This window comes from Aythya marila (genome assembly GCF_965140915.1).
Source record: "Aythya marila genome assembly, chromosome: 3".
In the NCBI taxonomy this organism is placed as follows: Eukaryota; Metazoa; Chordata; class Aves; order Anseriformes; family Anatidae; genus Aythya; species Aythya marila.
The window spans coordinates 65,956,204-66,100,382 of NC_139044.1; positions in this window are offsets into that span (position 1 = coordinate 65,956,204).

Consider the following 144,179-nt stretch of genomic DNA (forward strand, 5'->3'; position numbering starts at 1 on the left):
TTTGAAAGGTGAAGATATTTTTAGCATTTTATATTGTTTCTAATGTTGCCTACAATGGCTGGAGCTTTTTTATTTAAATTTCTCTGGCAATTCGTTGTGTTGGTCAAAGCATGGAGGTATGCTTTCACCATCTCAACATCTGCTTACTAGATATACATGTAAGTACGGCCAAGTGGTCAAGGGATTCCCAAGAAGAGCAATAAACAAACAAAAACACAGGTTGTAAAATGCCTCTTTGGGACTCAAAATGGCTGCAGCACTTGGCAGACTGGTCAGCTACTTGGACTCTCTAAAAATAACTAGCAAATTGCAGAATACCAGCAGCTGAAAAGTCTGGTCAGCACATACAGAGATCACCTCTCTGCTGAGCCATCAACAAGTGATCTTGGTGTCTGCTGGACACTGGTGTTAAGTTAAAAGAGCTTTGATCAAAACTAGAAATTGACCTCCAGCATCACAAAGTGCACAAGGCATTTCTAGCAAAGTATGCAAATTGGCACCTAACTCTTTCATTGTATGATGCTCCAGTTTTGAGATGAAGTGTCCATTTAGGTGAAAGACCTCTGCACTGCCAAGTGCCCAAGTGGAGCAACAACAGGAGAAAACTTCTTTTTCTCACTGAGAAGACTGAAGAAATGTTGTGAGTGCAGATGAATTTGGAGAGGAGAGGAGAGGAGAGGAGAGGAGAGGAGAGGAGAGGAGAGGAGAGGAGAGGAGAGGAGAGGAGAGGAGAGGAGAGGAGAGGAGAGGAGAGGAGAGGAGAGGAGAGGAGAGGAGAGGAGAGGAGAGGAGAGGAGAGGAGAGGAGAGGAGAGGAGAGGAGAGGAGAGGAGAGGAGAGGAGAGGAGAGGAGAGGAGAGGAGAGGAGAGGAGAGGAGAGGAGAGGAGAGAGACTTCAGGGTCTGTTGGAAGGCTCTGTTCTTAGCACCTGACAGAATTTCAAGTGTATTTAGAGAGTTGAAAATGCTTGAAAGCTGTGACTCCGTGAGAGAAGTGGTAAATATATATTCCCACATACATCTATTTTTTATAAAATTTTATATTTTTAATTTCATCACATTTTTGTACATTTATTATTTTTGTCTTACAGTTCTGCATAAAAACATTGCAAAGTGCAATCAAGAAAGAATTAAGGGACCTTCTGAAAAATTTGTGAGAAGACATGTCCTCCTAACAGAGGGAAAGCAAACATTTCAATTAGATGTTACACCATGTTTTTTAGTTTAGTTGTTTGAATAATGAATTACCCTCGGCCACTTACCAAAAAGGGCTTGGTACTGTGCTGTTCCTGTGCTGGCAAGGCAGCCTGAATGTATTTCACTGAAAATGGGATCTAGCTGTCTCTGAAAGACAGCCCCTCAGTTTGCTTGCACTGTCCTGCTCCACAGTTGCAAAGTTTGTGTTGCTATGTCTGCAGCCTTGCTGCTGCCCCAGCCTGAGAGCTGCTCCTTGATGAGGCAGGGAATACCATTTACAAAAAAAAAAAAAAAAAAAAAAAAACATATTTATAGAAGCAAGACTGACAAGAGGGGGGGAGTGGAGAACAGGGCATGAGCACTCATGCTTGAAACCCCTTGCTTGTGCAATAATGAGCTTGAAAGCCTCGCTGAAGTGGTTTTACAGCTGTGCAACAAAATGGTGCACTCTCCTCCCTTAATGCTGACATTTTAATGTAGGATCACAGCTATTCAGATTGTCCATTGGAGCTGGCAGGCTGATGGTGTGAGCAACTACGCACTCTCATCAATGTCGCTTGGATGAAAGCTGCTGTCAGGCTCAATAAAATGGCAGGCTAGGCCAATCTGGCACACATGAAAGGAAACTGGAAGAAAAGCTTAATTGCACCTCCAGCAGATTCCAGTTATTCTGCTGGTCTGTTAACAACACGCTGCCTGGCACGCTGGTGCAGTCCGCTGCTCTGTGTTGGTAAGGAAAGCTTGAAGGTATGGCAAAAAAAAAGCAGTCTGGGTTAGGCCATGCCAACCAAAGCCAAAGAGAGCACAAGTCTACCTTCACAGCCTGGTTAGTAGCAGCCACTGCGTCCAGCCAAAATTTGAGAAACAAAGAACCCTAAAATGGAAGGGTCTACAGTCTATGCTTGTGGGACTGGGGCAAAGGCTGCTGTCACCAGGACAGTGCCAAGGCATGGCCAAACACTCTCCTGACACATCTCAAGGAAGAGCCCACAGGAAGAGTAGACAACAATAGGTCACATTAACCCAGGAGAAAAGGAGAGGAAAGGAGGCAAGATCACTTACACCAAAAATTGTGGCATTCACTCTGGAGTGATGGGTAACATCAAGGATGGAGAAACTAATCATCTCTGTGTTCAATATATTGGCAGAAGACTAGGGAAGGGCAGAAGACTGGGTTTTATTGGGTTTTCTCAATTTTGTTCCATGGTGGTCATGACCAGTTGGAATGTTTGGGAAAATAAATAAATAAATAAAAGTTTGTGTTATCGTTTACTGGGGTGTGTGTATGTGTGTGTGAAGACAATGGAAGAAAAGTATACTGGATTAAAAAATCATGTCTGGAAATAGGGACAACAAGCCCTTGGAGCAGTCTTTTGCTTCTTAAATGGGACTGAAATAATGGGAAGTAGTAAGACACGTCTGAACTTCTCCTTTTCTGGTATACCATTGTATATATATTGTATATATTCTTTCATAAAGAAAGAATCTATAAACACAAAAACTTAGGTAGAATTACTTGTTTCTAATAGATACTCCAGTCCATCCATGCAGTCTGCCTTGCAGTGTGTATGAGGTTCATGTCATTTTTTAGTATTTGTCTTCCTTTTTTTTTTTAAGTTTACATGCAAGCATCTCCAAGAACCACAAAAAAATAGATACATGACTGTAATTTTGTTTCTTTTTTTGAAGCATGATGAAATAGAATTACTCTGACCAAATATTAAGATCTTCTGTACAGTTATTCTTTTGTAGCGCAGTCTAAAAATACTCAAGAAAATTATGTACTGCGATATATTGGGGAAAAAGAATATATCCCTGTCTTGTGATGAACTCAATTTCAGTTGCACAAACCCTTCTATTTCTAACTCTGATTGGATCACAACCCTCACTGTCACCTACACTTTGTGTTCTTAAACTATTTGGGGATGAATAGATCTTTTTCCTGCTAGGCACTGGGTACATGCGCAACTGGGTAGGAGAGAGACTGTGGTCATCAGTATTGAAATTACCCCCATTTCTGGAACTCTCAGCATAGCAAATTTGAGCAAATAATCTCAGTAGCTCATCCATATAATGACCTGCCGAAAATAGAGAGTAGAGGGACTTCCCATAGGACACAGGTGCCTAGAAAACTGAGAAACTTCTGTCAATATGACAAAAATAAAGGGAAATTATTATTCCTTTTTTCAGAAATAGCCTCTCCATGAAGCACAAGTCTCCTATACTTATACATCAAAGACCCAGATTGCTTCAGATCAGGGACCCTGCCCATTCTTTGGATGCCAGCTGTAATGGAATTTGACCAAGGAAGCTCTCTGTGTTTTTTCAGCTTTCTGTAGCAGACTGGGCTCTTTAAGAGAAATTTTCTTTAGATAATTTGCACTTGTGACGAACTGGCGTTTCTGCCTTGCCTAATTCCTTTTTTCTTTCCAGTAAAAATGTTTCCCTAATTTCACAGTGAAGTCACAAGCATGAGTCTGTATCTTGGGAAGTTGAAGCAATAAATTCATTATCTTGAGATGATGAAATATAGGGTACAACTGCTTCAAAAGTACATTAGCACTTGGGATAATCTCAGAGATCTAGGTTTAGTATGATGTCTTAGGATCTTGGAAATAAACTGACCAGAGTTCAGAACTTCTTGCACCACACTATTGTCTACTGAGGAGTTTAGAGTCTGGCTGCATTGTAATAGACATTAAAAATGCATGAAGCTCCCTTTAATGCAAAGTCCTTTGATGGTAAAGTGGATGGGCACTGAGATGACCAAAACCATTCCCTTCAGCAACAGATGGAATCAGGAAAGAAACACTTCCTTAGTTCAGTTGCATAAGATATAGATATTCATCACCCTAAAAATTATATGGGTATCATTATCAAATGGAAGAACTTCAAAAACACATCATTTTCTAATCAAAAAGCTTAACTGGGCTGCTGCAATAAGAATAACACATGTATACCCAGTGTTGACCTACTTTAAAATTAAATAAATAAATAAATAAATATGGTCATTGGCTGCTTGCTTCACTCTGTCTACTTGTTTCCTTGAAGATAGCTTTATATAAAATATAAATATTCCCTGCCAGCTTTTTGATCCAGGAGAAAAGTTTCATCCTTCAATAGTGCACGTAATAGAATTGGTCAGATTTGAAGCATGGGAGCACTTTTTTATCTTGGATCTTTAATATTTTACAGTTCAAGCAACAGAGTTTAACCAAACCATTGGAGATATAACAAATAAGCTCCCCCCTCCTCCCACCTCACCCCACTCAGAAAAAATCCACTGTAGCCTTCATTTTGTTTCTTCCTCTCCCGATTTACCTGTTGAAAAAGCATGGTTTAAATAAAATATAAAATTTGCCTTCCTATTTGCTTATCTTCTGGGACAATTTATGCTCTTTAAGAATTTCAATATTTTGGCCACAAAACAGACTTAATAAGAACAAAAGCGGCAGCACTAAAGTCAAATGAAAGGTCTACTAAATCAGTAACCTTACTGATTTAAATAGGACTAGGACAGCACCCTGTGACTTTATGGATGTTTATCATGCAAATTTTCAGAACATCCTAGTAAGCTTTTCATGCTAAGGCACTTACAAGGTCCTGCCTTCCACAAACTGTCTCCCAGAGATGCACACGGCACATGCTTACACTTGAATCTCTTTACCCTAAACTCAACAGAAGATGAGAGTTTGGGTTATGTAATACCACTCCATTTTCCCAAACCTCCTAAAACTGCAAAATGATGCAAATATTGAGATATTAGTTTTATTTACAGTATTTTAATGGTGTTTTTCCCTGTACTTACAGTGTAAGAATCATTTGAAATCTGATAGAGTTTTTATTCTCCTTAAGCTTTTATTCTAATTTTCTATGCCATACAACATCATATGTGTTTGTGTAACTCACAACATATTTGGGGGTTTGGCCTTCAGAAAGATACTGAGAATCATATGTTGCTCAGTCTCTTTTTTTGGTTAACCAGCCTCCCTCACAAATACAGCTGTCATGATTAATAGGAAACTACTATAAAACACGATGTTGGTGATAATGAGTATGATATTTTAATAGCTTAGTTTACAATGTCATATGCTCCGAGATTTATTTAAGATAAAGGTAGGAACTGACTATTCACCAAATGTAGCAGGCAAGGAAGGACAAAGGAAGTGTGGTATTTGGGGTTGTGTAACAATTCCCGAGCTGAGACTGATCTGACACAAAGTTAATGGCTGAAAAATTAGGTGTATGATTTAAGCTAATACTCCCTGTGGATTAAATAGACAATCTGCATTTGAGTAGGTGATTCCTCTCACTTTAAAACAGTTTCAGAACAAGAGAAGATGAATTACGTTCTCAGGGTGCCAATCCCTCACCAGTGACTGCCTATGGTACGAAGACATCTAGTTTAGAGTGGACATCCAACTTCTGACTGGCTAGTGACATTAATGCCCCATCCACTCCTTAGACTGCCTTGCAAAATTAGTAGGAACCCAGTCCATTGGCAGGAATCTGGATGTAAAGGATTTGTCTATAGAAATGCCTACACCTCTCTCATGGTTGTGCGTGGTAGCAGTGATGCTGACAGAAACTCATGTGCAGTTCTAAGGGCTTGTTCTGAAGAGAGGCACTTGCAGAATCTACATCGTGGCTGACTGCAGCCAATTGCATGTCAAGAGAGCATGCTGGCTGCGGGTAACAAAGCTAGAATCCACAGCTGATCCTTGAGAAAGCACACATGCCCAGCAATGTGACAGGACGGCCAGGAAAATAAACTGTTTAGTAATGTATGGGCAAAGTACCTCAAAGTCTTTCTCTAACTGCTTCAGCTAGTTCCTGTTTTTCCTGCCTGGAAAATCAGTTTCTTCTCATGCAGGTTCTTGCCTTAGTCAGGCCTGATGACAATAGAGAAAATGTGTACTCCGTATTTAATGACAAGAAGCTGCAGCGCATACTAATGGCGCCATAGCTCCTAATATCATCCAATATCCCCTGCCGGCTTTGCAATTACATACACATGGAGCAGGGAGGTGGCATGTGGCACTCCCGGTGAGGATAAGCAGGTGTCTAGAATTACCTTCTGACATCTCTCGGAGGAAAGAAGTAGGTGTGAGTTAACTGACCCCGCACACAGCTCCAAATGCCTCAAGGCCCCTAATGGCAAAGGCTGATGTCAGAGTAAGTAGAGCCTGCGAGTCTTCTGAGTGACTACCCCTACAATCCCTTCCTTCTCTCCTAGACAGGAGAAAACCTATGGCCAAGCCAACAGGACACATTCTGTATTGCAGTATTGTATATAGAGCAAATTTATTTAATCACAGCATATTTAATAATAATACTCAGAGAGTATTTAATCAGGGTTTCCATCCTTAATTTTATCCTTGTGATGCTCGGTTTGCTTTACTCTGGTATTTCTTTCAATTTAACTACACACATACAGGAGAAACAGGAGTGTTCTCACCTTGGGATTGGAAAGATAGCAAATTTATTTCTCCGTGTTTTTCTCAGTTGGAGAGGATAAACAGAACAACTGGACAAAGAGGCAACATTTTAAGAAAGGCATAATAGTTTCTAAGGCTGATACACCAACAATATTTTGCGCCCCTGCTGTTATTTAATGCTGCAAACTCTACTAGATTAAATTACACAGCAGAGTATTACAGCGTATTGGACAGCAGACAGAGAACAGACTATGCTCTGCTCATTACTGTGCCCTTGACTCAGTATGTGAATTTGAGTGCTCCTCTATTCTATAGTATCCTATATCCATAAAAAGGTTAATGATTCCTATTTAGAGACTAAGCTATAAAGACTGGACTTCTCCCATTAAATACATAAGGAAGGACTTGTTTGGGATCAAATTTATTCTTTTCTTTCTTTCTTTTTTTTTTTTTCTCCATGGATTTTCATAGGAAATTCAATGACCTTGTTCTTTATATTTTCTCAAGTGTTAGTTTGTTATGTAAAAAATTATTGTATAAACTGTTATTTAGAAAAAAAAAAGGGGGGGGGGCATTATTTTCACCAAAATATTATTTTTATATAAAAAATAAAATTTAATATCTGTAACTGAACAGATCTTTTTTATATATGTATATGTGCATTTATATATGTGTTTGTATATATATGTATGTGTTACTACTATGCAATATATATGTATATGACAGCATGCCTTGGATAGTCATTACTTCTGCATTACTCTTTTCTTCATATAAGCTTCACTCTTTACTCTTGAACCTGTAAGCTTAGCCATCAAGCCTCAAATTTCATTAAATTCCATGTTTTTATTATGGTACAAGACCACAAAAACCAAACTGTGGATTGAACAATTTGTTTTGGTAAACCTCAGCAAAGCAGGAAGGAGGTGGTGTTTGTGAAAACCAGTAATCTGGTTTTCTCTTCTTCAGGTTCTCTGTTAGCTATTTAATCCGTTTATTTTTTTGAGTCCACAGAAAGATCACTTTTTTTTTGCCATGAAAAGCAGCACGAGTAGATGATGGATGGAACACTGCCACCTTTTGGCTATGGACCATGTCAAAAGTATGACAAGGAGCTTCTGTGAGGCTTCGTGATAAAGCAGACAGAGCATGTGGCAAAAGTCCCCTTTCATATCAACCCAAGACTGAAAGTGCTTTGGATTGCTGATCTGTAATACTGCACACGCGAGCACATGGCATGTTGGCATCATGTAATTTAGGTTTTGTCCCTCATCCATGATGCCCTCAAAGCCGAGAAGATGGGCTAATACGGACAGCTGTTAGCTTTACTAAAGAACAAGTGCAATCAGGTTGATGTAAACAGTCACTTCAGGCTGACTGTGGTACACTCTTCCTGCCTGAGGAATACTTGAGAGTATCTTGCATTGTGTTGTGCTGAAACAGTGTTTTCTCAAGCGGTGAATTATATACAGTTTGTACTTCAACCTCTTTCGAGCACTTAACTGTGAATGTTTGTACCAGTGCCAGTGAGTGTGAGGTGATCTCATTAGAAAGAAAATATTATTAGCTATGAAATTATTTCCCAGTGGTTTAATGACAAACTCTTACTCACATGCAACCTCTGCAGTTCTTATATAGAGGCTTTTTTTTTTTCTTTTTAATCGTGTGCTTGACGGCAAGGCTCTGGTGTCTATCCTGCCACCCCAGCCCACGCAGCAGTGTTGCGTTGTCTCTTGGTAGCTAGTGCCATTTTGATGTACTACCACAACATATTCTCGGCGTTCAAACCTTGCACACAGCGAGTTATGGTTTGTGGGACCTTTCATAGATCATAGCATAGAAGATCATTTCCTAGCATCCTCTCCTGTTTCCATACTGATGTCAACAGGACTGGGATTTCACTTCCAATTCCTGACCAAACTCCATCCCCTCTCTGCTTAGTCACCCCAGCCTAACGGAGGGGTGCCAAATGGCAGCGCCCGTCCATATATACCAGCTATTTTCTCAAGGAAAGCCCCAAAACCCGTGTAGGGCTCGCTCCTCCCTGAGGCAGCCCTGAGGCAGCCCTGAGGGGGGGCCGCTGGGGACTGACAGGGGTGGCGTTGGAGGCTGGGGGGAGCTGCTGGGGACTGAGGGGGCACGATGCAGGCTGGGGGGAAGCCGCTGGGGGCTGAGTGGGAGCCATTCGAGGCGGGGAGCCGGGGGAGGCTGAGGGGGACCCGTTGGTGGCCCGGACCCCGGCGGCCGAGGCGCGGGCGGCCGGCAGGGGCGGCAGGTTGCCGGGCAACGGGAGGGGCGGGCAGCCGGGCCGCGCCTGCGCGGTGCGGAGGAGGCGCCGCGGGTGGAAGCGGGCGGGCGGCGGGCTCCGTCCGGCCGCTGGCGGGGCTGGGCGGCCCCGCGTGCTGCCCGTGCCCGGCCGCGGGGCGTGCGGAGGGAAGGGCCTGGACGGCGTCCATCTACTCGTGTGCGAGAGGCGAGGACAAAGCCTCCCGCCTCCCCTGCCCCTCCTTGGCAGATCCCAGTGTCCCGCTGCTTTCATTTGTTTTTGATCTGCCTCATTAAAAGACTATTGATGGCTTTAACTATTGTCCTTGTTTAGGTGCTGATTTACAAGCGCTAATATCTGACTGTGCCGAGATTAATGGGAGCCCATGAAGTTTACAATTATCCGCAGGTCCCTTGACCACACATGTAGGGGTTTTGGTAGGGGTCACGCACTCTTATGAAAAACTCCAAAGCAGGCTTAAACCTGGGAACGTTTTAATAGGATTGAATTTGTAATGGGATTTGGCAGCTTGGCCTAAACTATATGGTAGGGGGTTTTACTCTGTTTTATTTTGGGTTGGGTTTTTATTTTATTTTTATTTTTAATGGTGTCATTGTTGCACTGTAAGATGTGCTTTTGTTTTGTTTTTTTAACATGATTCTACAAGTTGTTTTTTCATAAGACTCCAGAAAATATCTTTCATGCAAAGTATCAAAATAAAGAGGACTCTACCTGAATGTGCCTTGTATGTGCACGTAGAAGTAGGTTCCAGTTTTGTCCATTTTCTGATGTGAATCTTCACACTTTATGTGAGCTTTTAAAATAATAATAATAATAATAATGACAATATGCATGACATTTATTCAAAACAAAACAAAACAAAAAAAAAAGGATGAAGGAAAGTGTGAATTCATTGAAACAAGAGTTCTGCTGAATAACAAAAGATTACTGTGCTGACTTGCCTTATTCAAACAAAGACACATTAGGAAACAGTAACTGTGCAATAAATTAGATTTATTGAAAATAGTTCTGCAAACACAGGAGAAGTTACATGTAAAGGTAGGAGAGAACCTAAAAGTGAATCATATGAGCAATTAGTGCTCACTTAGAGCTTGACAGCAGCGAGTTTCAGGGATAGCACAAGCTCTACGAGTGCTAATTCATTTCACATCATTTTGTCTCGTGCAGTAATGCTGGTGTGCTATTTAGATTGCTGTGAGCCAGCATCTCGTGAATTACCAGGGTCATGCCTCGTTATTAGGTACCCTCATTTAACAGCTTTTTCTGGGTTTGGCTCATATTAGAGGTGGGGAGGGGGGTAGTTGTTTTGGTTTTTGTTGTTTTTGTTCTCAGTCACACACAGCAAAACTGGAAATATATGATACCTGTCCTCAGGGTCATACAAGTACTCTTTTTCAGGACATAAACTGTAAATCCTACAGCACAGAGGAAGTTACAGTGGCTAGAAGGTATCATGAAAAAATAATGGGAAGCTAATACAGATTCAGTTCGCCTGGCTTTAAAAGTTTTAGTACAGCCAACTTTAAGGAAATGTGAGCTTGTGAGGAAACAATAGCAGCAAATCCTGCACTAGCATATATCCTCTGAAATGTCAGAGAATGCCACTGGCTTCACTGGAGTAGCATCAGGCAAAAGACAGGCAGATTTTGCCTCTATTTAGAGGCTCAGAGCTCCATTTTTATAGTAAAACAGTGCTAGTGCCAGGAGTGTGTGTCTATATTTCTAGCTGCCTACTCCTGTGCGTTATTGCACCCCCAGATGTGCCTCTTTTCCTATCCTTATAAAATCAAGGGCTGGAGTATTCTGTGGCAACATTATATGCATCTGGCCACCCTAGCTAGATATATTCATTTCTGTGGTAGTCTGTAACAGTTCCTTGTAAATTTCCAGGCAGATTCAGATAAACAAACAGAAGACCACAAATGTTTCTAATTAACTTAAACATACTAGTCATTCAACAGGCCAATTGTGGTTTTGTTATTCACTAATTTTATTCTAGTGTTGATTTTCAAACAGTAATATGCTACCTATTTGTAACTGCAATGTAGGGTTTGAGGAGAAATGGCATAGAAGGGTTTCCTGACAGTGAGCAGGAGCTGTGTAGTGCAAAATAACCATGCAAATAGCCATAAAGTGGTAGTTTTATTAGAAGGATTTACAGATGAAATAATTAAGTGTTGAAATGTGCAGTATCATTGCTGGCTGTCAGGAGTAACATCTGGAAATGAGTGGGATGGTCCTCACCTCCCTGGGAACTGTTGGTTCATGCTGTTTGCAGGGCCAAGAAGACAAATCTGCCTCAGTTTAAATTACTTTGGAAGGCTTAAAAATCCCATCAGGACAAAAAATATTTTGAATACTTCCATGAAAACTTTATAGGGTCATAATTTTACAGGCTACTCTGGATCCTGTGGCAACTTGATTGTCCACCACTTTATAGGTCCATGTAGCTCAGTGGATAATGTAATTCTGGGAATGTTTTAATGAGGAAAATTGTCTTCTATTCCAGTATTTTCTTTGAGCTCAGATTATACGGTCTCATTAGCAGTTCCTCAATGTCTGACTGAAGTAGGAATCTGGATGAAAATGAACTGACAGCAACTTAATCTAAACAATGGTAATTGCTCACGGAGAAAAGTGCTTAAAAACACTTAGTAGAAGCCTGTGGGGCAGGAAAGCAGGAAGAGAGAAGCAGGGGAAGATATTGCTCCTGAGCTAACCAGGTAGGATTGACTGCTGGTTTGTCTGTGCTAGACATCAAGACAGGGCCTCTTCCAGCAGCCGCCTCAGCTGCCTGTGAGGCTTTCCCAGAGGAGCTGGGGAGGATAAAGAACAGGGGAATAAAGGAGATAGATCACTTCTTCTGGCAGCAAAGACGGTGTTGTTCCACCTGCCTGCATGATGAGAATAGCTAAACACCCCTAAAAGCCTCTGAAGCGTGACATAGGGGTGCAAAGCGGAGTGCAGAGGGTTGAGCTGACAAGGGTGAGCTGTAGCCACCAACATTGTCCCCAAAGCTTCCAAGCACCAATGAGTCCAAGCCTTCAGAGGCAGCTGAACCAGATGTGGGTGAAAGAAAGATAATAGGCAACCATATGGATTAAATGTATGTATCCATGTAGCCCATAATAATAAGCACTGCCTTTCCACGTGTATCCACTGTAACAAAGCCAGGTTCTGCGATTGCCACAGGGAGGACTGACTTTCAAAGAGCTGGTGACAATGGCAGCTGCTTTCAAGTGTGTGCCTGCGAGACCTTTAAAAATGCCAGCTTGGAAAAAAGAAATAAAAAAAAAAATTACATGTTTGAACATAGGCATTTGCCATGTTTCTGCAGTTATTACTTTGTCTTTCTGGTATGACAGGAATTTAAAAGAAATGCACATACATTTTAAAATTATGACAGCTATGATAGACGTCTGGGGTGGCATTGAGATCATTTCAAGAAAAGGTGTTTGAGATGTAAAAATATTGTGTAGTTTTTGATCAAATGACTGAAGCTTATTTGGGGCATTTTCTTGTTTACTTATAATACACAGAATAATTTTGAATCAATCTATAACTTTTGATTGTGGTTGATAAAAAAATTTTCATTTTAAATTTAAAACTTGGGGGGGGGGAAACTCCTCCTTAAATCTTATAATGTTTTTAGTGTGACACCAAAATTATAGACAAAAACCTTATTATGTATGTATGTGAATAGGAAAGCGGATAAGAAAGAAAGATTACAGTCACTTAATCTGTAACACTTACACTAGTTTAAAATTAGAAAGCTATAACTAATTATCTCATTTGGAAAGATTGAGCAAAATCTGACCAAATATCCATGACAGAGACTAATTTATCATGTATCTCATATGATATCTTTTCCATAATAGCTAAATCAATGAGACCCAAGTGCCAGTCATTGATCTAATGGACAGATGGTGATTTCCATTTGATAAGGATTAAAGTTTTGGCAATGAGGATGGCTAGAGGTAACAATTTTTCTTGTGCTGAGGAGATTCTTGAGAATTGCCTTTAAATATTTGAACTGTAAATTAAGGCTTTTTTTTTTTTTTTTTTTTTTTTTTTTGTATGCAGGGAAGCCAACACTGCTCATCACAACCATTGCTGTTTGCGCTTGTCAAGTCACCAAGCCACAGCACAAATGTTCCATGTTCAGCTTCGCTCACAAAGTACGCAGCAGGGTTTAAGATGTTTGTCATTTGCATGGAACCAGAATTGGCTTTCTGACATGCTGCGCAGGCACAACAGCGTGTCTTTGAAAATCAGCAGCATCATGAGTAAGTGCTTTTTTTCAGGATGCACTTTGTTGCTCAGCTTCCAGTCTTTGCAAGACCGGTGAAATCTCAGTGCCATGCAGCTCTCCCTGAAATTTCAGGAACACAAATGACATCCAGAATGTCAAGGTCCCTGTTACTCAGAGGGTTGCTGCATACTGAGGGGCATGACTGGGTCACAGAGTGTTTTCAAACTGGCAAGTAAGCATCTTCGTCTGGCACCAAGTCTACATGAGCAGCCCCTAACTTCAGGTTTCTCAGATAGAAAAACAAGGTTGAGTGTCCCACTATACAGAGGTTTTTATCTTCACCCAATGCCGCTGATTTGGTTGCATTTTCCAGATGGCTTTCAGCATAGAATCCTGTCAAGCCAACTAAAAATGTTCTTTTGGGGAGGTCAAAAAAGTAATCCCAAAGATGTTCCTGCCCCAAAGATCGTAAGAATCTGAGGAATAAGTTATTCACTATGTTCTCTTCTGCTGAGGTGCTAACTCCAGGTAGTACATATTTGTGCCAATATGATTTTCCATGGAGCTAGAGTACAAGCTTTCTTTTACTAGAGAAAGTGTTAAGTGTAACCATATGCCAAGCATGAAATAGGAGCTAATACTAGACATACAACGACAGGGAGTAGAGTTAAACAATAACCTGATACCTGCTGGGATGGTCAGTCATGTTCTAAGCACTGTTCTGTATGATAATTACCCTTTGCTGGGCTCTGGTAAAGTCCTGATTTAAATCCAGAGAACAAGCTCAGCAAAGAACCTGTAAGAGTTCTGCATTGTGCTGGATTAAGGCAGCACAATGCCTTAATCCAGGCAAAAGAAAAATCACACACATAAAGGCTGGGACAAACAGTGAATTACAGTTAGCAGAGTCTGCTCTGTCACAGACTGTGTGGCTGCAATGCCATCCAAGCCTGGAGGAGCAGAGTTCGTTCCGACAGCAGGGTCACAAGGCGATGATATTTATTGTGTGGTGAAAGCTGCCGTAAGTGAGTGGGCGAAGAAGCAGTGGAAAAGGTTGCTTGGCAGGAGTGGCCACGAGCTGGGAGAGAATTATGGTTAACCTGGAAAATATTTTAGAGAAGCCTGTTCAGACTCTGCCAAGGATGCACAGTGGATTTCCTATTGATCCTGTCACTAGTTTTTGTGTTAGGAGGCTAGGACTAATAGAAATATATATATTTTTTTTCTCCAAATAATGTATCAAACAAACCCCAGTGACTGATATGGGTAGTGGAACAGCCCAGGTGTAGAAAGCTTGGATTGATAACCATTAAAGAAAAAGAAAATCTGAGACAGTGACCACTGCCATTTCTAGGAAATGTGTTGAGACCTCACCACAGAATGCTGACATCGTCCAGCCTTCCCATTGCTCCTGCTCCTGCTGTCAAGTGTTGTTAATCCAAGGGTCTCTGTGTCCCTGCCACCACTGCCACCATTCTCTGAAACAGAACACCTAACTTTTTTGAACCAGACACCTAACTTTTCCTTTTTACCTCACCCTGCCCTTTCTCTGTTCTTTGGTGACACGGATGGTGCTTGCTAGTTTTCTGGACATTAGAAATCACTACTTATCCCATATTTAATATGTGTATGTCCACAAATTGCTTTTTTTTTCAAATGTCAGACTACATAACAGTCACTTTTTTTTTTTTTTTGGTTTTGTTTGTTTGTTTGTTTGTTGTTGTTTTTTTTTTTTTAATTGACAAGGAAAATAAAGCAAATCATTTGGTTACAACACTATAATGCTTCTAATTTTTTCTTTCCAGAAATGAAAAAGAAAACAAGTTGTCCTGTGAACATCACAGGTAGAGGTGCCTGTTTTCCTACAGATTTGTATCCTGTTTCCTTTGCTCACTCCCACCACAATAGTTCTGTCTCCCTCTGTAAACCCTCTGACATCTGTCAAGCAAGAAATAACACATACCCTGGCTAATCTGGAGCCATGCATATGCAGATGGGGCAGCTGGCTACTACCAAGCTACATAACATATCACATCCGAGTTCTTCCTGCCTTCTTTTCAATGGGGTTTTCATGCTGGGTCTCTCTCCACTTCCCAGCTGCAGACTTCAAAAATGCAGTTAATTATTCTTAAGGCTTCTACTCTTCTTTCAGATTTGGGTTAAAATGCTCTACTGGCTAAAAAAAAAATTATTAAGGCTGTCTGGCAGACAAGTTGAGAGCCGAAAGCACAGAAGCTTCATTTCCTAAGGAACCAACCTGAAATATTTCACTTAAATTGTTCTATTCAAGCCTAATACAATCTTTTGCTTTACAGTGCTGTGGCACAAAAAAAAAAAAAAAAAAAAAAAAAAGCCCTGTGGTAAGGGTCTAAACTCCAAATCAGCTGTAGAGGATGGCATCTGTGCCCTTTTATCCAAGGGTACAGTCACTAGATTAACCTGCCAGTAGGTAGGAGATGCAATACTTTCCTCTGTACCATGAACTCAGCCTCTCCAGAGAGCATCAATTCTTTTAGGCAGGGATTCCCCCAGTCTGTCATCTGGGTGCTTTCACCCCAAATCAACTGAGGTGACAGTGACTGAGGTAAAAACTGTTTCCTGGGTGATGATACCTATCACCAGACCAGAGAAGCGTAATGGGCAGCGCGGTCACGGAAGCCTACTTGAGATCATACCTGTTGTTAGGGAAGATCATATGAGATCATACCTGTTAGTAGGGAAGCACATGGATTCCTTTTCCTCCTTTGCCTGTAAGGGATTTGAGGTAGGATCCCAATAAGTGCCTAACTGTTCAAGTTGTTCCGTTTTTAACACTGGGTCCCACGACATAATTCTTCCTTCACAGCATAATTCTTCCTTGTGTTTTAGCCTGGTGGCTGAGCCAACCATGGAGCTACAAGTTTTTGATTGCTTTCGTACTATGTCTTAATAAGTAGTACAGTATTTCATATAAAGTATAATACGTTCAGCTGAGAAGACTCCTCCAAGAAATGTCTAGAGAGTACATGCAACCTCCAAGTAGGTTTTCTTCAGAAGCTCTGGCTTGTCCAAACTGAAGCAAAATTTTCACAGGGAGAGCAATAGGAACAACATATCTACCAAAAAAAAAAAAAAGTCTCTGACAGTTGTGAAGTACGTGCCTGAAAGTCTACATCCTTAAACTTTTTTCTTTTTTTTAAAGATACTAAAATTATTTGAAATCTAAAAACATATTTCTCACTAGCCTTCACCTCAGAAATGATCTTCCAGTTTTAACTGAAACCTGGAAAAAATAGACTTGTCTCTCTGGCATGGAAAGTTCTATCCATGTAATGTTTAGCAAAGTTGCTTAGATGAATCTACTAGCATAATATTGAGGTGTAATGCACAGAACAGCCATTTTTGCATGCATAAAAGGCTATTGGTAAAACAAAAACTCATTTGAATCTTACAATGTCTTTTGCAAAAGTTGAGGCTCATTCCTATACAAAATTCATCCTACCATGAGACCAGTCTTCAGGTTTCATACTGACTAGAGAAATTATGGACTCTGCATGACCAGGTTCCCTACTCCAGATATCATATTAGAAGGGAAAAAGGACAAAAAGATAATCAGAACTAGTACTGAGATTTTCCCTTATAACCATGCACCAAGATTAAAATGTTATTTTAAAAATGGGTAGAATCTGAAAAATACATCATTGTTGCATTGTTGTACATAACCTTACACTTCAACTAACCTTTAGCATCCTTTTCTACTTCCTTTTCCTATCCAGGAGAAAAAAAAAAAAAAAAAAAAAAAAAAAAGGGAAAGACAAACATATTGTGGGGGGAGAATAAAGGGGTTTCCCAGCTACACAAGAAAGCTGAAGAGGCTTTGACATGGAGGTTTCATTATCACTTCCACTCCCTCCCTGTAGGCATTCATTAAAATGTCAGCCGTGTGAAGGTATACCCGTAAATATATAAATAATACATAATAATTTCATTTGTTGATTCCACTTGGGAATACTAGCCCCAAACCATGTTAGTCTTGCTTATACCAGGAAAAATGATAAGCATTATTCTGTTCCGGTGTGGCTCCAATGGTAATAGTGTTGGTGCTGCAATACAAAGAGGGCACATGGATTTTCTCTCAGTATAGATGCATAGAATGGTTTGGATTAGAAAGGACCTTACAGATCATCTAATTACAACCCCCTGCCATCTTGACACACCCAACTAACACACAGGTGTGTGAGCCTGTTGATTGTGTTGCCTTCCACATTGCAAGGTTAAAAGATGCTGTCTTAAAATAACACCAGCTCTACTTCCAACAGAGGTCTCCAGCTGAGGGAGTGCATTTAGCACTGGATAATCTCTCACTTCAAATCCTCCCACAGCCAAGTGCAAGAAGGCACTGTTATTAAGAAAGAATAGTTATAAACTTGTGTAGGCCAGCCTAACTATGGTGTTGCCTGGCTTTAGGTGTTTGCATGTGCACAATATATGTTTATCATGATGCATTCATCATGAACCACTTTGCACATGAGCAAAGGAGAAAGAGGTCGGCCTGGCTGCAGAGAGAGATGTCACCCAATGGACTATTGCACTTCTCCCTTTTAGGATACCAGTGATAGCCAGTATTGACAAAATTTTAACAATCTGGGGAGGGCTGTTCAACAGGCTATGTAAAAGGAGTGGGTGGTCTTGCTCATGGCAGCCTATTGTCTAAACAACGAAAACTCCTTTGCAAGTGGCATAAATCAACATCCATGTTGGCAATCTCAGGGAGTTTAGGAGCTGAATGAACACAGAGACTGGATTACCCTCTTGGCCTTCCCAGTGGCCCCAAAGAATAGGACTGAAGGCAAAACCCATGGAAAGGGCAGACTGGGAGGCTTTGCCTAGCACAGTCCATGTAAAACCCATTCCATGGGATTACAGTCTCCAAGGCTGTCAAGTCACTACTTTGTAAAACCAGTAAGTTGCCTTTTAAGAGATGTTAAAGGATTCTTAAGGAAAAAAAAAAATACATAATTACTATAAATGCAAGTTTTCCATTGGGTCATACATCTTCATTTAACTTAGTGATTTAGTGATTCCTAAAGGAAATGATTATAGTCCTTTGTTCTTAAACAAATAAGTTGTGTTCTTTATCCTCTGAAAAAGCTGATAATATGATAGGTGCAGCTCTAAGGAATAATTATACTAAATGGCCGTGGATACCTCAAAAGACAGAATACATCTATTATGCAGAATTCCCTACAGAAATCTTAGAAATCTTATATGCATTGATTGCTAGTTAGCATTAGAAAGACTTTTGCAAGTTGACTTTACCAAAGCAGCAACTATTTGCATTAGCAAACAGGCAACATCAGCTAGCTGATAAGAATACAGTGGAGTAATGCAATTAATATAGCTATGTCTGTTAATTAGTGTTTGCTGACTGTCAAAAGAAGATACTGTTAGGAGACAAACTTATTTTCCTGATTAAAGAGTAGGGCCCATCTTGCTGAATTGAGCTGGACCCACTTTTGATCTAATTAAAGCTAGCAAAGTAGTGTACTGGAAACTTGTGCCACTCTGACATACATTTGCATATTCATAAGTAAGATAGATTGATATTTTGCAATTAACATGGACCAATGAGAATAAAGCCTAATTAGTAAACATGCTCTCTTTATTAACTTTCGAGCCAGCCTTTTGTTATATTGTAAAGTAATAATGGAAGAGGAAGTCCTTTTTAAGAAAAAGTTATGTCACATAGTTCATTCGTTTCCCATTCAGGCTCCATCTACTTGTTACTCCACTGTTACTCATAGCCATTTAGTTAATGATTAGGATGATGCAAGGGAGAATGAGATGTGTAGGAGCAGAGAGGGAATATTAGGTCAGAGTAAGCCTGGAAAATGTTGGTAAATGCAAAACTCCAGGGCAATTCTGCTGTAGACAGGTTTGTACTATGCATTTTTTTCTGATTTGACTTTACTTCATTCAAGGCAAGACTGCAGGTTTTAATGTTCCCCCAGATTGTCAAATGACAGAAATGAGATTACATCAAGAAGATGCAATAAACAGGTGTGCATAAGAGAGGCTGGAGTATGGGATATATTTGTGGCACTTAAGTTTGCACAGCCAAAAAACATCTAGAAATTGTTAGATTTATACATAAAAAATATTTTACATATAAATACTAATTTTAAATACTATTGTAGAAATCATAATCTGCTCAGGATCATCTGGCAAAAGACTTAAAAAGCCAAATATGATTCTGAATAGAGTTTACTATATGTGGTTTGCAGAAGTAAGTCATGCTCCTACATTGCTAACTTATTCCCTCATTAAATAAAATTAATTCTGTGTGTCAATGTTTACAAATTCACTGATTCTAGCCTTCATTTTTTCTCTATTTAAAATGTACAAGGATAAGGCATTTAACTAGATGTAACACATCAGAAAATGGCTCACAAACAAATAATATTATGCAGTATAAACTCCCATTAACTAATAATGTAGCTGACATTGATTGAAAGTGATTAAGTCTAGTGCTCTTTTTCATGTTGTTAGTTAAAATAAATACCAGTGTATAAGGGAAAAATTGTCATCTTCTCATTTTGCAAATGGATTGAACAAAGCTGACTTCTTCCTGATATTAAGTTAAACTAAAGGATTAGTAGATGCATTAGGGAGACACAGGAATCCAGGTGAAGCAATAATAGTCAATGAGGCAGTGTCACTCCATCATTCACCTTTCCTACTTAAAAGAGGTTAGTTACCTAATGATAAAATTTCATGGTCAATTAGGTATATGTAATTAAATCTGATTGTAAATCTACCACTATTTCTCTCTTCTTCAGAGGTCATCATGGCAGTATAATTCCTGACCCCTGCTGTGAACATTTTCTTATAACTGGCACCAAATATTTTTTGGAGGAGATATCCCTTTTCTGTGGCCTTCAGTCAGAAGCTTGCTTCTGTGTGAGATCTGGCAAATCAGGGAAGAGCCTGATTGCACCAATTCATGCTGCCAGAGAGGCACACAGATCCTCATCCCTAAATGTAAGCCATGGCAGGAGCTCAGGCCAGTTCCCATCACAGCCACCCACCTGCGACCTCAGTGCTGGCTCTGCTGGACTTTCATCACTCAGCCTTCCTCAGGTCATAAGCCTGCCTGAACATGGAGGGCTAAATGGTATTTTCCAGGTAGATCTGCTCAGCTTCATGACATGCTGCTGCCTGTGCTCCCACAGCTTGCACAGTCAGGCGTATGTTGGAGTGGTTGCAGGTGTCACTACCTGCACTGTGTCCTCAGGGTGACACTTGGGCAGAAATCTTCAGGCCACGGTGAGAGAGCTGCGTGCAGGCTCCAACTCCACCAGCCCCTCTCCCATATCCCAGTTGTCTCCTTCTCCTCTCCCCTTCTCCTTTCCATTAAATATGTCTCTCAATAAGAGAAGCAAAGGGCTGCTATGCTCCTGAAACCCTTGAGGAAAGGCAATAATATTGTTTGCTCCTCTTACGTTCAAACCAGGGTCCCAGCTGGTGATGCTTGGACAGCAGTGCACTATGGTCTTCTCCATGCCCTGCCATGGAAGTGCAATGGGAGCTTTCCATGCAATGCTGTCCTCCTTGGGCCCCTCCTGCACTGGAGCTTCTACATCCCCAGGGAGAGTGCTTGACCTCTTCTGCCCCCGGCTTTTCAGGAAAAAAAAAAAAAAAAAAAGAAAAAGAAAAAAAAGAAAAAAAAGAAAAAAAGAAAAAAAAAAAAAACAGCAGGTGTTGTGGGTTCTAGCACTGACAGTGTTAGGTGATACCTCAACTGAGATTTTCAGAGACTTGAAACACAGAAGTCCATTTCTGAGGCTAGCAGTTGGATTTTGAAACAACTTATTTAAAAGTCTTTCTTTTATTAGCAAGCCCTAACTCTTCCAGGCACCCATCTGAAAAATCACAGTTTGAAGCCTAAAACACTTGCTACAGCCTGCATTCCATCAAAATGTCTTGTCTTAGGTGTTCAGATAAATGGCTGGATGTTAAAACTCGATACATTCAGATTAGTGAGAAATTATAATTATCTAATCTCAAAAGCATCTGACCACTGGAAGAACTTATTAAGAACTACTTTTAATTCACTATCTGAAGCAGCTTTTGATTTAAGATTAGATTTTCAGAAAAGGGAATGCCCTAGTTCAAACAAGCATTAAGAATAAGAAATCGGTATTGTCTGTGCTAAAGCTATATCACAGCTCAGACTAGTTGCCCACAGTGGCCTCCCCTGAAACCTGAAAGTTAATCACTAACTTACATAACCTTAAATTGAAGTAGTTAGGAAAAAAAAAAAAAAAATCATTGCTCTCTATTAGCTAAACAAAAAGTGAACAAGAAATATTTCCATGGATTTTTAGGTCCCATAATGATCTTTGTGAGATGATTAAAAAAGAATACTCTCCTCCTGTGTGACTGAGGGTTTTTAAGAGCCTCAGTCTGGCCCAGAACAAGGGAATGAGCAGCTGATGGAGGTCAGTGGCCTAGCACAGGATGGTGGAGGGGGCCATGTGGGAGAAGGTGGTAGGTGAAAATAAAGGGATGTCAAAGATACTCTGTCAGGTCATCTTTCCTACTTTGAATGCTAAATAACCTATGAGCTGGGGAGGAGGTGGAAACTCCCACAGTTTCCCAATCCTCATTGCAGTGGCTCATTTTCACTGGAAAAGTAATTTTGTTCCTCCTCCTCAGAAACATTTAGGCTCCTAGTGCCACTTGAGCATTGATCTCTGATTCATTTTGAGTAGAAAAAGTCACATTAAAAGAAAATAATAATAACATTTCTATTTCCCAGCCCTCCTGGGCACAATGACAATGGTAAAATGAAGTCTCTGAACAAACATGGAAGCATTGCAGGACAGAAGTGCTGAGTAGGAAACAAGAAGTGGGACTACACAGAGATATTAGCACGTTGGAAAATCATGTCCTTGTAGACTTCACAGATGTTAAGGAGTGCCCAAGAATCTTACTTTATTCAACAATTTTGGAGGACTTTTTCTATGGCTTTATGAAAAGCAAAACTTCCCTGAGATTCTTTTTCATAGGTGACTCCATCCATTCCCTTGCTGACAACGAGACCTGTGGTGGAAAATGATTTTTTCTTCCACACCTTCTCCAATATATTCCTGAGTATTCAGAGGTCAACACTGTAACATATATTTTCATTTATAATAAAATCTTGATTTTTGAAAGGTCTGTTGAAGAGATATTTTAGTTGGGGGCAGTTCTGCTACCTCTTTTACAGTGAGAAGGTCCTAGATTTCTTTCAAATTTCTTCTTTTAAATTGTGGGTTGTGAACCTACTTACCTCATCAAAAGAAAAATGAAGGGCATTAGCTACGTTTCTACTGTGCTACCCTATTCATCTTGCATGAAAAGACAAAGCAAAATGGCTGCCTTGCATGCAGCAATTTGCACTTTGAATTATTCAAATGCTTTTTATTTCTCTTCTCATGGCTAAATGGTGCCTGAATCAACTCAAACAAATCAAGGCAAGTAACAAATTGATATAATTTTCCATCAGTCTTGCAGAAAGTCTCATTCAAAATAGCTGCAGGTTTGCCAGTCCATCGCACTGAAGACTTGCAGGCTGGTGAATCCGATGTCATTGAATTCCCAACCTCTTGTACCAGGGCTTCTGGCATTTCAGTATTAGAACTGTTACACTGGGGGCAAGTATGTTTCAGATGATGTCCCATTCAGCAAGATACTCTTTTTTCTGCAATCCTCTTGCTGCATGCTGCCATCATTCTTGTGGGTGTAACATTTACCGGAAAGATGTGACATCCCTATGCTGTTGTATGCCCTAATTCTCTGCAATGATTTGATCATACCTTGCAGGTTTTGATAATGATTTAAGCATGGATAGAAATATTACAAATGCAGGATGTTTTACTTTGCACTTGCCATACTATAGAATATTCAAAGTAGGTGTGTGTGAGGTATAGTATGAATAAGCACTCTACATTTTTCCAAAGCTGGCCAAAAAAAAAAAAAAAAAAAAAAAAAAAGTGAAAATAAAATAAGGACAGGTGGAAATTTCTAAATTTCTGTGCCTGCCAAGTGTTCATCACCCATTTATGGATCAGAGGTTCTTGGGAAGGACAGCCAGCTGCCTAACCTGCTGGAGATGAATCCAGGTATCAGAGAGTTAAAACACTTGCTCATTGGTTTTCTCAGCTCCTATTTTAATTTGCTCTCTTTTTTTTTGGACAGCTCTGTGAAGGCAGTCTGGTTCGCTGCTTCACCATACTAATGAGACTCATCCATCTGCCTCTGTCATTGCCAGGCTCTCTTTTCTGCTGGAAGTCAGAGATGAACGCTCAGGACAGGTCCTTTCTAGGCTGCAGTACTTAATCATTTCTAAACACGCTAGATGGCCTCAGGCAGTGAAGGCAACAAGCATTTAACCCAGGCTTGGCAGCTCAGGCTTCCACATAGTCTGGCTCTAAGCCTTGATAATGAAAAGTAGCTGTGCTTTTACTCTCCACTTAACCAGATGCTCTTTGCTTCTTGGGGCAAAAGGTTAAATAGATATAAGAACCCATGCTAGTTTTGAAGCCTTTTATTAGCAGTCCTTATAGAAGTGGTGTAGAGCATTCTGTTCCCCCGACCATGTCTCTCGGGATCCTGTATTTAGGGCTGTGTCCACTAACTAGAGGAATGTAACCTTCTCACCCAAAGCTCATTTCTTGTTAAAGTAACAACAAATAGAGCCTAAAGCCCACTTGGCCACTTAATTATTTAATGTTCTATTTTTATAGTAAGAATGGATGAAGGAGACACTATCAGTTTTGTTTAATGGTGGCAACACCTTATATTAACAGTGCAGATAAAGCATTTTTTCCACTGTGGCTGGGACAACTGATTTATTTTTCCACTCCATCTACTGCTCCATATGTCTCTGGAATCTGCCTTTTTCCCAGAGCTCATGTTAGTATAAAGCAATTGTCTGGGATGTGTAAGAATTAAGTATCCCATCATTCAGGCTAGACATGCAATTAGAAGAGTTGCACTAATTTCCACTGCTGAGACCCTGTCACTTTAATTTATCCTTACTTTCCTGCATTTAGGTCTTCTCTGGTTTGAGGCCAAGGGTTTTATATAGTTTGAGGCAGTGGCTCTGCAATGCCAGAGGTGGGGGGGAGGAGCTGGAGGCTGTGGGTGGGAGGGGAGCAGAGCAGCCAGGGGGTGTTAAGGGCAGGGGAAGAATAAGGACTGGCTGAAAGGAACAAAACCGACACTTACACACTTTAAAGATCTAAAGCATGTGCCAAATAATGATGTGTGGAGCGGCTGCAAATGAAAGTAAAGCTTTCAGAGAGGAAGTCTTTATTGAATTGCAGCACTGGGCATATGTCTCACCGTGGATTATTGTCTTTTCTCCGTATAGATGTTTAACATTGAAACACAGTGCTGGGGTTTGGTTCAAATGGCTTGGCCAAGAGAACTGGTGAATATGACCTCTGCCCTGCTCTGGATCTCCCAGGAGAGAGAAAGGGACTCAGGAACACTGGTCTCTGCTCGGGCATTGTTGTTTCATGCCCACTGGTTTTGTGCTGGGCTGGAGCAGGATCCCTCAACATGACATAAAGCTGCCAGTGCACCACACTCCGGGATAAGAGCCCAGGACAGCCTTGGACAAGAAGGGTTTTATGCATCTAGTCACTTCATGCCGCAGTCAGGAGTTGGCTGACAGCATATTATTCCAAGATCCAATTGGTAAAGCTTCGGAAAAAAAAAAAAAATAATAATAATAATAATAAAAAAAAAAAAAAAACACTTTCCAAGCTTTTGTGCAGCAAGAAAACTCTAACTACATATCCTGTCAGAAAGCGGTGAATGGCTTTCTAATTAAGAACAGTTTTATATTTTTCTGGATATTTATGTGGAAATGTCTCAGATGATTTGTGTGAGTGTTTGTCAGTCCAACATAAGGAAAACTGCAGAAAATATATGTTAATATTGGGTGGCAATACAGTAAGATGGTGCTATAGTAAATAGTTTCACTTACTCCAGTGTTTTTCAAACAGATGGTGAAAAGTACCAATACAATATACTTTAGTAAATTTAAAGAAAGGTATGAAAAAAAACTGGAAAAACCACACTGGCACTCATTAAGTCTTTTTAGAAAAAGAAGATGTAGGATGATGTATTTAAAATTTGTTTGCATTTTTCTAACTACTGGAGAAAGTCGAACTACACAATTACTACATGTACTTATTACTAATAAAGTGTTGCAGAGGACTAAATAATGCCAATAAATTATTATAACTTAATGAAGTCAGTCACATCCTTTCATTTCCATAAATTTGGATCTTCTTTTCCAATAGGCACAGCGTGAATGCAGCATCTTAGTAGATAAAAAGAAAGTTGCTGTGATGGGTTTAAAAATAAAGCTGTAAAATGTTTCATTCGTAGCTGCTTATCTCTCACGTTTTGCTGAAAGAAGGTAGGCACCTGAAATTTAACAGGTCTTCTCTAAGCCATGGATGTCACTGTCTGCAATGGAGTTTAATGCATCAGAGTGGGGTTTTCATGACGATCTTTGTGGCAGAATTCTGTGCACAAGTTCTAACTCTTCTCTGAGAGTGCCTCACAACGATATTCAACAGCAAAGCTCTAAATGCTGCTAGAAAGAAGCAGTATTGGAATACATTGGTTCAGAAATTGAGCAACTAATGATTTAGATGTGATTCAAGACTGGCAAGAGTCCACCTCTCTGGCAGAAGAGCCTGAAGTCCCATCCATGAAATCAGAATTCATTTATATATATATGTATATATGTGTGTATATATATATATATATATATATATATATATATGAATATAATATATATATATAATTGAATATAATATATATTATATATATTTTATTTATATATATATATATATATATATATAGTGTGTGTGGTTTCAGTCCTGTAGGATTCATGTTCACTTTTATAGCCCACTTGAAAACATAAAGCTGGAAGTCTGACACAAGGACATTAGGCATGTTTGTGGGCAGTGCACAGCTGCAATCTAGGTGCTATGTAGATGTTGAATCTTGGATAGATACTGAAGATCTTAGAAGTGTAAGCACAAAGAGGTATTTGGTGAAATGAAACAGGAACCAGGCACCTAAATGCCTCTGAAGCTTTAAGAGTTTGTGGAGGAGACATAATGCCATGGAGCCTAGCAGATAAACTGATGGTATCGTTTTAGCATTTTTAAGTGCTAAGAAAAAATGCAGTTTTTACTGCCTATGTGCATTTCAAAAGTTGCTGAGCTCTGTGTTATTATTTGTTAGATATATTACACTTGCACCTGGACATGAGCCAAGCAAACGCACCATTGTACCAGGCCCTGTGCACACAGAGTGACAGGCAGCTTCTGGCTCAAGAGTTTAATCGCTATGTGGAAGATTGAGTAAAGAGACAGGAACAGGAAGGGATGATGTAATTAGAGGGAATGTAATGATGGTTTGACAGCACCACCAAAACATTAAAATCTTTTAGAGATTTTATACCTCAACACTTGCACAGTGATGCAACTAGGGCAACTTTGTTTACCCATGGTAGGTATACAGCTAATTTTTGATAACCTGCTGTGTTTTGGGGGAGCAGGGAGGAAAAGGGAAGCAATTCAAAAGTAACTAATGTCAAGAAGCTCTATGGGAGAGAGAGGGGTGTAGCAGTAAGCAAGCACTTTATAGTATCTTCCTGAACCCTGAACTCCATGACGTTTGCTTCCCATCCAAAGCTCAAACCCCTCCTAACTTATTTTCTCCTCCATCATGGGATCACAAGGAGACCGGCCTCCACTCAAGCCTTGAGTGGACTCAGCATCATGTGCTGCAAGGCCCACCTGCAGCTTCTCCTGGCAGAGAGATGCTGGTGACCATTCTCTGAACAGAAGTCTTCAACCAATTTGTACTCACTGCATAGTAATTTAGACTGTGCTTTGCTGGGTAGGTTGTGTGCATGTTGTGTTGGACACTGAACATATTAATAAAGTCAGACGTATTTTGATGGGCTGTAAGTAATGGCAAGTCCCCTTCTCTTCCTATCCTCCTGTGGTGACTGTCATTTAAAGCAACTCAGCTGATCCCTTCTGTCACACTAGAGATCAGCAGGAGAGTGTGATTCAAATGCAGCCAAATCTTTTCTTATACAGGCCATTTTTGTAAAAACTCAGCGAAAGTAAAATCTGAACCTCAGATAAGATAGAACTGCAAATTCTCAGTCTCTCAAGACACTTTCACAAAATGCATAAGGAAAATATGAACTTGATCTGTAGTCTGCATGTTCTACACTTGCTTCTGCATTTACAAGAACGAGATGAGAACAGCTTCAGACACAAATAAGCAGCCTTAGTAGGACAGTTCTTCAGAAGTGCACTGATTCTCTTCCAAAAGCATTTGCATAATAATAAAGGAAGAAAGCTATATGAGGTAAACTACATATCAGCAGAATTGTTTCTAAAAATGAATGCTTTTCAAGGTTTTCCAAAAGGCAGCAGGAGCTCTTTAAAATCAATGAGATAATTAAAAGTGGTGGAAAAACAGAGTAAGAAAAAAAAAAAAAAAAAGTAAAAAAAGTATTTGAAAGCTATTAAATGATCACTAGTCCAGTGATTACAGCATTTACTTGGAACGTGGGTGAGCCAGGTTTTCATCCTTGCACTGTGATAGTTTCCCTTTGGGAATTTTGGACAAGTAAATTCCTTACCTCATTTCACCTTTAAAGCAAAAATTAAAGAGTATTATTATCCTAGTCTGAGAGAAGTATTCAAGGTTGTAGAGGAATGCAGAACAAGTAACCTGGGGATAACGTTACCAGGAACTAGGAAGGAAAGAAAGAAGCAGGAAATTTTGTCCCAGGGCCCACGGCAGTGTTCAATGATTCTGTGCCATGAAAGTATATATATAAAAGAGGACCTCCAGATGCACAGATATTGTTATAGTAGAGGCCTTTAAAAGTTCCCAACATAATAATAATGATAATGACAATGACAATGACAATGACAATGACAATAATAATAATAATAATAATAATAATAATAATAATAATAATTATAACAACAACAAAAACAGTCTTCAAATATTCCAGATACCAAAAACAATATAAAAATAAAATAAACCCTTAGTGTTCTCCCAAGGGTCCACTGTATAATGAATGTTTGAAAGGTGCCAGAAGTGCATCGTGCATTTCATTTTTGGTATTATGATATTAAACATACATTTTCACTGCAATGATTCCATGAACATGAGCCGACAGTGTGCCCAGGTGGCCAAGAAGGCATCCTAGCTTGTAGCCAGCAGGACCAGGGAGGTGATCATCTCCCTGTACTCTCCTCTGATGAGGCTGCACATCGAGTACTGTGTTCAGCTTTGGTCCCCTCACTACAGGAAGGACATCAAGGCCCTGGAGCAGGTCCAGAGAAGGGCTATGAAGCTGGTGAAGGGTCTGGAACACAAGTCCTATGAGGAGCAGCTGAGGGAACTGGGGTTGTTTAGTCTGGAGAAGAGGAGACTCAGGGGAAACCTTAATACTCCCTACAACTACCTGGAAAGAAGGTGTGGGGAGCTGGGGGTCGGCCTCTTCTCACAGGTAACTAGTAATAGGACTACAGGGAATGGCCTCAAGTTGCACCAGGGGAGGTTCAGGTGGAAATGAGGAGACATTTCTTCTCAGAAAGAGCAGTCAGGCACTGGAATGGGTTGCCCAGGGAGGTGGTGGAAGTGTTAAAGGAAAGGCTGGACGTGGTGCTTAGGGACATGGCTTAGTGGGTGACACTGGTGGTATGAGGATGGTTGGACAGATAGTCTTGGAGATCTTTTCCAACCTTTATGATTCTATGATAACCTGTCTCAGTGCAGCTAAGAATATAATAATATAATCGAGGGAATTAGCAAAATTTCTTGTCTTCTTGACAATGGCCCTGAAACCAATAGCATTATTGGCATCTGGAGACTGCACCTGTCATGAGTTATGGCCCCTCTTTTTACAAGAAGAATAAAACTGATATTTCAGTGCCATTCATCATATATAATAAACTCTCTGCCTTAGTACAAATGCATTTATGTGCCAGTATCACATCCGACTACTTTACAAAATACAGGCAGTCAACTGTATGTGTTAGATACACTTTTTGTAATATTTTCTGTTGCTAATAAAATAAGTCACCAGCTCTGTTTTCCATGGATAGCTTGACAGAGCTGCAATTGCAGACTCTGTGTCTTGAAAGAGCACAAAACACTCTCTGCCCTTTAAATCTCATAACAATGTTAGAGCTGCTGCTATTGTATGGGTGTTGAATTGCCTAGCTAGAATTGTGGACCCAGGGTTCATGTTATCCCAAAATATTTAGTCATACACCCGAAAGTGTTCTGCTCACAAGGCTGTCAAGATATCTGAGTGAGATAAATGTCTTACTTTCTGAGTGTTTCTTATGAGTGATAGCGCTTGTGAGCAGCAGGGCATGGGAGGCAGCGGGGCCTGATGGGATGTATTAGATTTCAGTGCTCTCCCATCAGGCCACACCATTTGCTGGTGCTCATTGTTACACCAGCATTTTGGCCCACTAGCTATCTGCCTCTTGATACCCTTTCCTACAAGCAGGTAAATGAAGGCCATACAACCCTCCATAGCCATCGTCTGGAATTAAGTCATATCACTTGACAAGCTTCACGTTCTTTAATGTAGGGCAATAAGCTTGCTGCACAGTTTCTCCTCAGTGGGAAATTCCTGTGCCTCAGGGATGGGTCCAGCCACAGGGGACAATCACAGTTCTGGCAAGGTTCCTTCTGCTTCTCACTGGCCTGACCTCCAGAGCCCAGAGAGCAAGACTGCAGCCAGCCTTGAGCCCGTATCCAAGACCTCTCATTGCACCAGTCTATCAGATTTGGCATGTTTTATTTCTGTATTTGCTGCTACAGAATACAGTGTAAAATGTCATATTTTATTTTATTTTATTTTATTTTATTTTATTTTATTTTATTTTATTTTATTTTATTTTATTTTATTTTATTTTATTTTATTATTTATAGAAGGCACCATCTCCAATACTTAATCAATACATATAAGCTGGAAAGAATAACTCTGGTATTTTGTCAGTGAGATACAAGGTTTCGAAAGAAAACTGGTGTCCTGGCAGAAAAAGTTACTCAGAAGAAGTTGGTTTGCAGGTTTAATCACCAGATTTCAAATAATTAATCACCCCCAACCCCACCACCCCGAAATGTCTTTTCAGATTAAAGCAGGGTTGACTGTACCCTCCAGTCATAGGTATCAGTAATCAGTAGTGCCATTAATTCTTTTTAATACTCTTAATAATTTCTACGCCAGCAATAGGGAATAACATGAATGCTGTAGTAGAGGCTGTTAAAGCCAGAATAGGGCTGTGACAAAATGAATCAGCTTCTCGGTTTATCTAGTTCCTCTGAAATCAAGGGAGTTATGCTAAGTTACACCATCCGAGGAGCCAAGTCATTTTAAGTGTTGTATGATTTAATAGTAACTGTGCCAAACCTGGTTATGTTTTCATAGGGGTAATAGAAAATAATACAGTACAGAAGGGGAAAGTGTTTGTTTTTACCTTTGTGCATATATATTAATTCCATGGATTCACTGAACAGACGATGGAAATAGCTACTTAAACATTGGCTTAATGTTTTATGAGCATCAACTTTTTAAGAAAATAGCTTGGATTTTTGTAAGAATCCTTATACAAATAGTGATAGTGAGTAATATTTTCTAATTTTGTCTCCTCCTGTTTGTAATATGGTCTGACTTAATAGAATAAATAAATAAATAATTGATCAACAAATGTAGAGATCCTTTGTTAATTAGGACAGAAGCACCATGTAGGCACATTGTCCAAATATTTGTGAAACTTTTCTAAGACTTTTGTAATCGTTGTTTGTAAGAAAGCTTTTTCTCATTGTTGTTTTAGCCTTTCCTCTGTTATTATGAAGGACAATATATATCATTTTTACTGCAAAGTGCCAGGCAAGCCAGGATATTCAAATGAACAAACCTGGATGCTTTACAACTTCTGCCCTCTTGAAATCAGATCTGAAAAATATAGGACCTAAATATCAATACTGTAAGGTTTTAGTTTTATATCAGACATAAATCTTAACAACCCATACTTAACAATGAGCTCAGATTTTAACTTAATCTTTGGCAGGCTGAGAATGAAAACAGCACACAGTCCATTTTGTCTTCTCTCCCAGGCGGCTCCTTGAAAAAGGCACTGTCTGTGCCAGTGAGCTTTAAGGTTTTATAGTTTTTGAAAAGCACATACAGTACTGCCTAGGTGGGCCACAGACTCGTCCTGAAAGACAAAGAGTTTTGTCTTGCACTCCAGAGCTCTGTTCTGCTTAAATAAAGTTGCTAGCTGCCTAATGAATGTTAGCTGTAATACTCCCTGTGGTCAGTGGGGCTGTTGTTTAATGAATTGCTTAATGTGCTTGATTACTGTTGCTATGTGGAATGAGGGAAATAGCCAGAGAGATTTGAAAGACCCACTGGAGAATACGATGAAAATGAATTGGATCAATAAGAAGTTTTTGCTCATCTCTGAACAACGCATTATATGCTGTATTGTTGGAGTTGGGTATAATGTAATTTTGTGGCTTGTTGTTGTTCTTTTTGTAATTCAGAAATATAAATCTCGTCTGACATTGGGTTTTAGGGCTGGCCTTCCTGGAGTTATAAATGTTCCCCTGACTCCAGTCCCGGTTACTCACATGGACAGATAAATTAATTAGGAAAACTTTTATGCCAATTACTTTATGCCCTTGGCTTTCATATGTTGCTGAAGAGCGGCAGCTAATTAAAGATATGATTCATAATTACTGGTCGATCGAGTAGTTGAGTAATGGAATCAGGAACTGTTCCAAAAAAATTATCCATCACATCATTACTAATTGTTACATAATACATAAGGATGTAGAATTCAAATAAAAAATTACTCACATTTGAAAGATTCATTCAATTAGTGGGGTTGGGGTATTTTTTATAGCAATTATAAACACCAAGATAGTTCTCACATTTTTTAAGGATCACAGAGGTTTTATAAATATTTATAATTAAATGGCAGCATAATTTCTAGGGAGTGAAGGACTTGAAGGCCTAGCTGGAGGAATAGGTTAGTAGTATATTGAATTTATGGAAACGAAATCTAATCTTTGGGTCAAATAAGGGCTCAAGTGAAAGGAATATGATGGTCTCATACTACTGCTCTTTGCACAAGCCACAAAACTACTGCATCTTGGCAAGCAGTGCAGGCTAATTTCTAGAGAATAAAAGAGCTGTTGCGAGTTATGACTTGGCACTGAATGACACAGAAATTTGCACAGAATTTTTCAACACTCATTTTTCACAGGCTGTATTTTCTGTCCCAGCAAGAAGATCATATCAGATACCATAGCCTGGTAAAACTAGTAAAATGGTGATGAATAAATAAATAAATAAATAAATAAATAAATAAATAATAAATGCTTCTAGTGTTCCCTTGCTGTTTGTAAATGTGCTATGTCATTGTAGTTGAAGAGAAACAGTCATGTCACTTCTCACTAAAACATGTCTAGAAAACTCAAGTGGGGGATCGTTGAGATAAACTCAATATAGCAGGCTTGTAAGAGTGACCAGAACAACCACTGGTCAATGTGGACTTTGAAAAACATCTTCAGAAATATCTCCCAGGTCCTGCATGTATCTTGCCTGAACTGGCTCTGGTTTCTGAGACTCATTTCAGTGAAGAAGGAACCTGTTGGATGGTTCAGAACAACAAAGACATGAGTGCTCTTGATCTGTAGAGGCCATGCTTAGCCTCAGGATGGTTCACCAAATCAGGTATGAAAAAATAAGCAATGCCCCGCCTAGATGGTGGAGAAAATGATGGACAGACATCATATAAATTAAATTAAAGAAAGAAAGAAATGGAGCAATTAACCTCATTAAAGGAATTAAAATTAATTCTAGAGAATGGGGAAGACTATTCCTATTCCTTGTGCTAGACAAAAAAAAAAAAAAAAAAGTTATGTTGAATTTTCCTTCAAGTTTACAGCATGGACAAGCCTGGAAAACCACCGGGTTCAATTTCATACAGGTTCTTTATTGCCTAAAGCAACTGTATAATAAAGTCACATATATATATCTTTGCATGCTAAGCCTAAATTCCTAATTCCTAAACCTTACAAACCAGGGTCAGGAATATTTTCAGTTTAAGCCTTCACAAAAGCTGTGAAGCTGCCCCAGCCAGAAGTTCAAAAGTTGTCAAGACACCACCTCAAGCATCCAAAAAAATTTTAGCTGACTCAATGTTTATGCAAACTTCTTGGCGGACCTGACCCTACATATTCCTCATTTCCTTCATTTATATAAGTAACTCAGATCTACATTATTAGCTTTTTCACCTACTCTGCAATGATTTTTTTTGCTATACTTGGTTGGTTTTATATGATTAACTTAACCTACCACTCATTAGACATATGGCATATGGTTTGGAGGAGGATTAATAAATGTTTTGCTGTATCTGAATGAGAAGTAGAAAATGAATGAAAACAAACTTCCACTTCTGCTTGCAACTCTAAATGACTGTTTAGCTGCCATCCATCTGCAGGTACCATGTGTTGCCCTCCTGAATGTCATCAGGGAACAGCAGAGAATTCAGTCAAACATTTTTGTAAGGAAGTCCAGATGATTTGTATTGTTATAGATATCTACAGCAGCATGTAGATTGCCCTATCTGAAGGGAGAATACAAGCATTCAGCAGAAAAATGTCCCAAAGATCTGAGGGGCAAGATGAACACAAGGCAACAGAAAGGGAGAGGAACCAGCAGTAAGCATTTGGGCTGTTCTGAGACTCAACGCCCAAGCCAAGTCCCCTGAAGACACTTTCGGCACAGGGCTCTCCAGTGAACCTGCTTCTTACTCCATGAAGGTGTTCTGGAGGAGGGAGAACATTTTACTGTTTAAGAATCCCTTTTCTAACAATGACACATCTTTTATAACCATGTTCTGGTGTTTCAGGAGCTGGTACCTCTGCCTGTGACTCATGAAGATATGCACGGGAAAGGCTCTTCCCCTTTGTGGGGTCAACAGGGCCCACAGGGGAGGGAAGACTGCCAGAGTGGCACACAGAAGAGGGACCTGCAAGGGTATTAGGGCTGCAGCTGTAGAACTAAATGCTTTTAAAATTTCAAAGATAACATCCTAGGGAATAATAAAGTGCAAAAACAAGTAACATACAATCATGGTATTACATCTGATGGGAAATCAATAGAGAACCTGGTAGCCATATTACAGTGTGTTTCTATTGTGATGGTTAGTCAGCAATAGCTTTTTAGGATGAATGGTGACAGCGTCAGACCAGCAGACATCCTTATCAAACACACATTCCTGCCTGGCAAAGGTGAGGGTGCACCTCACCTGCAACAGCACTGTGCTGTGAAAGGGTTGTCTGCAAGGCAAGTGAGGACAGGAATCCACAGCTAAAAAAAAATTCCAAACGCAACACAATATAGACTTAATTCGCAAAATCCGTAGGAATAAAAGGATTCTTTGAAATGCATTAAAGCTAATGTCTCCACAGAAGTTTTATTTTTACACATTTAAGCTGCTATGCTGCTGGTTTGTGAAACATTATAAATGTATTTGCATAAATGGAGCAGGGTGAGGAAAGATATTTGAGTGCGATATGGTTAGCAGGTTTTATGGAAGTTTAATTTCTTCTCATCTTAACAGTCGAATTAAATGATTCTGTTGTGTGGACACTTGTCTGGAACTAGAAACCCTGTGGACATATGTCAGATCTTCTCAAGATGCAGCCGAGCACAAGAGCAGCTCAGCCAATGCTGTATATCTTTGGGGAAAGTCCTCTTTTTTTTTTTTTTTTTCCTTTTTTTTTTTTCTTCTTACAGGAGAGGAGAAAGCATATGGTCTATTTTAAGACATTGCAGTCCATAACCGAGAGACAATTTTGGTCTAGATTACTCAGTGTGTATGTGGTACCCTCTGACTTAAAGAGAAATAAAGGTTATTTTCATACTATTTTTTGAATTACTGTACAAATTACTTTAAAGCAATTGAAAAGGAGCAGTTTTGAATTAATGGATGAAAAATTACATTGAATTATTCTCATTATGAAAATAGCCATATGGCTCACAGGGAAGGGGAGATTTTCATATTTTGGATAAAATAATCACATCAGTGGTAAATGCTACCTTGTAACAAATTCCAATATATTTTATATATTTTATATAAATACTTGAAAATACAGGCTTACACTGAAAAAAGCAAAATCCCTTCAGCCATATTTATTGCTTGATAAGTCACGTGACCAAGACTAATTAATCTCCTGTGGTTTATCAGATCAAATCAGTAGGAGATGGATTTTTCATAAATATCTGGGGTCACTTGATGCATTTTATTTTTGATAGATTTAATTTATTTTTATTTTTTTTAACTAAAGTTATTTTGAAATCAAAAGCAAACCATTCAACTATTGTTGAAATAAGAAGCTCTCATTTTTTCCCTGGAAAAAACAAAGCAACAATTCAGAGGGAACTTAATGGAATACAAGTAAGTTCAGTCACAACAGCTTTTTCTGATTGAGAAAGGGTGGGTATTATTCAGAACAAAAATGTTTTCAGCAGCTTCATTGGCTGCTGATAGGTTTTAATCCTGGATATGTGGAAAGTGGTCCATCTTCTTCTCACCTCTAAGTATGGAGGAATGCAGAGCTCCAAAAGGACAAAAGGGGTTGAAGAACAGAGGGGAAGGGTGAAACCAAGTGGATAATTTGCACATTAGCTAGAAATGCAAATCTGTTACCTGCAACCCCTGTCACCTTGTACTTCACAACACTCAGTACTTACAAAGCTGTGAAGGCTGTCATTTCTGTCTCCAAAATACTTCAGACTTGAGAATCTCATGCAGTAACTTTCAGGAAAACCAAATATTTGTCACTTCTTGAATTTCAGCTAATTATATGCTTTCACCAGGAAGGTGCTATTTATTCTGCATGCGTGAACTTCTTTGTGGAATAAATATTATTTGCAAAAATGCAAGATAACATGGTTCATGCCTGTCTGTGTCAAATGTAATTGGCACTATTAAACCAGATGTACCCTCAGAGCACATATCATCATTAGTTTACCACCCCTCTCATGTCAAAGGCAAATGTCTGATGTTGTAACAGATTCCCAATAATGTCCTAATGTGCTTTATATGCCATAAAACTTTCATTACCAGCAACAGCAGCTGGGTTGTGTCACTATAGCCAGTGAAATTCTATAAGATTTTATGAAGTGCAAACTTGTTCTACAAAGACAGATAAGATCTATTATCAAAAAAAAAAAAAAAAAAAAAAAAAAAAAAAAAGTGAACTAAATTGCCTTAGTCCCAAGGCTTGACCAACTGTTGTAAATTGTGCTGAAAATCTGCTAAAAAGCACATGTTGCTGTGACCACTTCATCCTTGGACTCTACTCTCAGAGTTGTCTCCCCACTGAGCTCGGATTAATATGAACACATAACATTGAGAATTTGTGGTGTAATATTAAAAGATCTTGGCCTAATTGCCCAAGACTCTTCTGTCCCTGCCTGAACACAACCACACAGGCACGTGAGACCCTCCGGCATGATGGACCATAACAATGCTGTGAAGGCAGCAAGATGTTCATAGGGACTTCACCCAGGCATAAACTGCCTCATAGTTGAGATAAGGCAAATGGCATTGGGATTCTTCCCAAGGAGAAATAAACACCTGTTTATGACAGCTGTTCTTCAAAGACAGCACACCTTGTGCACAAGCAAAGAGAAAGGAAAACAGCTCTCTCAACGCTACTTTTTTGTGCATGTGATGAGCACTGAGATTCTCTCACAATTTGGGGCTGCGGGTGACATGCAAGTAGGTCAAATCAATAGATGCTCCTTGCAGAAACCAGACAACTAAATTATTAACATTATTTTCTGAAAAAGAAGGTGCTTGTTATTACATGATTCATACTTGAAGTTTTCCAGGCACTTAAAACAGAGTCCCCATGATTTACAAGTAAGAAGAGATTATTAGTGTCTGAAAACTTAATTGACAGCCTCCTCTCGGCCGTTGACTGCAGCAGTAAATTTTTTTTCAAGTTACTTGCTCAAAACAGCAGCATCTGCCCCTTAAATACCCAGCACAGATCAAGGATGGGAAAGTTCTGTTTGTCTGTTATAACAGAATAAATCAAAATTTGAGGCTAAAAGCCTCAATCTTGTAAAACTGGCACTGTTGGAAACAAATTGCTGGACACCTTGAAATCTCTGAGAAGCAAAGAAAATCAAAGCCAATTTCTAATATTTTCCTTCCTAAAACTGTTCTCATTCTGAAATGAAGAGGCATGTGGAGTAAGCAGGCAGAGGTGAGGAAGATGGGCAAGCACAAAAGGACTTGTCTGTAGCATTAGGAGTCTCCAGTGCCACACAGTGTCTTTCTCTAATTTGTGAATTCCATCGAGATCTCGTCTCAGCCCTGTTTACACACATATGTTCCAATATAAGGGAGCCCTCCTCTCTCACATAAAAGCTGACACACAGACATATAGCTTGCACGTTGTACTTTCATACTTGGCAACTGATTGCGTATCTCAGCTCCACTGTGGAAGTAATCCCCACATATGTATAATTATTTTTAATGAATTAAGTCCTTGAAGTGTGAAGATCCATAAAGATCTTTATAGTCTCCTTTGACACTTGAAGGTAAATATTTGCATTGTGCATTTCAAATTAGATGTGCAACGCCTGTTAAAAATAATGGGAGTTGGAAGTCTGGTCTGTCTAATGATTTTCTTCTTGATCTTTGCGATAGTAGAGAAAACATAGAGAGCAGGTGCTTGAGTCATCCTCTGCTCCCCTGAGGGTGGAGAGATATGTCGGGTAAAAGAGAATCTTTCCAGGAGAGGTGTTGTGCCAGGGCATCTGCTAAATAAATAGTACCGTCACCAAACCTGTCCCTGGTACTCCCTTGAGCGATAACAAGCACTTACAGATCCCTCTGCATTACTGCAATAGAGACTTTTTTCCACATAAAATGGTTCTATAACTGATGCCAAACCATTTTTCAGAACTGACAGCAGGAGGAGGGGACCATCAGTGTCAAAACAGAGGTGTGCTCATGGCCACAAGGCAGCTCTGCACACAGGGGGCTGCAAGAAAACCAAATCTCTCAGGTTAATGCAAGCCAGGGAGTGAGGGGGTAATGTTCCCTGAGGCCTTCTGGAGCACTGTGCAAGAGAATTAGCCAGGGAGGAGCTCCGGGCCAGGATGGTAAGCTAGCCCATCCACGCAGAGCTTCTCACCAGCCTGCCTAGCACACTTCATTTACTTGAACTTATCCACTGGGCACTGCTGTGGGTTTGTCCCTACAACAGCACAGTTGTCTGGGCCTGGTAAAACCCCTCAGGTTTGGAACTTTCACTAAATTATTCAGAGTTCCCCAAATCAGTTGCAGATTGGTGAATTAGTCTGATCTTCCACCTCAACACCCAAGTTCTGTGATGGTCTCCCAGCACAGCCCCTGCCCTTCTGAGCTCTCAGCTGTGTGCTCTGACATCAAGGCTGAAATACCCCCACGTATTTCCTCAACATGAGAAGCATCCAGCAATGCCTGACAAGACAGAGTTCCAGCATCCTGCCCTTAGTTTCTGCCAAAGTGCTCTTACTCTTAGGTATGGTGGGCTTGTCTAAGATCTTATCAGCCATTGTGGCCATCTCTGCAATGTGCTGCCACTAATGCATTGCCCACAGCTTTTACACCTAAGGAAAAAAAAATGCACATTTTTACTGTAGAAAAAAAATAATGTCTTGTTGAGTATACACTTTCAAAATTGAAACATCTGGTGAAATGGAATTTCTTCTGTATGTAAGGATAGCATGCCTACTCTTCTTATTCCAAATCAATAAAATAAACCTGTGATTACTGTTCCTCTGTTCAATGCTTCTGAGTAGGTCATAATTCTGCAGCTGTCAACTGATGCATGGTGATTTGTTGACACATGCATGCTACAACATATCACCAGTTCCTAATGAAAAAAAAAAAAAGGTAATACAACTATATATAATGCAAGGAATATATAAGCCTTATTGTAAGTGACTCAGGGGGAGAGTTAAAGAAATGATATGTCACTTATTCCCAAATATTGTGGTTGTCTGGTCTATCGCTCCGATGCACTTTCTCTGCAAGCCTTTAGTTACCTGGAAGCTCCAGTAACCCTTGGAGGGTGGGCGAAGAGGCAGGAGGGGTTTGAGGGGGGGAGAGACAAAGAAAGAGAGAAGGATTAAACTGAAGCAGTCCTATCAGTGCCACATTTTCCCTCCAGTGAAATCCTTATTGTGTACCAAGTACTGCTAGTGTGTATTTTATTGAGGAGAGGAAGAAGGAACAATCAGAAACTCTGTCACATTGTATCACCATGAAAAGTGGCTGGTTTTTTTTGTTTGTTTGTTTTTTTTAAAGGAAGGCATGACTGGCTGAGGCAATTTCTCACTCCCTTTTAGTACCTTATGTGTGGTTTAGCGTGCTACAAGAAAAAGAGACAAGCCGCCTTACTGCAAACCACAACGCAAACAAGCAAAACACACTGTGGCCTTTCTTTGACTGTAGCTAGTCCAAAGAAGTCCCCAGCATTTAATTCTCTTGGTAAAGGCATGCATTACACATCAGGCTGTATAGACAGATCCATGTGGATCTGGTAGCTACATGCATGTTCAGGACAAAACACTTTGTTCTTGCCTCACTCTGCCATTCAGTTTTACCCTTCAGGATGACTGTTTTGGAAAATTCACCAACACCTTATCTAGGGGGAAAGTGGGGAAAAATCTTTGCAGGTGTATTGTCACCCCTTGGTCTTCTGTGAATAGGCAAAATGAGTCTGTACTTGATCTCTCTCTGAGACTGGACTGGTCCAATTGCTGAGAGACATACTGGATAGTGTGCAGGTGGAAACACTAACATCACAAGAGAGTATTTCAGGTTTCACACTTTAACAGTTGCCATTTGTTGAAGCAACAAAAAAGTGAATCTATTTTTGTTTGTTAAGCATAAAGATTTGGCTATACCAGTCATAGATAATTCTGCTTTCTCTCTCTCTATGACTGAAAGCTACACCTAAGTTATGACAATGAGATACCATTTTGATAGGTCTCAATCAGGAAATACCAGAACAAATTGAGATGGATTCCTCCTTTGTGTGTCAATACCTTGCTCTCTTTCAGACGAGAAATATGATGCCTTCAATTTCGCTGATTACTAGTTTCTGTGTCAGTCTTATCAAGGCAATGATAGGCTCTATACAAATGTCCTCCTAACGTTATTTTCCTAGCAAAAGTGGTACCTGACCTACAGTTTTTAAAGCCCGTATAGAATAGATCATATTTTTCTGCAGGCTCTACCTGGTTTCCTAGCTAGCTGCTTAATTTAATACATCAGAGCCTTCATCCAAAGAGGGCTAACATCCAAGACACTAACACTGAACATTTTACCATGCTGTCTTTGTCAGGATTAGAATTCATTTATGTTTAACTTATTCAGTCTTTTTTGTCAGCAAAGATGATTCTGGAGTTAAAGCTAAACTTTCTGAAGACATGGCTGGCTCATACAGGGAAGAACAAAACTACTGTGCCTGACTGTGAGTGACTATAAGTAAGCTTGATTGGCCTCTTCACACCCTCCAGAAGCAAGGTTGGACTCTTGCAACTGTGCAGCCACTGTCATAGTTACATAATTGAAAGACTGACAGTTCTCAAGACTTCATTATTATTTTTATTAGTGGTTTTGTTGGCACTGACAGTTTTTTCTCATACTCTTCAAATATGCTGGATGCTGGCAGCTGAGGATTCTGCATGACAGCTTGCATTGAAGTATCAGGGTATTTTTCATGTCGGTACAGAAAGAGAAAAACTGTCAACAGAAACACAAAACAGAGCTCAGAGATGGTTTTATATATCTTAGTTTATTTCAGGTTTGATGCTATTTTGATTTTTCACTTGCAAATCATAATTTTAATTATATGTGAGCAAAGGTTGTTGTTAAAAATGTAAGCAAAAGGATGAATTTAATGCATCTAAACAAGTACATAGTAAGAGTACTCAGCAAGGGAAGAAGTTTCCTGATTCATAGCTAGCTTTCTTTATTTAGGTCACTGCTAGAATGGTTTCATCTGAGCCCAATTTTTTTTAATGGTTCAGTACTGAATGATGTTAGATCATGAATGGCCTTCTATATTCCTTCTTCATAAGCACAGAAGCAGAGCCCAGTCAGATTAGTTTTGATGTGGATCAAAAGCAAGGTCTTTAAGGATATACAGGGAAACCTTTATGGTTGTTTAAAGAGTGTACTTAAAACAGAGGGAAGATTTTCCTTGACTTTGCTGTCATAAAGAATCGCGTTGAACATGACTAGCAACAAAACACTTGGCATACAGAGAGCAGGACTTTCAGATCCTGAACACCCAGCAAGGAGCAAATTGTGTTGAACACAGAAGCAGAAGATGTGGTTCCTTGGCAGACCTCGTGAGCAGTGATGCCAAACTCTGAGCTGAATTACCAATGGGGAATTGGTAAGTGTGAATAGCCCCAGCTAGGATTTAGAGGTCTTCCTTTCTGAATGAGCACTGAGAGAAAATAAGCAGTGCCTCTACAGCACTGCAGAGCTTTTATAAAACCAACTCTTCAGAGACACAGGTTGATTAATTAAACTCACTAAAGTGGATGTGGTTAAAAAACATACTGTCAAGCAAGAGGAGAAAGATGAAGAAGACAAAACTGTATGTAACTAATCGTTATTTGCATGAAATCATTGTGAGTTCATACAAAGGGTTTATTGAATGCACATCGGCCGAACCTTATTGATGATTATGGATTTTCTGGATATGCCTCAAAAACAGCATTTTCACCCCTGCATAATTGCTTTTTTTCTCCCAGCCATTTTTATAATTTGATTATCTCTATTGCTCCTGTAGTATAAGCTATTTATTGAAAAGTTCAATAGTCACATCAATAAAAAAAAAGTATTCGAAATAAAGCAGAAATCATCTGATATTTCAATTTGCATTTAAGGTCTCTAGTTTTTTGGAGTTCTGCTTTGTTCCCATTACTTACATCATAAATGACAAGTCCTCAGAAGAGGATGTATATGTTCAAGTGGTGCCTGCCTCTGTTAATGGTACTTGGGGATCAGCCTTTCTAAGTATTACATGTGTGGTTGGATCATGACTGCACATTGAATATTATGACAGTTCCCTTGGTCTCCATGAAGACAGCCACAGAATCAGGGCTTCAGAACCATGTTTCCATGGGCCTGAACTTTCAAGCTCAATAAGTCCATGCTTTTAAATCACTGGAAACTCTCACCTTTCATATTTATAACTATTTGGAAATAACCCTCTGAATAATAATTGCTTGTGATCCTTTCTAGTTCCTGGAACTTTTTTCAGGGGAAAAAAATAAAAGAAAAAAAAAGTGGGTTTATATATAACGATTATTACAATCTATCAGGATTTTATCTATCTTCTTGTATCTTCTTGATGGCATACTTGTTCTGCTGGGTAGAACAAAGGACTGGCAGACAGTTAACTACCAGGTAACTAGCTGCTCTTCCCAGCTTTTCTGCTCTGCTTTACAACAAATTGTGAATCACTTCACAGTCCTGTCCCCATCTTTCCTCCATTCGTCAAAGGTTTTGCACATGTCCAGAGAAGTAACTGTTTCTTGCATATAGGCTGCTCTAAGCACTTGTCTTTTTCAGGTTCTGTAAGTGTTAGTGAAACTGAAAACAATAATTAAGAAGGTGATTTAAACTTTTCCTTTGTTATTCTTAAGCTTTTAAATAGCCTTGTCAATTCACGCCCAGTGACTCAAAAGACTCTACTGTGAATGAGCTACCCGTGCTCCAGTCCTGGAAAGAGGAATCTCTTCCCCAACAGGCAAAGGAAAGTAGAGTTAAGCATAGTGTAAGTGTATGAGATGAGGGCTGTCATTACAAACTGTTGTACCGGTGTTGAAGCAGCTGCTTTTTCTTGTTAGGAAGTAGGATTTCCCATTGCTAGAACCAACTACCTAACACATAGTAACCACGAAAATGACAACAACAACAAAAGGCCATTTCTATAGAAGTGAAAAGGCTTTTTATAAATCTTCAAGTCTTTTCAAATCCTTCTGAAACTTTAAATAATAATTTACTTTATCTCATTTTGACATTCTGACAGAAATTAGACTTTTTTTTTTTGCAAAATAAGAAAATAAAAAATAACAAGACAGACTAAATTGTACACTTACATACTCTAGAAGCCAGTTTTAGTTCTTCAGTATATGGGCTCCTCAGAGCTTGAAATATGACTTATATATTCATTAGCAGCTCTAATGTTTAGGGACTCTGTCCTTGGAGAGAGTGAGCCTATGGGGGCTATGGGAGCCAGGACAACAGGCCCATGGAGATTGTGCATAGGTAGAGTATCCACTTTTCAGTTTTCCTGTGAACCACAGCTTTATTTGTCATTTCCTTATATATATATAGACAGAGAGAGATGTAGATATATAGATATAAGTAATTTTAAATTATAGATGATATATAAAATGAAGCGACTACAAATATACATATATGGTCACTTTGTAATGCATTTATACATACATAAGTGTGAAAAAAGTGATAGAAAATTATAGCCTTAATGTGTTCTGTGTAAATCAGAATGCACATTTTTGTCAACAGGTCTCCCCCAAAATAGTTGTGCAAAAAATGTTTGTCTTTCTGTCATGAAACTGGGGGTAATTAACATACGCAAAATACTACAGTCCTGCTAGAAGCTACCCAGCCCTCCCCTGAAATTTAGGCTCTATTTATTTACAACAAAATAAAGTGGACCCTTCTGGAAAGAAACATAGCTTTGTGGCTGCACCAATGCTGTCGCACAGATGCTTTAAATCTTTTATATCTCCCAGACCTCCAGGGGCTGGTGTTGGATGGTATTGAGCCAGGGCCAATAAATAATTTATGCTAAGTAGCAATTTAGTTGTTTGGCTTGGGGTAAAGAAATCCAAGAAATTCATAAATAAAGTTCCCATTTTTGCTGTGTTCCAAAGTTAATTTATGTTACTCTGCAATTAACTAACATAAAGGTGAAAAAATATGACAGGCCTAAGGTAGAAAATAAAGCTCATAAATCTGCCGTATCTTAACTAGTGGTGCTTTAGTGATAGTTGGTGCTTGCACTTGGTTTCCCGTTCATCTAATTCACCTGTATTTGCTTGACCCAGAAAAATGTAGTAATTGATTTCTAATAGTTCCTCTTTGAAATAAACAAGCAAACCCAACATTTTCTGCTCTGTCCTTTGAACTAGAAGGTAGGTACTAGATTTTGGCAGATGTTTTGGAAAAATACACAGAACATGAAGTGTATAATGTGTAGATAGAAGCTGGTCATATGTATTTAAAACCAGCCTTGGTTATTTGTTAATGTGCTTTATATGTACACACACACTGAACTTACAGACAAAAGACATACAGACCTTGTTGTGATACACGCATTCTTCCCATTGACTTAACACCAGTATATCCTACCAAAGACATGACTTTCCCTCATCATCATCCATTAGTCTATTGACACTGCATGTACTGTTTAATAGAACGCTCTTCTGTATATGCAAGTGTGTAATTGTTGCTTTCATTAAATACTATCACTGCATTTGGAAGATTAAAATTATATAAATATCTGCAAAGTGCAAAATGCCGAAGGTAAGTACACTGAAATAATTAAAGTTAGGCAAAAGACTGGATGCAGGTTCTTCTAGGATGAAAAGACTATGCTTGTGTTTTCTGCCTGGAAATATGCTATAAGTTGCTAACCATAATATTTAGCAAAAATTCACAATTTGAAATTGTTGCATTTAGAATTGTAGAACTACTGAACTCTGTAGGAGGGAAAGGTAAAACAATGCATCCCATTAATTTTACAGGATTTCTCATTCTTAAGAGCTGTTTTGACCATAGATGTTAAGAACACATTTCTGGGAGGTTGTCTGATATTTACTTTCACAGAAATAGATTCTTAACTATCCATAAATAGGAAAAAAAAACCTGATCCGTGATCATGCAACAGAGAAGGACCAAGACCTCTGCTCCTCTGAAGCATTGTGTAGTCACTGATTTCAGTGAAACTACATTGATTCAAAGCAGCTTAATGCCTTATATTTTCAACTTTAAAACTCATCTCTGCAATTACTAGTAGTTTGAAGAAGTCCATTCAACATCCTTTCAGGATGCAAAGAAAGAGAAGCTTCTTTCCTCCCCTCAGTTTTGCTCCTGCAGAGTACAGTGTTGCAAACATCCCTCACTGAAATCAATGCCTTCTTATAACTTCAAGAAGCCTGTGAGCTTCAAATCTGTTCAGAGGTGAAGTGGCACAGAAGAGTTCAGGCTCAGACAGTCAGATACTTGCCTGCTAGGAAAAAAAAAATATCTCCGACCATTATCGAAAAGGGTCTGGTTATGAAAAATATTGTATTTGCTGTGATAATGGTTCCAGAGTGTGCTTCACTATCTGCTGAAATGTTTGTTTTCTTTTCCTGGAGGTTTCTGCATGATGAAGATGAATTTAGCTCTTTACTTCCTGAGATAAAAAGAAAATTACATGATTGATTTCTTTTTTAATTGCAGTACAGAGTATCTTGATTTCTGACTCTCACTTTTAGTTGTGTTCCAGGCAGTGCTTTCTGTGTTGGTGGGAGAGTGGAGCTGTGGGATGTGGCCACAGGAGTAATTATACAGTACAGATTATACAGTGATTATGCACTTCTCTCTTTAGGAGACTACAGACCACAGGGCCTGGGCCCTGGAGGAACAGTCCTAAATTCTTATAGAGTCTACTTTTTAGAAACAAATTTCAACTTTGCCAAATAAGAGTTTGGGAAAGACCATGTAATTTATTAAATGGAAGACAAGGTGTGAATCTACTCATTAAAATTCATAATGAGATGCATCTGGCATCTTAACACTTCTTACTATGCTGCAAACAGATTTTGTTAAAGGCCATTTTGCTCTTTCTAGCAGGACTACATGGCACAGATAAAGGGTTTTGAATTGCGGAAATGAGAATACGTTTTCAAGTCTATTACCTCCAATTTCCAGTCATTAAATGATTCAGTTGGAAAGTTTCTGTTTTAACTTTAGTGACCTCTAGCAGGGACACCAAGCCAAAGTGACTCTTGAATATGAATGTAAGTCCCACATTCTTTATGTACATTAAAAGAATAGCTAAAAAGCAGTTCAACTTCTCCATATCAGTCAATACAGATCAGATTTCAACCAAAATAATATTTCCTCTAAACAGCCACTTGACAATGATTAGCATAGGTCTGTTCTTTGCTGAAGTGGATTCTCTCCACCTGGGAGATGCTCATTACACCAGTGAAGGGCTGGGGAAGGAGAGAGATTTCCATCCTCTCAGGTGAACTGCTCCCTTTACACCCAACAAGGTTAAAAGATTTGGGTGGCTTAAGACACATTTTGCATTTACATATCTGCTTCCATCTTCAGAGCTGCCAGAGACTGATGCTCTATATTTTCCTCCTTTCACTGACACTGCACATTTTCATTGATAAAGAAAGCCAAAGAGAAATTAGGAGGCAGTTTAAGGCCTGAGCAAAAGAGCAAAATGGTTTCACCCTTCCACCCCTCCCCACCAGAGAGGCAGTGAGGAAAAGAGCTCTCCTGCCAGTGGACATTATGGTCCAGGTCTTCTCCATCACCCTGGGCAGGAGAGGCTCCTGTCTCTCTCCCTCTGCTCTCCTATCACTCTCTGGAAAGGTCTGTTTCTCTCAAGCAAACCTAGCAGAGCCTAGGTGTTTGGTTACCTAGACCTTTAATATTTACATTGATGATGGAAGGTAAAATCACATAAACCAGGAATGTGAATGAAAAAGGAAGGTATTTCTCCAGCTATAGAAAGCAGGATATTTCAAGAGTATGCACAACTAAGACTATGTATGTATGGAGCTACATATAGATAAATAATATAGATAAATAACTGTGGGAACTTCATCTTGCAAAACATTTTAAAATGTTTCCATATTTTAAATGGATGCCATATAGGATATATTTCCTTGCAGCTTTAGAGATACACTATATCTCCTGCGCATCTTTCCTAAAGTTAAGTATTTCCTGAGTAAAATAAAGGATTTATTCCACAGTGTATGGTATTGAATAGCTCGTACATAAATTTGTTCAGTTACACATATGGCTATGCCTAGCTCCAACTGATTTCAGTGAGAAAGCTTTGTAGAGAATATATCATCCAAAGTCACCTAGATTTCTGCCTTCTAGTCCCATGTTAGGTTTAGCATAGCAGAAAACAATTTCCGATAGCTGTATGCAGATCACAAGTTACCATGGTCATCTCCCAAGGTGGTATGGTGTACCTCACAGAAAAGATTTATGCATCAGCATTCTGACTGTGCCATTTGCCAGAATGGTATGCCATCTTGTCAAGGGCTCCTTCTGTGTGGAAACAGGCACACGTAAGAGACAATCTGCATAATCCATAATAAAAAGAGTCGTGAGTTATATTTTAAAGTTTGTATCTCAAAGTTTGTTGGTCTATCCATTTCTTTCCTTACTGCAGTTTTTCTAGTGATTCAGATCATCTTCTTTCCTGCTATGACATGAGGAGTTTTTAAATTATTAATTTCTGTGTAGGTTCTCAAGTCTTACACATCTGCATGCAGTTGGTAAAGTTTATACAGTAGCTGATTGTTGCAATATTTTTGTGATTGTGCCTTTGCTGTACTGAGCAAAAGGAAAGCTCACGCAGTCACTCAGACCAGCAAGAGATCTGAACAATATTCCTTAAACAGCTATTCAGTTACTGAGAACTATATACGTAAATATCAGCTGGTGCTAGCAAAGGAGCCTTTAATTAATAATATTAAGGTATGATCATCATACTAAATGCTCAGAAGCATTTATACTGCTTTTGCAGCATCTACTTGGTACTCCATTAACAAATATTTTAAAAAGAGGACCTTCTTTCCCTTTGGGCCCTTCTTATGTGATATTAGACAAATAATACATTCATTTTCACAGTCTCCTCTCAACCTATTCTCAACTTCTGCTTTCAGCATTTAAATAAATACTGTATATCTGTATTACCTCTCCAATAACAACTCAGTCCTGATCTGCTGTACAGCAGTGGAGTAAATCAGGACTATGTACCTGCAACTTAAGCAGGATATCTTCTTGTGCAGAGATTGTTAATCACCGTTCTGTCGAGCAGTAGCGTTCCAGGAGCTGGACACCTGTGTCTGAGCTGCCCATCATCCACAGTCAGCATGGCTGCATTCACAGTGGTGCCTACCTCACTGGAGGAGGATAGAAGAGAAAATGAGCCTCACATGCAAGAAACTATGAAGAATGAATAAAGAAAATCATTCCTTACAAATTCACATAGCTGTATTTAATTCTCATTGTGTTCTTATTAAAACAGAAGTACTGTGTATGCTTCTGGATCTTTTCGAGGTAGAATCTTGACCCAGCTGAAAACAATGGAAAATGCTTATTGAAATAAGTAAAAATCGCAGTCAGGGTTTCATATGTGGGAAATAACTGTTCTCTGCTAAGTACTGTGGTACCACACTTCATTGGTGTGACTTAGTGTTTCAGACACATTAGCTTGCAAACAGAACACTAATGCCTGTGGTATTTCTAGTGAAAACCACATTTCTGGACGCAGTTTTGCTCCATTTTAACTACAGTCCTCTTTTTCTTGTGCTTGTATATTCTAAAATCAAGATAAGAAATGTTAAGTTAAATTACTTTAGCTGGTAAAATCTATAGCTTTAATTTTCTCTCTCTTATGAAAAAAATGAAAAGCTATATAATATTTTTGGTCATATGGAATATGACAAATAGGCTAATAAATATTAATAAAATATGTATTGGAGATGAGCTATCCCTCACAGCTGCAACTACGTATAGAAACATTGATATTAAAGATGTAAAAGAAACCCATATCAACCCATTCAGCTCTCTCACTACCCAAAATCATCTATATTACAACTACAGTGCTCCTTATTTGTTGAATTAAATTCTTTTTCCACTGTCTTTCTAAAATAATTAAAAGCTAAAAACAGATGAAATCGTACAAAAAAATGTTCACAAAGAATGGATTTTCTCTAGCCCAATTTTAAATGTCTAAAAGTTAGTCTTCTACTCCAGGGCAGTTAGTCTCTTATAGTCAAAAAGCAAAGCCAGGTCTCTTCAGGGAATGGTATACCCCAACCTAGTGTGGGTGTCTAGTATCAGTGAGAGGAGCTGCCTTCTAAAAGTGTCTTTCCATCTTCATCGATTACAAAGACAGCGTAGTTAACTAAGCTACAGCAGGCACCAAACCTCTGATGGCTAAGTGCAGGCAATCCATATTCTGTTCAAAGTGACTTTTATTGTTCAGGCTTCTTTCTTGGAAATGGCTAATTAAACATAATTAATTAAACATAATAACAATTTTAAAAAATCTGTCATAATTTTTCGACAGACACCTCTCTGATCTTATTTGTTTCCACAGGTTGCTCTGGATTATTCAAAAAGACAAACAAGGTTGGACTAGATGACCTCTGAGGTCCCTTCATCCTAGGCCTTTCTATGATTCTATGAACTTCAACAGTTTTCTTTTAGCTTTCCTCAGTGTGCAAGCAGTTGTGTAAGGCTTATCCTGTTGTTTCATTTTCCATCGCAGTAACTTTAAACACTGAAGACCATGGGGCCCTTCCCTTGTTCTAACTGATGATACTTGCTGTTGATGTCTATCTCAAACCGAATGCCAAAACTTTAAAGGCCTATAGCAAATGAGGTACCTCCCAAACCTGTTATCCCAGTGCCCAGTTAATCCTGGCTTTCCAGGGTTTAGAGAAAAGTGAAATGAATCCCACCATTACTATACACTAACTAATATGGAAATCACTAATGAATGCCAGCTTTATTGCTGAAACCTACTTAATGGTTATATTTGATATTTTTATTAGCACATGTGTCCTGGTTTCCTGGCAGCTAAACACCACGGCTGCGTGGTGTTTAGCTGCCAGCCGGGTTAAACCACGACAACATGGTAGAAGCTCTGAGTCAAAGAGGGTTGTTTTTTGTTTTATTAAAACAGCATTCACCCTGCTCTTTTCCTCTAAGTATATCACCTACAATTTTTGTCAAAAATATAAAAGACATCCTATGCCGCAGCAGTATTCTTCTAATGGAGCTATGATACAAAGATGGCAAAATAAAATTGATTTTCCACTTTTTTTCCCTCTTCTTCATCTGCAGACACATCCAACAGGCTATGATAGAACCCATATATTAAAAAGATATCTGAAAGACACCTTAAGTGTAATACTCTATCTAATCATGCTCACCACTATTACTGTTATTGTTGTTACATATTTATCTTTACTTCTAAGTTAGCCAGTCCTGAAAACTGAATTATTTTTCTTCAGACTGTGCTGTATGTGCTCAGCACATTGTGGATCTGTACTTTTTGTAAATAGAATGCTCTGTCTTCCAACACATTTTTTTTACCTACATAATTCACTTACAGCATATAGCAAAAGAACTCCTAACTTAGAAATATTTCAGTATTCATGTTAACTCTGAGTCTTTCAGGACTTGGATGTATTTTCTTTCATTTCCTCACTCTTTTCATATAAAATTATATTATTTTTATGTATTTCCTAGTTATGGCACAGTCCAAAATTTGGGCCATTATCTGTCTGGATTTTTCCCTCTCATTTATCATCATTTTCTGCTATGTATCTGTCCAGTTGTCTTTTTCTTTCCTTTAATTTCTGTTTCATGGTCCCCAGATAGAGAATGAAATATTAGGTTTGTCAAGTGTATATCATTGTTTAAATGCCTGGAGATGATGGGTTAAACAGCCCAATCAATGAAACAAACCTCCAGTGCATTGCAGCTACTGCAAGTGATGTTCCCTCTGGCTGTTTAAGACCTACCAAGTCAATAACCTATTAATATCATACTCTGCTAGGGTCAGCGCCAAACAAGTCACACGTCTTTTCAAGGCATTCAGCTCATGGGCAGATTAAATGGAAGGCTGTTGGTCCTTTGGTGGCCTAAAAAAAATGTTGTTGTTGGTTTTTTTTTAATCTTCTTGCAAGATTAAAGCTTGTTGACTGTGAAATAAATTAAAAATTAAAAATGGATCAGATAGTAGTTACTGTAGCTACATAAAATCATAGCGTAACACAAACTGCACCATCAGTAATTCACGTGGAACCATCACTCCTCTAAGAATCTGATTATATTTTACTCCTATGGACTGCAAAATTACAGTCAGCAAACATGCCACCTACTTTACTTTTTACCTACACTGCGAGAAAATGTTTTGTCTTATCTCTGAATACTACAAGGTTCAAAGTCTTCAGTTTTTATGATACATCCAAAATAGAATCACAGACTGCAAATGGATAAGATGCCATTTAAAGCACTATCTAGTATCACCATTTACAGTCAGTTATTTTTCATACAAAAACTATTCCAACCATGAAAATCTAGGGCTGAATTTTGTCCAGAGTGCATTGCTAGGTCATGAAAGCTCCCTGTGTGCATCCAGAGAAATTTTTTTTTGCTATATCAAGCTGTAATTCATTGCATGAACCTGTAGACCTCACCATGATTTGTATAAATGGTTAACAAATTAGCATGCCAGTGTGAAAACAGGTTGTTAGACTTCTTGAGAAAGCAGTATTTAGTCTGAGCTTGGCGAGCACAAGGTACTGGGATATTCCCACCTCAAAAAAAGTGGGAATTTGGCTTGAGGAAATTATAAAAAAATATCCCAAATCCAGATTGTACCTCTGGTTTTCATTGGGTTGTCTGCTTCCAGACCCATTGTTTCTTATTCTGGATTAGAACTGGAAGAAAATTTCCAGACTTCCTTGTCACAAGCTTTGCCAGGTATGAGCACAAGACAGCTGTGGCACACAGCACAAAGACATCCCAAAGATGTTGCAAGGAGGCATCAAAAGACATCCCACTGCCCTTTCACATGTTATTAATGAACTACTCAATTCACAGTGCTTAACAGGAAAATTAGTCACCTTCTCACAGGTTCTTGATAACGTCACAGAAGGAATCTGTGTCACTGCACATGTCCTGCTCAACCCCTGTTATCTCGGAGGATATACCCACTTCTGCTGTGTGTGCAACAGGCATTTTAATTTTGCCCTGGGAGATCACTGTCTTACTGGATACAGATGTGTAAGAGAAGTATCCAGTTCTGGTACTGATTCTGTACAAACATCATTTAAAAAAAAAAAAAAAGTCTCTCACTTGGTAGAATTTTTTTTCATCCAAGATGTCTTAGACAGAAACCAAAGATGAGGTGAGGAGAAAGAGAGCTGAAAGTTGGTACAAATTCATTCCTAGATCAGCTCTTATACCTGATGCACATTCAAGCAGAGTGAAGGTTAAAGAGTCAAAAGGCCAGTGACTAATTCAGTCTGATACAGCAAAGTTTTATGTTCATACAATGTTTTATGCCAATGAATTTCTCTGGTTTCAGGAATGAATGCCAAACCATTTGTTAGAGTCTCAATGTAAATATTCTTTGAGGCTCAGTTCCTAATTAAAAATAAATAAGTAAAAAATAAAACAGATCAACACAGAAAACAAAGAAATAAATAGCACATTCAGTCTTCTCCTCACACAAGAATTTATACAGGGTTCAAAATACATTGGCCCAAATTAAGCAGAAAAGAAAGAAAAAGTACCTATCTTCTCCCTGATTATAAAAGAAGAACTTCAGGAGCTCGCGGTAAAGCCTTCTGGCAGAAAGAAACTTCAAAATCTATCCTTTTTTTTCCCTTAACTGAGAACCCCCTTTGAAGTACACTGCAAAGGATTCTGCCTGTCCCCAGAAGCCCTGTGCAGTGCCGCTAGCCATCAGCTCCCACCACTTCTGAATTAACATCCCACAGACACTCCGAAGGAGCAGCACACCTACATTTCCTAGCAGATGACTTATTTAGTATACAAGCTCCGGTTACCCACCAGGCCAAAAGAAAAAGCACTGTACCCCTTTGGTATTATCCCTGATCCCCAAGAGGAGGGATCAGCTCTTCCATGAAACATCAAATAACACATTGCAGGCACAGTGGATTTGTGTGCATGTGACTAGGTTGTGTAATTTACACAACACTCGGTGGTGTTTGGGGCCACATTGATTCACTGCTGGGAAGATTTGCTGTCTGCATCCCTCCAGTGCTTAGCATTCATGAAAGTATTGCAATGGCCCAAATTTCTCCCCTTTTTATCAGCTATACTAGAAGATTGGTCCATCTCATCACTGCCATTTCTGATTATTAGCTGCACAAGGGCAGTAGCAATCAGAACACATGGGGATTTATTGTTGGGCTACACTCAAGAGGCAGACCTCTTCAAGTCCTACTGTGAGGCTTTACTCAAGACCTGTCACAACCATGACAACTGTGAATTTTAATTAGGCCAATGGTTCATCTAGCCCAGTTTCAATTTCTCCAAGAAAAAACAGAAGGATGGATTTCAGGACAAAACTGAAAGATCAATTTTCTTATCCTTACTAAATATCCTTCTTAGATGCAAAGTGTCTTCCAAGACCTAAAAACTTAGTGACTTGTTCTTGGCCCATCACAGAAAAGTTTCTATTAGTATGCTTAATTTATGTGGACTAACATCAGGGTGTTTACATGAATGATAAATCCTTTTTTTGGATCCTTCCAAGTTCTTGGCCTCAGTAGCGTCTTGATACAGAGCCAGTGGAAGTCTTCTCCATCCACCCAAGGGAGAAAAGTTCTGTTGCTAGTGGAGTGTGCCTGCTACATTAAAGGAACAGAAAATGTATTCTGGAAATCTGTACTAAACAGTCAAGAAGGTCAACTGAATGACAGGCAGGTTTCTCTGATTGAAAATCTCTTTGCTTTTCTTAACCACACTGGTACTTTCCCAGCCATGGGATAAGGACCAAGTAAAACACCTCAACATCACTTCTGGGGATCAGGATCTTAGCTACATCACAAGGCAGTAGATAAACCCTGAGACACATTAGCTAAAGATCTGCACTTCAGATGTTCTCTACCTTGCTGTCATGGTTCCCTTTGCACAAAGGACTACTTACGAATGTGAGCACTGGCAGTTGACCCACATCTTACAATAAATAAAGGCAAAATCATTTAGTCAAGTTGTCAATGTTATGTCTTCTTGATGGCAGGAAATCCCCAAGTACCATGTCACAGTCATTCATACACCACAGGCTCCCTTGCTTCCCATTGCAATTCAGTGATATGTCCCTTGTGCCTCATCTTCCACTCCTCCCTCCCAAACAGCTGGCACCAAAGAGCACTTGGTTCCCACAGGCAGTTGGAGTCACAGGGATTTAAGAACACAGCACCATTCCTTTGCATCCCTTCAAATCCCAGTCTGTGTGTTTTCCAAATATTGCCATGTCCCTTTGCTGGGATGAAAGCCAGATACATGCAAGCAGCTGAGATCTACTGCTGTTTCCCTTTTGTCTCTTATTTGCCAAATCTGTTAACTGCAATCCCAACCAGGCAGAACTAAACCTGCCCTGAGACTGTGGTGCTGGTTCCAGTAAGATGAAGACAGTGAATGATATGTTTATATGGACTGTTTTTCTTGATCATGGGACTTAGTTCAACCTGTTGGAGTTTCCCCTTTGATACCTGTCTTCCCCTCTACCTGCTGCTTTCCCTCATTTTGGTACCGTAACAAACACACTTTCCATGCCTGCACCTGGACCCCTTTACTGAAGAAGGGAACATACCTGACAGCAGCATTCAGACAGAGTTAACCACATTATTAAGGAAGTTTATCTTCTCATTAAAGTTTTTCACAACTGAAAGAAATCTTTTTTAGGAAAATAACCAGCATATATTAAGTAAAGTGTGAAAAAGGACCATTTGAATACATATTAAAATAGTGCAAATTACTTTGGTTTTCCCCTCACTTTGGAGTTGTTTGCTTCCTTATTAAAAGTTTGTTTTGTTGTGTTGTTTGTTTTTTATATATATATATATATCGGATATACATATATGTTAAAATGAGAGTTCAAAGGCAGGTGCACAAAAAGAAAGTGTAATCAAACATTGAATGAATCAACAACATGAATACTTTAGAGTTTGACTGAGGGTATTTAAACAACAATATAAATATATGTGCCATCACATTCTGATCCAGAATGACCAGGTATGATTTCAATTAATGAGTCCAACTTCTTTTGAACCATGTTCCCTAAAACATATTAAGTGTTACAACTATGTGGTATTCTGCCTTTTCAGAATACAGTCCTTGTATTTCACTTTAAGAAATCACATATTAGTATTCCATCAAGCAACATGTATCTAAGGTTTTTCAGGCATTCCAGAATATTTTATGAATGTAAAGCAGAATTTCTAGAGGTTTTCAGTGTTGACCTCTTTGCTGCGTGGTTGAAGTCAGTGCAAATTTTACTGTATTTTCATTGCACACCCAATACAACATAATAGCCAGTGGCAAAATCTAGCATTTAAGAAAATCTGTAGCATTATCAAGTAAACAATCTCTTCTCTGCTCTGCTCCCATGCTATTTCATGGTGGAAAGCTAAGAGAAAGCTGCCCTTTACAAGCATGAAACAAACATGGATAAGGCTTATTTGCTCCACAGTATTTTCTTTTCCCTTCTATAATTCAATTATGATGTTCATAGGGGGATGTTTTTAAATATTAGTGTTCCACCAGGCAAAGCCATGGCAGATCTCTTTGTAAGAAAAAGCAAATTATTTCCAAGAACCAAACAAAACAAAGATGTTTAGTCACTGTGCCCTTTGTCCCACCTGATGCTGGCATTTCTGCAGAGTGAAAACAAGAGTTTTATTCTGAGTACCCCTGAGGGCTCCTGGGGTTAAGGTTCTGTTTGTTACATGGAAAATCATCTGATGACACTTCAGTACGAGGTTGATTAAAACTCAGCTGGGAAAACATTTATTGTTCACCTTGTCCAGAGACAAGAGTCTTGGTTACAGTCTTGGTTCAGAGGACAGCCAGGAGACATGACAGTTGATGCCCTGGGAGTCTGACACTGAGAAAAGAGGTCTCAAGTGCTTTATCTTGTGCCAATGCAGTTAGTGGTACTCTGCCATTCAAGGATAGCATTTTCTTTTTCCCTTCTTATTCCTCTTAAAAATAATAAAGATGGAGTAAAAACACAAGTAAATCCCAGGAATAACAACTTCTGCTCATTTAGGCAGCTGTCTACGGAAGTGAAAAGACTAGAATAGGTACTTCTGCTTAAATATCTCAAGGGAATAGGTGTTGTGGGAGACAAGGGATTTCAAAAGGAGACTTCTCCAACACAAAGAACAAAATCAGATAACTTGTCATGAAGACCTAGGCAGCCTGTGAGCCCAATGCTACTTCCGGCCCTGGACTCTTTATCTTCTAGGGAATGAACATGAAGGGTCCGTACCCTTCTGTGACAGAGCAACTTTGTACTCTTGTTCTGCACATTAGCTCTTATGGTGATACAGATGGAGTTGCTTCAAGATAAGGTATGATTTGCATTGTCCAGTGGTGTCATGGTTGTACATGTCACACCATTATATGTGCCATTATATATGTTCAGTATACTGTTGTATAGAAAAAGTAAAGCAAGCAGAAGAAAATAAATCAGAAAATAAACAGATTTATGCTATGACCTTTCCCACATGCTCTTGTCAACAGGTATCACTAATGAATCATTTTAAATCCAAATATTTTGGTTATGTACAATATTTTTGTTATAGGCATACCACTGAGAAAAAGCCACGGCCACATTACTAGCTACAAGGTTTGGAACATCCAGGGTTCTTTGTTGTTTTTTTTTTTCTTTTTTTTTTTTTCTTTTCCTGTGCTTTATACTCAACAGATTTTGACTATGATGTCCTCCTTGTATTAAAAAGGAAGCTGTTGTTGAGTGTAATGTGTATAATGACACCACTTTCATTGTAATGCAGAATGCATAGCTTCAAGTGTTTGCAACACTTTAGCCAGTTCCTTTCAAATTGAAAACAGACACAGAGCCATTCTGAATGCAACCTGCTAGGTCCAGCCACCAATCTTGTGGCTGACATCTCTACAAACAGCTCAGCATTCACCAAAGTTGAGGAAACTTCTAACAGAATCGCTCTTCAATGCCTCAAGTTTTAAAGTAATGTACAAATGGTGATTTCTTCCATAAATCGCATTAAAGCAAAAGATTGGTTTTCCTAGGGAGAGAAGCATGGTCATTTTTCACAAATCGAAAGCATCTGGCCCAAACAGAGCAGTGCATTTAATATATCACTATTTTATTCATGTGATTTGTAAACAGAAAAATATCCTTGGCAATGTCAGTATTTTTTTCTCCTCTTTTGCCCTTTAAAAAGTGCTTATAAATTAAGCTTCCCTCGCGACTGTGAGCTCAAATTGAAGGGCAGAGACTCTCTGGGGCAACGTGAGGCACACGGTTTTCACACCCAAACCTCAGAAGGGACAGGATGTACAGACTGAACCCCAGGGGATATATTCTGCATCCTCTCGTTCCTGAGGCACAGAGACTGATCAATGAAAGAATAGCTGGGAACTCTCTCAAGTTAATATGTTCCTCCTCCTCCTCAACAGGTGACATGGGACAGACAAATCTCCCACCAGAGGTCTACAAAGCAGCATAGTGCCAAATCCATGCAGTATGTGCTAGAGGGGTCACAAAAGTAGCCAGATGTCAGATGTACAGTCTGAGTCACCACCTATTTGCCTGTTTTCCACTTTACAGAGAACAGTGCCATGTCCCCAGAGAGGAACTTCGTAATGCATAATACAACCTAGTAGATGGGGCAGCCTCAGCAAGCAATTTCTAGCACAGTGTTGACAGGATCTGTTTTCTGTTCATTGTCATTCAATACATTTAGCAGTGTTTAGGAAGAAAATATAAATCATTTGCAGTAAAGTTTTCTAGTGATTCAGACTTGGTGAAGTCCTAAATTAATGATAGAGATAGGTCAGGTGAATAGAGTAATCTACGTTGCTTGATAAACTAGTCTCATTTGAACATCAGATGCTATTGATATTTCAAAATATGATGTAATGCATATCAGAACATTTAAGAGAAAAAAAAAAAAAAAAAAGACTCACTAAATGCAAATCTCTTGGCTTAGACTGTGTTGACCCTAAAATCCTACTTAATACCCATACTATCATAGAGTCATAGAATCATAAAAGTTGGAAAAGACCTCCAAGATCACCTGGTCCAACCATCCCCCTTCCACCAATATCACCCACTAAACCATGTTCTTATTATATACCATTGCAAATCTCCCAGTCCAGTGTTTTGGCTGAGAAGAGTAGCAAATGTAAAAGGTAAGGAATATCATAGAACCATAGAATCAACAGCTTGGGTTGGAAGGGACTTTAGAGACCACCCACTTCCAACCCCTCTGCCATGGGCAGGGACACCTCCCACCAGACCAGGTTGCTCAAAGCCCCATCCAGCCTGGCCTTGAACACTTCCAGGGATGGGGAAACCACAGCTTCTCTGGGCAACCTGTGCCAGGGTCTCACCAACCTCCTAGTAAAGAATTTCTTCCTTATATCTAACCTAAATCTCCCCTCTTTTAGTTTAAAACCATTTGTCCTTTTCCTTTCACTATCCACCCATGTAAAAAGTTACTCTCCATTTTTTTTTATAAGCCACCTTTAAGTGCTGAAAGACCACAATGAAGTCTTCCCAGAACTTTCTTTTCTCCAGGCTAAGCTATCGCCACCTCTCCTTTCTTTATAGGAGAGGTGCTCTAGCCCTCTGATCATCTTTGTGGCCCTCTCCTGGATCCACCCTAACAGCATCTAACACAATATGAAACAGGGAAGTGAACTGCATCTAAACAGCACCACCAAGAACATTACTGGAATATTGTCCCCATTCCTTCAGCCATTTCAAGAAAGATGTAGGGAAAAATGTGAAAATTATTCAGAAACTTATGATTCATTCAGGATTACAGAATATCCTTCTCAATAGTGAGAAATAAGATAATTCAATGTGTTCAGTTTCTTCTAAGAAGGGTAAGAGCAAATTTCTAGAATAGTAGAAAAGTTTCAGTTGGAAGGGACCATTAGAGACCATCCAGGTCCAAATCCCCAGCCATGCACAGGGATACCTCCCACCAGACCAGGTTACTCAAAGCCCCAACCAGCCTGGCCTTGAACACCTCCATGGACAGGGCATACACAGCTTCTCTGGGCAACTTGTGCTAGTTCCTCACCATCCTTATTGTAAAAAAATTCTTCCTTGTACCCACTCTAAATCTACCCTCTTTCAGTTTAAAACTGTTACCCCTAGTCCTATCAGTAGAGGCCCTGATAAAAAGTCTATCTCCATTTTTCTTATAATCCCTCTTTATATATTGAAAGGCCAAATGAGGTCTCCCCAGATCCTTCTCTTCTCCGGGCTGAACATCACCAGCTCTCTCAGGTGAGGTGCTCCAGCCCTCTGATCATTTTCATGGCCCTACTTTGGAAACAGTCTAACAGGTCCACAACTTTTCTTTCTTCTGATGATGCCTTACAGAGCTCTACCTATTGAAAAGAAGGAAACTTCGCTGGTAGCAGATGGCTCTCTAGTGCAGCAGAAGCATAACAATCAGAATCTGAAAACTTAATCTTCACAAATGCTGATTAGAGAAAAAAAAGAAAGAAAGAAAAAAAAAAGACATTTCTATAACAGTACCAATAATTAACTAATTGAACAACTATAAAAGGATGTGGTAAACTGCTGAACACCACGCAGTATTTATCTGTTCATTGCAGAAATTACTGCTGAATATCTTCAGATAGCCCCACGCAACTATGAGGTTAGACAATCAGACTGCTTCCATAAATAGATGAATTTCTTGCCTGCTCTTGTTGCCAAAAGAGTCATTTCTCTTTCTGCCACTGTGCATACCTATGTGTATTAATATGGACATTAAGAAATGCAATATAAATGCATTGCTGATGGTTTTGTTGATTTCATTTTTTTTATTTCAATGTCATTGTACTCTGAAGACCCTTTGAAAATATGAGAATATGCTTTCTTGATATTTTAGGAGAAATTGAAGCCAAGGATTTGTTCATGGGGCTTGTGCCTTTCTGACAGGAAAAATGAATATACTGGATAGAGAATAATCAACTTCTAGAAGATGAATAGTTGTTTACCTGGTCAGGTGGGGAAAGAGCTGTATCTCCCTAAGCATACAGATCCCCCCACTCACAGTAGTTACACGGGGAAGACAATTGCACAGAGAGGGAAAAAAAAAAAAAAAAATGAGGGTGTCTCTGTGTAGCTTATGCATGCTGAAGTCATTTGACAAGTGCCTCAGAGAAGTTTAACTTTGCCAGAGTACTGAGGATGTGGGTTTCCTAAATTACAGCATTTGGCTGATGCAGGGAATGGTTCCTGAAGCAGCCCTTTGATCCATTCAGGTGCCTGAACATAAAAATAAACTTTGAAGCTGTCAGTCTTTTAAAGTTAGCTGTGTAGTAACTGAGAGCTTATCCTCTTTGCCCCTCTCCCCTGCTCCTCTCTCCTCTCCTTGCTAAGAACATGTTGTAAGAGATCGTTGTAGAGAGCCTATCTTTAAATCAGTCTCTGAACTCTCAATATAACCATGTGTTTGCTGGATTTTATTTTGGTTTGCATTTTCTTTTCCCTCCATAAAATACTCCAGGGATATCAGGTACCCAGTCCTCAATGGGTTGGTTGGTACTTGATGTCACTGGTCTCAGAGCTATTCACTGTGAATAATGTTTAGTCCTTTTTTATTTTAATTGCTGGAATGGCTGTGGATATAAGTTGCTCAACACAAAAGGGTGACAAATAATGATGAAAGACACTAGAGTGCTCTCATGTGTAGCTTGGACCAGAAGGAGAAAAGAGATTATTGCAGCTGAACTGGTCACATGGAATTCGCTGGACCTGCCTGCTCCCACCCCCTCCAGCCCCTCGCGGGGAATAGTGCTCTTACAAGCTAAGAAAGACACAGTTGGCACAAAAAAAACAAAAAAAAAAAAAAAAAAAAAAAAAATTGATCCCATTAACAATGACCTTTAGAAATTTCAAGGACATAACGCTGCCTTTGTGAAGTGTAAACAGATGCATTGTCAAATAGTTAAAGAGCAGAATTGCTCCTGGATCTGTCATTTACCTCCTCATGCACTGGAGCTCCAAACTGTAAAGAGCCAGGAGGAAACAGCGGCAGTGTGATTATACAGTTAAAGAGACAAATACTTATGTTGGTCTTCTCAGCGATTGATATTTCTATTATATTTTTAATTAACATTTTAATCCTTTAAAATCATTTTAATCCTCGGGAAGCATGTTACAGAGTGAAATCGTTGCTATGAAAAGTGTCAAACAGATAATAGCTAAAATTAATGGTTTTGTGATATATCAAGTTTTCAAATTGTTCTTTTATTAAAAGAGCCTGACATTTTTCATTACAGCGAGCAGGGCTTTCTGAATAAAAAGTGAGCGTGTATCCCAGAAAATTTAACTATTTGCATGATAAAGTCCTTGTCCTGTTCTTTCTCCCATTTGAAACAGCTGCCAATAGACCAGATAAATATCTTTTGTGGTGACAGTGTGGAGCGCAAACCAAGGTGTCCAGGTGTCCTCCTCCCTCTCCTCCGTGGCTTAGTGAGGGCTCCCTGTAGGCTCTGCAACCCTTTCCCACGCAGGGGCACTTGGTGCCCTTTGCAAGCACAGGGCTGGGCTGAGGGATCCGCTCCACGCTCGTCTCAGCTGATGGTTGCTGAACCATCATGTCAGTGGCTGTTCTGGCTTCTTCTTGGCTCAGAGTGTCATTAGCATTTCTAATTTAAGCAGTTAGAGGAAACCTCTGAAAGTCTGTAACTTATAATAGGATAAATAACTGCATGTGTAATTGTGGAAACACTTCGGTAAGTGGATACTGGCTGCTACAGACCTCATCTTTAGATCTTTCAAAACACACATGCACGATTCCTTCTTTCCCAGTCAGGCTCTTCCTTTATGACATTCCTCAGTTGAGCACACAGCAATAATACACACATGAGCTTGTATGCACCCTGGTTACTGGGAGCCATCAGCACCTATATACACTGACTATAACCCATAAAAAATGGGATCAGTGTCTCAAATCCATTATGTCAAATGCGGAAATAAAACAGTTTATTCAAGAATCACTTCAGTGGCTTACTTAAAATCACTTCAATGTGTAGTCTTTAACATGTCACCTTGTTAAGCCACATTCTGGTTCACAGATAACTAAGGTCCTCCCAATGTGGAAATTTTACGATGTTTTCCTTGGATGCACTTACTCTGTGGTTTTTCTTCTTTCCGCTTTTTCTTCTTGAAATGGAAAGCAAAACATTTCCTGGCCTAGTAAAAGAATGTTAAAAACAAGAGAATGAGTGATCTCGTTAAAAACTGTTGATTACCAGCAGATGTACTACTGGGTATGTGTTGGATAATACAAGGGCTTTTAAAGAATCTGTCTTTTGTGCAGGGAAGGCCTGTGTAATAAGCGGAGTGTAAGGAAACCACAAGTAATAAGCTACCCAATATTTAATGTCTGGGGTCACCAATTAAAGCACTATAGGAAACTTTGTAATGAAATGTTTCCCCAACCCACAATACCTTTCTTTGAGTGTACCAAGCTCAATCGGTAGTTGAGAGCAACAGTAAGAGTGTGGAGGTGTATTTTACCAGAAACTTGCATAAATACTTTAAAGCATTGGATTGATACTCCAGAAGATGTGGTTTGTTGTCTGTCTATGCTGACAACCTGCTTGGAGCCCCTGGACTCACATCCACTGTAGCCCATTTTTGCATTTAAGAGGAAGAATTGTCCTAATTTGTCTTTATGTCCATGCTGCCTGAGCTGTGTTGGCCTCCAGCTAGTTTTGTGATGATATCAGAAATTGGGCAAATCACCCAAATCCGGAGTTTGACCTCAGGAACTACATCTGGTTTGGAGTCCCAGCAGCAGAGATGTTCTCTCCCTGGTGGTGGTGCAGGAGCCTGGCGTATGGAAACACCACCATGCCCCAGGTTAAATGAGGAGAGGTGGGGGCAAGCAGCAGGTTGCTTTCCCTACAGGCTCCCTGACTCAGGATTTGGGTACCCCCTACCCTTCCAAGGTCAGCATAGTGACCTTGAGGGCAGGCTATAAGGTCTGTTTATTTTCCCAGGCTCTTTCTTGCGGTGGGAGTGGAGCTGGGGGTGAGAATGACAGGGAGAAGGTAGCATCCTCCAGGGGGCCATGCACAACCTGCACCCCAGTGTACAAACTATTCAAGGCACTTCCTATATTAAATAAGAACCACTGAAGAATTGAAATCAGGCCACCAAATAAAAGTGGGATAAATTTTATATTGTGAGGAGCACATTTTTCAGCTAGACAGACCCACCCTACTCCAAAATGAGGAAACCATGAAGTGTTCACTTAAATATATATATATATCCATTTTTTCCTCACAAAAAGTGCACATGAGCTGTAAGTCCTGATCCACATTAATTAAATTTCACTTTTAGGAAACAATAGTGCAAATTCCCCTTAATCCACAACATCTGACTTAACAGGGAGGGGAGGGAATTTCTTGATTCTCAGCAAAGATCTTCCTTGCATCTGCTGCAGAGCCTTGCTCTTTATTCCCCTGTACAGTGAAAGAAATTCGAGAGGATTGAACACTGAGAATAAAAAAAAGGCCGCCGCCTTTGTGTTGTTATCTCTCCCGATGCGTGCTACATGTTCCAGTGAGGAGTACAGGCGCTGAAACCCGGCACAAAAATCAACCCGGGTTTGACGACGCCGTCAGCAAACAGCGCGGCACAAAAGTCCATTGTGCTATGAGATAACCGGGGAGATGAATGGAGCGGGCTGTCACGGAGGTGATTGTGGGGCCAGCCGCCATCGGATCACCGCCTGGGCCTGAATTCCTTTATGGTTCATCAGGGCCTGTGGGTACCACAGAAAGTGTCATGATCCTTTTTTTCACCGGGGCCAGATGGTGTCCTTTCTGAGGCCTTCCTAATGCCCGGTTTTCCACATGTAAAACTCCTGGGAAAATGACCTAACTCACAGCTGCTTAGTGAGGCTTGAGCAGATCTTTAGAAAGACTTCTGTCGGAGACAAGGAGGTTGTACCACTGCGGGAGGAAGGGGGAGGCCGCCGACAGAAACCCACCGACTGCATTTGATCGGAAATAAAAACCCACAGGGCGAGGAGTGCGCAGGGACAGCCCGGTGGTGGCAGGCTGGCAAGGTCCCTTCGCCTCCCCTGCCACCCCTTCCCCACGAGCAGGTGGCACGGAGGGGCAGGGGAAGGCAGTGTGGTGGCAGTGGGATGGGATGAAAAACTTGAGGTGGCTGCATGTGAGGGGCTGGGGCAGCGGGGCTGCCTGGGGAGGCGGCTGGCGGCGGGCCCCAGGATGGGCCCCGCACTGCAGGTGTGGTGACTGCAATCGACGGCAGGAAAACAGCGCTGGGCCCAGGACTCTTTCCAAGGCACAGAGCTGGAAACTCATTGTGGGGGTGCTTATTTTCCCCAATCAAGGCATGAGCAATAATTATCTTGATAACTTTTAGCTGCAGTCATTGACCTTTTAGCCCAAGCCGTACATCACTGCACCAGGAGGTTTTCATTTGCCTGTCTTTGCCAGGGAATGTTTTTTTGTTGTGGGTTTATGAAACCATCTGCATGCCTCCTTTGCAGCTGAAGCACTTTGCTTCCAGTGGTGCATTTGTTTGCTCTGTTGGTGCATCCGGAGACATTTGGAGAACTGCTCCGCACAACCTACAAGTTCTCCGACGGTATTTTTCACAATCCCATATATAAATAGCCCAGTATGACTGTTAACCATCAACTTCATTTCACTTGTTCTGTGACCGTTTTAATCCCAGTGCTAAGTATATTTCTCCTCACGTATTTTAAAGTTTAAAGTGAATGAGGAAAGTTCCAATAGCATTTTTATTTTTATTTTTATTTTTTGCTGGACATGATCATCTGAGGAATTAAACAGAGGAACTAATAGAAGGAATTAAGATGTTCAGGGGAAACTGGGGGGAAAGAAGGGAGGAGAGGTTCTCATAAAGCAAGTTATGTTTTTTTAATTAAAAACTAAAAGTCAAAACTGAAAAAAAAAATGTTAAAAATCTTTCTGTTCTGATACCTGAGAAATTAAACTTGGTTTCAAATGTTTAATTTCAGCAACAAAAATACATAAAAGATGCTTACCACAACATTTTCCATTTTTAGACTGATAGAGAACATGCCTATGAATGTTTTTCTGTCTTTTTTTTTTTTTTTTTTCCAAACAGAATCCCAAACCTCATTATAATTTGTAAGGCAATAGCAGATCTGAGTGCCAAAGAAATACACCATTTGATCTCAGGTAGATATTGTTCAAAGGTTTCTCTCTGCACTTGTTAAGAATACAACTTAACTTTCTTACAGAACATACATCCAGGGCACAGAAAGATGATACAAAAGAAAACAAGCAGTTTTCCAATCTCGACATCTCAGCTAAAAGAATAAAAAGTGGAAAAAGCATATGTAATGGTGCTCATGGTTGTTATGAGAAGGGCCATTTTTCAGTGCTGTCTGGGTATGAAACTTAAATTAAAACAATCCAGCAGTGTTTGGCCATCATAATCCTGGAACATCTGCCTTTGACCCAAAAACTACTGACATCCATGAGTTTCATTTCTCTTTGGTAACTTGCAGATTATTGATTTTATCGTTTGCCTGACATTTCACAGTGCATTGCCTCACTTACAGAAATGTTCAGCATTTATGCTGTGATGTGAACTGTCATAAAGTGAGGTAACATTCCATAAAATCCTAAGGGGAAAAGCACTTTGATGAGATGCAGTCCAACTTGGAAGGACTGTGGTTTTTATCAAGCCGTTCGAGGCTCACTCACCCTGAAAAAGCACGTCTCATAAGGGACAAGATAATTTTAAATAAAGACAACTTTTCTGTTCTAAAAGTAAAAGGGAAAGGATGAAATCTTTTCTTGTAACATGAATGAGAGTCATTATCAGGGAATAACAAAAAAGAGGAGTAAAACACACACATATTTGCTTTGCTGTTTTCAGCAGAGCAATGCAGTTCAAGAGAAACCGTTTGTGGCTTACATTTTTGATCTGCTAACTCTACTTTTTGTTTTAAAATGTTTCACTCGGCCAGAATGCCCCCCAGAAATCAGGCAGAGGCATCCGGCACGTACTTAGGATCTGTGTCTTGCAACAGAAGGAGCCCGAGAAAGGGAGCCAGCACTTCTCCTGCTGGGTCAGTCACATGCAGTCAGGCTTTTGCATAGAGCTAGCCTTCTGTCTCCTTCCTTTCATGGACAGAGTAACATTTTGTAGTGACACAAAGAAATTCTTCCCTCTCTTGATCATAAAGACCCACAGCACTAGATCCTCTTTATCAACTGCTCTTTTCTTATAGGGTACGATATATTTTATTTACATATGAATTGATTAGTTCATCCTGCAAACCTGGAAAGCTCAGCAGTTCACAAAAACATAAACCATGCTTTAGGAGTAGTAATTGCTGAAACTTGAAGAAAACAGCTATAGCAGTGCTTTGCTTAGCTCTCCATAATCTATGTCCTATCCATTATACACACTACAGTTGTGCAAGGCTATAGACAGGATGTAATTAGATTTTGTAGGGGAAAAAAAAAAAAAAAAAAAAGCCACCTACAATGAATTTATAACTACAGATGAAATCACAGTATTTGGCCACATTAAGTTTCTTTTTGGAAAGATATCACCATAAAATGTCTGGCTTTTCATTGCCTGTGAAAGTGGATGTGCAGTTTGAGAGAGCCTGCAGACACATCATAGTAAACTTTAAAAATCTCACTTCTGTACCTACAGGTGTGTGTACTGTACCAAAATACATTTCCTTCCAGACTCTGCTGTCATTCCCATATGCTTCTATTAGCATGCTGCAGCTTACCAACAACTGCCTGGCTTGCTGCTGTAGTAGAAACCACAACAAAGATAAATGACAGGGAAATTTTCTGGCTGCATGAGTTTTCTTCCCATTCCAATCAGAGTCTTACAATTTCTCTTGGCCTGATAACTGAGAACCACTATATGAAATTACTAGGCACAACTGTAAGACAAACAAACGTACTTCTTCACATATGGCATTACTTGGGATCCTTGCACCATAACTACTCGCTGGAAGGGGATGTGGAATACAAGCAGGCTCAAACAGTAGTTACACAAGGCCAAGAAAGTCCAGTAGACACCATGCCTGTGCCAGGAAATTCCTAAATTATAGATAGCTGAAAGCTGAGAGACTCTGCCATGGGAAGGGTCACTCTGTGTTGTCCTCCTTATAATCGTTCCCTGCACAGTTGTTACTAGACACTGTCAGACACAGGAGCAGAAAGACCTTTGGTCTGACTCAGTACAGCTGTTCTCTTGTTCTTACGTTCTTATTTTATTCCAGCAACAAAGTCTATTTTTATTCTTCTCCCTAGAACTGTGGCCAGCATGCTGGGAATGGTTTTCCTAGGAATCAAGACTGTTATGACCCCATTTGTGAAACAGGGATACTTCTTTCTTTTCTTGTTCTGCACAAGGGGGCTTTGTGAGAGGTCTGCTCCATATTCCCCAGCTGAAGACCTGAAAACTCATCACAACCAACCAGCAATATATTTATGGTCCTTAGTGGTTATCCAGTAGGCATCAAAATGACATTACTGTCAGCTTTAAGCAAATATGCAAGGGTGCTCTGTGCAGATTTCATCTCTGCGTGGTATTTTCCTTATTGAAGTAAGGGCCCCTTTTGTGTTCGGTCTTGGTTGCCATTTATTTTAGGAGGGGAAGAGATTGATAAATATAACATGATGACACTTTCTCAGGCTGGATTGTTTAATAACATGCAGTATTCAACAGATATGTAAAGAGTAAAAATGACTTTCCCCACTAGAATGTGTCCATCACTAGATACCCTACACAGAGAGCTTTAAAAAAGCACTTATTTAATTCACAAGAAAGGCATCTCTTAAAATAAACCCCAGTGTGTAGGATTCCTTTCCTTTCTGCTGGCATGGATATCACTGGGACAGAATTGTTGGAAGAAAATATCAGTCTGAAAATCATGGTTAAAGTCTTTCTTGAATGCATGAATCTGTGGTAGAAATTGAGAAATAGCTAACCTTCACATGTTAAGACCCCATTCAGTCCCAGCAAAGAGCCAGGATCAAATTCTGTTTCAGTCCCATTTCCCATCTCATATTTATGGCAAAAACCCACATCTTGGGCAGTCCAGAAGCATACCATAGTGTGCTGCTGGTGTGTGCTGGAGGATAGACTATGTCCAAAAGCTCACCTAACTTTGCTGGACTTTTCCAGGGCTGCACAGGGGCATGCAGCCTCAGTGCTGTGGCCGGTTTGCAGTTGGACAGTTCAGGAACTGCTGCCCAGTACAATCAGTGTCACTTCTCCTGCCTGGGCAGGCAAAAGGGAATAAGCAGAGAAGCAGCACAGCAAGGGCTGGACACAAAAACAGCTGAGGTGGATGGGGCTTGTGTAAATCTGATCTCCATAAGGATGAAGGCAGTAGGCGGGCAGCTTGTCTCCTGCTTAGGCCCAGGCCTGACATGATGCTAAGGCCAGAGCAGCCCCTGCAGCCCTGGAGTCATGAAAGCACAGAGCACATTTCCTTAGCATCTGCACGAGTACTCCTGAGCCACAGGGCTCCAACTGCTGTTGGCGTGCCAGTTTAGCAAAAATGCATAATGGCAGCCCTACAACCTTCCCTCTAACTCCATATAAAATTTATAAAAAATACAGTGCAAAGATTGAGAACCAAGGAAGAGTTGTCCTTAGTCTCTATACAAAGTAACACAGTCACTACAAGACCCCTACCCATACACATGCACCCTTCAAATCCCAGACTTACTCCAAATGTACTGGAAATTGTCCTGAACTAAATCATAGAAACATAGAATTATCTGGTTGGAAAACACCTTCAGGATCACCAGGTCCTATTTGGCCTACTGAGTCCCATTACTAAACCATGTCCTTACTGACACATCTACATGTCTCTGCAATGAGGTCTCCCTTCAGCCTCCTCCTCTCCAGATTAATCAGCCCCAGTTCCATCAACTGTTCCTCATAACTCTTGTTTTCTAGTCCCTTCACCAGCTTCATAGCTCTTCATCACAAGCACTCAATATCCTTGTAGTATGGGGCCCAAAACTGAACACAATATTTGAGATGCGGTCTCACCAGTGCTGCATGCAAAGGGACAATCACTTCGCGTCACTGACTCAGCACTGTCTGCCTCTGAGCTTTGCAGAAGCCTGTAGTCAAAATCATTTTTTTGGATCTTTCTGATAACTTGCTGATCTTTTTGATAACTTGCTCCCATGTCCAAAAAATGAAATTTAGAGAAACCTGGATTTCTGTGTGATCACTGCCCCTTTTCTCGATAAATCCAGCCTTCTGTACTGGATGAATTTACATATTGCTGATGTAAATTATCAACAATGTCTACCAAACTACCAAATCAGCAAACTGCACTGATGGTCAAGTAGACCCAGCAGCAAATAAAGCCTATAGATGCATCTGATTGTGGATCTCAGTCTATTAGAGTAGAGGTTATGCACTCCTGCAAAGACTCGTGGCACGGCATTCTACACAAACAAATACCCCTGTTTGGGTGCTAACCTGTCTTCTTGGTACCTCACCCCGGCAGAAAGCTCCTGCCTGGGTTTATAGGAATAAGCAGTTTGATTTGGAATTTCATAACATACTTACATGTCGCTCACATTCTTCCGTTGAGCTAAATTGATCTTTTTTCTTCTCATTTCCTGGGTAGATTGCATTTGGTCTATGAGTAAACACAGTGTAGCTGCCCCCTTTTCCCAGGCTTTCTAATGAGAATGTGCTGTCTGATCAGGTGCATGCACTCTGCTGTCATTTGCAGCCTGACCTGCAGGTCAGAGGTGATTTGAGCAGGCTCAGGGATGCATACAAATCACATCCTCTTGTCTGTCTGTTTTGTTGACTGGTTCTCCTCAGGGTCATGGCTATCTTAAGTAGCAGCCTGAAGGATAAAGTGCGCCCTGTCTGAGCTGTAAAACTTTGACTTTGGACCAATTGCATCTGACATACAGCAGCATGAGGTTTGGTTTAGCCTTTGGATTCAGAACAAATCACTGGCTATCAATAGCTGATAGTGACATGCAGTTTACTGAATGTCCGCTTTTCTCTGGCAGCTGTATATTCTTCAGGAGAAACGGATGTGTTTTTAAGTTTCTAAGGTCATGTTTTAAATATGATGTTGCACGCAGTCTATTAGAAAGTAAGTGTGGCAAATAAATAAATAGCTAGAAAAATGTTATCTTGTTTTGTGAGCTTGATTTTGCACTCCCAGGTGGTGCACAGTACGGAGGGATGGAATAGGTGCAAAATGACACAAGAGTGACCTGCTCATAAAACAGAATGTTTTTAGGATCAGTGCTCTTACTGAAAACTTTGCAAGAATGATATTGTGGAAGAGCCATGCAGAATTATGCACTCTGTCCTCAAACCTGATGTACTGCCAGGAGTCTGGCGTGTTTGTGCCAGCACAGCAGGCAATGTCCCAGCCCTGAGTTATGGGCACAGGAGTAGTGTGCCCTACATACACCTCCCCATAATCATAATAAATGAAACAATGATAAGCAAATATTTCAGACCAGACTTGAAGTGGTTGGGTATTTTGCTGTCAATCAAAGGTTTTATTTTTATTTTTATTTTTGCAAAGTTTATGTGACATCAGGTGCTGAACCTGCCACTAGGAAAGTGCTGGCACAGCCTATGCCAAACCCAAATGAGGGGGCAGTTTTTAAGGCCACCAAGCAGTCATCAAAGAGTTACAGCTCTCTGCTGGCATCAGCCGGGGCCTGATTCAAAGCAGTGACCTGGAAGCAAGAGGCTCCGTGTCACCCCCATGGGTTGCCCGCCCCCCTGACACTTCGCTTATTAAAAGGCGACTCCACGGTTGTGTCCTTGTGCCTCCTCAGTGTTTGTGCTAAAAATCCACTCTGCCTTATATGTAAGTACATGGATTTTATCCAAAAGGAACACCTTTTTATTAGTTAAAATCCTTTGGTGGCTTCTATTTATTGCATCCCTTTTAGGAGTCACACTACTTTTGTCAACATTTTTTTCTGTTTCATTTTTTTCTGGTCTGCTGTCACGGCACTGTTTCCAAAGTTTTGCCAAGTCTGTACTGCAGAATTATACTGAGGAGTACCTTGTGTTCTCCTCATGCTGTGATTTGGTAAAATAAAATAAATAAATAAATAAATAAATAAAGTTCATTAACATTTCATTAACATGAAACATATTTCATTTCATTAACATATATATACTATCTTGTTTTATTATTATAAAACATGAATAGCTGAGGTGTTGCTTTCGGGAACTATCGTGTTACATTTCTTTCTTTATCCATTGATATGGGTTATCCAGGACCTGCATTTAAGTTTTCATAGAGTACATGTGCAGAGCTCAGAGGGTTGAAAAGAAATAGGCCTGCCAAGCATTTTCCACCAAAGTGGATTTTTTTTAGTGAAGATACTGCTTGTTTCATTACTTCTTTCCTTCTTTTTTTTTTTTTTTTCCACAAAATGTTCTCTTATCTCATGATAGAAATTTTTAATTATTGAATTAAAAATGAAAAATTTTCAGCTTTCAACCAGATTTATTTGTGGTTTTGGTAAAAAGAAAGGATGAAAAGACAACTATTTGCAAACAATAACGTCCTTTTACAGATTAGTTATGAACAAGTTCTATATAGTACAGTCTTAAATTATTGTTAAATCTTAAAAAATTGTTGGTATAACAAAACTGGTGAAGTCGTGCGTGACAGGTCTCATCATACCTGAAGGCCAGTCCCAAGATCTTTCAGGTCTTATTGAAATAAACAAAGTGTTCAACATACTGTGGAATTTCAGCCTTAATGATATCAGATCTGTGAATCATGAAATGATGGTACAAGATGAAGAATTGATGGCAGCATAATAGGATATGTTCCTTCTCCAGCAAAATCCAGTGGAGAATTGTAGTAGTTCACCAGGGGAAGTAGGGTTAAAAACCTCTGACCCCTGATATCATATAAACATTGCCAAAAAAAAAAAAAAAACCTTGATTGACAGTGAAATGCGTGACTACCTCAAGTCTGGTCTGAAATCTTCACTGATAATTACTGGGTTGAGTGTTATGAGAAATGGGCAAGAGGGGTATCAGCCACATGAGCTTACATACACAGAGACCTGAGCATCTCTAATAAGAATTGATGTAGTGTGTCATCTGTAATTTAATCAGCAGCATTACATCTTGATAGTAAAACGAGTATCACAAACATTTTCACAGTAAAGATTAACACACACACACACACCAAATATCCACTGCCTTAAAATAATGTTCCAGTTGTGACATGAGATGATAAATAGAGGAAATTGCATATTTAAGCTGACACTCAACCCAGACCTGATTCCACGCTGCATCGCCATTTCTTTGCATATGGCACTTGGTGATGACCTTGGATCTGAGGTGTTTTGTGAGTGTAGGCAGCGTGGTGCAGGACCAGAAATGAGTACCAGCCTCAGTCAAAATTTCACCCACCATTATTTTCCATGGACTATCATATCACAAAGCACCAGTCTGGATCCAGACCTGAACTTGTAGCCAGCTCCATTCCACACAGACCTCATTTTTCTCATTTTTTTTTTTTATATGTTTTGGGAGTCATCTCCTTTCTCCTTGTGGTCCAAGTGATGGACATGCATTCAGCACCCCAGCACACATCAGCCAGAGCCTGGCATCTCCTGATACATGAGAGAAACTCCACCAATACCTGTAAGAGAAGATCTGCCCTAGTCCAGATGCATAGGAGTTAGCCAACTTAAGCTCAATTTAGACTGTATATAATGGAGGAAAACAGGCCCCTCTAGAGGCAATTCTAGCATAGTAGCTGTCTAAAAGACATAAAATGAATGGTTCTATGAAAAGTTCTTCTTCTTTCTTTTATTTATTTATTATTTTTTTTTCTCTATCAAGAAAGGTGGGAAAGGTTAGGAAACCTCTGTTCTAGATATCTGTAGTGAGGTGAGTTGAATCCCACAGCTACCCTGTCCAGGAAACCCAAGCTGCAGAAGAGGCTGTCAGGCATGAACTCTCACAACATCTGTGTCAACATCTTTTTAATCAAAACTTTAAGATTTCTTACCAACTCTGTCTGATTTTTTTTTCTCTATTTGGAACAATACTTGGTTGTGAGAGCTGAAAGAATTAGCAGTAAATGTACTCATGGGAAAAAACACATTATGACAATGAGGCAAAGGTCTCCAGTGTCTGCAGTCCCACAGTGAATATGCATGTTCAGATGTGCATATTAATTGTCATTTATATCAGTGGCAAGAGGAAGGGAACAAATGGAGCATGGGCATCTGTTTTCAAATGCTTACCCAAGGTGTTGACTCACGTCCGTAGGTCACCTGAAAGTAAAATTAGTCCCCAAGGATTCAGGCCAAATGTTCAGGGAAAATATTCTATCTCAACAGTCTTTGGAGCAACTCTTAGTAACTGTGTTTTTTTGACTCCATTTCTCTGCAGTTTTTGTTCACAGATATGAAATAACCTCATACAAATACTGTTTTCAGAGCCTTCTGTCTAATTATGCATCCTACCACTGCTCCATTTTTGTTTTAACCTCTTTCCTCTCATCCACCAAAACAAGAAATGTACTTTATATTGCAAATTTATCTTCTAGATCCATTGGTATAAATCTCATGGCACAATCAGCAATGTAGCAAAAGCTGTATTATTATATATATTATTTCTAAATATCATCCTGAGTTGCTCAGTAGTGATTAAATAAACATGCCAATAAAACAAAAACACCCAATACAAAACAAATCAAAACAACAACAACAAAAAATAGAATCATAACATCCACATAAGAAAGCTCTGAATCTCTGATAAAGCTTAAATTGCAATATAAAATAACCTAATGAAAGACTAAGGTTTTCCATGATGTTTTATAGGTTGTTGTAAAGAAGGTTTTCACCTGCACCTACAGCTTTTTGGATAATGTCATGACAAAACCCACATGTAATTAACAAAGTGAGGGGTGTTAATTGTTTTCACACATCTTTCGGATAAAACCTCTTCTGCAATCATTGAGACCTTTGACTTTCTCAAACAGGTTTAGCAATGCCACTTCATAACAGTTTCCATTGTAGTGTATTTCAGGACTGGTATTTTAACAACTGATCTGCAGGAGAATTACTTATTTCTTTTCTTATTCCTGTGAGGAGCTCTCCAGTGTGACAGGTCCATGAGAAAGTGAACCCAGCAGAGGAGCAGGTGGTCTGCTGCTCCCATGTTATTGCCATTATGTTGCCTTTGTTAAATTACTCCATAAACCTAAGTTTCCTCATTGCCATTTGTTAAATTTGCCCACCTCCACTCTGTGAGTACAGATAATCAGTCAAACCTTAATTGGGGTGTATTTAGATCAAAGTATGCAGGCAGCGTTTGCTCCCAGTACCTGGGTTGCAAATGAGAGTCACATGAGTGGCTTGCTCTATTGGACGTGCTTTTTGTTTAACCATGATCATTGCTGGCAGGCGGCTTTTTGTGTGAGTGAAAAGCCCCTTAGAATTCCTCTAATTCTGACAAAGAAACTGTCTTTGGGAGGAGAAATTGAGTATTGCCTTCTTGCATCTGAATAGTCTTTCAGCTCTATATTCACAGCAATATACTTAATATCCGTAGACAAGAAACAGAAGGTTTGGACCAATGTGTACTTTTATTTGATCCATTCCTAGCTTCTAAAAACTCTTGGAAGCATGTCCTTTTACCGGTTAGGGAGATATATGTAAGCTATGTCAGTATAGTCAATGATTTCTCTTACAGCAAAAACACTTTGCAGTAAAAATCACGTACCACTGTGGGTTGTCTTTTTTATTTAAGAAGGAATAAATCAAAACAAGGCTTGGGAAGGGATGAGTGATACGATGACACTGCACTGCTCCTCTGAAAAGGATACAAAATGTTTATGGAAAGAAAGGTATTTTTTACCTTATTTCTGATCTAATTGCTGGTTTAATCAGTTATTTTCAGATGGGTTAATTTACATTTCATGTCTGTTACAGGAAGTTTCTTCAGACAGAACTTGATGCTTCCAGCTTCTTTAACAGTACAGTTTTATAGTATTAACTGCCTTGGCTTTTATTTATCCCTACCATGGTAGCACCCAAAGCCTCCAGCTGAGTCCTGTTATGCTGACAGCTACAGAGAGTAAAAGATGTGTGTTCCCTGAAGAGCTTGCAGTTTAATCTAGGCAGCAAGTAAGACACACTCTACACTAAATTTTGAACTCACCAATATGTGCAAAAGAGCTACAATGAGCTTTTAGCACTAATGATGTTTGGGCTTCTGTTGAGCGGAGGGGACACATGCAGAAGCTAAATTTTAAAGCATCTTGGCCAGCTCCACTCAGTTCAAAGTGAGAAGGACGTTTGCAAAGCTGATGATAAATCTTCCAGGGCAGAAGGTTAGGTTCTGTGACCAGGCCATTGGCTGGTACAGAGGCAAAGCTGTCGTTAAGGACAGAAAGTTGACCTGCTCTTTGGATTTCTCTACATTTGAATGCTTAGTTAACAAAGCACAGATTTAGTATGTTTAAAGAGTCAATGCGAAGAAAATACTGTAAAGTAGGTCTGTTTTCCACAAAATTCCTCACAGACCTTATTCTAAAGGAACTTTGCAAAGAGTAAAGGCCACTTTTGAAGCAGCATAAAGGCTACTTTTGTCAGTGAAATAACTTGCTGGACTTTTTCCCCCCAGATTTGTATAGAGCACTGGTTCACATCAGGGTCTGAAAAAAAAATTAGTTTTGATTGTATATACATACATACAAAAGGGTAAACAGTCTGAATAAAGCCTTTTGTACTGGATTAGTGTCTTAGCTCTTTAACCCAAGCCGCAGGTTTGGGATGTCTTTGTTCAGTTAGGTTTTTGGGGCTGACCAAACCGGGTGTGTTTGAGTTTCATTCCTCACCCTTTTGAGGTCTGTAGAACTGATTCCTTGCATTCAATGCCAGCAGTACTGTAAGTGCCCGATGCTTTATTCTCTAAGCTATTCATCCTTTCAACCTTTGGCTTTTTTTCTTTAATCCATCTACCTTGCCGAGTTTTCAAGTCAAGTAAAATGTTAAACATGTGCTTCAAGCAAGAGCAACACAGAAATAACAGAGTACGTGCCAGGAATTTCTGGCCATCTAGTCTATTTGTTCTTTGTGTCTGTGTGTGTACAAATATATATGTGTGCGTGTGTATCTAGTTGCACCACAAAGGATGAATCTACCAGGAGACAGAAGTCGTGCAAAGCACATGTTCCAAAGGATCTTACATAGAGAGAGACAAAATAAACACATTCTAGCAACTTTTCTCTAATATCAAAAACAAGTAATTGCTCTACATCACGAATATTTTTATGGAGAATTCAAATGCTTAATGCTGCTTGTCTGAAACCTTGATGACTTCTTTTTTTTTTGGCTGCAGGGGACAAGAGGCTTACACACATGCCACCACTTCAAAGATTTGCCTTCTATTAATTTTTTACTTAAGCTTCAGAGTGTTAAATTGTTCAATTTAAGCCGTGAATACATTTTATAAGATCATCCTAGCCCACCATTTTTCCCAAAATAGAGAAGTTTAGGATATTTGGCAGTTTCACCTCCTCACCAACTCCATGCAAAATATATATGAATAATTGCTTTGAACCTCAGCAGCTTGTGATATAGAGAACCACAAGTTCAAGCCTTAGTCTTTCCTTAATGATGGAAATAGACTGTTCTAAAAATAAGTGCTGAATTTGATGATTGAGATAAAAAAACACTCACATCATAAATAGAAATGTGTTGTAACTTTTCCAATTGGAAATTAAAAATAATGGGCTATTTTCCATTTCCTTGTGGGGCTTTCACTAGCTGAATCAATATAATGAAATGTTCTAGTCAGCAAAATAAATCAAGAGCCTTTTACTGTTTTTATCATGCGAGGTTCCCAGCGGGGTGAGGGAGGAGAACAGAGGATATCACATGGCATTATGCAACCACCCTGCATCGCGTAGTCCGGCTGCTGCCTCTGAGACAGGTGCCACATCTGAGCCACTGAAGCTGGGAGATGGAAACATGCTTTGCCCAACAGTGGGGGCACCTTCTCTAACTGGCTGCCTTCTAATGTGGTCATAATCATAAAGAAAAAAAATAATGTGATTCATTGATCTCCTCAGATCTCCCCATGACTCAAAGTCCCTGTGCTCATGCATTCCTGTGGGTGAGAGCCTGCCTGATGTTCTTGCCCACAAAGCCAGCTGAAAGGATTCCCATCTTAACTCTGGGAGAATTCTATCCATCCAAAATGCACAATTAACTTCAGCTACCCCTGATAACTTGCTTGAGGTAGGAGCCACAGTGGGAGATGCCACAGCCACCACCCTGCCATGGGGGTCCCTGTTCTTTGCCACCACCCCAGAATGTGGGGCTGTGTGCCCAAAAATGGTGCTTGGCCTGAGGGCCAGGCAACATGTCATTGCAAAATAACCTCGGCCCACCATTTTACATCATGTTATGGAATTTTTTGTAGTCGTGTTTTCAGAGAGAATTTGCACTATTTTAAATGCCTTTACCATCTGGTAAAAGAAGGCACATGGGCAGTTATTAAAGAGCAGAGTTGCAATCACAGTGTAAAGCCATGTTCTTGCTAGCTCCACAGAAACAGTTCCCATTTCATGGGTGTTTCATGCAGCTTTTACTGACATTTTCATCTGAAGCCAAAGGAAGTCCCAAGTCAAAAAAATCATCATCCATAGCTGTTCCAGTTCTTCCCTGATCTTGACTGCCAGCTCCACTACCAGGGCAGTATCAGCCACCCTAGAGGGAAGATCTTTGGGGTACCAGCCATAAACAGGTCCCTGCAAACATATGGAAGTCCATGCTCTGCCTGCTGAACCAAAGGATTAGAATGAGGAGGAAGAGGCTGGAGCTGTGCAGACTGCTCTCCTGTTTCTTTCTATGAACAGATTCATTTGGTGCTTTCAGGCCTGTCCAGCTGGCAGGGACAGTGGGACAGTAGTGCTCCAGACCTAGAGTGACTGGCAGCAGGCACAGGGCTTGTGGAGGTCTGTGCCCACTTTGCTAGAGCAGCGCATAACGTCATCCTGGTGCCCTGCAGCACTGCCAGGGGCTCAGCCAGGTTGTCTGGAAGTTTGCCACCCCTGATGGCTGCCTCAGAGCAGGCCACTTCAAAGCCGTTGTAGTGGAAATGTGTGCTGCCATCAAGAAAGTGCTATTACTCCTACTAATAAGAGTAGGTGATATATAGGAGGCTATCAATGGGCTTAGACTCTTGGATTCCCAACAACTAATGCTACCCAAGGAAATTAAACAACTCAGATGAAAACACACTGGCACTCAAACTTGATTGCCTGAAACATTAAATTGCTAGAAGGGTCCTTGGCACAGCTGTGACCCAGGACAACCAGCATGCTCCCAAGCAATTCCTGGACATGCGACAGAAGTCAGCTCGGTCCAGAGACCATTCCCATTAGCAGGCTGTGTGTACATGGACTCAAGCTGTTCCATGCCAGTTGGCCTCTGGGCCAGAAAACAGTCTTGGGCATATTTACTTAATCCTTACAGATGTAGCCAAAGTGTACTGAAGTTATTAATATGTGTATTCTGTGCCCCAGACACCAGATTCTGGACTCCGTGAGCAGGTAAGAGTATATCTTCATCACACTGTGAGTCTCATCATAGAAGACTCACGGATACTCAGAAGCTTCACTAGGCTAGAAAGCACTTAATACTTTAGGAAAACAACTAACATCAAATTGGTCTAAATAGTCACCTAACTAAGTAGCCTGTGCTGAACAGTGGCCAGAAGGGGATGTCCAGAGAGCAGCATAAAACCAGTGTAAAAACACTGTTACACTCTTCTGAATATCAGCAATCAGCAGTTTAGGTATTTCTCAAGATTTACAAATACTGTATTGTCTACTGCACTGATAAAAGGACATTTTTGCCTGTATTTATGGGCAAAAGTGGTACTGGTCATTGTCTATTCTGGAAGAGCCAGGTTGCGTTCTGCTCCAGAGGTTTTCCTGGGAGGGCAAAGGGGGCTCTGGGTGTATATTTGGAGCACTTTCGGAGTGACAGTGCAATTTGCATTAGGAAGATAGACAGGTAGATGGAGGAGGGATGTTTAGCCTGCAGGCTACTAAAAAATATGTGCTCCCCCTGATAGTTGCTGTTCGCCGGTTTCCACACTAGTTGAAAGGATGAAGGGGGAGCTGGTCACCTCCTACTCCTTTTCCCACTTGACAGCTTGTTCAGCCAAATGTTGTACACAGCAACAGAGAAGGCTTATAGCAAAGGATGAGGAACACAGTTTGCTCCTGATTTTGAATAAACTGACACGTGTTTAATGTGTAAGGTACTGGTCATTTTGTGATGAGGTGCTCTTTCCTTGCAGGGTTCCTTCAAGACTGTTTTTAGAGATCTGTTTTAGTCCATATTCTGAATTTATGGCAGTAGACTGGATGTTTTAATGAATTGTTCAAGAGCCACACTGTGAATATCAATCCAATGTCAATTAATGTCATTTTAAGTATTGACAGCAGGGAGAAAGACTGAGGGCTGTATGTCAGTGCAGTGAACTGAAGTCTTTATAAAACCTAAAAATAAATGATGCACAGATAAGTTTGTGCCTTCAAGACTACATGAAGCAAATGCAAGTGGGGAAGCTAATGGATGTTCCCTGCTCAGAGGACGGTGAAAGGGCTTATCTCAATCTGAATGAAAGCATCCCAGGACTCTCCCTCTTGTCACCTGTTTGTGGGAATAGTGAGTGAGTTGTTGTCGTGGTTCCGCTCGAGTGGGCAGCCGAGCTCCACCACAGCCGCTCTCTCACTCCCCCTCCTCAAAGAGGAATGGGGAGAAAATATGTGAAAAGGGCTCAAGGATTGAGATAAGGACGAGAAAATCACGCAATAATTATTGTAACGGGCAAAACAGACTCGGCATAAGGAGATAGTAAGATTTATTGCCTACAACTAACAAGCGAGAGAAGTGAGAAAACAAAGGGAAAAAAAAAACAAAAGCACCTTCCCCCCCCATCCACCCTCTTCCACCTCCTCCCCCCGAGCGGCGCAGGGGAACGGGGAATGGGGGTTATGGTCAGTCTACAGCACTTCTTCTCTGCCGCTCCTTCTCGGTCACTCTCGTCCCCTGTGCTGTGGGGTCCCACCCATGGGATGCAGTCCTTGATGAACTGATCCAGCGTGGGCTTCCCACAGGCAGCAGCTCTTCCAGAACTGCTCCAGATATGGGTCTGTACCACGGGGTCCATCCCTCAGGAGAAAACTGCTCCAACCTGGCTCCCCTACGGGCAGCAGCTCCTGCCAGATCACCTGCTCCTGCGTGGTCTCCTCTCCACGGGCTACAGGTCCGGCCCGGAATCTGCTCCGGCAGGGGTCTTCCACAGGCGGCAGCCTCCGTCGGTGCAGGGCCACCTGCTCCACCGTGGTCTCCTCCACGGGCTGCAGCGTGGAACCCTGCTCCACCGTGGTACTCCATGGGCTGCAGGGGGACATCCTGCTTCACCATGGTCCTCACCACAGGCCGCAGGGGACTTCTGCTCCGGCGCCTGGAGCACCTCTCCCCCTCCTTCTACACTGACCTTGGTGCAAGGCTGTTCTCCCACTCCCTTGACTCTCCCGGCTGCTGTGTGGCGCAGCGTTTTTTCCCTGTCTTAAATATGCTCTCACAGAGGCGCAAAACAACATCGCTTATTGGCTCGGATCTGGAAAACAATGGGGCCCTTCCCAAACATGGGGCAGCTTCTAGATCTTTCTCACAGAAACCACCCCTATGGCTCCCTGCTACCAAAACCTTGCCACGTAAACCCACTACAGTTGTGTGGCCCAGAATGTGGTAGTGTGACAGGCTGTACACCACACTACACCCAGAGGCTGAGGCTTTGTCCCCTCCCTGAAAGCCACCAGGACAGCCTGTCTGCCTCTCAGCCATCCTTAGGAGCTCTCTCTACCCTTTCCCTGTCCCTTTCTGTCCCATTTATTGTTCTTCAGATGTCCTTTTATCCCTCCATCATTTTACCCTTGTCTTGAGATGTGCATGAGTTGTCTGAACACGTCTTCTCCTCTCTTGGTTCATTTTTTCTCTGATACAAACCAGACACTCTGAGCAACCCAGTCCATCGTCACTTCACAGTGTCAGCAGCTGTACGAAAATCCAAGCAGGGTTGCCATTAAATTTTAGTTTGACCATAGGACAGTCATAGATTCTTAGAATCGGTGATAAAGATGTGATTTTTCCTACATATGGGAATTCTTGTCCTCAGCTGTAGTGAGCTCGGCTGTGGCAAGCCGTAACAGTAGTGTCAAAAACTCACACATTCTTGAGCTCCCAGAAGAAAGAAATGTACTTTGTGGGGTGAGTGGGAAAAGAGCAGCTTTGGAAACTTTTGAGGAGTGAAAAAAAAAAAAAAAAAAAGTGTAAAAGTGTAATTAAAAAAAAAAAAAAGTGTAATTAAGGTTATTAGGGACTTGGCTAGCTAAAGAGAAGCAGCAGAAGCAGGCCAGTCACTCTATCTGCATTTTTACAAGCTGACCTTCCTTCAAAGGATGACCCCAATAGAAGGAAGGGTTCTGCAGAAAGAGACAATAAGAAACTAAGAGGATTCACCTTGCTGCTGTTTGCCAGTGTCCCATCTCTGCTGTGGGAACAGGACTCAGCAGCGTGCCAGATAAAGGCACACTCTAACATCTGTTCTCACTTTTTAGCACGGGTCAGCGTAAGATTGCAGAGTAAAATAACCTGCATCCTGCAGCAGCCCAGAGGGAAGTACCTTAAAATCTCCTTTGAAACCTCTGTTCTGTAAGACTTGGCCCATTTAGCTCATTGCACCAGTCATCAGCTCAAGGCCAAGGGCACTGATGAAACCAAGAGTCAGGAAAGTGCTTCTGGTCTCTTTATCTGATGCTGCTGTAGGAATGGCTGTCCTTAAACCACCTGCCTTGTAATGCATGCTTTACTCCTAGCTTCCCATCCCTACTTTTGATAGTACTAGGTTCACTGGAGAGGGAAAAGAGGGAAATAGCTGCCACAACAATGGGAAATGCAAAGACCATATAATTGCAGCGTGATTTGTCTTTTTACATGGACATCTCTTCTTTTCTCTGTAAAATCTACCACAGAATTAAGGAAGTATGTTATCTCACCATTTCAACTTTCATCTCTGCCCTTCTTGAAAGAAATAAATTTGTATTCCTTAATTACTAGAAATGATGTCTTTCACTACTGGTCTTACATTTCCTGTGCCAACCAGGCCAAGCCGAGCTTTGATGAGCTGCTGAATCTCCATGCCTCTGCCTGCTGGATATAGGGCATTTCAGAAAGAAATAACTTAACCCAAAAGAGATATTAATTATAGATCAGTGCTGAGGTACCATCTTCAGTACTGGCCTTTCAGTTTTCTGCGTTAGTTTTCTCATCTGTAAATAAGTTTAATATTTAACTCAGCCCTGCTATATTCAGTTTAATTGGCTGATAGTTTTAGCTTAGGAAGTCAAATGCTATGTGAGTTTTGCTTAACTTTGCTTACCATTAATTTAGCTGCTACTTTAATGAATGTCCCTAAGCTTTTTCTGTGAGCAGTATCTATAGCCACAGCTCTGCCAGTCTTGCAGCTGGAATGGATCTTCATCCGACAGTCCCTATCAGGGTGGGGAAATAGCACAGCATCACCTTCCAGGACAGTCCCTGGCCATGCTCTGGGCAGCACCGGATGCGACCCGCTGCAACCTGTCCCCATGCCAGCCCAGGGAAGAAGTCCCATGTAAAAGGAGACAAATGGGAGCTGCAAAGCAAAGAAAGTTTCTTTCTGTTATATCCCTGGCGCCAGTTAGCACAGGGACTTCAGCGTAATATTATTATAACATTTTTTACAGTAGGAATTATAATTGAAATTTGTTATGTATGAGGATAACTAAAACTCGATCATTTCACACTCTCCAGTCCATGCCTGAGGACATTTTGGGGTAAATAGATTGCTTGGAAACAGCCAGTGACTACAGCTAAAATTACATTTTACCAACTGAGCTGAATGGCTTTTTAATTACAGCACTGATGTCCGCATGCTGTCACCACCGTCTAATACTAAGATGGTATTGATTTGATTTTTAACTTTGATGCACCAAGGGAAAAAAATGCAGAGTCGGATTTTTTTTTTCTGAAATCCTTTTTCCAAAGTAGTAAAGATCCCCAAGTCTAAAATGATGGGTTATTTTTTGTCTGTCTCCTCTACTCTTTGCTTGTGAGTGTGTCCACCTTGAAAATTTTTAGTTGTATACAAATATTTTTTGAAATCAAAATTTATAACTAAGCTACTGGTGATCCTCAGAAATAGTGAAATATATGCCGTACATACAAATGTTGTATAAAATAACTAAAATAGCACTAAAATAGCACATATATCAGAAAGCCACAGACATCTGCATAGTCACTATCTCCTGTGACAATGCAGTCTTACTATTACAGTCTTACTATTAATTTCTTTCAAAAGCAACAGGAAATGCTTCTAATCAAAGATGTCAAGCATTTTATGGGAGGGTTAGAGAGGAATGTCACTATTACAGTGTTGCCTATGGGAAAACTGAAATGTGAATCAACTGCTTCTTTCAGACAAGAGTCCTCCAAGTGAAGATGAGACAGTACTAATTTTTAAAGATAGATTTTGTATCTTTACTATAGTGAGTCATCAAGTGAAATGCTTCTCAGGGTGAAGTACACTGGTTCCTTTCTTCTTCATCTAGGGGAAAATTATAAAACCTTACAAGGGAAACTACCTCAGTCCTGCAGACTGCTGCACACCCAACTTACTTCAGCGTGGCTGAGGAGCTGAAGGAAGCATTTTTGTATCTGTATGTGAAGTTTGAATAATATTGATCTAGTCAATACACTGTGGGTGTTTTAGAACTGGGGACAGTAGACTTGATCCCACACCCATATAATTGGACAAGCACTGTGAAAAAGGTAATCCATGTACTATGCTGGTGTGATACTGGTGTATACAGGTCTTAGAGCTGGGAATACATCTTGGAGCTGAAATCAGTAATATCTGAGCTAACGATAAAAATATAAATGAAAGTATATTAAATTCACCCCCTGTATAGCCATAAAGGTAAAGGTCTGTTGTAGATTAACAAACAGCTTTTCAATGAACACAGGACAATAATTCACTTCAGGGGCTCTGATCTCTGATGAGTTTATGAATGAAAACAAAGCTCATTGAATGAATTATGGGCATGATTCACTCAGCTGTCGGGCAGATTTTTATAGCCTTTCAGTGCCTTTGGTTGCCAGGAGGATAGGATGCTGGACCAGGAGCCCCTCCTTTGAGTTCTGGCTTGGTCAAAGACTCACAATGTGTCCTTGGGAAATCTATTCTAGTGTGCCCCATCTCTCTCTTTCCCGTCTGTAAAACAGAGTGGATAATTCTATGTCATTTCTGTGCAGGTCACCTGTACGACAAATTCAGTGATGAAAAGTTCAGAGTTATTGACTGGAGCATGTACCAGGTGGGTTCGGCTTGGTGCCAATGTTAAATAGACTGAGGACAAACCCAAGCTCGTATGTACCTTTTTGGGCATGGCCACAAAGTGGGGCAGCCACGTCAGGTTTCTGCCTCCCCAGTATGCTGAGCAGCATTGCAGAGCACAGCCTCACTCTCCGTAGATCCATAGTGCTACTCAGGCACCCTGATGCTACATGGGCAGACAGCCCTCAGATGAGATATGTATTTTCTCCCCACTTCATAGACTACTGTGCTATGTTTCCCCTGTCATCAGTGGAAATACTCTCATTTACCCCAGCTAATATACATCTCTATATATCTGCCATTTCCAGCCCAGAAAGCTCAGTCAAATAATCAAGCAAATATGCAAATAGAGACAAAAGAATAGGGAAGAATGAGAAAATCCAAAGAGAGAAATGGCTGTGGCAATCCATTTTGACGCTCCTACCCCTGTGGACTTCAAGAAGAAGGCTTGACAGAGTCAGGAAACAGGAATAAAATAAAGAATTTGGATTTTTGTGACAAAAACACTTTGAGGTCTTTTGAGGGGCTCGTAATTCCTAGCTTTTCACCACAACCCACAGGGGCTAAGGGCTAAATGAGAAAAGCGATGATTCTTCATGAAAGCACATGACCACCAGATCTGGACATCTCCAGATACTGCAACGCATGTGACAATAACATGTTTACTGTGCTGTTCTAGAAAAATACTGCTCACACAAGCAGAGTAGGCCTTGGGATGTTTATGTTTTTGCTGGGGCTGAAGTTGAGAATAAGGGAGCGAGTAACCCATTCCCTGACAGCTTTCCTATCCCGCTGCTCTTTCAAGTGGAGTTTTGCCCCAGGCTGACTGATCTTGCAAACCCAGCTCTGCTTGAGATAGCTGATTTTATAATGGATATTAACTAAAATTTCACCCTTTAGAAATTTCAGAAAATTCCATTACCTCAGTTAGGACCATTACCAGTGCTTTGTACATGCTATTTTATAACATGTATACATATCACTTACCATTTTATAACACAAGCTCTGAGCAGCATGTTTTGAGAACTCTGCCATCTTTTAGAGTGCAGGCAAAATGGGATACATGCAGATATGCAGCCACTGAAGGGTTAATGAGCAATGAGGAATTTGTGTATAGCTCATTAATTGTTATATTGCATCCCTTTATCTAAATTGTTAGTGGCCTGCTTAGTCAATTGAAACATATTACTTTGATATTAAAGCTGCAATCAAAATCTTTATTCTTGTGCATGTTCTACTTGAGAATACAAATCCTTCAGAATAGGGCAGTCAAAATTATCTTGAAAAGTACTACAATTCAATAAACCATATGCTCAAAAATACAGACATCAGGTTCAGCTAAATATCCTTTGCACTAATGCAGTGGTTCTGAATTTCCCAGCTAAACTCAGCAATGTGAAATTGTGTACAGAAAAGCCCACCAAGGTCTTGATTCAAATTCTGGCTTCCTGTTCAAGGAAAAGGAAGGTGATAGCTCCATGCCAGCCCACCACACAAAAACATTGTCGCTGTGGTTCTGTAGCAGAGCCTTGCACTGGGAAGATAATTATTGTGGATTGGTGTAGTGGTACATAGAGGTTTTTATATCGTTACATAAGGCCCAGAGGATTCCACCTAATTTATGATGCTCTGTGAGGCACTCTTTCTGTAGGCTTCTTCCCTAGGCCACAGAGCAGAATAAGCAATTGGAACCTCTCCAGACCTTACTGAGAGGCTTAGTAGTTGTAACAAAACACCTTTTTCATCTCAATGGACAGAAGCAGTGTAGACACATTCCCAAAGTAGTCATGCCTGTTACTCCCTAAACTAAAGTGGGAAGGGCCCCACTGATTGTGGCCTGGGCAGGAGCAGCCCAAAGGACACCCAGGTTACAAGTAGCATGAGTGGAAGACAAGAGGCAGTAAATTGGGAAGGCAGGAGAGAAGAATGGACATAAGGAACACCACTGATCAGTAGAATTGGTGCCAGCTACCTACCCTGTCCTGTGTAGGAGCTGGGATCCTACACTCAAATGTATGCTCTGGCAGTGAAAATATGGAGTCTGCATGGCTGTCTTTCAGACTGGGGTGCACCATTTGTAATGTTATAATTACATTTTACATGGCGTGGTTTCCTGCAAAGGCTGACCTGACACAGAGACACCCTTCTCTACTTACCCTGCCGATATGCAGCATGATGTGATCACTGTGCATGTGCAGACACATGTGGGCATGCATATGTTTGTATGGAGTGCTGTGTTACTGGGCACCACTAGCTATGCAACTGAAGAAAATGACAGACCAGTGCAGTAGAAAAACACATATATTAATACTCTGCTTGTTTCCGTCAGAAGAGAAGGATAACAACTGGAAGTGAAATAGGATTTTCTGATCAGAGCTGTCTTTCTGTTTTTCAAACCATTCATCATAAGGTACACAGAAACATACTCCTATACACATTTGTCTCCTTTAGTTGATTTTTGTTTTGTTTTGTTTTGTTTTTCCTGCTAGTGTCATGATTCAGCTATTATTAAGAAAGATTATTTGGTAGGTAAAGAAACATTTTAAATTATTTTTCTGGTAAAGTTAATTTGTTTACTGGATATCAGCTTAAAAAGAGGTTTTCTAAAATGCTTTTTTTACTGTTAAATTTGATGTTATCTACTTAAATGAATCAATCTCTACTGCAACCAAAATGGTAGAGAAAACAAAAGCTTGAACACTGTTTTAAAACATATGCTAACTAGTGAGCTCAGTAATGAGGAGATGATGCCAGAAATGCCAGGTTATCATCTCTTTACTATGATTCAGCTTAAGGTTGGTGACATTGATATAACTTTGACTTCAAGAGAGGAAATATTTCATAGTAAACAGAGCAAGAATGAATCCCTTTGGAATAGTAAAGGTACAAATTGCTTTAGTTTTCATTTCCGCAGTGCTAAATTTGTATTTCATGTGTGGGATTGTAATTGATGACTGCTTACTTGTCTGGATGAAGAAGGATGAAAAAATTACATTCTGATTGTCAAGGTTGTTTGTGTTAGTGGCTAAAATAGTAGACATCATGCTGAAATCTTTGTAAACAGCACACAAGCATTTCTTTTCTTCTTAAGCAAAACAAAACAAAATAAAACAAAAGGAGAAAAGAAGCTTCCAAGACAAAATATCCTTGTATCATCTGGTTGACATCTGGGAGTGTAATGTACAAATTTTCCTGGAAATAAGATTTGTATCAGCTAAGCAAACTTCAGTGCACCAGCCAAAGCATTAGATCTTCACTAAAGCTTTGAGGGATTTGAGGAGATTTTAACACCAGGTATCCTAATTCCCTTTCTACCGAGGTTCACAGTTAAAACCAAAGAGGTTTCTTCCAAAGCATTTCTCGGTAAATATTTTTAAATCTATAATTATTATTTCCACATTCCATTTTCTCAGTTTTTCCAAAAACTCCCAGTTGCCTCTCATTATCTGAGATAGTTCCACATCTAAATTTCCCCTGATCCTTTACAGACAAGATTATGTCCCAGTTAGCAGTGTAATTCATTAACATTCTCTGTGTTGTAGAGAAAGCAACAGTGAAACAAAGCCCTCTCCAGTTGACATTATTTTCACATCTTTTGAGGAAGAGGTGGAGTTCTTGCTTTATTTGTCTTTGCTGAGCTTTTATCTTGGTCACTGCTCTCTCATGAGAATTCCAGTGAAATGGAAAAAGAAAATACAATTTTCTTTCCCTATATAGCCTACAAGCATGATCCACCTTCTCAGTTTCAACATTATTTTGGACATATTATTTTTTTCAGTATTGTAACAGAGCAAGACTCAGGTTACTTGGATTTTATCCTGTCATTGTCTCAGAATCAACTTGAGGAAGTGACTTGCATATGGGGGTGAAAGGCATCAAGCCTGTCTAAGGCATTGCTGTTGTCAGAGCTTGATGAGTTAATGAAAAAGAAAACACAACATCAAAGTTGGTGGCAAAGGACTCAGATCAGTGACCCAGAGACTTGTTCCAGTTCTGCATTCTTATTTTGTTTATTAACTTTGATTACTTCTAAACCAGGAAAGGAATTTTTATTATATTATTCAAGAACAATTAAATCAGCTTAGATTTGTGTATGGAAGAGTAGAATCCATCTGAAACCTATGTTTCATTTCAGGAAAGAAAATTCATTTTATTTCATTTAAGAAAAAAATGCCAAGTAATTCCTTTAGGGTCAGTTTCCAGAGCCCATAATAAAACACTTGTGATACTTAATGGGAAAATTATATATAATTGGGAAATATTATGTATAGGTGGAAAACATTTAGAAGAGAAAAGGCTCTAGGAAGGATCAGTAACACACCTCTTTTAACACCAAACTGAACCAAATGTACAGTTCCCTAAATTCTCTCTTTATTTTCCCTGCAGCCTGTAATGTGTGATGTGTAGAGATGCTATCGTAAAGCTTCTTTTCTCAGCTGACCACACTGTTTATTCTAATACAGGCAAACTGAGCATTTAATTCTGAAAGGAGGGGTGATGGGGAATGGTCTTAGTTACGGGCATCCCAATCCTTGGGCAATTTGGGGGAAATCCATTTTATTCTGTAGATTCCTGGCCTTCTGTAGATCATATAGTGTATCTCACTGTTGCTTCAAATAACATCTCAACCCTGATCCAAGAAAGCACTTTTTCATAGGAAAGACTAACCATATGTTTTAAATTGAGCACAAGCTAACTGGTTCACTAGATATATGTTTCTGTAGCTTTTGACCAATTGCTTTTGTTTACTGATTAGCATTAATAAAGCTCAGCTAGACTCCATCTTAGGGCATGTTTATGCTTTGAGTTTGTTTACAGGCTACGCAATTGTCATGGCTCCTATGCCACATGGAAGAAATGTGCAAATAAACCATTAACTGCTTTTTCTGTGCTTCTTCGTACACTTTTGCACACAGTTCGTTGCCCTCCCAAGATCTGAGATCTCAATTTGCTGACTGTGTTTTTCTAAGGCTTCATAGTTCCATGCAGATGATGTAGACCAACAGAGGCTCTGCATGACACACATGGGTTCCTGCAAACTGCTCAAATTGCAAGTCATGGATCCAGCCCTTTGTCTTTGGTTAGGGTTTGCATGAAAGCTTTTACCCTTAAGTTGCAAGCCGGCAGAAAACAGCCGTACTGCTTAGCCAGTTTGTGCTCTCCTACCTTATCACAGAATCACAGAATCATAGAATTGTCTAGGTTGGAAGAGACCTCAAGATCATCGAGTCCAACCTCTGACCTAACAAGTCCTCCACTAAACCATATCACTAAGTTCAACATCTAAACATCTTTTAAAGACCTCCAGGGTAGGTTACAGAGTCAGAGAAAACTAGAGGACCACTTCTTATATTAACTGGATGGATCACAATTGTTCAGCAGACTTGACACTAACAGAATTTCTCCAAGCTTTCCTATGCAGTTTTACCTTTGATAAAGGTATTAAAACTATGACCAAGACTCTGTTCCATCACTGCGTAGCAGGGTGCCATCCTCTCTGGTGCTCAGGCAGTTGCATGCCCTTGCTCACAGGGCATATGCTTAAGAAATTATTAGGAAAATACACAAAAGTAGACCTTGCATCCTTCCTGTGACTTTTGTCCTTTGCCTGTCCCAAAAGGACTCCGCTTGCTGTAACTAGGAATGGTCTGAACTGCTGAGGTTGAAGCATTTCCAAAACCATTGTACGCCAATATCTACTTCTGGTTAACCAGAAAGTCTGGCTCCAATTTTCAGAGGCTGCTGGCCTGTTTTTTTGTTGTTGTTGTTGCTGTTATTTGGTTGTTGTTTTTGTTTTGTTTTGTTTTGTTTTGTTTTGTGGGATTTTTGTTTGGTTGTGTTTTTTTGTTTGTTTGTTTGTTTGTAAGAAAAGAAGCGCAATCCCTGCTCCCTCCCCACCCCCTGCCTTCTAGTGGTGTCATAAAATACACCACTCCGGACTGTGTGCTGTTATAATGTTGTTTCAGCTGATAAGTGTTAGCAAGAAGCCAATACAATAGAGTATGAAGTCAGTGTGAGAGCTCCATCGGTGTAGGTCTTTGTTTAGAACAATAAACACTGTAAGATGATATATGCGATCTTTTCCACCAGGAGTGAAGAGGCAATAGATTGAATGCACCAAAAGCTGTTTCAAACCCCTCTGCTGCTATCCAAGAGTTACTTCTTTGTCTGTTTGTATGGTCCAATGAAACTCCATTTTCACTCCTTTCTTTATTTTTCCTCCCCTTTTGTACACTTTACTTGCCATTCTAATTAGCTTTCTATTACTACTTTAAGGGGCAAATAGTGATGCCTCTTCTATAGCTCCTGAGAGCTCTTCTGCAGGCAACCATCTATGGGTTTGCTTACAATGTTTGTAAGGAGGGGCTGGAGAGAGAATGGCTGCTTGCCTGGGATGCAAGGGAATGAGCATAAACCTCCCTTCACTAGAGATTACCCCATCTGAAGGCAAGAAAATTGCCGTTTCTCATCTATAGAACAGTAATAACAATGCTCTCTGGATAAGGGCAGTCAGGGAATAAACACATAAAAGACTATCAGACACTAAAATAATTAAAAATTGGGGTATTCCTGTAAAGAATCTATGCCCTGTAACTCAACACCTGCTGTGTTCCCATCATTTTGCAATTGTGCCATGGGCACAGACTACGATTATTTATGGCAGCCAAAAGCACACCTGAAAGAGCAAAGAGACAAACAATTTTCATGTTTCAGAGGAAAGCAAAACCATCTGGAGGTGTTGGTGGCCTACACAGAGAGATATTGTCCTATGTCTAGACGAGTTCCAGCTGGTCTTGGACATTATTTGGTTTGCTTTTGATCTGAGACATTTAAAATTAAAGTTTATTTCCTAGCTGCCAGCATACTTATGCTGGACTGCTCAGTAGAAGGGAGACATCCTTGTTAGGTGACATTTTGCTCTTCCCTTGCTAGTGCTGGTGCACAGAGCAGGCACCTCTCCCTTTATTCCTTGATGATGTTCCCAACTGCAATACAGCACTAAGATCAGCTGCTCTGCCTTTGCTGCTGGAGTTTCTTCTCCATTCCTGAATGACCAATGTGCTATTACAGCTATGCTTGATGGCACTCAGTTGGCTGTCTCATATATGTCTGTACATGTGCAGGTACCCATTCACAAAGTGTTTTCCACAGCTACCAGCACATAGCTTTGACTTTGCTGGTGGATACTGTACAATATTTTCCCTTATGAGTTCACCATTACTCTTTTAGACAGCCTAGCAAGGATGTTCAAACTATTCTTAGAGAGCATCTGAAGCAGGCACCCTATAGTGGATGCCTTTATTGCAATCCCTCCATTATAAAAAAACACTGGACATGATCACCTCTGTCTGGGAGGTCATTCCCGAGCCTCCTGCAAGCCCACCTGTCTTCCCATCTGCCACCACACACCACTGCCAGAATTTCCCCTCCTTGCAGAAGCACGTGTATGACAAGTGTCCCTGTCTGCTACAGCAGGCTTACACTCATTTACCTATGTGTTCCTTGCCTCCTCCTGACATGAAGGGAGAGAGGCTTTATCTCACCTAATTTTAGCTTCCTCAAGCTTTGGTTTCTGGACTCCCAGCGGCAGACAGGCATCTATCTCCTAGTGGAGAATCAGCCCGACCTCAGAAAAGAATCTCAATATACCTGATTAATTCCTGGTGGAAGCAGAGAGATAAAAAGTTTGTGCAGGGTTTGCTACCACCCTTCTCTCTCAGAAAGGAAGAATGGTGGAAGGAAGTTGCCTCAGGTCCTAGGCTCAATCGATAGCAGAGAAGCACTTAGCCTGGAGGAGTGCCTACCTTCCCACCTAGCTCCCGTTCACCAAAGCACATTGCTTCCCAACCCACGGGGTCCAGCTGTGCCTGAATTACAAAACCACCTTCCTCAGGCCTGTGTGAGAAAAAGGGAAATGCAGCACTTAACAAAATGTTTAGATACTCCTTGCAATGAGTCTATTTTTAACCCTTTCTCCTTCTCTTTCTGTCCTCCCCCCTTCCTCATTTTGGTTTATTTCACTGTCATGTATTGAATGTTTTTCTTTCACATGCTTTGCTAGTTTTCTTCTACTTTGAAATTCTTTTCTTCTTTGGACAACATTTTAAATTTATATGAAGTGTTTCATAAAAAATAGAGGTAATGGTCAACAAACAAATTGTCAATCATAGCAAAACAAAATTCCTACAGGGAGGTAGCTCATAAAGGCACAACAATGCTTGGGAAAGCTTTCACAGCTCTTTGAGCTCACAACAGCTTCTGCGGTGTGGGGTGAATGGGGCCCAAAGAAAAAGCCAAGGCAAGATAGTCTAAGGACATGGGTAAGACAAAGTTTTAGACAGAGGTTGTATCTTTTATTAAATCATGCACAGGAAAAACACACAATCTTTCAGGTACTGCTCTTCTCTCATGAATAAAAGTGGGTTTAATGGCACAAGGACTTCATTTTCCCATTGGAATGCGAAGAGGAACTTCCACCAGGCTGGGATGTATAGAAGTTAAATATCTTTGATGCCTTTCTGCTTTTCTCCAGCAACCTGAAACTCACTTATATTAAAATTTCAAAATTAATCAACTTTCCCTCTTCCTACTTCTCCATGGAGTCAACAAACCCCTAATCCAAGAGATCCATATAGGATGGAGGCAAAGGCCATAGGTCTTTTCCAGTGACACTGGGCTGCAATAGTGACCATCCCAAGCCTGAAAGGAGAGTCAGATGCAAGCTTATTTGCACTTCTGAATCTTTTTAAATCCAGTTGGATGTCATCTGCCAAGGCTGATTGCACCAAAGGGGGCAAGTGTGATTGACAGCACTCTTTTGTCCAGAGGCTTCAAGGTTGGCCCTCTAATTAATACATCTTTTTAACCTCAGTGTATGGGCACACCTTTGCAAAGTGCTTGGCAAGTGTGTGAGCCAAAGAAGATGCTGACCTTATCAGTTAGGATGTGAGCTTGCAGTGTGTCAGCTATACTAAAATTACTTCCACACCAAAACCTCCTAAGGTAACTTACTGAGCTCTCAGTCAAGCTACACAGTGTCCCTTGGAGAAGAAACACTTGGCTGGGAGAGCACATTTAGAGCCATTGAGAAAAGAGGCACACTGAAAGTCTGCACTCCAAATTCCAAGAGCTTGTCCCTGTGCTTCTACCTTTCCTAAGCTGGCTGCCCTCCTGCATCCAGCTGCTACAATTTCAATGGCTGCATTTCAGCCCATGCTTTCTGAGATAGTTTCATTTTGTGATTAGGAGTGCTGCAGACTATAGCTCAGTGTGTGAAAGAAAGATGGTGAGGATGAAACAGCAAGAAGCTGCGGAAGCATACCACCTTTTAAATACCTGCACTTTGCAGAGAGGCAGAGGCTCTGAGCAGGGCAGTGTCTTTCCCCTACATGCAAAAATTTGGTAGTTCCCCCAGTACCAATCTCTCAGTGAAAATTGCTCAGCAGCTGTGAGACTACTTGGCAGACATTAGTGGGGTCAGGGCTCTGTGAGCATGGAGTCACTGTCTCCTGCACCAAGGAGTAAAGCTCAGGGGTGGCCAGAGATGCTCTCAAAGATGACAAAAGCCACTAGTAGCCTTGCTTCTTGCTCACAGCAGAGGAGCAGGAACAAGGAAATAAGAGAGCTCTTTGCAACCAACTTTGGAGAGAACAGCAGTGAATGGGGAAGCATAGCACTGGCCCAAACTCCCTGCATGGGTCTTCAATGCATGGAGGAGAACGTGGGTCGAAAGGATAAAGGGTTGCTGGTCCTGGAGCAGCAAGCACACCTCTAGCTAGTGATACAGGTGTTACAGGTGTTGTGTATCTAGAACAAATGGGATAAGTGCTGCTGGGCTGCTCATGGTTTCTCAGGAGAATAATTTGTCTCAAATGCTGAAGAGCTAATGCCTTCTCTTGTTTCTCTGCTCTATCCCAGCCGTACCTCTTTTCATCAGGAAATGTTTTTATGGCCCCACTCTACTAGAAACATCTGCCCCAAGCAAAAAAAAAAAAAAAAAAAAAAAAAAAAAACAGAAAAAGATCAAGGGAATACCTTAGGCCTGTTGGAAAAAAAGAAGCCAGTAAAGACTACCCCTTAGAAAGTTTCTCTGATTAAAAAAAAAAAAAAAAAAATCCTTCTGTAGCATTGCAAAAGTGTAAAAAATAAAAATAAAGTTTTAAAAGGCAAAGAAAAAAAAAAAAAAAAAGAAAGGCTTTCTACCTCCTTCTTCTGGCACATGAAGCTCCTTAGCTAAACTCATGAAACGGTCAGACAGAGAAGATAACTAGTTGAAAAAGTGGTGCCTGTATTTTGATTTGTATTTTGATTGAGGAGAGTCAGTGCATGATTAAGAATCCATAGCATTTTGGGCCTTGAACATTATTCAGCTCTTATGTGGACAAAAAGGAACAGTTCCCAAGGCCAATATTGGATTTTAGTATGAGCTGCATTCCTGCTGCAACCACACTTACTCTGAAGCTACGTGATCTAGCTATTTTTATTTGACTGTAAGGAATTCAGTGCACTCAACAGGGTGTAACATCTGTGACACATCCACACAAGCATTGTTTATTTTTATGAAACAAGACTGATGCTTACAGTTACTGGCTCTTGCTTTGCATCACCCCAATGGGAATCACAGAATCAGAGAACTGTAGGGGTTGGAAGGGACCTCGAAAGATCATCGGGTCCAACCCCCCTGCCAAAGCAGGTTCCTCAGAGCAGGCTGCCCAGGTAGGCATCCAGACAGGCCTTGAATATCTCCAGAGAAGGAGATGCCTCAACCTCCCTAGGCAGCCAAGGAATTCCTCCCTGGGAATGCACAAGGAGAATCATTGCACTGCATTTTCAGTGGTTTGTGGAGACAAAATACACAAGGTAGGTAATCTGTAGCATGCTGATAATCCTACAGAATTACACATACATGCACAATTAGTGTCAACAAAATGAAAGCAAAGACTGCTTTGAAAAAAAAAATCACAGTCTTGTTACGCAGAATAAATTGCAAAGGGTAGATGTGCAGCGCAATTCAGGTTGTTGTCTGGAAGATGGGGAAGAAAACTGACTGACCAGGGCTTCAGTTTTGATCCAGGGCTGCTGCTGACTCCCTCGCTTGCCCAGCAACTTTGATGGCTCAGTTTTCTCAGCTGTGAAAGCCACATGAAATAATATTTATGTGTAGGTGTGCTGTGCCATTTTCTGTGTCCATGCAAATAGTAACTTAATGATGGTGAAGCACAACCCAGCTGAAGGTACTACAGCATGTGCTGTTCACAGTGGGTCTGCTTGTTATTGGCACCACAGATAGAAGAGAGAGCTGCATAACCTGGTTAGAGAGATGACCACAGTGACAAATATATGGCATGGGCAAGTACACTTTTGTGAAGATACCATGTGCTGGGGTAGGGTGGAAAACAAGCACAGTATAGTTTGCTCTGCATTTTTAGCTTTACTTTTCCCTTGTACTTTATCTGATTTTCTAGTAACTGATAGTCTATTGATCCAAATTCACCTCTGATTAAGTCCGGCATCCTGAGGGATGTTCACCCACACATACACCCAGCAAATAGCAGTGGAGGTGTTGAAAATAGTATGTGTTCCTTAGACTGTACATGTGAATAGGAAGATAAGCAGTGCACTGTGAAATATAGGTTCCTGTAGCTGGGAGACTTTGGGTCCTTAACTAAGATGCCATTTTGTGTTCACATGTATCTTCCAAGAGAAATTTTTGCCCTTTTGGGCAGAACATTGTTTTAATACATCTGCACATAAAGAAGTCCTGCAAGTTTTTCCTTCTCAGTTCAAGGAAGCAACCTGCACAAGGCATTTCAGCTTCAGGGAAGTCCAGATTGCACATCAGTGGGGAAGGTGGGTGAGTGCATGCACATGCATGTGTGTGTGTACACCTCCAGACACGTGCTTTTGGCCATGAAGCCAGTGACTGGTAGGTATTGAAGTGCAGAAGTAAAAAGAAATGTGTTTATTCTGTAATCCTTAAAAGAGTCTCTTATTAAAATTTCATCTTGTTTGAGCCCTTTCTTCCTCCTTCCATTATTATGGCTGGATTATACCACTGGGCACAACCCCAGACTAGGGGTGGGACGAGTACAGAGTCTGCCATCAACTAGCAACTCTCCAGTGTCCATCTGACACTTTTCTCTCCTTGTTCCTCTTCCTTTTCCATTACAAGCAAGGGAAGGACTAATTCTTCCCATAGATTAATAGCCACAATTCCAGCGCTTTTTTTTAGAGCAAATAGCTGATATTCGAACCATTCCCTATATATCTCTATGACCAACTGATTGATGAATAAGCCTATACAGCACTCTGGACAGACCATGTAAATCCCATCCAGGTCTTTCTCCTCCTCACAGGCGTATAATCCACCTGCAGCCCGGAGCTCTGTGTACCAGCACAGATTCGCTGCAGTGAAACCAAACGCCGGGTCAAACCAGGGGAGATGCCATTCTCTGCAGCCGCATCCTGCGGCATGAACAATCCCTGCTCTCGAAAAACTTCTCTCCGGAACGAGCAGAGCAGCTCCGCCACAACTGCGGAGCACTTTGGGGACGCGGGGGGCCGGCAGCAGCAGCACGAGCAGAGAGCCCCACAGATCGGTGACAAGATTAAAGGAGCTGCTCTCCCAGCCCTCCCCCCAATGGGTAGCAAAATCAAAGTTAAAAATGTATCTGCAGAAGGGACTGATGAAAGATTAATAATTAATTTTGGAGCAGCGATACAGCATTTTTGAAATGTAAATTTGATGCGCAAAAGTGGCATATTATGATAAGCAGGAGCAACGAGGGAGAGGGAGTACGGGAGGGCCTGTTGCTCAGAGACAGGCTAGTAAGGAGCACTTGCAGCCGTCTTTATTTTCTCTTTTCCATCCCTCCCTCTCTTTATGCAAACTTATTATCTGAACTTAGGAGGTTTTGAAGAAGTTTAAGGGCTGCACATCTAAGGCGCAGATTCTTCAGAGCACATTTCAATCACAGTTTTGCCTTGAAAGTCAAATCTCCAGTTATGCATTGCCATCCGGTGTCTTCCTACCCTTCCTTTCCTCTGACTGCCCCTTCCGCAGCTGCTCTAGCCATTCAGCTATATTTCTGAGCCTCCCCCTTTGCTTCCAGTATTTGGATTTAATTTTCTACCCCTTTCCACCCTACTTCCCTCCCCAGCGTCCCTCCTCCTCTGCTCAGCCGCTTTTGAACTGCCTCCTTTTGTGCTCTTCCCAAGCACGGTGCAGGCTCTTTCTCTCTCCCTTTTCTTCCCCCAGCCCTGTTTACATGAGGGCTTTGAGAGCAGCTTCACCATGAGCTCTCATGAGAGTTGTGCAAATTGCACCAGTGCTTCAGTTGGAAGAGACACTCATCTCTGGAGCCCCATGCTGTGCAAGAGTGCATCAAGGCCAAGTAAGCCCCTTGATGCTGCCTCACGCTGTGATCCTCCTTTGCACAGTGTCATGTGTCAGGACAGTTTTCCCACAATGCATTCTTTAGTTCGGTGTCAGGGGAAAAAAAAAAAAAAAAAAAAAAAAAAAAAGAACAAATAATCTGCTGCCGTCACAGGCAAGCCCGTTACCTGCAGGGCAGGCAGTGGGGTGAGTCTTCTCGCACTGAATCACAATCCCTTGCCAAGGTTGGCTTGGGACAGGTATTTGTGAATTCTTCCCCCAAGCAGTCCATGCTCTGTCCCTTCAAACTTTTTGCACTACGTGTGTCATGTTACAAATAGTGGGAATTTGGGAAACTCGTTAAGGAAAAAAACATCTCGTGTTTTTATTCTCTTACATGGATTCACGTGGCATTTGTATTTATGCATATTGACAGACCTGCGCTTTGCAAGTACAATTAATACCATATAAATCATTCATATCTCTGCCCTATCATTTATGGGAATATAACAAACTCCATATCCTTATCTTAATTAAACTGATAGCGCACAACAGATACAGCTCCCAAGTGCACCTGAAAACATCACCAAACAATGCAGGCTCTCACAAGCAAGAGTTTGTACATGGTTTTTATCGCATGGCTAGGAGGACACCTGCACCAGCAGACTGTCAGACGGGCAGGCTTGCAATAAGGACCAAAACAGAGGCCTGCTTGGCTCTGAGGTTTGGTGGGAAGGTGCTGGCCATGCCATGTGGTTTGGTGGCTACAGTGCAGGCCACAGCACCATGCTTTGCGCAGGGCTCTCTAGGGGGACACACAGGCCAGAAGCAGGGGTGCTTGTGTGGTGCAGGTCATTTCTCTGATGAATTGTTGATGTTTCCCCTTTCCCTACCCGTCTGTTCATCAGGTTGTCAGTCATCAGCCCCAGGGCCTCCCTGAGGAGTAAGCTGGTTTGGGGGAAGGAGGAGGAGCACCCTGTCAGCGCAGCTGGAGTGAGAGGATGGACAGAGGACGGACAGAGGACAGCCTTTTCCAAGAGATTATTTCTCTAGCTTTGCCTCAGAAAAGCACCACTACTCAAGAAGAGCACTTAAGCATTTGCTTATGTTTAAGCACATGCTCAAATCTTGTTGACCTAAACAGAAATGAAGCATATGTGTTTAAATGAGCATATGCTTAAGTGCATTCTTCAGACAGGAGGGATGAGGGCAATTAAGCACGTATCTATATGCAAGTTAACTATCTGTCATTTGCATTTAGTTGTCGTAATGCATTTTGGACAGTGAACATTTCTGGCAAGGAATTATTTTACTAATCATTTCACAACACTTGAGAGCTTCAACAAAAAGAGAGAATTCCCTGTTCCTTTGAAATGAGGTTTTCTTCCTGAAAATAAATGAACAGATAGATAAATAAAACCAGGGATTTTGTAATTGCAATTTTTCTTGAGAAGGTAATGAATAGCTTGTGAATGTAGTCTCCAGTCTGTGTCCACTCTGGGTCATTTCACCAAAGAGGGACATCTTGCATAACCGTGAACGGAGACAAAACTGTCATTTATGTCTTGAAACACAGAATAAACTTTTCCCATCCATTGTTCTCTTGTATATGTGTAAGTGTTGCCGTTAGCAGGCATGATTTGATTTAGACCTTCCACACACTGCAGCTGGTTTAATGGAATGCCATAATAGTGTCACACGGTTATTCTTGAAAAACAGCTACTAAACATTGGTGTTACTTATTGTAGCAATATTTATGTGAGAATGCTGCAAATACTTGGGAAAAGGTTTTAAAGGTTGAAAGGCGAGTATAGCCATAAATTATGAGTAATGCTGCAGTTGGGAAGTGACATAAAGTTCAATGGCCTCAGCTTTCTGCACTGTGTGCTCATTGTTTTGTGTACTCATGTGACTGCGCCTCGGCCAGGCCGGGGCTGGGGCTGGTCCTTGCTCCGTGGTATTTCAATGGAGGATTGTGGATTTTTTTTTTTAAAGCGATTCTCCAGTGTCTATTGTGTAACTTTCTCGTCTCTGCCACAAAAATCAGCCTGAAAGCCAACCTTAGTATGCTGACTGACTGAAACACATAATGGTGTTCATATTAATGCTGGCTTACAATACTAGCTCACATTTTGTTGCCTGACAGTTCTGAAGGGAGAAACAGAAGGCAAAAAATGCAGTGCCGGCCAGCAAAGCTGATATATTTGTTTAAGGGGTATTTGTGGGGTCTTCACACCACTTTCTAGGAACCTTCCACCCAGCAAAGAGCAGAGAAACACAGCCCCAGCCCTGGCAGGTGGAGTAGGGCAAGCATTGCGGGACAGGGAGGGAAAGGATGAGATGAAGCTGGGACGAGGGGCCCGAGGGAAGGCCTGCCGAGCCAGGCTGGCTGCTGCTGTCCCCTGCCGTGCCCATCACAGTTTGATCTCCAGCTCAGCAGCAGCCTGCTGGCTTCTCACAGGCAGCTGCCGAGGCAAAGCAAGCAGCAAAGCCGGGATAACCTCGCTGCTCACAACAGCCTGAGGCATCTTTTGCCTGTATCTAGGCTAACACAAGGGAAGCCTGAAATAGATAAGGTCCTGAATGGCAAGATCTCTCCAAAGGGTCCCCAGACACGGTGAGCCATGCTCCTACCATCACCCTCCTCAGGCAGCAGAGGGCTTTGTGGTTTATGTGGATTAGATTTGTCCCTGTATAAAGCTCATCTTCAAGTGAAATTGCTATTTTTCCCTGTGCTGTGGCATGCAGATGGGCCACTGATCTCCCCCCAAAACCTGTGAACCTGCTCTAGGGGGCAGAGGGAGGAGGCAGTGTGGAGAATGTCATTTGGGTGGTTAGGCTCCCATCTGTAAAATCCTTAAAGACTGTACCTGCAGTCCTCTGTGGCATACTACATCCCCACACTACTTGCTGTCCTGTGTCCCTGCCACCCTCCCTGATAGCACCTGTCCCTGGCCAGCTCCAGCCAGAACAGGATAACTGCTGGCTACGCTCACCATGTAGCCAGCAGTTATCTCACTGTAGGATCACACAGGGATTCAAGGCACTGTTATGGGAATACTGCTGGTCCTGCAATTATAGCAGGATCTCCAGAAGTGTCTATATCTTTCAGGTGGCCCCACTCTTCCTTCAGTTTTCCTCTGCTGCTGGAGTAAGGATTGCCAATCTCTGTGCCCAGCAGCATCAGCAGTCTGTTAGTGAGGCTCCTGGGCAGTTCCCTCTTACCAGCACCACACTGGTAATGTCTTGTCAGGTCCCTGACAGAGTGCCCAGTCACCAGAACCTTAGAAATCATCCCTGAGCAAGTGGGATCATCTTCTCCTTCCCCCTTTGGCTGGAGAAGCTCATGTTCAGTAAAGAGGAGGAAAATATACTGAAAACTGAACAACCCTGGGCACAGGGGATCCCTCCACCATGGTACAAGCCCCTCACCTTGCCAAGAACAAGGACAGTTGGCCACACTTTGTCACAGGGACTTACAGCTTCCATCCATGCCCTCTCCTTCCACAGTATAAGGAGTTTTATGCAGGCACATGTGGATACAGCTGCGTGCATTTGTGCAGTGCTTACAGCACACACCACTTCTGTGCTTATAAAAGAAAATATGTAATATCATTTTTTCTCTGATTTAAACAGGTTGGTTAATAAATTAGCCAGACGGTAGCAACAATCCTTTCTGCCAGGGCAGGGAGAATGGGAAGTTGTACAGATAAGCTTTTAGCAAAGTTGCAAAATGTCAGTAGCACATAAAACCTGAAGTTACCATAAGCCCATAAAAACTATGCTAAGTGAACAAGTAAAATCACAGTAATCCTATAATCACATAAAATCTATAATAAATTGCTGTTGTGTGGTAAAAGCTGATTAAAAATCAATTAAAACAGTTGAAGCTAAGGTGTCACCTTAATGCATCACATGGTGTTTACTCTACCCTGACCTGCAAGGAGTCCCTCATTTTCCTTGCCTCTATACACAGCCACGACAAGGAAAGGAAACAGTTTCTGCTTACCTGTGCCAGACTTGCCAGTCAATAACTTATGGTGTCCAGAGACAAATAAAATAACAAATAAACAGGGAAAAACACTCTGCCTGGACCTAGGAAACATGCAGGGCACACAGTGTAGAGCACAAATACAACACTGGCCATGTGAGATGGCTGCCAACAACACCAGCCTCTTTCATTGCCCTCTCCTCCATAAAACTGCTAGCCCACAGAGCCCAGTCTTCTGGTGGCAGGGAGGCACCTGAAACCCATCTAGTAAGCAATTTCAGGGTCCCAAATTTGAAGGAAAAGGACTGTATCCTGCTGCATCTATTTCTTCAGCCACGCATTGCAGAGACAGAGTCAGGGCAAGCTCAGCTCACCATGCAGTGCCACAAAAGCCCCTTTCCTGTCTTCATATTTGGGGGTTCCTGTTACGTATCTGTGTGACAATACAAATTAACCTTGCGATATCATTTTCTCTCTCCCCACTAAGAAGCAGCAGCCACAGTATTTTATCATGTCAGTCCAAGTCTGCTATAAATCAATCATCTACATCCTGCTGCCATCTGCATCTCAGGAAAGGCTCCCCAGGTGCCACCCAGTAGGATGCTCCACTATGTAAAAGCTCCTTCACTGTGTCAACATCTCTCCCCTAAAAAAAAGAAATGGCTCCCGTGAGGTTTTCACCCGCTGCCCAGTCATGACTCTGGGCATCAGTGAAAAGACAAGTTTGTGATGCTCACTCTGTGCACAGACCTGTGGAGAGGTCCTCACAGCATCCTTGCCTGATCTCCCCATGCCAAGCACCCTCAGAGAGGAGCACTCTCACAGCCTCAGTGTATCCCTCAGCTGCATGAAACATGGACCCACCTGGCATGACCCCACTGCTCCTGTTAGAAACATGTCATAAGGCAGCAACTGGTTTGTGCTGGTGTCCCAGTGAGATGTGGTGCCATGTGATGCTGGTGACCAGTAGTAAGCTGTCTGTCTTTTCATTTCTGATAGCTTTGTTTGCATGTAATCACAACAGGAAAAAAAATGCTCTAAACTCACCAAAAAAAAGTGTTCTTTCCAGATCCTTTATCCTTTAGTGAGGAGGATATTCAGACAGAGAAGTGAACATGAAATCTGTTCCAGATGGTAACACAGTATCAGAGTTTTAGGGCAAGAAATATCGTTTTAAAAGATGTTTAACTAAGAATGTCTTGGTAATGATAAATGTGGATTTTGAGGAAGTCTGTTCAGCATTTCTAAACCAAAATGCAATTTGCAAATCAACTTTGAAATTGACGTTCTGAAAAATCTCTGAGACTCATTTACTGGTCTAATATCTTGCTCTTCAGGAAACTCTGCTATATATACATTGTTGATGGTAATAAGTTTTTAAATATCATTTTGTTGAAAAAAATAGTTTGGTATGTCTTGTCTGGAGAGGGAAAAACAGGAGATGAAGGCAAGGCTAGGCAAGGAAATATATTTTAGGAATTATTCTGTTATTAATTATTCTAACTTTTATTTTAATCTTTAGCTTTAATTTGGCTTTAAAATGCTATGTAATCAATTTATTTCTGAGTTCTAAGCCATATAGAAAGTTATCAAAGGTATTGATTTTAAAAGAAATTGCAGGTAATTCAGTTGCATAAGGTTGAGACAGAAAAATCCAAATGTCAAGTAGAGTTAAAGAAAGATCAAGAAGATGTAAAGCTGTGGGATTTTGTCTTCAAAGCCATGATCTTTTAGACAGACAATTAAAGGAATGGCTGAAAATAACGGTTTAAGATGGTTTTGGAGGCATCCAAAGAAATACCATTAGTAGCTGGCAAACTGTAAAGCCACCATTAAATATAACCTTGAACTTGGTATGATTTTCATAGAAGATCTGTCCTAAAAAAAAAAAAAAAAAAAAAAAAAAAAAAAAAAAAAAAAAAAAAAAACCACTACAGATCTGGCCAGAAAAACTGAAAAAATCCTTCTTGTCTGCTTCACTGGGTGTCTACAGGATAACAGCATGCTCTGCCTCAGTGGAAGTTAAAGAGTGATGTCCATAGGGCAAACAGGCATCAAGTTATCTACAAACTCATTGTTTCCAAACCTTCAGGGAGACAAAATCCTTTTGACTTTATTGAATGTGCATTTCTGCCTAATCTCCCACCAACCTTTTCTTAGCATTACCAGTGGCTGCAGAATTGACCCTGGGCTCGAGCTGAGCTCTCCCCTTGAAGCAAGTTCTGGCTTCTGGAAACAAGATGTAACAGCACTTCAGGTACCTGTGTGAAGAAAGTGGACATCAGTGCACTGCACCAGAGCATCCTCAAGCCACATGGCATCCAAAAATAATTATTGCCAATCATAATATGCATTTACAGGGTCAGAAGTTAAATTGTTTTTGTCTCATCATCATTACATTGCAGTCTTCATAAGCAATTAGAACCTCAGGAAAAAAATGGGGTTGTGTTGTGTTGTTTTTTTTTTTTTGCCTTAAAAAGTAATACTTAGGCTTTGCTTCAGCAAGCTATTTGAGTTTATTCTTAGCTTTAATTTCAGACCATTCTGCAAGGAACATCACTACAGCTCAACAGCTATGGTGTAATTAAGAAACACATTGGGGACAAGATTCAGACTGACAGTTTCACTTAGGAAAACTGTAGGCTTGTTACTCTGAGGGAAAAATTAGGAATATTGAAGGAGAAGTTCCTTTTACCAAACTTTAATTGTCTAAGCATACTCAGTGCATGGCAAGAAGCAGACAGCTCCATAGAGGAATCCATGTCACTTAGAGATTCAACTTGGATGAAATAATCAGAGGATCCAAAATCACACTCTTGTCTTTACTGATGCAGAAATGTATGCATCTGAAGAAATCAGATCTTTAGAATCCCTCTCTCCTCTTTTTCTGGTTTAATTCCTCCTCAACTCATCCATTGGCTTGAAGAGTCATTCTGCTTCAAACCAAGTTCTTTTGGTCCTCACTGCTCCTGCACAACACCTCCTCCTCCAGACCATGGTGCCCAGCTGGCTGTGGGGGGAATAGAGGTGCTCAGTCAGTCTTCCACCTGTGTTTCCAAACAGCTCCCAAGAAACCTTTTTTTCTATAAACTGCATGTCCTGTAATTGTGTGACCTTCTGACCAGCTTCACCAAACAAAGCTGATCAATATATACCTCCCCTTTCTGAAGGGTTAAACTCATGAAATGTTTTTTGTTTTTTAAATGCATCTCTTCTTCATCCCTAGGCACAAAAGTCAGTAGCTCAGATATTGCTTAACCACTTCCTTGGATGTTAGAATGAAAACTTAGAGGTTCAGTCCTACCAATTTTTCAAATGCCTGCTGTGCTACATGGCAAAATAATGTCTTTAGTTGGGTTAATTCAAAATATAAATAATGTTTTTGTAAAATATGATAGCATTTATTAGTTCATACACGTATAGTAGAGCCTTCCCCAAGAAGTTTCCAAACTTCCTAGCAGGTAAGGAATCATGCAGCCCTCCTTTCTATTGCTTTTTTTTTTTTTCCCTTCCTAGCCCTGCACCACAATGACATATGAAACATGAGATCTAACAGCTTCTGAGCATTCCCTGGTTTTTGGCCCATCATAATTACAGGAACACCTGCTTTGGATGACCCTGTGTTCATCCCCTGTGGGCAGTGCTCCATATTTCTCACCAGTCCTCCTAGTTGCAAATCAGGGGCAGTCAAAAACATGTGAGGTGCCAGAGCAAGTTTGGGGGAGGGTTTATACAACCTACAGGCTTTATATCCTTTGTATTAGTTCCTAAGATATGGTTCTGTGCTTTTTGTTGTCTATTTTACATTTTGGAAGTCTGTAACATTCTCTGAAGTTCATTGCTATATTAAAACCACAGTTGCATAAGTCACATAGACACACAAAAGCAATAGCAAAAGAATAGTAAAACATGAAACAAATACAAGGTTTAAAGAAAACCAATTGGTACTGTGCCATATGACTTCCTAAGAAGTCCCAGGTGTAACCACCAAAACAGAGCTATGGGTGAAAGACAGAAAGGTAGTCATTGCTGCTGCACCATGAAGAGATGAAGATACCAATCACATTGCTTGTAGTCACAAGCTGGCCTAAGTCTGCAGGCATTTGCATGAAACACACCAGGCTGCTTGGACTTACCAGACTACAGCACAAGTGGGTTTGGGTTTATGCGTAATGGATCCCAGGCTCCTTAAATACTCCATCTTTCAGGTGTATCCTATTTTCAAAATGAAGAACAAACCAGGTGTACCTGAAGTTATACAATCTCTAGGGAGCTAAAGAAGTATTTGTTTGTGTGGTCCCACCTCCCAGGTCTTCCTTTGCTGCTCAGCACTACCCAGCAAGATACAGCAGGAGCAGGTTCCTTCACTGTGCCCCTCACTTTTCACTGGTTTAAGCGTGGCTCACCACAGGTACCAGGTTATCCCAGCCTGTCATTGCCATGCTTTAAATCGTGCTGATGCCTTTTTCTTCTACTGGCTCCCTGCCAAAAGAGGAGAGCTGCCTGCTGCACTGAGTACTGACACCGTAATAGTCACGTATGCAAGCAAAACACTTTATCTTTTCTTCCTATTTTGATATCCCATTACTGGGGGGGGGGCGGGGGGCAAACAGCCTTGCTGAGTTTATGTGGGGATTAGTGACAGCCATGGATCTCAGCAGCAACAGGCAGTTTCCAGGCAGTATTCCTGTGCAAGGGATGTCTGTCTTTCTGAGAGCTTGTCTGTCACACATCTGTGAAATGCCACAGAGAAACAAGGCAGTAGCTTCTGCTTAAAGCCCAGTCCCTTCAGTCACAATTATCATATATTTTTGTTTGTTTGTTTTTGTAAAATTCAAACCAACACATTCGTTCTTCGTCCATTTACTGCTGTTTCAGCTTTATTATGCTGTGGTCCTCAGTGAAACTTGGCTTTGCTTCCTGGATCTAGGTGAAGCCAGTCCACTCTGAAGCCAGTTATCTCTGTAAGAAAAGATTCAATACAAAAATCTCTGCCTTTGGCTTTTCTCAGCACTTGCCCTTTCACTTACAAACCTTGTTTATGGTGCAAACGATTTACAGAAGTCTGACAGCAGTTCAACAAGGTGAAAAGCAAAAGGCAGAAGAACTCCACATTTTCGTCATGTCACAAACATGATAGAACAACAAAAACAATTCCATTTTCTGCTTTCTCCTTTCAGTAGTGATAAAGTCAGATCTCTGAGGAGGTATTACTGTGAAACTAACACTTAAATATGTGCCTTTGAGGCTTTTTTCCATTGTTTTCCCTTTAAAATGAAGTTTAAAAATACATTGGGGATTCAGCAATATCTATAATTCTGTCTGTAGATGTCTGCCTCTCTACAATTTGCTCTTTTGTGTCTTTTAGTCCAAATCTATTTCTCCCATAAGCAGGTGCAGCTCTCTCATCTTCCACAAAGCTGCACCTCTACAGCCATACATTCCAACCCTTTCCTGATACTTTGGGAACACATCGCCTGCACTCACCTCTTTCTCTCTGTACCCTCAGCTCAGCACCAGGACCTCTTCCTCCCACAGTGATCTTGCTTGCTGTTCAAGGAGGTGGCCATAAGGTAAGCCCCAGCACCGTGCCCCAGCACCAAATCTCCTTACCTCCCACACTGTTCATGTTGACTGGTACCGTCAGGTGCCTGACACAATGGTGTCCCACCATCATGGGGTGAAGAAAGCATCTCAGCATTCCTGAATGTTTCCTGCAGGTCTGATAACACTTGCTGGTCAAACAGAACCAGCTGAAGAGAAAGCAATGTCAAGCCCAGGCAATACAGTGGGATGTCCACAGTGGGAGGAATGATGATATTTTTGGATTATCCAGAATACAAATTTTACCCCAATGTCCAAAACCTCAGCAGTAATTTTATCCAGAATATGCCAGTGAAAGAAGAAGATGGAGGGGAAGTGGAAGGGGTATAACCAAGACTGGCCTTTTGCCAACATGGGGAAGCAGGTACAAACTGTTCTTCTGGACCATTTTGACCTAAAATGATCTCTTATAGATCTGTATGCCTGATCCCAGCCGACAAATGTGTCTCCAGATAAGACCTGCATATACCTCTGAGAAGATACAGATCTGTGACCTAGGTTTAACTTATAAGTATATGCAACAGGAGTGATTAAAATCACTAAGGTGCACTTTCAGCATTGGTCCACAAAGACCAAACCTTGGACTCTACTCATACTTATTCCTCTACTTCATATCAAAACTATATATCAATGGGTACCCACCAAACAACACTGCAACCCAAAAAGTATGTGTGGTATGACTGGCTGTTAGCTGACATGCCACTCTGTTTATCATCAGAGTCTACTAAGGACTTCCATATGAACAAAGGAGCAAGCCAAGTTTTTGCAGGAATTGTGGAGCTGCTACAGCAGATTCATACAAGATTAGCTGACAAAGACAACAGAGTACACCAGAGAGGAATGCATTTCCAATCAGGTCCTTTTTGCTAAGCTTTCTTCTTCCCCTGGATGAGATAAAGGAGATTTTAAAAGATGTCCAAAAAAGGTATTTTAAGTTGATTTACATTTGCTAAGGCATACACTGTCTTTCCCTTGTGTGGGTTAATGATCTTAAATTGTTCTGAAGCTCGATTAATGTCTATAATCTCTTGGTCCAAATGTTATTGTGAGTTATTGATCACAAGCCAAACACGGAGAGCTCCACTCAGGACCTAGTCTGTGGATGGTCTGATTTCAGGAGGTACAGCACACTTAAGTGGGCTTGGGATATTAGATTTTGAAATTGTCCCTTGACATGTAAATCTTTGAAGTCTTTTGGAGTAAAGGGAAACATTTATAACACGTAGGCAGGCAGATTAATTGATCAAGTTATTCTGCTTCCTGTCTCTACTACAGATTTGCTGGAGGATTTGGACAAAACCCTTCACCAATACTCAGTTTTCCCCCCCTCCAAAATGAGGCAAATAGGACTTGACACCTGCAAAGATCTGTTTTAAGACAGGTAAGTGAAGATAATTCAATAATGTGCTGAAATCCCAAGGTACAAGGTTGGAGAAGTATTATTATCTGCCACTGACTTCTTATTTATCCTGCTCAAAGAAAAGGGACGACCACATTTTCAAAGGGACCTCAATTCATCTTTCTCTTTGGACAAACCCGGGTATACAGCACCTCCCATTCATGTGGCTTTACTCACTTGAATTCTGTGTGTGGTTTTTTGTTTGTTTGTTTGTTTGTTTTTGTTTCTGTTTTTTTCCTTGGTGAAATCAAGAACCTTGCAAATAAATTTGCATTTCACAGCCACAGCTCACCCCCCTGCAGCCACCACATGCCAGCATGGGGGTGGCAGGGAAGCGCAGGCAGGGGGCTGCTGCTCTGCACACTGCTGTGCCCAGCCAGGAGAAAGGGTTTGCTTTTCTCCCTTTTCCTCCTGCCTGAGGAATCCCGGGGGCGGGCTGGGAAAGGAATCCTGGTCACTGCTGGAACTTGGAGGGGGACGGCGCTCATTCATTCACCACCCTCTTGGCGGAGGTAGCTTTTGCTTGTTACTTAACCCATTGAGCCACGTGCTCTTTCTCTGCCTGCTGGCCCTGATGGATTTCTTGTTCCCTGGTCCTGGTGTCATCTAGAAGTAATATGACATCAAAATTATCAAAGTTGCAACTGGAACACTCTCTTCTACACCAGACGCTCATATATCCCAATTCCTCTAGCTCATAACCTTGGTGTCCCTGCAGATTGGCATTGCATAGCCAGGAAATGCTCGCTATAATTCACTTGGATGAAGCCCCTTTTAAAACAGGACTCAAAGCATTTAGCATAACTCCCAATGTAATTCTAGCATCAACCCAGCTGACCCATCAGTGATATCTAGCAACACTCCTGCCTTAGAGCTCTGCAGCATCAGTGGGAATTTCTGAATCTGGCTGCTTAAGAAAATAATAAGGCTTACACGGTCATGTTGGTTTTTCACATATTGGTACACACATGTATGCATGTGTGTATGAAAGAGAGACAGACATGTTATCTCCCCTCAACCCCACCTTTCTTCTGAACTCATAAGCAATTTCAGATGAAGCCAGTAGAAATTCTCAATGTCCAAAGCCATACTAATTCCCAAACATTTCTAACGAAAGAGAGGCAGATGGTGGAGACAGACCTTACCAGTGCCCTGGCTGGGCAGGCAGCTACAGGGTGCAGAGCCACCCCAGAGGAAGGACTGCCCCAGCCCCTACAGAAACTCTGCTCATTGCTCAAGCCATAGCAGACACAGCAGGTCCAGCCAGGAGACACAGTGCAATAGAAAATCAATTTTTGCAAATCTCAGAGCTCACAGAGCAACTAATTAGCTTTGCTTGCATTAAGTACCTTTTCTGAAAACCAGAGGTGGAAAAAAAAAAAAAAAAAAAAAAAAAGATGTAAAACCACTTGCTTTGAGGTTGACTGCATCTTGGTATACCTGTTTCAGGACAAATTGAGGCTTTTCTGATTCTATCTGTATTGTTCCCACATTAATTGATTTTTATTGGCAAGGCATCAGATTTCTCCCTATCCTGCTATTTTTCCTTAAATCAAAACTCCATCCAATCATTTTGCTTTAAATAAAATGCAATCACAAGTTAGTAGAATTGATCTGTGGATAAGATTGCTAGACAGGGGAGAAGGGGGGAAAAGTGTGGCAATATTTTCCTATGAATTAATTTCTTAGGCAAAATAAAAAAACAATTAAGCAACTAAATATCTAAACAAAATTTGAAGTCTGGTGTAATTTCTACAGCAGCTGTAAAATGGTAAGATAACAATAAGTGATAAGGCACTATATAGCTGCCAAAGTGAATATTTTATTAAATGGTGCAGGACCATTTTATTAAATGGTGTACAGAAAGCAGACTTGTGACCTCTCCAAGTGTTTTAATACTAAAAACATCTTGCTCCTCCACTTTTTTTGTGTTTGTTTTTTTTTTTTTTTTCCTATTTTGCAACAGAAAATCCAACAATAGCTTTTTAATGTGATATTTATAGGTGCTCTCTTCCTGCACCAGTGGTGGCATGGAAAGTTTGCAATATGAAAAGATCTTGGTTAAGGGAATGTTTTGTTTAGCTGCTATCTGTGCATTGCCCTCTTCTGATAGCTGTTAGTTTAAGCTTCACAGGTTATCTGACTCGGAATCAGTATATTATCCTTTTCACTACTTATACCAGCACGTGATCTTATCTGAGCTGCCATTTATACCATCATCAATATCAGCAGCGAACTTGATCCACTGTGCTTACTATGGCCCCTGTCTCTTACAGCTCTGAGACTAACATGTTTCTACCAAAATCTTTGTAGGAGTCTTGGTTTCATTATGGATTTGCTGACATCAAAGTCATAGACAGGATCTTCAGTGCTAAGCATACATTTGGGGATCCAATAGCTGAGAAGTGATGTACAAGCTCTCAGTAAGAGTAATAGATTGTGCTGTCTATCAGTAACCAGATTATTAAACAAATTCAGCATCGTTAGGAAGTACGAATTGACTGAATGCTGTAGAATCACTGCAATGGATGCCACTGCAGCAAACGTGAAATCTGCAGTTTGGCGGATATGCCAAACTCTATGCCTTTCTCTTCTCTACTATCTTGAAACTTTAATTCAAAACTAATAATTGTATAAATCATGGTTTTGTTTAAGAGATGTTTGAACTCCTCCATTCTACTGATAAATTGTTAAATTGAATTTATGCACCAAGAAATGTCAAGGAAAGTATTGATTAATGTGACTTCTAGACCAGAAAGGATTTTGATATATTTTACTTTGACAATCTTAGTGGAAGAAGCTAAGGTATATGTCAAAATGCATCTTTTGCTTTCTTCCACGCTTACTAATTGTTGATAGCAGTATACATTGCCCCAGTAGCTGCTCTGACCCATAGGACAGGCACAGCTGCTCCTGCTGCCCATGGGGCCTCAGTGCTAGGAAGGGTCAGTCCCAGGGAAGGGATGAGGAAGCCCACAGAAGCAGTGGATGCTGCCACTTCACCTTCTTCCAGGTCCCAGGAGAGGCCAAATTTCTTCCACAGGGCTTTTCCTGTGCCTGAAATTTGGCATTAAACTTCCCACCCCACAGCAGGAACACCCTGACCTCGGACTTTCTGCACTGTCCTCCCCAGGCAAGGAGCAGTGGGGAGATGGGATGAGCTGTGGCCAGTATCACGTACCCTAAGACTAGCTCAGATAGGGTAGGTGGCATTTATTTGCATCATGACCTGCAACTGTGGTGACTGGATGCCTTTATGACAAAAAGCCTGAGAAATGACTTCCAGTTTCTGCCCTCCTAGGGAGTTTCTATTCACATTTGTTTTCCTCTACACCTCAGCCCTGTCATATCCAAGTCACATTTAGTCTTCATTTGCATATCTGAGGAACTCACAGAGCAGATAATCTTCTTTTTTCTCCCTCACTGGAAGCCTAAATTCTTCCTCCAGGCCTTTGCCTCCAGGCACTTCATACCAGAAAAGCACTTAGTCGAGTTGGTTAGGTAAGGGTCAGTAATTTGGGGCTGTGGATCATATGCTCATCATACACTCAAGTTCTTGTTCTATGCATTATACACAGCCACGAGGTAGCTTTCAGACATCTCACTAGGACCCCATGCCTTGATTATCATGCTGTTGTGTGTTGGTTGTGACGGGCAGCAGAGAAGTCAGTGGAGCACAAGCCCTGAGAGCAGCACAACCCCAGGAGCAGGGCATTTTGAGTGCACCAGCAGCTGGATGCTGCAGCAAAAGTGAGTGAGTAGGTAGAAACATTGACTCAACCCACTGACTGGACTGAAGCTGCTGATGGGAAGGCCCCATAATATAAAATAATAATAAAGCAAGAGCCAGAAATCAAACAGCCTGGTAAAACTGAAAATGTTAAAAGGAAAATCTAAGTCAGAAAGATTTTTTACAAGAAGCAAGTGCAGCTTATGTAAAGCCAGGGAAAAAAAAAAAAAAAAAAAAAAAAGTGGATGGCAGAAATATGGAAGGATGAGAGAAGACTTGAAAAATACTCAACAAAATCCATAAAAAGAAAAAAAAATGTTGCTTAAGCCAAAAAGAAATGTGAATCAGAGAGAATCACTACATGGATAACACAGCAGCCCTTGGTGAGGAGGAAAACTAAGTATTGTTATACAAATGTTAGGGAGCTACATTATTCAACCTAATTTTTTCTATAGTCAATTATATTTTTTCAATCCCATAAAAAAATTCAGACTTCCAAAATTGTTTCCTGTACATGGGAGACGCAGGAAGATCACCCTGACATGGCCAGCAGCTAAGCACCCACTTGGTGTGTGGTCCACCTGTCCACACCACCTTGTTCCCATCAGGTCTGCAGGTGTAATAGTTACCCTAAATTATTTCTAACATGTTATTAATTTGCTTGCTACTAAATCCAAATGATAATGCCTGTACTGGCTCTGTGTTGCTTTGTTTATGTTTTTTCCTTGCATTGCATTTATGGGTTGGTCAGTGGAATTGTACTTATTTAACTTCCCAATGGTGCACGGAAAGGCACCAGGCACAGCGCAAGTTAGTGGTAATGTTGTGTTTGATGTTAGTAGCTCAGTATTTCACCTTCATGGGATACTCAGACTTTTGTGTTTCCAGAACTGAATACAGGAAAATAAACCAAAAAGAAATTACAATTTTGTCCTATATAGTATAATAGGATGTCAGTGCATCCAAACTATTTGACATTGTCACTTTAAGAAAACAAAAGTCTAGCTAGCCTTCAAGTCCTATTAAGTTGTTTCAAATTGATCAAGAGCTCTTTTCGTTACACAGCAAAACTCCTTTCTGAAACTTCTGCAGAAAATTTTGCTGTCTTCTTCTGTCACCTTTTAATTATTTGTATATCTCATCTCCTTCTCTGGTCATCTCTGGTCATACCCTACAGCCTGATCCTGCACAAATCTAGGTGGACATAATTTGATGTGCAGGAGACAGTCCACTGACATTCTCAGAGCTAAGGGGAGTAAATCAAGTCCGTGTAGAAGCATTGTATGATCCAGACCCAAAATATCCCTAAGTACAATCAATGTCTCTGTGAGTGTTGAGTCCTTTTATTTCAGCATGGATAATCCTACAGCTTATTTGTGATTTTACTTTATCTGTTTTGAATTGTGCTGCTATTATTCAGTTATTATAAATAAGTTACCATTATCTTCCAATCATCTTGAATTATCACCTTCTCTTTCACCTCCCATTCCTAAGACCTTGGAAAAGGATACCGGGGGGATGAAGGGGAAGATGATTGTATGTCTGACCATCTAGTCACAAAAAATTTCCCTAAAGTCCAGTTTGATTTCCATAATACTGAGGCTGCATTGTTTTGAATTTTTAATTATTTATTACAGTCATCAGAGTGTGGCAATGTGGCTGACCTATTGCTTTTTAATTATTTTGGTTGCTTTTGATACTATTAACCATGACATTTTGCTGATCCAGCCACATTTGTCTTTTAGTTTTGGCCCTGAGATCATTCAATGTCTGTGTCCATCTCTGTCAACAGAAAGTCAGCTTCTTCTTAAGACTTCTTCTGTCCGGTGGTATCTGTTGGAAAAGACAATTAAGTATTCCCCTCCAACTCTTAGATAGGAATTTGGGTTAGATCCTTGTCTCTTTCCTGGTGCTGCATAGATTTCTGGCTCCAATAAAGCAGTAACTTTCTAGGCCTTTTTTAATCTTGCTTCAGTGTAAGATGGAACAAGTAATAATTTCAATAAAGGAATGTCAGCAAGACAAGTATCTATTAGCAGTCCCATGCTTAGTACAAAAGCCCATTATCTTTCCTCCACTTCGGAGGACGAGAATTTTTGAAAGCAGGCAGGTTCCCCCATGCCTCCTGGAGGGCTGGATGCCCACCACTCTGCTGTCTGTCAATATTTGAGGCACGGGTTGCACTCATGTTCTGCCTGGATTCAAGACTGTTATTAGCCCTTTCTACAGGCACCTGTTAAATTCAATACCCTTTTCACAGGACTTTATTATACAAGCAGGAAAAAAAAATAAAATAAAATAAATAAAATAAATTTTAAAAAGAGCTGGGACAAAATGGGCTGTGCTACTGTGGTAGGAAACTGTTAAAATTCACAGTTCTTTCCGTACCCACCCACTGAAAACCAAAACCAGAACATGATGCTTCCCACTGGCCTCATGCTCTGCCCCTGGGACTGCACTGCTGAGACTGAGCTCTCAAGGCATCTCCTCCTCTGTGGTTCACACAGAACCTCTCTCAAAGTCTCCACCTTCCCTTTTATGCTCCCTATACATGTCCCCAGAGCTGATGCTTGTACTGAACTTTGCAGCTGAACTGCAAAGCAGGAAGACCCCTCACCTTCACTGTGCCCCATCTTCCTTTTTCTGTCCTTTCCAGAGAAAAACAAGTCACACAGGTGAAAAGTCCAGACCAGGTTTAAATCAAGTGTCACTGTGTGTTCATTGAAACTTTATCCTTTCAGTTTGCATGGCCTCACAATCTCAGAAAAGAAATTCTGAGAGAAAAATTTGAAAGAGGGAAAGGAGAAGGCCTTGTGGCCTCCCCTATAGGGAGCCCCAGAAAACACAGATCTCCACAAGGCCTTTGGAGCAGGACTTATTTAAGAACTTATTTTAAGGACTTATTTAACGAGAAAGCAATTCTTCTCCTCAAGTAACAGTAGATAAAAGGAGTTATGCCCTAAAAATGCATATTTTTCTGCCATGAAGAGCAGACAAAACCAGCTCAGAAGAAAATGCATACACTGCAAACATATAACAGGGAGATGACAGGCAGTGTTAATGTCCACTCTTGAGATGTTTCCAAGAAGCAACATCTGGGGCAGAAAGCAGTTCTTGGGGGAAAGAAACATTCCCTGATTGTCTTTTCCTGTTATCAGGCAGGAGCCTTTCCGCCACTGATGTGGCCAAGTTCATCCCTGGTACAGTAAGGTTAGCACAGTGCAATAGTTATATTCACTCTGGACTGTCCTGCCCCACTCTTCTCTAAATTTGCCTCATAGAGTGAATATGAACCAACCCTTTTGCCATGCTCTGCAAGCCATTAATTGGCATGTTTTAAAGTAATTTAAAAAGTAATGTTCAAAATGTTTTTGTTTTTGTTTTTTTTTTTTTGGTTGGTTTTGTTTGTTGTTGTTTTTAATCTGGCGGAGCCTTCTGATTTATTATTTATTATTATTATTATTTTAAAGAACTGCCATTTAGCCTTATAAAGCACTCCTTTAAAGCTAAACACCTGTACAATTTTCCAGAACTGCCCCAATTTCTCCCTTCTCCTACAGACACTGCCTTAAACCTGTATGGACTATGTGTTAGTGTCACTCAGAATGGCATGACAGGACATGTTCAGGACATTATGGCAGGACATAAGCAGCTTCCCTGGAAAAAAAATGCTGCTGAGTTGTTTTAAACATTGGCAATATTAATGACTGTGTCATGTTTAAAAACTGATTCCCTTAAGAAAATAGATATAGGGTGATGTGAGAAGAGAACTTGGCTGCTGAGGCCTCCCTTTGAGCAAGTAAGGGGGTCACCTGCATCTGAGGATGGTGGGTTTTTTTTGGACCTCCTGACACTGGGAATACAGCAGAAAGTAGACTCTGAATTTTCTGACTCCAGAATATTTTTTCATGTCTTATTACCATTGCATTTCAGAACTCCAAATGCTTGTTCTCCTCTTTGTGGTAAGTATGAATACTAATCAAGAATACTTCAGAGGGGTAGAAAAAGAAACTTTTCCATACAGCTCTATCACCACTGTCTCCGCACTCCAAGTGTCTGACGTTCTGCTGAAGAAAGCACATTAAAATGAACCCTTAAACTCAACAACTGCTGAAGAAAGGCAAGGCATGAATGATGTCCAACGTGGTTAGAACAACAATATCATTATCTGCAGCAAAGAATTAGTGAGGTATTAGATGACTCATTATGAAGTGTGTGTTTTGAGCCATTTCCCATTCTTATCTGGTGATTGCTGATAAAACATCAGCATCCGTGATTACCAGAGAAATCTTTACTTGCAACACCACCTCCACACTACAGAATACCATTATTATTCAATATGATTTAAAATTTGATGAGTAGTCAAGTGTAGAAAACAGGTATGCATTATATTCCACTTGGCTAAAAAGCACAAAATACCAAATTTTGCCTGATAAATGAAGCATGTTCTTAATCTAACAGGATCAAGATGTAGCCTGCTCTAAATGAAAAGCTACTGCATGTTTTATCACTACATAATGAACTCCAACCTGTTTCACTGGTTTCACCCCCAGTCCCTAAATAGAATCACATGGACCTTACCTTAGTACACGGACAGACATCGGTATGTAGTTCCAAGAACATTTTATGTCTTTTATCCTGTTACCTAATATAAACTTGTATTAAATATGTCATTGGTTCCTTTTTTTGGCTTGCTTTGTCTTTAATAAAAGCTCCTGCACTAAAGCAGGGAAGTGCCTATGGAAATTATAACCTATAAAATATGATTACCAGACAACCTAGTATTGTACCACACTTATCAGATATCCATAAAAGAAAAAAAAAAAAAAAAAAAGAAAAAAAAGAAAAAAAAAAAGAAAGAAAAAAAAAAAGTGAAAACCAAGAGGGAGCAGTATTAACAAAAACACCAAGGCAGAAAAGCCCAGAAGGAAAAAAATGGCAAGATGGCAAGAAACTCTTCTGGGCTCTGCTGTCATTACCAGCTGTAAAACAGTTTGCCCATTCAGGGCTTACAAGAAATGTGTAGCACTTGACCCACATAGTTCTTTCCTCAAATCTGTGTGAGCTTACCTGGCATTTTTCTAAATCAGTTTTAAAGGAGAGGTATTTATAAATCTTATTACATCTACTTCTAGAAGGTTAGGGCAGCACACAAATTTTCAGATTGTTAGTGATGAGTCCTTTTTATTACTGAGATTTCCAAACTATGAAAAGATATGACTGAATACTAAAAGTATGCTAAAGTCTTGCCAAATTTGTATAATCATTCTCTTTCTTTTGGATTGTAATCTTCTAAAATTGCTTTCTGTGCTAGTTCTTTTTAGATTGTGAACAAACAAATTCCCTCAAAAACAATGAAATGGGATTATGACATAATGGCTGTTATGTTCATAACAGCCAAATGTCAGCTGTTAATACTAAAACAGAGGAAGAAAGGAAGAAAGACAAAGCTATTGAAGATGCTACTGCTAGTTTCCTTGCAGGTGTATTGGCTCACAGGAATTCATGGAAGATGCAAATTCACAACTATTCCAGTTCTGCTTAAAATACCAAGGTTTTATTAGACACCAGGCAAAAAATGCAGTCCCAATAAAGCCCTTGGGAATTTTTCCATTGGCTGCACTGCGCCAGGACTTCAAATGGGTATTTAACCTGGTGAAGAAATGAGTGGAGATGATTGCAGGATTTCCTTCTGTTTGAACGTTCTCATTAGATGAGGCCTTGGTGACCTCTGGGTTGATGGGTTGTTCCAATGTTTAATTGCTTTGACCTTCAGGGAGTTTCTTTTCATGTCCAACGTAACCTTAGGTTTTTTTTGTTTAATGTGACAAATTACTTCATAAAACCAGCCCTGGATATTTTCATTAATTCTGGACAAATTGTGTTACACATAAAAGATGTCTTTTCCACAGATGCTGTAGCCATGCCAAATGGTCTCATAATTATTCCTTTTTACCTACTTTGGTATATATTGGTAGATATTTAGAATAATTGCTGAGCTTTATAAGAATATATAAATAATGGTATAATTCTAAGAAGAATTCTAAAAATCATACCACAAAAATACACAATTTTGACCCCCCTGCTCAATAAAGTGAGCCTTTCAGAGGCCATGTTTTCTGAAAACCTTTCACTTCTTCTGAGGAGGGAACGCAGCCCTTCTGCATTGATGCTGCAGTGCTGCCTCAGCAGGAACCACAGCAACGATGCTGAAAAGCTCCTGGCTGGCTCAAAACCAGCCTTGCCCTACCAGGAGCTGCATCTTCCATGTCTCTGAGAGCCTGCAGAGAGGCTCCATCTGGGACAATAGAAATGCTGGAGGCATCGGCTTCTTTCCACAAAAGTCAGGTATCAATTTCCCTTGGCATCCTGCACCAAAGCATCTCAAGAAAAGCCTTCTAGAGTCAAAGCACACAAGCTTGTGGATGGTTTTCCCAGTTTCCCTTTTGAAGTGAAGGGCATGAAGCTCCTCTGTACCTCACAGGGCACACTGTGTGCCTCCACCAACTCACCAGAATGGCACCCTGGCCAAGGGGAAAGGGACTTGTTGTAAACATGACAGCCAAATTTCCCCAGACTAGCCTCATCACTGACACAGAGGGGGCTAATTCTATCCTGTGTGTATGGAAATTAGGTGGTTAGCTGTGTGGTTTACACATGCAGATCCCCATTTGCAAATGTCACCTGTGAAAGACAGAGGCCACTCCAGGAAGTACAAAGCTCGGGATTGTTTAGGCAGAATGGAAAATGACACCCCGGCATTTACAATGGGATTTTTATTATCGATGTCACAGATATGATACTTGCTACTGACATGCTTGAATTAGAAGAGACAAAGTAAACTGTTAAAAAGAAGAAGCCATTGAACTAAATATAAGTGTAACCCGTGTGCTTATGTTGCAGCATTCAATTTCCTCTTAAGTCTTGGGAAGAGGGGAGAGAGACAGCAAAGGGGAGACTTGTGTTTCAGCTGAAATCTCTTGTGTGTATACAGGAGGGTAGGGCCTCTCCAAAAAGAAAAAAAAAAAAAAAAAAAAGAAGAAGAAAAAAAAAAGAAAAGAAAAAAAATCAGACAAAGAGCCAGGAGCCAGCAGTTAGGAAAACCTTCATTGAGGAAGAGAAATTTCCACCCAAATGCATATCTCTGCAATGCTTCAAGTGAGAAAAAGTTAAAACTGAAGGAGCTGGAAGCATCTCTAAAGACTGAGCACCTGATGACATGTCTGGGCCAAAAGCTGTGTTTGCTCTGTCCTAAGTGTGACACTTTTGATAGAGGTTTTAGATCTCCAGACTCACAAGAAACCAAGCAAATGGTCATCTCCTACCCCAGAACCTGGAGCTGGCTGCAAGAGCCCTTGGACTCTTTTTTTTAGGAAAGATTTAGATGGAAGCTGAGCTGAGAAACTGGACAATCCAGGTGGTACTCACATGTCTGTGTACTTCCAAGAGGTCTTGGAAAAGATGAAGAAAATGATGCTATATGGTGAAAATGGGAGAAGGGAGAAGTTTCTGAATGTGTCAGACAAAGAGGAGAAGTGACATTGGTCACTCTAAGCTTCATAGTAACTGCATATAATATCAACAGTGTTTGGAGGAAGAACAGGTTTCATGCATACAGGTTCTTTTAAAGAAATAAAAGTATTTTCAAATGATTTCTAGCATTTATTGCAGAAGACTGCCTTTGTATTAAGTGCTTAATTCCCCAGCAAATTTGGCTCCTGAGGGCTTTTTGTATCATAGCTCATATCTATGACAGACAGACAGACAGACAGGCACACAGATGGGTTATGAGATGTCTTTGAAAGACAGGATCTCATCCCTCCTTCAGCAAAGCAAAGAGCTGTGCACAAATGGCAAAGTGCAGCTGAGTTATCCACACTAAAGCCTCAGCGTCTCAATGCCACTACGAGAGAGCCTTTCTAAACACTGCACCGTCAAGAATAGGAGAGAACAGTGAAATAAGCCACTGTGTGATTCAAGTGTCTCTAACCCGTCAAAGAAACACTTTCCCTTGGCCCCAGGACTGCATTCTTCAGCTCTGTTTGCTGCACCATAAAACACGAGGTCATTTTTATCACAAGCCTTATGAATAGAGACTGGAACTTTCTACAAGGTCTTCTTTTCTTATCCCCCACTTCTCCCCCCTTCAAAAACAACTCCCAGCTGGCCAGTACAAGAGGTTTTGCTGTCTGGGAGCTTCCTGCCCATGACACCTATAGCCTTAGAGGGACCTGGCCCCTCTAGGCCCTCGGAGCAATTTGCCAGCTCACCTGGAGGCAACCTGATCTCGGTCAAGGGTCTGCCACCTTGCCTGGTGTCGTCAGGCGGCAGCAGGGGATTTAGAAATGTCAGGGAAGCAGATTCCACTTTCCTCCAAAGCTAAAGTTTTATGTTAAGGAGGAGAAAGGAACAAAACATTGCAGGTATTTGTAGTAATTAGATGCTGCCCATGAGAACCTGAGCTCCTCAGGAGGAGCAGTGACCATCAGGCATGCAGGCAGCATCACGAGGAAGTGGTGTCCTGTACTCTCAGTATTCTTAAACTAACAAAATATAACAAAAACAAAACAATAAAAGAACACAGCTCCTTTCAGATGAGAATTCTGTCCTGAAGGAGCCCAAGATACAGTACTCGGATCCAGACATCTCCCGATGAATCACAGAATTTTCACAGAATTTTCTAGGTTGGAAGAGACCTCAAGGTCATCGAGTCCAACCTCCAACCTAACGCTAACAGCCCTCCACTAAACCATATCCCTAAGCTCTACATCTAAGCGTCTTTTGAAGACTTCCAGGGATGGTGACTCCACCACTTCCCTGGGCAGCCTGTTCCAATGCCTCACAACCCTTTCAGTGAAGAAGTTCTTCCTAACATCTAACCTAAAACTCCCCTGGCTCAACTTAAGCCCATTCCCCCTCGTCCTGTCACCAGGCACGTGGGAGAACAGGCCAACCCCCACCTCGCTACAGCCTCCCTTGAGGTACCTAAAAAGAGCGATAAGGTCACCCCTGAGCCTCCTCTTCTCCAGGCTGAACAAGCCCAGCTCCCTCAGCCGCTCCTCGTAGGACTTGTTCTCCAGGCCCCTCACCAGCTTTGTCGCCCTTCTCTGCACCCGCTCAAGCACCTCCATGTCCTTCTTGTAGCGAGGGGCCCAAAACTGAACACAGTACTCGAGGTGCGGCCTCACCAGAGCTGAGTACAGGGGGACGATCACCTCCCTAGCCCTGCTGGTTACGCTGTTCCTGATACAAGCCAGGATGCCGTTGGCCTTCTTGGCCACCTGAGCACACTGCTGGCTCATATTCAGCCGACTATCCACCATCACTCCCAGGTCCTTCTCTGCCTGGCAGATGGTTGATATGGAAAATCTGGAACTGACATTTTCCATTCTTTTGAGCTTGGATTTGGTATTTTCATCGCCTCTCTAAGATGAAAATGAAGTGCTCTGTCCCTGATAGCCTATTTCTGTGGTTTTGCCTTCAGCAGGTGACACTCCAGACACACTGTACATGAGTAGTCCATATCCATGAAACACTAGCCAGCCTATTAGTGGTGCCCAGTCATGCAGAGTAGAGATTGCTGTGTGCAACCATTTCTCTCAGTTCAGCAGGAAAGAAGTGGGGGTCTTTGGGTGCACAAGGGCACTCTGGTTAGTCTTCTCAGTTATTAGCAAACCACAAGGTTCATTTCTTAGAATCGATGAAGTTTCCACTGAATTGTTATGAATAAAAACCTAATTTAGATTGCAAATTCTTCTAGCTGACTGTATGCTTTTAAACAAATACATTTCTTAGTTATTAAAATGCTGTATTTTTACTAAAATTTAGATTTTGTTGACAGTATCTCATTAGTACACACTAGTCTGTAACAAATGGAGACCCTTTAATAAGGCTAAATGGAGACTTGAGGCCAAATGTGATTCACTCTTTCAGCAACTCCCCAAATTTCAGTCCTGGTGGAACAAGAAGAAAGCCTTATCTAGAGAGCATGCCCCATCTGGGATACATTTTGCAAGTCTTGCATACCATTATGAGGACCTAAATTGAGCCCTCCTGCGGTAGCACAGAATAGGAAACTCCAGCATAGGAGAAAAAAAAATAATAAAAAAAAATTTAGATTCACCCAGATTTATATCCTTTGATCAAAAGCTGCCCCTTGTGCTTATGAGAATCTCATGTAAATATCTGCAAAGTTACTGCTTTATCTGCTTTCATATTCCTCTGTAGAACAGCCTTTGCCATCTTACCTACAAGAACGGGTTTCTTGGGCTGCTGAAATCATGGCTCATAGTGCTGAATATCAGTGTCTCATTATTCTTGTTCTTGTTAGAGATGGATCTACGCCTTGTTTCAGAGGCTCTGGCTGTATTTTATCCCTTATTTATGCAATATCTATTAAGATGGAGTCCTGCTGCATAACTGGTCTCCCATCTACCATGGTAATGAAAAGCATTATTTTTATTAGCACCAGGTTTTACTTAGCTACATCTTTCAAAGGACACTGCCAAGGTTGGTCCAAAGTTTAAATTTCACAGAAGCAGACTTTTACAAAACATATGCCCGAATAGAAACATTGCCATTGATTTTTTTTAATTGCAAGTGAAAACAATTGCATTTGATGAAATAACCATTCCCCTGAACTTTCCGCCCTAAACCTGAAAACCTAAAAGTGGAAGTGACTCAAACACAGGCAAATCTGACTTCATTGATTTCTATTGTCCATGGTGAGAAAACACAACCAGTAAACAAAGCAGAAAGAGTGACAAGTAAATTGGATTTTTAAAAATTCTTTCACTTTTAATAACATTAAGGTGGGATTTGTAACACAGGTAAAGGCATTTGTTTGTTTGCAGCATAGGATCTATAAGGCGACAGTGTCCCTTTAAATCCCTTCCCCTTGTAATTTATTTGCTCTAGGAATGATGGCAACTAAGTTAACAGTGGGAATAATTGCAACTCCTGAAGAAGTTAAATTTGCCACTTTTTCAGAGCTAAAATTTAATTTCCACACTCAGACAGAACTTTTGCTTCCAGGTAACACCTATGCAAGCCCCTTCCCCAAAAGCAATGTCCGGACAGGCTCTTTCCTAGCCATTTCTCCCTCTATAGAAGGCAGGACTGGCCAAATATCCCAAAGGGGTATTTGTGCACACCCAGACCCTCTGACCAAGGGGGAAAAGTGAAGATGGTGCAGATGGGATTGGGCATAATGTCCTTCTTTCAGCACAACAGTGTCCAAAAATGTAAGCCTGTAGACACCAGTGGCAGCCCCACAGGAGCCACCAGCATTGAAAATTACAGGTTTTCCCTCTTCCCACAAGCCAAAGAAAGCCATGTCTAGCTTTTGGTCTGTCTCCACAGGGCTTTTTTCCTCCAGCACATGAGTTAATCCACAAGGGATGGCAGAGGTTGCACTGGATTTGCAGGTGAAGATCATGGTCTTGCCCTCAAGTTATTCTTGGAGATCTTTGGAAATCCAAAGCTTCTTTGAAAATCTGCCTGGGTTTTTCCACAAAGGACCCTGAACCAAAACCAAGCGAGGGCAGAGCATCAGGATCTGTCTTACCATGTTGAGGCACATCAGCAATTTCAAGTGATACAAACTGCCTCTGTGTGATGTGAATTGCTCATTTCAAGAGAGCACTCCTGTACCTAACCGGAAGTCTGAATCCTGTACAAATTATTTATATTGTTTGGGGCTTTTGTTATCCTTTGCATATTATCACATTAAATGATGCTTCTGTAAAAATGTGAGGCTTTTGAGCACCAGAATTGTTCATGTCATAATACCTGAATAAAGGAACTGCAGAAATCTGCAAATAGAGGAAAGCAACTGCCTTTGCTTCCATTCATCAGCATGTCTGGATGAAAATCACCTTTCCTGTTTAATGTTTGCCCTCCATATTTTCAAGTGTAAAAATTCAAGCAAAAAAAAAAAAAAGTGCTGTGTAGCAGCTGGCCCATTTAAGAAGGTGATACATATTATTCAAATGATTACACGAATGGCTAAAGGTGATGCATTATTCCTTATTTTCATTTGTGCAGCATAGCTTCAGCATGGTGATGAACTATGTCAACCAGGAACCTTGGCTGCCTTCTGTTGGAGAAAGCCCCTCAAAGATCTTTGATGTGACAATGAAACTGGGAAATATTACTGACTCACAGCCTTTAAGCAATCAAGAAGTGATCAAAGCAGTGACTCAAGAATTCAAGGGAAAAATTACATGCTCAGGGAAATGAGGAAAGCTTATTACCAACTGATATTCAACAGAACAGGCAACTGAAAGTCTAATTTTGTGAAATATGCTTTTAATTGGTATTCACCGAGTTATTGTATATTACTTATGCAAAAAGCAGCCTTTAATTCCAAAAAAAAAAAATGAATGGCTCAAAATTCCAGTCATGAAAGTGTGGGGTGGAAATGCTTTGTCCCATTTCATCTTTGTCCAACTCCTACATAAAATGCAGGTCATAGAAAGAGCCAGGGGTCTCCAAATTTCACCTCCGTAGCCCAAGGTCTAGGAGATTTGTCCTCTGCTGAAAATAAAAGTACTGGTGAGGCAGGACTGTGTGAAACACAAAGGCAAAGCTCTGATCTCAAGCAGAGGTTGCACCAGGAGAAGCTCCAGTGAACCATCCAAAGCCAGAAAGATTTAGACATGCGCACTCTCCAGAGAGGCTTCTTACAACACACCCTAATGTGAAACTATTTTGCCACGCTGTCTTTTGTGGTCAAGTCTAATCACCGTACTTCCCAGTTGCCCAGCACAGCGGTGGGGTTGGGACAGGCCATGGGTGCTCCCTATCCTGTCCCCACTGCCCAGGAGCCCAGGAGACCCAGAGCTGATCACCCAGCCTGAAGACCAGCAGCAAGGGGACACGCTATGGACCTTGGTGCTGCCGTGGCACTGAGCACTCACAGGACAAGGTCATGCTCCAGACAGAAGGTTTCCTTCATGGGCACATTACAGATAGGACAGGAGGTATTGCTTTCACACGATAAACTCCAGCATATTTTGCCTGTATTGCAAACAGCAGTTTGTTTGCCTGGTGAGCTGTTCCCTCAGACTAGCTACATACATTTTTCATTCACATTGATGAGAAGACTACTATCAACTCACTGATTTTCTGGCTGTCCATTGACTACTTGTCAGGCATCACTATATACAAAATACCTTGAATATGCCAATGATCAGGTAAAAATTGAAGCTACTTGTCTTGATGTTACATTCTATTCCCACTTGACTCCATTTTTAAAAGGATCTCAAATGCTGCAAAATGAGAATTGCACATTTTTAGTGAACACTGAGAGGATGATCTATGCTGACAGGCATTCACTTGCTGTCTGCCACAGGTAGCCCAGCATTAAGGTATAAAGCTTCAGGGCACTGAAAGGATTTGATCTAATCTTATATTATAAGAAGCATCCAACATTGTACTTTTTTTTTTCCAACACAGACACTTATGTACAGCCTAAGGGCCCGATCCTGCTCCTCTTGAAATCAGTTGGAGTTTTTGCCTTTGCTTCAGCAGCAGAGGGAGAGGGAACAAGTTGTGTAAGGGTGTTACATGATGGCTATTCAGTCTTCCTAACAAATCACTCTTTCTTGGGAGAAAGCAGGCACAACAGAGCTGGAAACACTACCTGCACAGTCAGAGCAACCTGTCTTCCAGCTCAGCTTTGCAGGCTAACGTTGCTCCTGTTGTTCTTCCTTGCCAAAGGTCTGGAGGTGGAAATGTGTTAGCCAGAGATCTGGACTGAGAGAAGAGGTTCACTCAGGAGAAACAGAGTTGTATGAACATCAAAACATTTGAGGTTTCTTTTATAAGTCATAAAAACAAATGCATTGACTAGAAGGACATTGAGACAGGATGCAAATACTCTCAATAACTAAATGCTTTTTGTAAGCAGTTGATGGATTGCACTTGAAAAAAAGCATGAGTACAAAAGCCAATGAATAAGACTTAGGAATACCTTTCATTTTCTTTCCCATCTTTTTGCCAGTAGAATGCATTTATTGTATTCTATCATCACCGTTCATTGCAGCACATCAGACTTTAAACTGAGAAGATATGTACGGATACTGTGCATATCTATGGAAGTTGAGAAATGTGAGGATTTACATGAATGCATGTTTTCCCTGTCTAATCTTTTCTAATATACACATTGGAGCATTCAGACCACAAAACCCTGGGACTGATCCTGCAATGTTAATACTGTTTGTTCTTTCTTTTACAGGTAATGCAAGGCTTTAGAAACATGGACTGGCCCCCAGCTGGTTGCAAGAAACAGTCAACTATTTTTCCATCAGCTGGACCTATAGGAGTGGTGTCAAAAATATAGAATTAAAAGGAAAATATTGACCAATATTAAAGACTGCATCAAGTGGTTTTAATATATTTTAAAACAGAAACAAAAATTAATTACATAAGCTTGAAGAAAACAATCCAAAAAAGTCTGTTTTCACATCACGTTATTCATCCCCATCTGTAAGAGTGGAGCCTGATCCTGCTAGGTCTTATTCATGTGGGTAATCCCTTTGACCTTAGTCATAAATACATTATTCTAGCTCAGGATAATCTCCAAGCATCAGTCTGAACTGATGCCTGCACTCTTGAACACAAATGCACATGTTATATTTCTTGAATCTCAGAGCTGTACTAGCAAGCAGGCTGCATTAATACAATATAATACAGTATTTCATCTTTAAATATATATTTATATAGGCAAGCCCAATCCCTTCTGACCCTTCAAAAAAAAAAAAAAAAAATCCAGGTGTTTCAATTTGGAAAGAAACTTTGGATTTGTTTTAGTTCTCTTTCTGTGCACTTTTTTTCCCAAAGGCAGACATTCATACACATATAATTCCCTCTTCTTGTCACTGGGCTTCTGGGTCAGTGAGCATTCCTCTGCTGTAGTGTTTTTCAGATGAAACTCCAAGAGAAACACTGTCCTCAATGATGGGTCGGATACAGCAGAGGAGGATGGGCAAATATTCTAAGATTGGCCTGGATTCTTGCCAGCCGCAGAAGAAAAGAGCCTTTGTGTTCGGACATCTGAAGGCCAGGCATAAACATGTTAGCCGATACTTAACACCCAAAGCCAGAGCCAAAACCGTTAGACACCCTGAATAATCCTTGCTGGGCCTCCTTTGGGCTTCAAACTGCCCATTACAATGGGGCGGCCTCCTCCAATTACTAAATGTGTTTCTTCTAAAAACATCCTTACAGGAACTCCCAAAATAGCAGCGATTAAAAGCAAACAGCCTGTAATTCATTGACATATGCAAACCTTTTAATGTTTTGCTGGAGACAAGTTGCAACTTTTTGTACCTACAAGACTATTTATGCATTTTTAATAATTACCCTTGTATATTATGTGATACAATTCCTTTAGGCATTTAGTTAAGAGAAGCAACAGAATTCGCATTCAAAAGAAACTGTTAGTTTTGCTGCAAGAAGCGCAGCTAATTTATGTAGTGAATTTTTTATACATTTTTTTCCCCTGATTTCTCTTCCCTGCTGTCCTCTTCCCCCTTTCTTCTTCACTACATTAAGAAATTCTGATGTGCCTGCAGCAACATCCACTGGTGGGGAGCGTCTGCGGTGATGCCAGCCCAGGTTTCCCGACACTGGAAGCCAGTAACGTGTGCTGCTTCAGCAGGACGCGCTCCCTTATAAGCCCCTGTGGGAATTGCCTTACCCTAGGGTCCTCTCTAATCACATATCTTCTGCCAGCTCACCAAATCCCTTGTCACCTGATAGACAGCCATCCCGAATCTTTCGGTGCTGCACAAGGAACAGTGTGAGAAAAGCACTCCTGCAGATCAAGAAGAAAGATGCTTTCGCGACTGACACAGTCCTGCGAGCTCTGACTTGTATCTGAGCTCAAATTCCCAGCTTGCCTGCATTTTGGCTAACACTTCAGCTCTGGATTTGGATGAGCGGATCAAAGGGCCAAGCAGGGAAACTCAGGCAGTGGGATGAGCACGGCACGCACGCAGTTCCCACCGGCACTTCAGGCGCACACAATTTGGGAGAGTAGAGCCTGAAACTCACAGAGCAACATAGTGACAGCCAGTGCTTGACCTGCATCAGGGGATAAGAGGTAAAGAGTTAATTTCTTCCTCATGACACACCAGAGGACCAGATCCCCAGCTGTGTTGCAGCATTGATGATTTCACCCATTTATACCTGCCAAAAACCTGATCCTCCCTCTCTTTTTATAGGATCAACCAAAAGCAAGCTAAGCCAAATATTTTGGTTTTGTTGCTGCTTGATGATATATTTGAGGTGGGATCTTAAAGGCAGCCACTGAAGATACTACACTTAAGGAAAATGCAAAGGAGAAAAAAAAAAATAAAAAAAAAAAAAAGCAAAAAAGCAAACCTCTTATCATCAGCAGGTCACAGTTCTTGCACAACAGCATTTCCCTTTGGCTTCAGCCGGCAGTTTGTCAAAGCAAGGACTTCATTTTCCCATTTTAAATTAGCAGTAGATAATTAGGAACTGCCTACAATTAAATACTGTTGTTAAAAAATAAATAAGTACTGGCACTTCCCTGTTTAGACAGTAAGGAGAAGGCTGTGCATCAAAAAACACAGGACACATGAGAATGTGAATAGCAAAAAGCTCATAACAAAGAAGGATAAACTCTTCTTTGTGTGCTTACTGGATTCATTTATTTCTCTGTAACTGAGAACCTATACAAATAAATGGGATAAAAAGCCCACATATACGCTGATATCAGCTGCAATCTGCCGTTCTTAAACCAAAACTACCGGAACGCAAAGGAAAGGGGCAAGACTTGCACAAGGGGCACACTGAGCCAGCTGTGCTCTCAGCAGAATTGCTTCTCAGCTCCTACAGCTGCAGCAGGACAAGTCTTGCACTAACAAAACCACTTGCCAGGGTCTAACACTATTTCAGCTCATTCCTTGCTCAGCCCTAGACTTCCCTTGAGATCTTCAGTGTATCCTTTTACAGCTACACCTGTGAGATACCAAGCACTGCATCTCCTGAGCATCCTGCTGCATGCAGGGTGGTTTCTTGACTGCAGAGCATGCCTGCCACCCTCCTGAGTTAGTTTATGTATCTGTAGAAGAAATCCCCAAAAGCAGCTGAGCAGGGAGCCCCCAAGTCAGTCTCCAGTGCAAGTGGCAGGACTCAGACTCTGCAGGGCCATAACTCAGTCTGGTGTTGGAGTTGCCAAGCCTGTCCCTCAGTGGACATTTACCCACACAGGTGTGCCCACAGCCTGCTTGCAGCCCTAGCAGTGGCTTGGTATGGCTGTCAGGTAGCCGGCAAATGTAGAAAATCTCCCAATTCCTCCTTAAGTTTTCTAGTTTCTAGGTATGAAAAGGGAACCAACCATAGGATAACCATCTTTCTAAGTCACCTTGAATCCTTTGTGAGAGCACTCTCCTCCAGCTGGGTACCTGCTCTCATTTCTCCCAGCTCCAAAAAGGACCAAATAACTTCCCAGCCAGGTCTGCAGATGCTCTCATTCAGCCTCACGGGAGATGGTTGGGACACTCTGTCTCCAAGAGCACACAAAGCTACTAGACTGAAAGAAGAATGATTTCTCCCTGACCTCATCTAAGGCTCTTGGGAAAGCTTGTTTCCTGTGACTTCATAGAGGGGGAATGGAAATACAGCATTTTTTCAGTACATCATGCATTCAGTGACCCTGCCTGTAGCAAAAATATTTTGAGGAGAAAAAAGTCTTCAGGGTAAGTATGATTTACTAAAATGATGGCAGCAATTTATGTAATAGTAACAATTCAGAGCAGAAGTGCAGGATCATACGTGTTTCTCTCTCTGGCACTTTGGGGAACCTCACCAACAAAGAAAATCGTGGACTGGAATCACCAACACGATGCTCATGACCCAGATGCTCAGGGTACTTTGCAGTGCTGTGTCCCCATGCCAGGTGGTTTCTCTGCCACCATGAAGAACCCATCTCGGCAAGTAGCACTGGCATGATACCGGCAAGCTAACAGCTAACTTTGGTTAACAGGCAGCACAGACTCACTGACAGCACCATCCCACCCACTGAAGTGCCATGCTCCTCCAGAAGCCCTTGATGCTCAGTCACAAGGTGGCTAAATGGTTTATTTGGGATGGCAACATTTATTTGGACGGCAACTTCCCTGCAAGGTTCACAAGATGGGAGGAGGTAAATATTCTTTGGTTTCTCTGTCTGACAAAACTATTTAGAAGGGATTGCAGCACAATAAAACCAAACACAGGAGGAGTGCTCTCCTTTACTTCCTCAGAAAAACAGAGACACTTCTTGGCAATGTTGTAAGCCTGTCTATAACCTTAGCATTTCCTCTCTTGCTCCCCCTAAAAGCACAAGGATACAGACTGGCGGTATCACTCCTGCTGTAACACTTCACTGCAGTTTACATCTTTTCATTTAACCCTCTCTCCTGAGCCAGATTTAAGCCTCTGGTATGCTTCATGCAAACAGCTCTGTGAGGCAAAGCAATGCTGTTAAGGAGTCAGGCAGGAGAGATATCAAATAAACTTTCCATTTTATTTACAGTTCAGGAGCCCTGCAGAATGACACACACTTATGGTTTGGGATCACTAGCAATTATTGTAAAGGTGAAAGCAGATACTGCAAATTTAACAAGCCTTTTGTATGAACTAATTGCATTAGAATACATTAGTAAGGGTGCACATTGTAGGTTTTATGTTTCATTGGAAAGGTCATCCTAGATTCTGGTTGAATAGTGAAAGAGAGGAAACCATATTAGCAGTGTATCCAGCAAGTGTCTCTAGGATGAATTTTCTTCAGGTCATTTGCATTATTTGATTGTAGCTGAATAGTTCTGCCTCTGCTAAGCAAGTAGGGGAAGACCTACAGTGACAATAGGGGAAGTTCAAAGTCTTTGAGCCTTATTAGAAGGCTCATTTTCTGCACTCATTTTCATGCGCTCGTTTCCCAGAACTAGGCTAGCAGCTGTATAATCAGGACAGCAACTTGACGTGCCTCCTATGAAATACTACCCTCTCAGGGAAAGTCTCTGTTAGCGTTCAGGAGGCGAGAGGGCTGCTGCTTCTTCAGAGGTACGACACCCCGTTGTGCCTGACATAAAGCCCCGCTTGGTGCTCTGCCAGTGACTGGCACCAGCAGCCTGAGCTGGGGCACACAGGAGGATATGCATCCTCCCCATCCCCTCTCTAAGCCAGCTCAGATGTCTCCTGGGCCCACCCAGGCACCAAGTTTTGGCTCACATAGAAAAACCGTATCCCTAGTCAGGCAGGGCTCCCCTCCGCATAGCTACCTTCAGCACTGCCCCGTCTCGTGGCTGCGGCAATGGGACTGAGCATCAGCAAAAGATGGGCAGAGACTGTGTCCATCAAGGCATTTGGTAGATTTGTGGATCTGACAGTGTAAAATCTTCTGGTTACCCATCTGCACATCCTCCGGGGTCTCCAGGAGCATGGCTGGCACCCACTAGTTCTACTAATACATGGACTTATACACCCACCCCCCAAAAAAAAAAAAAAAAAAAAAAAAAAAAGCTCACCATGTGTTAGGCTGAGCAGTGCAAGCAGGGATGGAAGCAGAGCTAAATGGATATTCCCAGTGACCCCCATCTTCCCCAGACCTGTCTTCAGTGTGTAAGAGGCACAGACAATTTGCGGCACCCTCCAGGAAGGTGCAGAGGCATTTACCCTGTCGCCAGCCACCTTTGCCCTGAAAGGATGTGGCTTCTACCCATCTGCCACCCCAAGAAGATGTAAAAGAGAGGAGCATATGGCTCTGAGAAAATAAAAGGTCCCAATATCTCAGCTTGGTGAAGCTATTGACTTCCTGTCTGACCTCCAGCAAGACACATGCCCTCCATCTGCCCTGCTCAGGCTGGCTGCGAGACAAGCAAAAGTGACTCTACTGCAGAGATGCTGAGTTTGAGTTTAGCTTGTCAAAGCCACAGCAGCTGGTCACCCCTTTGATGCCGACAAGCTGTGTAAAGGCCCATTGCAGCCAGCTCACAGTACCCAGGCCTTCCCCTCCCACAAACTCAAACAGCTCCCCAGGCCCACAAACACAAGTGATGCAAAACTATCCCATGACTGCTGCAAGCATGAGCTGGGATCCCCTGGGCAATCAATACCACCTCCTCTTTGCACTTCTTTCCGTAGCTTCATAGCCCAGTGCTGCAGCCCCTGCAGCCCCACAGGCTCAGCACAGCTACTGGGGCTGCACACACAGTCCTTTCCTAAGGCTTCTTGGTACAAATGCATTCATACAACTGCAACAAGGGAGGGAATCAGTCCCCTACGTAATGTATGCCACCTCTGGCAAGGCTAAAGGTTCAGTTCGGCAAAGTCCTTGTGCAATTTGGTTGTGGGACTCATCCCACACCAAAACACTTTTCTAGGTAGCATGTCAGGTAGGAGGGCTCTTGGTCCATGGAGGAGGAGTAAGACCCATTAGAAACCAGAGGCACCCCAGCCCTCCAGTTTCCACGCAGCAAAATCTTAACATGAGAATAGCAAATACCTTCCTTCTTTCATTACAGTTGTATATCTTCCCAAACAATATTTTTTACCTACCCTACTTTGCAAACATCCTACTTCAAATCTTAATATCCTGTAATTTGTATACTGAATTCCACGGAGGGAATTTGATAGAGTGTATGCCACAGCTTTTATATGTATGTACTGTATCCAAAGGACTTGGTGATCTAACTTAATATCTGATAAGCCCTAATAATAGCCATATTTTAAAGCCCATTTTAAATATTTAAGAATACAATCTGAAATAAAAATGAAGTGTGAAATGTCCATATTAATAATATTATCATTAGCCACTATTAACCAAAGAGTTGAGTTTTCTTCATAGTTCCAGGCCCATTAACAGCTTTATCCTAACAAACCTGACATCCTGAAGATCTCTATTTTATTCTGTTTATATTTTGGCATACTTCATCATTTTTTTTCAGAGGGAACTAAAAGCTGAAAGTGCTAGAGGGAGACATAAGCCTCAGTGTCCCAGCAGGTCCCACTGGCACAACTGCTCTGAAGCCTTTCCTGGTCCCTTCTCGGTGCCAAGTAATTGGGCCCAGAAAAACCCCATCGTTCACCCACTGGGCTCTAGATCCAGTCCTGCTTTGTTTTGTTTTGCTTTTCTGGTGTCATTCTCTCACCTCAGCCATTTCACATCTTTCATTATCCTGGCTGAAAGCTTCTTACCATTCTGTCACCTTTCCCATTTTCTTCACCCCTATTGTACACCCACGCCCACATGTTTTCCTTGTCTTCCAAACCCATCTTTCCCACTAAACTAATAGTCATAAAACTAAGATATATCTGGAACTCAAAAAAAGCACTTTCCTGTAAGGTGACTGGTGCCTGCCACCTCCCTCATCCCTTTCTTTCCTTACTATACCACTCTTTGATCATGGTGTTTCTCTCCAGTAGGAAAGGAAGGGGACAGTGCTCCCTACTGCTATAGGTACAAGATGTCGATGACAAAGGGGGAATTCATACAAAAGGTACACAGGTTAAATATTAATTATATCAATGTCTTTACACAGCAACAAAGTAAATATAAAATTTTTAACAATGTGTTTTGAAAGGTCATGAAAATACATTAAAATGCATCAAATCAATAACAAGAATTTTAAACTACTCTCTGAAAAACCAAAGTAGCTACATACACAGATGATAACCATTTGAAAGAACTTCATATAAAATCATTTTTCACTTCAGTATATCCTCTCATGATCTGATGGAAAGATTTTTCTGCTCTGGTAAGAAAATGATTTGTTTGTAATATCAGTCCAATACTATTAGTTATATCGATTCGTATTAGGCTATAGACTGGTGAAGTTTTCAAAGCCTTAGCATTGCACAAGTGATGAAAATGTCTCACTGGATCAAGGTGCAGAGCAGGGTCCCCCAAGTGGTGTATATTTTGCCAGGTTATGCTTAATTGAGCCATGTAATGATTACTATAGATTAACAGTGAGTGTTTATATCACTTTAAATAGTCTTGATTGAGTGAAATAGCTTTACCAATACATCAAAATCTTAAATGTTTCCTTGAAGTATTCTACAATTCTATTTCTCACACTATCCAGGTATTTTTAGGAATTAAAATTCCAACACCTTTTGGTCAAAATCAAAATCAGAATCTCTTTTTATCCTTTTAAAAAGTCTTAGCTGAATCTTCCCAGTGATATCAATAAGCTTTGGGATAGACCATATGGCTCCCACTTAGATTTTAAATTTCATCAAAATGCTGCATCTGGTTTGTTTTAATAAATACAACATTATTTGCTAACACAAACACATTCACCTGTAACATGCTTGCACAGGACATTTCCAGAGGCAGCACATTCATTGTCTCCCTCAAATAAAGCAAAAATGTCGTGGTGGGTTTCCACATGCAACATCTCCTTCACTTTTCCGTAATTTCCTACAGTAACAGTACAGAAAATTTGCTTCTTGGGAAGATCCGCCACCCCTCATGCCCCAGAGCACTCACAGACCCCAGGGGCTGTGTGCACTCTGCAGGCACTCTGAAAAGGTGAATTGCTTTAACCTCAAAATTCTTAAACTGCAAAGGCAGCCCAACACATATCTGCTTCTTTGAAGTCTGTAGAGACTTGGTTTGTATTTAAAAATAAAAATTAAAAACTTAAAATCTAGAAGATTAACAAATAGAAGCACTATTTAAAGTGATGGATCATGTAAGGTAATCACTACAGTCTTTCTGACTGCGAAATAGGATTTACACACAGTTTCTTCTTTTTTTTTTTTTTTTTTCCTCCCTATTGGACACTGCAGAGTATTAACTGCCGTAGTCCTAAATTTAGCCAAATGCTGTGATTATCAGATGTATTCACTTGCAGAATCTTTTGACATTTTTGTGGTTGTCTAGCAGTATATGGTTCAATCATAAAAGGGCAAATGACAGGCGGGTGTAGGAAATGAATTTTCTTCTTACTGACATATCAGGGGAAGGCCCCCTGCTGTAATATGGAAAATCTTTTATGCAAAAGAGCACAGCAACTTACAGTGTGCAATCACTACTCAGACTTTTGCTTTGTTGGTGGTGTTTTTCCCCCCAGTTCAGTGAAGGAATGGGAAAAAAGATGGCCTTAAAATCAAGTTTAAAAGTTCAAAATTGATTTTGGTGTTAGCACATATTTATAGGTTTAAGCATATAGAGATTAAAACGCAATAAAGCTCCCTCTAAGTATAAGCATGCCCTCTTTAACTGTGCTGTTTTTCTGGTAATCCTGAGGCCATTCACACGAATGCTTTTTCACACACAGCCGAAGCAAGGCAAGAGGCAGGGAGGGACGCGGGCTCCAGCAGGAAGCAGTGAGAGCTGTGCCATGCGGTGTGCACTGGAAAAAACAAAGAGCCGGCTGCGCATTGTAGGCATGCAATTAGTGTTTAGACTGCTATTTCCAAGCACAATCCAAACACAAAACTGGATATAGGAAAATCAACCTTCCTGTAGGATTTAGGTAAAACTGCCTTGGGAGTAAGTAAACTCTCCTTTCCGCAAAGGCCACTTTACCCCCTTCTGGCAATAAAATAAGATTGTAAAGAGAGTGCAAATTTAGTGTTTGCCTTTTTAAGGCCCCTGGTGTAAAGTGGCCTCACTGCAAATAAGCATCAGGCCCAGGGAGACTCAGATTATCCATAGTGCCCTGGAACGAAAACCAGAATGGCGTGAGGGTTTATTATTCTCCAGAAGATACACAAAGCCTGCCCTTTGGCTCACACACGCTGCTCTGCTGTTTAGAGATGGCAAACTGCAGGAATCAAAGCACCTGGAGGTGGCAACACTGAAGCTGAAGACAACTTTGCACGGCCCTGTGTGCTGAGGCTGGCAGTGGGCACAGATGGGAAATGCCAGTCCCAATTGCCTAAACACAGAGGAATCTGAGAGGCTGTGAAGAAATTTGGTCTCCAACAGTCACTGCCCAAAGGGGCAATGCTCCTCTTTGGGGAGGCAATGAGAGCAGGAGGCAGAGACTGGGCCTGGGCGGGCCTTTGGGAGTTGTGTGGGGCTCCTGGGCTGGCAGGTGGGCAAGGCCTCCCCTCTTTCCCTCTCCTGTCACCCCCACACCCCAAAACTGTTCGTGGAGAAAAAGATGGGATGGGTTGGGAATTTTCAAGCCAGTGACTCTACAGATAAAGAAGAAGAAGAAGAAAAAAAAATAAAATAAAAAAAAAAAAAAAAAAAAAAAAAGGCCAAAACGCTCAACATAAGCACTCCATTGCAAACCCTTGCAGACATTGCCAGGCCTCAGGCACCCACCCTCACCCATGGGATGTCCTCTCCAACCAGACCACATCTCTCCTGGCATTTCACAGACTCTAGTCCTGGTCACCATGTGCACCATGTGTCCACAGAGCAGGGAAATAGGGCATACAAAAGGAAATCAAGGCTCTACACCCCTAAACTGTGCTTCCCATCAGGCACTAGGATGGCATTTCCAGATCAAATGTGGGGTTGTTTTCAGCCAATTTTTTTCATTTTTGAAGAAAAACTTATATGTGTGCACTTATTATATGTATATATAAGCTCTTCTATTTACACAACAGATTTTTCTAGGAAAAGCATACTTATTTTGTTTCAAAAAATCTGTTTAGTTAAAAATCCACATTTCTATTGAAAAACAAGGACAATCTCTTTGAATTACTCACAGAAAACTGAATAAATCCAAACAGCAAGACATAGTATGAAGAAATATTTAGTTTCTTAGGAAAAAAAATACGCCCTTCAACTACTGATGGCTAGAATTTAACAGGACTGGTCCCAGAGAGTGCAAATCAGTTATTGATTTCAATGAATCTATGTCAATTTATCCCAGGTGAAGTTCTGGCCCACTAAGCTCAGGGAAACAAAATGTCACCTCTACTTTCTAAACACTCTTTCTCAAATCACATTCCCTTGTAATAATGTGCAGTGAGTGTTTAGCTCAACATGCCTCTTATAGTTTCTGTTTGGGAGATGATTTTTCTTTTTAATTTCTCTGTCAGGCACACTTACTGAAGCGCACACGCTTCAGACAGATGCAACCTGCAAAAAGGTTTGAAAGACAGTGATTTATTTATGAAATTCCTGGTTGAGAAGATGAGGTAAGCCACACGAAAATCTTAAAGCTGCTCACTACTGTATAGCGTACAGGTAATGTATGTAAAACACAAGGAGGGAAAGCAGTGAGAATATTGGGCACAGCATCTGTGCATGATAGAAATACAGCAGGAGAAAAGTGTCAGTGGGTGGTGAAAAAAGCTATAAGGACAATCTCTGCTTTGCCTCTAAAAACACTTTGCTGTCTCAAAGCCAGAATCAATGTTTATCATATGGAATTTATAAAATCGCAAGATGATCTGGTTTGGAAAAGATCTTCAAGATCACCTCATCTAACCATCAAGCTGACCTACCAAGTTTCATCAGTAAACTATGTCCCTTAGTGCCATGTCCACACATACCTTAAATATGTCCAGGGATGGGGACATTGGCACTTCCTGGGCAGCCTGTTCCAATATTTGACCACCTCCCTGTGAAGAAAGTCTTCCTAGCATCTAATACAAATCTCCCCTGGTGCAGAGACCATTAGACATATGTCTAGTTTTTAATCTTGTGTGTTTCATAGTATGTAGTCAACACAGCAATCAAAACTGAGGATCCATGGTGGGAGCAGAGTATAAATTTACCTAAAGTCCCTGCAATGAAGCATTTTGCCCCTAGGTAAATGCTTGTATATGCCAAACTCATTTGCTCAAAGTAATAGGTGTTTTAACTCTCAGGTTACTCCCAATCAAGTGGGTACACTGAAGGATGATGGCTATCAACATTCCCACTTGAATGCACAGGGGACATGGATATTTGGCTGTGCAGGTTCAAAGGATATTCATGCCACTACCTTCACTCTCTGAGTGGCTCCTGGGCTGGAGAGGCTCCCCATAGGCTCTACCAGGTGGCACTGAATCAGTCAGGGATGTATTTAATAGCATTTGAAAGGCACATCCTAATAAAAGAGATTCATGGATTAGAGTATTCATGGTTCTTGCACCTTGCCATCAGTGGGTGGCAATTTTTGCAGGCTTTTCAGCTGAAATGGCACTAGAATGGATTGTAGAGGCAAGATGGGAACATATGAATGAGCTCATTCAGAAACAAAAGCACAACCACAAGGACAGGACCATGAGACAGCAGATGCTGGCAAAGCAGGAGTTACTGCAGTAAAGGACAACAGTAATCAGACTGGAGCTGCTCTATATCTTTACGGGGAAGAGAGGAGAGCTGCATTCAACAGGCTGGAGAGCAGGGCTTCAGCAGGTATTCAAGGTGCAAGCAGAAAGGGAGAGACTAGATATGAATGACCAGCCAGAAAGATGATCCTAGCAGGAGTATCTGAGCATGTTGCCAAAGGCAGAGGCCACCATCATCACACAAGAAGAAAAGCTATTTCCATCTAAAAATGAGGTTCTCCTCCACCATAGTAGCATAGAAAGCAACACCAACACTAAGGGGTACCAGTGCCTGTGAGGGGTCCAGCTCCAGGAATAAACAGAGTTAGGAATGCATTTAAGGGAAAGTAGAGACAAATGACCAAATAAATTGCATAATGCTGGAAGAGATGAGCCCTTGTGACCCTGACCCTCCTCCACTAGTGAGGAGCAGAATCCCTTCTGCCCTCCAAAAGAAAGTATAGTGACTTAGGAGGCTGCCATTAACCCCCCACCAGTGAAATGGGTTAGAAAAGGAATCCTCACCTGCAGTGTAGGAGTTATTCCTGAAAGCTTTCCGCTTAGGAAATAAGGTTTTGGGGTAGTTAACCAAATTTGTTTTGTCTTCTCTTTCTTCCTGTGTGGTGGGGATGTTGGGTGGAGAGTAAGGGCAGGAGATGCCAGGAGCTGATAATCACTATGTGGATGTACACAGGAAAAGACAGCATTAGCCGAGATGGGAGATGAGAGGAGTTTTGGCAGTGCTCACAGAGTAAATCTACAGAGGAAGATGTAGCAACCTGTTGGAGAGAGCCCCAACCTGGGGGGGGCAGGGGGATGGAAAGAAGCTGAGGGAAGGCATGAAGGGATATCAGGTGTAAGAATAGCATCCCAGTACAGTTTCACTGAGAATAAAGGCTTCAGAGCCATCCCTTTGAACCCACATGTCCACCCTCTACTAGTAAAGCCATTAGATAGACAAGAATTAAGAGGAGAGAAATCACTCGCCTGCAAACCGCTTGCTGAAGACATGACATTCCTGAAGAAAAACGTACACAAGGGTAAGCAGCTTACAAGAGCAAGCTATCTCGCCCGGCTCACCCCCCACGAACACTATTAAATCCGTGAGAATCAGAACAAGAAAATTGTCAGGGAGAGGCTGCGATTAGCCAGGGTCTCGGCTAGAAAAATAGTTTATGAATTGTCATAAAAATTTAAAGCTCAACTTCATGTTAGCTGCTGCAATGTCTCTGCTCCCACCTACAGTACAGTTCGTTTCCCTCCGTCTTCATCACTGACTGTGCCAGTACAAGGGGGAAATCTTCTGAATGTTTCCCCAAAATTAAATGCTGAAACGGCATATCATTATTTTGATATTCAAATCTATTATTAATAAGCTATACACTACAAAAAGATTCTGAACATGAGTGATATGTCTCGTAATTCTGACCTATTAACAGAAGTACATAAGTCTCTCTGGACCAAAAAAAATAGTTGTTAAAAAAAGATGAATCACTTACTCAAATCAAAATAACATGACAGTTCCGTGAAAGATTTCAAAATAAAAGTTAATAAGTTAATGGATTCATTTTATTGCTCCTAAGACACAAACAGATAATGCAGAACAGTCAGTCATCTTCTTATTAAATAATATGAATCAACTACTCCATCATGTTTGCATTAAGCAAGTGGTAATAGTATGCTTCCTGATGGTAGTAGTGCACGAGGAGTGCCAGCAAGCGCTCAGGGCTCTGCTTCAGGGCAAGGCCAAAGCACGTTCTTAATTGCCTTTGGAGTCAATGAGCCCATACTTACAGTTTGGGATATACTTGAGTATTATTGTGAAGAGAGGGGCAGAAGTATTTCCTCAGTGGAAAGCCACCGTTTAAGCCATCAAAACCCTTCCACTTTACAACTGCTCTCAATCATGGCAGTTTGGGTGGGCCTCATCTCATCATAAGCTGTCATCCAGCACCACAGACCCCACATGACCTCTCCAGAGCCCTTCTCCCAGGAGAGTCTGTGCTGACCTACAGAGATACCAAACAGCTGGTAGGGGAGCCCAGGAGAGCAGCTTAACCCATACCATTTGCTTTTACGTGGTGAAAATGAAGAAAATGAAAGAAACATCACACTCAACCTGCAGCAGAGGGAAACGTTCCTGGAAACTTTGATAAAAAAGGCTGGGTTTTGCAGTGTGAGGAGATTAAAAATAAAATGACATTTCCCTGATATAAAAATAAGTCTTCTGGCTTCTTTCAAGTGCTGTAGCCCAGGAATCTTCTGGAGGAGAGAGCGGAGACTCAGGAGGAAGATTGCCTTTGGGGAGTGGTGGAGCAGCCTTCCCCAGCCCTGTGGAAATCCCATTCAGTTTGGCTGCATTGTGTGGGCTCGATCATCAAAGCCTTCATGTGCACAGGAGTTTTTAAAAAGAACATGGGGTAACAAAAATCTTCCAGTTGAAAGTGGGCTGCCTTGTACAAGCATGGGTAATTTCCCTACCTACTCAGAATAGATATATGTGTGTTTTTTTAATGTAGAAATCAGGTAGTGAAAGGATAGTAAACAAACTACTTGTGGCTACTGCCATTTAAACATGAAAGAGGCAGATGAAAAGGCATTGATTTCAGCCATGCTAGGCTGAAGGGTAAGGACTATTCACACAAGTAAGGGTTTGGAGGACTAAGCTGCCTAAACAAAAGCCTGGGCCACCTTTTTCAAGAGTACCTAAGACTGATTTTCAAAAGGACCTTCCCCTCTTAAGTCACCGGGGATATATCTACCCCTTCCAGCAGGGCAGTCACGCCAGCCTCGGTTACTAGAGGGGCTTTGCCTGTGCTGACAGAAGGAGACATGAGGGAGAAATGTACTGGTAGGGCTGCAGCCAAAGCAAGACCTCTGCAGACTGCTGGTGTGGATCCGTCTGCACAAGTGTGGGTATACCATCCCACATTTCTCATTCCCTCAGGCTCTTTCAAAACTGTTACCATAAGCCTACAGCAGGCTTTCAGCAGAGGTCTCTGAGGCTTTGAGCAGTTTCTAACTGTATTTATGTGCTTTATCCCTTGAGTAGGATAAACAGGTTAGCAATTAACTCTAGCTTCCTGACCTCTAGCTGGATAACCAGATCTCTAATTATATTTTCAGTGGCAGTGAGTCTCCAGAGTTGTGCGACAGTATCAGAAAGTTTCCACTCCCGAGTAGAACCTGCAGCTCTCTGTGCAAATTGGCAGCTGAGAAAGTATTGGCAAAATGGGAAGCCAATTTTTCCCTAGCCAGGTACTTCTGCCTCCTCAGCACTTCCAGCCATCCTGCTCTGCTGCTTGAAAAATACTTACCCTGATAGGTGGTGGCTAGTACTCCAGCTGGTTCACATTGAGAAGCAAGAGGATTCGGAGAAGCATTTTATTCAAAAATCCCCTTTATTTAATAGGAGACCTGTATCAGGAAATATTCACAGAACTCAAGAAACTGGCTACCAGTGACAAGCCCCATGCCCATCATACATGTAGGTTGTTTTCAAATAGTTTCTCAATAGAGCATTATTCTGGGAGAAGGCATGGATTTATTTCTTGATACGGTTACAGAATTATTCCTCATGAAAAAGAAAAACAACTTGTAATGTACCACTAGCCATAGGTGCATAACTGACCTTCAGAAAGGTGATATACTTGGAGGGACAACTCTGAAACTGGCAGAACATATCTCAGAGCAGAGTATCTGCATGGATGGCCTAATGCCAGAAGCTAACAGTGACAAAGCAGAGCAATTTGGAAAATCAGCTTGCTGTCATCCTGTATGCATGTAACTCTTGAAATAAAACAGTGATCTAATACAAAGGAAGTATATGGATTTAGTCTGACAGCAACGCCAAACATCCATTCTAAGTAAGTGCCACACACATCCTCTTTTTAAAAGGGGGGGAAATGCACAGCAAATTATCTGTGTTCACATATGCAGAATGAGTGGTCTTTGCACTGATTTTTCTGTGTGGTTTCCCACTGTCTGTACAGAAAATGCATGTCTACATTTGACCCCACTTCTTAACTCATTACCCGTATGGATGATGTTTTTTGAAGACAGATGTAGGACTGTTCAAGATTTGCATCAAAGCAGGAGAAAACTAGACTACTTCCTCCTTTCTTCTTCTTTACAATAAAGATTAGGCTTCTCTGCTTAAAGCAAATTGGTTTGGAGATGGAGAGCTGCATTGAGCATCCCTGCCATCAGGACAAATGGGTGTTCAGACACTAGTAGATTCCTTCTCAAGAGACCAGAAACTAAAGTGAGATGTGTACACCATGAGATAATATCCTACAAAATCAAAGGTCAGGAGAAGAAAATATTGTTCATACTTCACCTAGAAAGTTAATTATACAGGTTTTAGAGAGGACAGTGGCAAAGTAATTTTAGAAGTCTGTCTTTGTTTCCCTCAATGGAAAAGAAACGGTGGCAGAGGTGAGTGGTTTAGTCCTTGCTTAGATCTTTTCTTCTTCCTGGTGGCTTCCTTGCCTCTCACACCTTACCACAAATTCTGTGCATCAGGGGTCAGTGCAGTACACACCCAGACAAGTTCTTATTTTACCTGCTGTAATGCTGTCACTCCTCCAAACCATGTATAACTAAAAAATTTGTTGTGTTGTTGCAAAGCAGTAAGTGACAGCCCACAGCACATTTCAAATGGCCCATTACGGGCCCCAGATGTCTTTGTATCTCTGGTTATTATACTTTCCAGGTTACTTCTTTGCTGGATGAAGGAGACTACAAAATGCAGCAGCATGTCATGGAGAGAGCAAACATACACCTGAGACTATAAAGGAGCAGGAGACCAAAGAGGAGTGGAAGTGTCATCCCACCTACATAATCATGATATTTCACGTTCCCCACTCATTCCT